The sequence below is a fragment of the Vulpes lagopus genome, chromosome 17, assembly GCF_018345385.1.
Source record: "Vulpes lagopus strain Blue_001 chromosome 17, ASM1834538v1, whole genome shotgun sequence".
Lineage (NCBI taxonomy): Eukaryota > Metazoa > Chordata > Mammalia > Carnivora > Canidae > Vulpes > Vulpes lagopus.
The window spans coordinates 29,282,862-29,427,040 of NC_054840.1; the positions used below are offsets into that span (position 1 = coordinate 29,282,862).

Genomic DNA, 144,179 nt, shown 5'->3' on the forward strand with positions numbered 1-144,179 from the left:
AAGAAAATATCTAAAGAAAGTGGGTTTTGAAGTCAATCTAATCTGGGTTCCATGCAGGCTCTGCTATTCCCTGTGTGACTTGAGGCAAATTCCTTAATCTCACCGAACTTCAGTTTTCTTATCTGTAAAATGGGGGTAAAGCGCACATCGCAAGGTCATTATGAGAACTGAGGACAATACAAGAGAGCAGAAAGCCTGGTGTCTAACAGGAGTTCCTTAAATAATCATTTCCCTTTGATTCCTTTTAAAAAAATGACAGTGCAAACGTTCAGGATTTAATCATTAAAACACACAGGGACAGGCGCAAACCAGTCAAGTCTCAGTCAACTTTTCTGACACTTTTGGGATGTCGAACATTTGACATTTCTTCTCTTTCTTCCTAATGGATAAAGCACCCCACATAAGGGAAAATGAAAAAAAAAATTTGGGGGGGGGGTAGAACGCCTATAATTTTACCCTCCTAGCGCTAGGATAGTTTCCATTTTTGTCACAGTCTGGCTTTTATACAAAACGGCCACATTTCCTGCACAGTCGCAATCAGACCGTGCATCTCTTTTAAGGGACTAGGAAATTTATTCCAGGTGATAGTGGGAAGCTGCCGAAGGGGAAGGAATGCAGGGCTGCGGAGGTGTTACAGTTCTCTTACATTGTTCAAACCTTTCTCCGGCACAGAACTCCACAAAGAACTCCTCTGCAGCGTTCATTACCCAGGGCGGTTTCTTTAAATTGTTTGACGTCAGAGAAGGAATGCTATAGCAACAGTCTGTCAAACTGGAATTAACTCAGAAGAAAGATGGGGGTGGGGAGAGGAAGGAAAACTGCTCCCGGGCGGCACCGACTTCAGAGGAAGCAAATTGGGTAGTTGCATTCATTTTGTGACATTTAAAAACATAAAACACCCTGAGAAATGTGGAGAAAGGGGAAAGGAAAAAAAAAAAGTCTGTTGAGATGTATATGATGTTCTAAGTCCTGCAGAGACGAGCGACTTGCCAGGGTTATCTGAGAGGCCTGGCTTCGCGAGCGACGACAGTAACCAGAACTTCCCAGGGGACGTCATTTCTTCCCAGGCAGGCTCTGTGCAAACGGCGTCTCGGTTCTCATTTTAGCACCTCTGGGAGGCAGGTGTCGTTGTCCCTGTTTTGCCCGTGACCAAGCGCAGTCCCTGAGGCGTACACGGTCACCCGAGCAAGCGAGCTAGCAGAGCTGGGACTGCAGAGCGATTCCGTGGGACTCCGGGCGGGCTCCGGGTTACTTTCTGACACGCAGAATTCCGGACTGTTCAACCTACACGGGACCCCGGGGTGTCCTCCACCAGCCTCCCCTCCCCCTCCCCCACCCCCACCCCCACCCCCCCGCCGCCTTGCCCGCGAGCAAACCGAGGCTTCCGCGGGGCCAGGAAGGAAACCGGCCACACCACTTGGGCGCAACTCAGAAGTGTGTGCTCCGGCGTCCCGGCGCCGCAACGGCAAGAAAACGAAACTGCCTGGGAATTCGTGTTTTTCTTCTCCTTCTAGCAGGAAACGAGACAGAAAATAGGAAGCAGAAGCGGCGCGCGGCCCCCGCCCCCCCCCCCCGCGCCCCGCGCCCCGCGCCCCGCGCCCCCCGCCCCGCGCCCCGGCGGCGCGCGCTCCAGGCTGCGCGCGTGTCCGCCGCGCGTCCCCGGCCGGGCCCGCGCGCCTCGTGCCTCGCGCCTCGCGCCTCGCGCCTCGAGCCACGTCCCCGCCCCGGGCCCGGCGCGCCGCGGAGTCGGCTGCTGGGCGGCGCGGGCCTGGGTGTGGCCGGCGGCTGGCGGCGGCGCTGGGCTCGGCGGGCGCTGCGCTCCGGGGGCTGCTGAGCTCTCCGCCGACTCGCGCCGCGGCCGGTCGACGCGGGCGCGGCTCCTCCAGGTGGGCGGCGGTCGCACGCGCGGCGGCTCGTCGGGGCGCCCCGCGGGGGGTGGGGGATGCCGGGGCTCCCCGCTGGGGGGCGTGGGGGGCGCCTCGGGCCGCCGCGCCGGAACCCCGCCCGAACCCCGCCCGAACCCCGCCCGGCGGCGGCGCGGGGACGGCCGGGCCGGGCGCCCTGGGCGGCGGAGCCTGGCGGGGGCTCGGTGGACGGGGCGGGCGCGGCGCGGGCGCTCCCTGGGCGGCTCGGAGCGCTGGCTCCGGGGAGCGCGGGGGCGGCCTGCGGGCCCCGGCCGGTGCCTGCGCCCCAGGCCTCGCGGGGGCACTCGGGGCTCGCGCTCGCGGTTGCCCGGGAAAGCGCGGTCCTGCGGGCCCCCCAGCGGGGTTCCTGGGAGGGGAGCTCTGGGAAGGCTCGTAAAAGTTTTCCGCTGAGCGCTAAAAAGGAGACTAGTGGTTTCGTGTGAAATTTGCTTTGGAGACGATATGCCCACTGTGGGGGGGGGGTGATGGATTACGAATTCTTGTAAATTCTGTACGTGATAAAATGTTTTCCGTGCCTCTCCGCCTCCTTTTTCTGCTTCAGAGCAAATGATTCCCTTCTATTTTGATACTTGTCGCTCTGCGGTTAGGGAGGACTGAATCTCCAGAACTTCACGAACCAGACCTTCATTTGTTTCTAGAAGCGGTGCTTTGTTACTTCGCATCTCCCCCTGCGCGCGTCTCTTCCTCTTCTCGCCCTCCTCCCCTTTCTTTCCTGGTGGGGGACGTGGATGCGTCTTTCTCTCTTGCGGCCGCCGGCGGAATAGGCTCGGCGAGCGGATTAGGATTAGCTCCCTGCGGGGAAGTTTTCTGGAGACGTTGGAGATTTAATGGTTGATCAGGACGCTTTATGATCATTCCTTCCTAGTGTTGCAAACTGAGATTGTGACCTTTGAGTACATCTTCTAGAACGCAGGGCACACACTGCTTATTTAAGATGAAAGGGAGGTCTTTTCTGGTCCTGCAGGAAAAGATCGGTTCGGAGACCTAAAATTGTATGCTTGGAGTCTCTTTGCCATTGTACATTTTAAGACTCTACGGTGTGGGGCTTTTCGGTTGTTACTGATCTGAGGCTCTGAAAGTTTATCGTGCATTTCAAGTATTTGGCCAGAGATCATTTTAGGATTTTCCATGTGGCATCTCGGTTTGTAGATGAATTTGAAACTGAAATAGAAACTTTTAAAATATCGTTTTAGGGGGATCCCTGGGTGGCGCAGCGGTTTGGCGCCTGCCTTTGGCCCAGGGCGCGATCCTGGAGACCCGGGATCGAATCCCACATCAGGCTCCCGGTGCATGGAGCCTGCTTCTCCCTCCGCCTGTGTCTCTGCCTCTCTCTCTCTCTCTCTCTCTCTCTGTGACTATCATAAATAAATACAAAAAAAAAAAAATTTAAAATATCGTTTTATTGAACGAGGTTAACTGTTCTTGTGTATACATGTTTATGAACTTAGTTAATGTGGCTTGCAGGCTTTTAATACATTCAAGGTAATCTCTGAGCCATCGGCACCGGTTAGGAGGTTATTCTGAGTCGTTGGTCTTTTGTGTTAACCTGTAGCACCACTGCTTTGTTGAGATGTAATTGACAAATAACATGATAGAAATTTAAAGTATACAACGTGATGACTTGATATTCACATATATTGCAGAATGATGACCGTAGTACGGTTGGTTAACACATTCATCACCTCACGTAATTACCTGTGCATGTGCGGGCATGTGTGTGCGTGTATTTCGCAACTTTCAAGTGTAGGATACTAATCGTAGTAACCGTGCTGTACTTGACATCCCTGGAGCTTACTTACTCTCTTAAAACCAGAAGTTTGTACCATTTGATCAGCATCTCCCCAGAATTGTTTCTTCTAAGTCATTGGTGCTTTAGTATGTCAGCACATATTTTTACACTTTAAAAATAGATTCTGGGACATTTTGAAAATTGAGAATTGGAACAAAGTATCGGACATTTTTCTGCCCTTACCAAGTACTGCCTGAGATGGTGTGATTTCTCTGATTTTTTTTCAGGCGTGTTACTAAAGCACACTTTGTTACTAGTTCTTTACCTTGCTGACTGGTTTACCCTGCATCTATTATAGGAACTAATTATTAGACATTTGTTCTGGGCCAAGGGTGATGCTATATGTTATTCTATTTATATCCTTGGCAAAGGAGACATTATCCAGTTCTATAGGTAAGGAAACTATGCCCCTGAGATCTTAAATAACTTGCCTGTGATCATGTAACTGTTCAGTCATTCAGCTGAGATTCAAGGCCAGATCTCTCTGAATCTGAAGTCCACTTTCTCTCCTCTGTGCGGCATTGACTTTGGGCCAGGACCTGAGGAATGACCCTCTATTTCTTGTAAATTTTCCAAGATGTGCCAGAGATGTGGATTTATTTTTCCAGCATGATCGTTACTGTCCGTCTATGTTATTGTACAGATTCTTATGCCAGCCACTCTCGTCTTACCTCTCTGTTCCTGGTTCAATGTCTGGCTCCAAGTTCAAGATCTCCCTCTTAGGAGGGCAGATTTTCTTCTGTTGACATTAATAGGTAGTGAAAGTATGATTATCCTTCCAAAATAATAACCCCATTTTAATGTGGGTTTTCTAGAGCCATATAGATACAACTATTTTGGAATGGCAGTCTTACTTTGGAATATGGGAACCCTCTGATATTCCTCAAATTAAATCAGAAGATATATATATTTTTTAATCAGAAGATATTTTGATAGATATTTTCCCTACTCTAAGGATAGATTATCCTGTCTCTACTACAATTTCAATTCAGTTTCTACAGAATCATCTACATTATTATACATTCTGTCTCCCATCTTAAAATTATTTTCTTGATCTACTATCCTGTCCCACTTCTCTCCACATTAAGACCTTTTTTGAGAGGTCTTATGTTTTTGAGAAAACATACTTTTTTGATAGAATAAAAAATAAATACAAGAGAGGATAACCAGAAACTCATTAGTTACCTACAGGGAAGGCATAGTGGAGGAAAAGGCACTGCTGTGATTGTATCTTTATAGTTTTGAGTTTTGAAAACTTGTTTGTTTTATATGTTCAAAAATAAAACTAACAAGGTTGAAAGAAAAACCCTGCAAAACTGAATGCAAAGAGCAGCAAATGAGCCAACTGTATTTCAGTGAATAACATGAACTCTCTGAAGAAAAGAAATATCCAAGTAAGTTTTTAACACAGTGCTTTGGCTATCTACCTTTAATCTAAAGATAGAAAGGACTGCAAATCCACCCCCCCCCAAAAAAAAAACTTGAACCCTTGTAGTAAACTGTAGTTTTTTATAGTCCTAGAGATAAAGCAATTCTTGAACCATTTTGTATGTATCATAGGAATGAGCATGAGTAAATTCATTGATATTTTTTGAGGTAAGGTTTTCACTGTGGAGAAGGGAAATAAAGATATGAAATGGAAGAAGACACTCTCCAGTGTTGGATTAGAATGAGAGTTATATATTTCCTAGCTTTGTCTGATGGAAAGGTCTAGAAGCGATGACACCCCTTGGGGCAGTGAGCACAGGTAATGCCCCATCTAAATGTCTGGAGGGCAAGGAAAGTAGATTAGCCTAGAACGCAAGGTAAGTGTTATCCAAAACAGTGATAGCACATCCAAAAGATGTAGGAACTAACCAGCCAAATCTGGGAAAATTTGAGCCTCGAATGAATAATGATAGTAATGGATTATAACCCATTGAATAAAATAAGAATCCACAAGTTCATAATGAAAAAGGAGAATGAATTCTCTAGTAGATTGCCAATAAAAATGTAGAAGGAGCAGTAGAATTAGAAAAGTGACTAGCTTGCCACCATTATGGTCATGTTGATCGATGCAAGTGTTGCTAATGGAGAAACTTTGGTGGGGAACAGAGTACTCATATAGGTTCCAATGGTCTTTCCAGAGATTACTGACCACAGGGAAAAGGAATAACTTCACAGTGCAGAAATCTAGCAGACATCATCTCAACCAAGTGATCAAAGTTAACATCAGCAATAGCAGGATAAACAGGTTCCTCTTGATGTGCTTGAACTGGGCACATCATTGCTTTTCTGTGATTTTTCTAAAATGCATAAACAAAATCTACACAGAGGAAACAATTGAGGGACCTTAACTGAGGATTGTTCTACAAAGTAATTGGTTTGTTCTTTTCTAGTATGTTAACATCGTGAAAGACAAAGGCAAAGGAAGTGTTTTACATTAAAGGGAGTTGAAAAGACCTGACAAAATGCAACACAGATCCTGGATTGGAAAATCTTACTGACCTAAGACATTTATCCGGACACTAGCAAAATATGAATATGCACTGAAAATATTGAATAATGATATTGCATCAGTGTTAGGTTTCCTGAAATTGATCACTGTACTATGGTTATTTAAGACAATACCCTTGTTAGAATATACACAGTGAATTATTTAGGAGTAAATGGTCAAAATATCTTCAACTTACCCTCAAATGGGCAAACAATAATAATTATGACATATGAAGAGAGACTGGTAGAGCAAACCTGGCAAATATTAACAATTAGTGAATCTAAGAGTATTTATTCACTGTTCTACTTTTTTCAACTTTAAGTTTGAATTTTTTAAAAATGAAATGTTAAAACTTCAAAAAATAATAAAGCTACTTTGTGTCCATAAACAACAGCAAAAATCCTTGCAAGAGTCTATATAGGCTACATCTACTTCTCAACTCCCAATCTCCCCTCTTCTGAACCCACTCCAGAGAGACTTTATTCTTCTGTGGTATGAAAAAAACTGTTCTCAAGATCGCCAGTGACATCAGTCTTGTCACATTAGATTTCTCTTAGCCACATTTCACACAGGTGATAGGTAACTCCTTTGTATTGAAACATTTTTCCTTGGTTTCTGGGACACAGACTCTGATTTTCATCCTACTTCACTGGCTATAGCTGCTGCTTCTCCTCATTAGATGGTGTTATCATCCATCCTGTTGCTCAAGCTAAAAATCCTGAGAGTTATCTTTAATTCTGTTTCACTCACCCTACATCCATTCCCCCATTGGCAACTGTAATGGGTTCTAACATTATTTTTCCAAATTTGGCTATTTTTTATTTCTATTGACACCACCCCTGCATCAAACCACCATCTTCCTGGGCCTGGACTACAGCAGTAGCTCCTAACTGGTCTTTCAGCTTCCAGTCTCAGGCAACAGAACTCATTACTGTTAGATAAAATCTGAAGTTTTTACTGTGGTCAGGAGGCCCTCTTGATTATGTGGTTGGACTCCTTCCTACACCCCCTCTAATCTCTTCTGTTTTGCTCATTCCCCTCCAGCCTCACTATCCTCTCTGCTGTTGATTAATCATGCCAGGTTAGAGTTTCTGCCTCAGGACTTTTGCATTACTGTTTATTCTTCCTGGAATGCTCTTTTCCCATTTAAGGTATGGATCATTCGATCATTTCATTCAGGCTTTACAGATTAATTTATTTAAAAATAGTCTTCCTGGGGCAGCCCCGGTGGCTCAGCGGTTTAGCGCCGCCTTCAGCCCAGGGTGTGATCCTGGAGGCCTGGGATCGAGTCCCATGTCGGTCTCCCTGCATGGAGCCTGCTTCTCCCTCTGCCTGTGTCTCTGCCTCTCTCTCTCTCTCTCTGTGTGTGTCTCTCATGAATAAATAAATAAAGAGTAAAAAAAAAAAAAAAAGTCTTCCTTGCTGCTGACTTCTTGCAGGTTTTTTCTCCTGTATAGTACTTATCTGTACTTGAAATTGTTGTTTATTTATGTGCTTTATTATCTGTCTCCTAGACAGATATAGAGTAAAGCTCCATGACAACAGGGCCTTTTGTTTGTTTTGTTTACTGCTAAATCCCTAGAGCCTGGAATGTGCATGGCATGTGGTTGTAACTTAGGTATTTGTTGAAGGAATGAATAAGTGCATGAATTAATGTTTGCCAGCTTTTTTGCTGTATTTTATCTAATACTATTTCCAATGGAGAAGACTGTCTCAGAGAATCCTTTAATGATAGTCCTGTTTAAAGTTTCTTGGTGATACTGCTAATGCTTCTCTGGAAGCTAACAAAGTTGTTAATTTTGTTTCCCAGCTTCGTCTTCCTTTTGTCTGCCCTCTGGTGGAGGTAATACTACCGAACAGCAGATGAGTACAGTAGGTCACTAGGAAGAAACAAAAAGAACCTTGATCACAAACTGGAAAATTAATTTTAAAATTACAAAGATTAAAAATTTTAATTTTTGGTAAGCTTCTAAATTAACCATATTAATATTGGAAAGAATGACAAGAAAAAGGACAATATTTAGATTTAAAGAGATCTGGTTTAGGATGGAAAAAACCCTACTTCACTCCAAAATGTTTTGATTATTTAAAAGAATTCCTGCTTAAGTATACTTCTTTCTCTTAAAATATTTTCATATTTTTCCGTTTTTAGTTCAGATACTTTTTTCTCAACTGTAATATTAATTTCATTTAATCTTTTGACTTTTCAATATGTCAGTTAACATATGCCAGTGTAGAAGCCAGTATCCAAATCCCAGCAATTGGGTAGTAGAGGCAGCACTCTTAATTATTATGCTACACTACAGCCTTGCTACTGTCCTAGGGATGGTAGAGGTACCAAAGAATTTCCTTTGGTGCCATAATGATGAACAAAAAATGCTTGATAAATTTCACATACATGTTCCTCAATACCATTTTTCCAGTATGCAATATAGAGAGCCTTCTAGAATTACTGAACATTATGTCTCATTTAAATTGTTTTGAAGTAGCCATCACATTAAATGGTTTTAACACTCATGTGCTACTGACTTGGTAAAATGATATAAACTTAAAGTTTCTCTTAATGTCCACCTTTAATATTTAAAGCTTAAATTAGCAGTATACAGCTTAAATTAGCCCCTTCTCCCATCTAGTTTTGGCCTTAACAGGGTTGTTTCCTGTGCTGTTTGGTTATTACCAAGGAAACTTAGTATATACCTTGCTGGGTAAGGGCATACTTCCACCAAAATGAGTATTTTATAGTTGGAACCCCAAAGGGAGAATTTTTAGGGGTGTCATTAGTGCTGGCATCTTTGCAGGTATTTAGAGCTCTGCAGTTGTCATCTTTACAGCTACATAATATTTTCTTGTATGGATGTACCGTATCTTCTCTCCTGTTGATTTATGTTCCTAATTTTTTGTTACATAAACAATTGGATAGTGACTATCCTTAAACATTCATTCTTATTAAAAAATACTGTTTTCAGAAGTCTTACTCTTTCTTCTTCATCATGTAACTTGTAATACATTTTTAGCTATTGAGAAATGGATAGAATCAATACAGTAGAGAGAGAATACTACTTTGGAATAGACAAAGATGAGGACAGTGGTCTCTGTGTTCAAAGAGCTATTAGTCCCTGGGCTTGTATGTAAGGATGTTTGATATATTTGTTATGGTAACATTTAGCAATCACTTGACTCATTTTTCTTCCTTCAATTTTTATGAGTTCCCCACCTACACACCATTACCCTGAAATTGTTTAAAGAGTGAAAATTGGGCTTTAACTATTTGGTAATGTGAAATTAAAAACTCAGTAATACACCTTAAGCTTAAATGAGACTTTATTTAACTGGCGTGCAGCATAGATTATACATTGTATTTAAGATAGTTAAGAAGGGGGATCCCTAGGTGGCGCAGCAGTTTGGCGCCTGCCTTTGACCCAGGGCACGATCCTGGAGACCTGGGATCGAATCCCACGTCGGGCTCTTCTCCCTCTGCCTGTGTCTCTGCCTCTCTCTCTCTGTGTGACTATCATAAATATAAATAAATAAATAAATAAATAAATAAATAAATAAAATATTAAAAAAAAAAGATAGTTTATAAGGCTTATAGTGACCAGGTTCTTATAAAGAAGTAATTTAAACTTAAAAAAAAATTTTTTTTAGAATTCTGTAAATTAAATTATGTACTTAGTAGAAAAATGGACAGCTAATTAAGGAAACTGAAATTGGTCAACAAGGGATCTTCATTATGTGCATTACTTGTGAAATAGGTCTCTGGAGAAGCTGTAGTGGAAGAAGGAATAAACTTTTTGAAAAATGTGTCCTTAGGGCACCTGTCTGGCTTAGTCAGAAGAACATGTGACTCCTGATTTTGAGGTCATGAGTTTCAGCTCCACATTGGGTATAGCGATTACTTAAATTAACATTGAAAAAAAAAGAAAAATGTGATCTTCTTGTCATATGATATAAAAAGCAAAAGCAATTGATATCTAAAAATTTTTAAACATAGATTTTAGTTTTCATGGTTATATGTTTACCTTTATGGGAACTAAAATTTACCATGGGATTTCATTATTTAATTATTAATATGCTACTAGGGAAGATTTTGGCAGAAAAATATTTAAAAACACACCCAGAAATACTCCTGCATGATTTAGGATATAAAGAAGGGGAGAAATGTTGCTATCTAAATTTCACCTGTGGTTATGTGCTAATTTTCAGCGAGGAAACATCTTTGTACAGTTTTTAGAGATGATGGTGGGACACGTGGAAGAGGGAGCGAAGCATCAGGAGTAATGTGTGTTTCCTCAGCACTGCTGAAGAGTGATATTGGTGTATGGGATAGTGAGTGTCGGTGAAACCCTGTTTAAGCCACCTGGGAGAGAGAAGACCCTTTGGATTGATGGATTTTGAGAACATTAGTGGTGGAGGAAGGAGTTGAGGATGGAGTGGAATCACAAATAGCTAGTGTGGGTTATTAGCTGTTAGTCTGAACCCAAGAAAGCAATTATATGATATTTTGGTAAATCAAGTGTGATCCTAAAGTAGCATTGGTGGAGATCTGTTCCTCTCAGACCACTACTGCAGAGGTGAGTTTGCCTTCTAATTAGTAAAATCTCCGAAGTTTTACCTTCTGCTTCAGTATTATGACTTTATGTTAGTGAGAAGGAGATCTGTCCTGGGGGAAAGACACTGGATGCTGCACTCTATTTCTACTTATTATTGGTAACTTTAAGATAATTTTCCTTTTTTTTTTTTTTTAAAGACAATTTGCTTGCATTAAAGCTGTGAACACAAAATTGTAGCTACCTCTCCATGAATATGTTAATTGCATGTCACATTTTGTCCTGCAAAGCCAAATTAGCAAATAAGCTAGATCATGATGCCTGTTGGGCATTTATTTATTTATTTTAAAGATTTTATTCATTTATTCATGAGAGACACAGAGAGTGTGGCAGAGACATAGGCAGAGGGAGAAGCAGGCTCCATGCAGGGAGCCCAACGCAGGACTGGATCCCAGGCCTCCAGGATCACACCCTGGGCTGAAGGCGTTGCTAAACCGCTGAGCCACCCGGGCTGCCCCTGTTGGGCATTTATAGACCTTTGTTGAATGAAATTCTGATAGCTACAGTTGTCATATTCTCATCCTTTAGTGGTGGTGTTCATTTAAGCATTTTTTAGATATAATCAAGAGTAATATGTAACCAATTCTGGCAAATTTAAAGGGTTATTTTTGGCTAAAAAAACCCCCCTAAATTATGTGACTTTAAAGTGATCTAAAGAATGTGTGACTTAGTAATACAAAGATGAACCATACATGGTTCTATCAAAAAATCCAAGAGGTAATAATACTTGAGTGAAATCACCTGAGAAAAAAAGAGTCTGAGAAAGTTATGATTTGTAATTTACATAATCATAATCTTCCTAATGTCTGGGTCACAGCGTCTTAGAAATACTGAAGCTAGAGGCTTTTCAACTTAGAGAAGGTAGTTTTAGGGCTAAGGAAAAAGAAATTCTCTGCCATTTTACAGAGCTGTCAGTGAATTCATAGAACTTGTTGCTTTAAGAGGTGCAGCTAAAAATATAAGCATACTAGAAACGGTTTCAGTTTAAGGGAAATCCTAAATATGGAAAGTTCAGCCATATTCTCAGGAAATATTTGGTTTTGCTGACAGCATTTTAAATATGGGCTCTATTGCGGCCCTTACATCCTGATATAATTTTATTATCAGTTTCTCCTGAGAAGATGAACTTTTCTGATTGGGGTGGATCTGTGTGGGTGCCTAGTGCAGGGTAAGCGCTAAACACATGTTTGTTGAGTGGAAGGATGAATCACGTGATGATTTGGACTGCCAGTATGTTGGGATAGTGTTCATTTCTTATATAGTTTAGGACTACAGCTAGGAATAATACAGGAAGAAAAATCTTTTTGAAAGCTTTCCTAAATGTTGACTAGAAAAAAAGCTAACCCTCTTCACTTAAAGCTTCTGTTTTCTCTCCAATTCTGTATGTAGTATACACTAAAAGAATGGAAACACATGCAGTCTGTATTTAAAAGAATCACTCTGCATCAGGTTTTCATGTAGTATCTGATATTACTATAATTTTAGGTTTTGTTACTTTTGCCTCCAAGAGTTCCTCCCTTCTTATCCTTGATATAAAGGATACTTTTTTTTTTAAAGATTTTATTTATTTATTTATTCATAGAGACAGAGAGAGAGAGGCAGAGACACAGGCAGAGGGAGAAGCAGGCACCATACAGAGAGCCCGACAATGGGACTCGATCCCAGGTCTCCAGGATCACGCCCTTGGCTGCAGGCGGCGCTAAACCGCTGCGCCACCGCCACCGGGGCTGCCCCTAAAGGATACTTTTATAATTTGCAATTTAAAAATCAAACCTAAAAAAAAAATAAAATAAAAATCAAACCTAAGGAATTTATGATTGACACTCAGCTTTTATAACTGGCAAATAGCCTAAAACACTGCAATTGTCACAGATGTTTTATTTATAACACAAATGTAAAAATGTGTAGGAATGAAGCAACAAAAACCATTTGCTTTTAATTTCATTTTTTATTTTTTATTTTTATGCATGACATTTTATTTTATTTTTTTTAAAGATTTTATTTGTTTATTCATGACAGACACAGAGAGAGAGGCAGAGACACAGGCAGAGGGAGAAGCAGGCTCCATGCAGGGAGCCCAACATGGGACTCGATCCTGGGTCTCCAGGATCAGGCCCTGGGCTGAAGGCGGCGCTAAACCGCTGAGCCACCCGGGCTGCCCTATGCATGATGTTTCATTAGGTTGTGGAATTTACCACCTTGGTTTAGATTTTTGCCAAGATGACAAATCCTGTTCAATAAGAGATCTCCTAATTCTTTTCCAAAGTGTTTACTCCCAATGGATCAGTTTACGATACCTGGATAAAGAGTTTGTTTTCTTGGTTGATTTATGAGTGTGTAGATGGATCATGTTGTGACTTGTTAACAAAACTTAATCACAAGTTCTTTAAAAAAAAAAAAAAAAAACAATGTAATAAGAACTACTTTTGGCAGTTGAGAATCTAAGTTCCTTTTTTTAGTTAATTCCAGAGATACCTGAAACACTATTGGGAATTTTCTCACACACTTTGCTACTTTATTTATTTATTTTTTTCTTTTTTTTTTTTTTCATACTTTGCTACTTTAAAAAAGATTAATGCATTTAAGCCTTAAAAACTTTTTTTCGAGGGATCCCTGGGTAGCGCAGCGGTTTGGCGCCTGCCTTTGGCCCAGGATCCTGGAGACCCGGGATCGAATCCCACATCAGGCTCCCGGTGCATGGAGCCTGCTTCTCCCTCCGCCTGTGTCTCTGCCTCTCTCTCTCTGTGACTATCATAAATAAATAAAAAATTAAAAAAAAACTTTTTTTTTTCGAGTATCTCTCTTTTCGGGTGTCATGGGTATTTCCTGATAGAAGATAGCTGTGTTTCCTAAGCTCTCCTTTCAACTCTTGAGTTTATTTCATTCTTACATTTAAGAGTAAAAGCAAGACCAAATACAAGTAGATTATTTTAAAGAAGGTAATGGCTGCCAAAAAAATTCAAGTTTTTGCCAGATGCGTTGTTTCCCTTGAGGAAAGGGAAAATAACACCTGATATATGTCAAGGAATTGTTAATGATTTCTTTGTAAAAACATTTTTTAAGTCGTGAATGTTTGAGAAGTAGGAAATTTACATGGGGAGAGTTTTCTCTTTTCTCTCTTCCCATTCTACAGGCATTCCTCAGGAAAAAAATTCAAAAAATTTTCATAATTCAGATATGGGAAATAATTCTGCCCTATTTAAAAACTGATAAGAATGGGAATAAATTTTTTTCTAACTATGTATTCCAACTAATATCTTTATTTTTTAAAAAGTATTTAGATGTTTTGTTTCACCAGGAAGATAATATAAATGCCATTTAGTATTTTTTTTTTTAGGATCTTTTTTTTCTAGGATTTATTTAGAGAGAAAGAACATGGGGGAAGGGGAACAGAGGAAGAGGGAGAGAATCTCAAGCAGATACCATGTTGAGTGCAGAGCCCCATTCAGTGCTCAGTCCCACAACCCCAAGATCATGACCTGAGCCGAAATCATGAGTTGGACACTTAACCAAGTCACCCAGGTGCCCCAGTTTCTTTAGGAAATTCTTAATATGTGAATACACACTTTTTTTTTTTTTTAAAGTAATCTCTACACTCTATGTGGCCCTTGAGCTCAGAACCTCAAGATTATCAGTTGCATGCTCTACTGCCTGAGCCATCCAGATACCCCATGAACACACATTATTTTTTGTTTTTTTGTTTTTTTAAAGGTTTTATTTATTTGAGAGAGGAGGGTGGGGAGGGGCAGAGGGAGAAGCAGGCTCCTCACTGAGCAGGGAGCCTGTTGTGGGGCACGATCCCAGGACCCTGGGACCATGACCTGAGCCGAAGGCAGAGGTTTGACTGAGCCACCCAGGTATTCCTCAATGAACACAGATTCTTGAGCCTTCCTTCAATCAGATGGTTTTAGTTTTGTTTCCTATGTAAACGAGAGTTTAGACCTGTGGTTCTTAAACTCTGGGAAGCACCAGAATCACCTGGAGTGCTCGTTAAGCACTGATCACTGGGTTTCCCCCCATTTGTTCTTTAAGCCTGGAAAAGGGCCTAAAAATGTGCATTTCTAGCAAGTTCCTCAGTGCTGCTGCTCGTCCCCACACTTTGAGAACCACTGATGAGGCTACTTAGTTGGATCAGTGATTATCAAACATACTTCTTCCCTTACACATCTGGAGATATAACAGTAACTGCTTCAATCTAGGAGTCAAGGCATTGGAGTGGAGGTGGGCAGTATGCTGGGTGGGCCAGGTACTGATATCTTCATGAGGTAGGTATAGCTTGAGAAAGGCCTTCACATGATTGGATGTTTTCTCTCCTATGCTCTTTGCCCCTTTGAATCTCTCTTATCTCCTCCCCAGTCATTAATTAGAGAGTCCTGGTCTATATAATAGGGAACTGGCATAAGGTCCTCTCCTGGCAGACAGAAGAAGATGGTCTCCAGAGTTCCAGGGAGGGAGCTTCAGCGCTCTCTACAGAGAGAGCAAAGGGGCTACACTGCAGCATAACTGGGATGCTGAGGCCATGAAAAAAATTCTGGTAATAATTGTATTTTTCTTTTTTGTTTAAAGTATTTTATATTATATCTTTGACCCAGACCCAGATACCAGGTTGAGTAGTGTTTCTGGTTGAAGTGCTTTTGTATATTTCCCTTGCTGGGCCAAATTAGCCCTCACTTAAAGTGCCAAGGACATTTTGTGAATGTGTATGTTCAGTTCCCCAAACAATCCCGTGGGATATTTCCACTCTATTGATGAGGAAATTGAGACTCAGAGCAGGTAAACCGTTTCTAAGATCGCGCAGTAAGTATACTGCGAGTGAGTCAGCAAGCTGTTAGGTTGTATGAGCTCAGGTAAGCGTGATCACCTCCATAACATTTAGTTTCCTCACCTATGGGATGAGGATGATATTAGCCCCTATCTTCTGAGGTCGATTTGAGGTTGTTAAATGAGTTACTGTGAAGAGTTTTGACACATAATAAGTGCTCAATAAATGCCATCTCTTTGGTGGCTAACTCCTACTAACTTCTCAGTTCTGGGGTCGTCCTGACTTTGTGCCACGTAATCTTTCTCTTAGCTATTACAGGTCAATGGTCTCCCAGAATTTGAAGATCTAGAATGCTATGAAAACTGCAGTTTTTTTCACACATCACTTAGTGGCAGAATTGTATGTGATTTGGACTCCTTTCATGCCACAACCTGGCCTGACATGAAACTTGCTAGCCTATTTTCCCCCACCTAGTTGTGTATATATGGCTTATGTTCTGTGGCAGAAATACTCCTTGATTATATGGGGTGCTGCTCCAGGGTCCACTCCTTTTTAAAGTCTGGAAACTTCCCAAATCTGAAATACACGTGGTCTGAGGGCTTCAAATACATATGTGAGTATACACTTAAATGTCTGTTTTCTTGCTTAAACTGTGAACTCCAGGGGAGCTGGGCCTGTCCTAATCGTGTGTAGCCTCAGGTCTTTGACATGATAGGCATTCAGTAAATGTTTGGTGAAAGAACAAACCATGCCACGACATGGTGAAGGGAACCAGATTAAAGAGCAGCACCTTATTTATTTTTCTGGAACACAGACAAAACAGACTGCCTGCAGTTCACAAGAGGTGGAATTTTTTTACTTTGGGGGCATTTAAGTGCTCAGTATGATGAAAAATAAAAACTTAAATCTATGCTACAGTTTCAGCAGCTCTAACGTCCACTTTTCTGTCCTGTCCATATGCCCCATGTAGTCCCAGGCTTTTCGCTAACTTCTTATGAAAGCCACATGGGGATGTCTGTATATGGAATACTTGTGGTGGATAGGCAAGTGTGCTTTTAAATTCCATGCTAAGAATGATCGCGAAAGCTTTAAATAACTCATTATGAATTTGCAGTTGGGTTTTTTAAATTTTTTTACAAAGTACAGGAATTAACAAAGATTGCAGAAAAGCAAGACATTAGAGATTATAATAACTTGAATTTTTCTGATGAATAGACAAAGGAAAAATCTATTTTTGTTTTTAAATTTACAACTTAAAATATTCTTTCTTTAAAAAATATTTTATTTATTCATGACACACACACAGAGAGGCAGAGACACAGGCAGAAGGAGAAGCAGGCTCCCTGCAGGGAGCCCGATGTGGGACTTGATCCCAGGACCCCAGGATCACGACCTGAGCCAAAGGCATGCTCAACTACCAAGCCACCCAGGCGCCCCTTAAAATATTCTATCATGGCTTGCAAACTTTCATGATCGGTATGAAAATTATTAGCTAAGAAATATTCATATTTCCTTGTTGCATATAGATGAAAATGGCTGTTCACTAACACAGCAGTATAATTGTACAGGCTACATAATGCGTTGCTTAGTAAAAATTCTGTAGACATTTTAAGAAGTGGAGAGAGAAGGCTGTTTGAATTATGCAACTGTATTTTTTTAATTGGTATGAATACAGTGGTTCATTGATATTTTTTGATATGTGTAACTGGCACAGCTGAACTTTTTAAAAGATAACTAATATGCTGCTTTCTTCTCAACTTACAATGCTTTCACTATATAATAATTTCAGTTGTGTTAAATGAATCAATTCATGTTGGAAAGAAAACTTAGTCAAGAAGTTATGGTGACTGAAAGCCACTGTGTTTATATTAAGCTAATTTCTGTTAAATTATTAGTTTAAATTTCTTTAGTCTGCAGTTTCAATATCACTTCAGAGATTATGATGAACAGCTCCAGTTTGACCTAGAGTAAAAATCACCATTGGTGAAACTTCTTTTTTTTTTTGGTGAAACTTCTTAACTATACTGTACCCTTATGAAGTTTTTTGTGTGTTTTGTTCTTGGTTGTGGTTTTTCATGTATATGATTTTTAAAAAGAAATTTTAAGATTTTATTTTTAAGTAATCTCTACACGCAACATGGGGCTTGAACTCATGACCCTGAGATCCAAGAGTCACCTGTGCCACTACTAAGCCAGCCAGGCACCCCTGTGGTTGGATTTCTTTTTTCTTTCCTTTCCTTTCCTTTCCTTTCCTTTCCTTTCCTTTCCTTTCCTTTTCTTTCCTTTCCTTCTTTTTTTCTTTCTTTTCTTTTCTTTTTTCTTTCTTTTTTCTTTTCTCTTTTCTCCTTTTCTTTTCTTTTCTTTTCTTTTCTTTTCTTTTCTTTCTTTTCTTTTCTTTTCTTTTCTTTTCTTTTCTTTTCTTTTCTTTTCTTTTCTTTTCTTTTTTCTTCTTTTCTTTTCTTTTCTTTTCTTGTAAAGGAATGGAGATGGCTCATATATATCTCCTATTCCTCTACCTTTCCCTCCTCCCAGTAGGAAAGTTGCTTAAGTAGCTGGCTGAAGATAGACCCTGAGAAATATAGGTGTTTAAGAAGTGAATGGGGGTGGGAGGAGACTGCAGAAATACAGTGAAACAATAGTCCATGAAGTACAAGGAGAATCTAAGAAGTTGAGGTCATGAAAGCCACTGTAATAAAGTGAATAAGGAAGGCAGTATTGTCAGATTCAGCAGAGAAGTCTGAGCTGCCCCTCCCCCCTTTTTGAAAGATTTTATTTATTCTTTTGGGCAGGGGGAGGAGCAGAAGGAGAAGCAGACTGCCCCCTGAGCCAGGAGCCCAATGCAGGGCTCCATCCCAGGACTCTCAGATCTTGACCCCAGGGGAAGGCAGATGCCCAACCAACTGAGCCACTCAGGCACCCCGATGAGCTGCTCTTTGAAAAGAGGCAGTGTGGCACGGGTAGTTGAGATTCTGGGTTCCAGAATCCCACACACACTTGGATTCACTTCCCAACTGTGCTTCTAATCTTAGGCAAGTTATTTAACCTGTCTGAGCCTCTGTTTCTTTTTGTCTTTATTTTTATCTCATTCTACTTATTTCATGGTTCTCAGTGGACTTCAGGTGTGTTAAGAGATAAAATGAAGCATATTAAACAGTTTAAGTTTTTTGTCTTTTTTTTTTTTTTAAGCAAAAGTCAATTTGGATTTGGCATAGGTAGGGGCAAGATTTTTATGGGGTGACTGGGTGATGGGCACTGAGGAGGGCACATGATGGGATGAGGACTGAGTGTTATACTATATATTGCCAAATTGAACTTTAATAAAAACTATATAACAAAGATTTTTATAAAGAAGGAAGCAAAGCAGGGAAATTATGTGATTAGCTATAGCTGTGTGGTTGCCTTATTTGGAAAGCCTACTTGGCTGTGGTTGGTTGTCCTTGGGTTTTACAGACTTAGGTTTGGTTTTGCTTACACAGTTTGCTAAGGTATTAGAACCACCTTAGTCTAATGGTCTTCTTGTTTAATGCAAGACGTAGATTAACTATTTATTGTGGATCCATGTAGGACTCACTTTTATATGCTTATATTTGCTTGCCAATTGGTAACATAAACACTGAAGTAAATACCTAAATCAGAAATATCAGAAAGGGAGACAGAACATGAGAGACTCCTAACTCTGAGAAACGAACAAGGGGTGGTGGAAAGGGAGATGGGTGGGGGTGGGGGTGACTGGGTAATGGGCACTGAGGGGGCACTTGATGGGATGAGCACTGGGTGTTATGCTGTATGTTGGCAAACTGAACTCCAATAAAAGAGTTCAATTTGAACTCTTTCAAGGAGTTTGAAAATTTGAAAATTAACAGGAATTTGAAAATTAACAATTACTTGCAACTATTGTACTTGTGTTCTTCTTCCTTGTACTGTTTTATTGTTCCCTTCAAAAGCATTATATTACATATGTGTGCATTCCTAAACAGTTTTGTTTTTTGAGTTTTATAAAAAGAGTATTATGCTAGTATGTTCCAGGGGAGTCTGGAACTTGCTCCACCTCCCCCATATTATTGTTCAAATTAATCTACATTGTATGTACTTGTAGTTCATTTGTTTTCCTTGCAATATAATAATTCAACGTGAAAACATTACAATTATCCATTCTGTTGATGGGCATTAGCATTTTTAGTTTATTGCTCTTACAAGTAGTACTATATGAATCCAACTCTGTAGCACATGTACTTGAGTTTCTTTTAGGGCTTATATACCCAGAAATAGAGTTAAATCTTTTTTTTTTTTAAATAAACTTTTTAAAGTTTTATTTAAGTAAAGTCCATCCCACATGGAACTGGAACTCATAACTGCAAGATCAAGAGTGGTATATTTTACCACCTGAGTCAGCCAGGCACTCCCAGAAATGGAATTGTCATATTGAAAGAGATACCATCCCATTGTTAGATATTAGCCACGTTGCTTTCCAAGAGTTTTTCTACCAGAATGAGTTATACCATTTCACCCCTGACCTTGCCAATTTTTTTTTCCTTTTTAATTTATTTAAGCAATCTCTATGCCCAATGTGGGACTTGAACTTGTGACTGGAGATCAAGAGTCCCACACTCTACTGACTAAGCCATCCAGGTGCCCCAACTTTGCTAATTCTTGGTTGAGATATAATTTTATCAATCTGATAGATATGAAATTGTTTTTTTAATTTTCATTGCCTTGATTACTGAGGTTGAGTATCTTTTCATTTGTATATTGGCTTCCACAATATTTCCTGCTGTGATTTGCTGATTCATATATTTGCACATTTTTCAGTTCGATCATTGGTCTTTTTTATTAGTTTGGAGTAATCGCTTTTAAACACTGGATGCTGGGACGCCTGGGTAACTCAGTGGTTGAACGTCTGCCTTCAGCTCAGGCCCCAATCCCAGGGTCCTGAGTTGAGTCCCAAGAGAGCCTCCTTCTCCCTCTGCATGTGTCTCTGCCTCTCTCTCTGTCTCTCATGAATAAATAAAATCTTTTAAAAAATGAAAATTTCTTCAAAAAAAAAAGTCACACAACTCTGGATGCTGATCCTTTATCTTAACTTTAGCTTGCAACTGTCTTTTCCCTATCTGTGTCTTGGTTCCCCTATCCCTCCTCCCCCATAGAAAAGAAACTCTCTTCGTTAATACACTGTCTTTACACAACCGAAGATGCTAGCTAGCTCTTCTAGCGGACCTTTTCTCAGCCTTCTGGTATAGAGGGATAATTGTAAGAATCATTGTCAACAGTTGTTGTTGGGGGGGGGGGGTTGTACAGCAGTCCATTGGGCTATTATTTTTAAAAGGTTTTATCAGGCAGAGGGAGAAGCAGGCTCCATGGAGGGAGCCCGACATGGGACTCGATTCCTGGGACTCCAGGATCAGGCTCTGGGCTGAAGGCAGGTGCTAAACTGCTGAGCCACCAGGGTTTCCCCCATTAGGCTATTTAGTTTACATTAAGGTTAATTCTGCTCCCATATATTGGAAGCTCTTAAAAAAAAAAAAGGTAGTGTAATTGATGCCTCTCTGCCTTCAGCTTTGGGGCTGCTCACTCTGTCTGAATTTTCAGGACTCCTACTCCATTTTCTGTTAGATGTATGACCAGTGTACACGGAAACCTTAATTTCTGTATATAATTGTTTCCCTTTTTGGACATTAATTCAGGTAAAGTCTGATCAGTAAGAGAATATGTTTTGGTTTACTCCCTTCTCAGGTCGGGTTCTTGATTATTTTAAACTTTAAGGAAGATTTGGAGTTACTTTATGTGGCAGTTCACCTGGCTATACCCAGTAGAGACTTTTAGTGGTGGGTGACCATTTATCTTGCTGGCTTTCTTTCTCCTGACGTTACTTTTCATGTTTCCCCTCCACACTGAATTCGCAAAGTTGTTGTGTTGTGTTTTTTTTTTTAAGATTTTATTTATTTATTCATGAGAATACACACAGAGAGAGGCAGAGACACAGGCAGAGGGAGAAGCAGGCTCCATGCAGGGAGCCCAACGTGGGACTTGATCCCGGGTCTCCAGAATCAGGCCCTGGGCTGAAGGTGGCGCTAAACCGCTGAGCCACCTGGGCTGCTTCTATAAACTATTTTGCTATTTCCCTGGTTTTCATTCTTAACTGGATGTAAAGGAACTGCAGGAAGGCTTAGTAGTTGAATGACTTTGCTCTAGTCAAATACATGCCCCTGGAGGATCTCACTTCGCTGAATTTGAGTATGTGTTACATACATGGTTTGAGGGAGAAACTTACTAAACTGTACCTCATGCAACAGTCTCATTTTCAAGAATTCAGAACTTTTATAGCTATATTGCATACACAGACCATGTCAGTACACAGACTGGCCACTTTTGGGACCTTCAAAACATAATTAGAATTTATCTTACTAGGTTTCACCTGGGGGTATCTTATAGCCTCATTTTAGCCTACTCAGCCTCTAGGCTCATACAGAAGTAGTTTATAATCTAGTCTGTGCTAGATGTGTTCCTCATTAAAAGTCTCAGGAATGTAGCAATTGTCAGGTGGGTAGAAGAGGTCAACAGTTTGTGTCATCAAAATATTCTTTTTCTGGGCAGCCCGGGTGGCTCAGCGGTTTAGCATCGCCTTCAGCCCAGGGCCTGATCCTGGAGACCCCAGATCAAGTCCCACGTTGGGCTCCCTGCATGGAGGCTGCTTCTGCCTCTGCCTGTGTCTCTGCCTCTGTGTATCTCATGAATAAATAAAATCTTTTAAAATATATGTTTTTCTTTTCCTTAGTGACAGAACCAGTAAGTTCCTTAAAAAGTGAAAAACTAGTTCCTCCCTTTAGCAGCAGGTAATGAAAGGTGGGGGAAGGCAGTTTCAACATTTCTTTTCAGGCATCTGGAGAAAGTTTGCAATAGTCTCTGTAGGGGAGGAAAATGATTTTCCCTTTTACCCTTCTGAGTTCTTGGCTGAGACCCCCTGCAATAAAAGATAAATGGGAAAAACAAGTTTATGAACGTGTATGTATTCCTCGGGTATACTTGGGCGATTCCCAGCGGGGGGAAAAATGCGTTGCTCCTTAAGATGGCCCAAGGCACCAGCCAAAATGCGGTCTTCAGCCAAAGAGGGAAGAAAGTGTGCCTGGGGGGGGGGGGGGGGGGGGGGGGGGGCGTCCCGAGGTTATCGGAAAAGGCAAGGGTAGCCGGGGTAAGGTTTGTTGTGGTGATTTCAATCGGTGCCTTCTCCATCGGTTAAGATTCTCTGGTGATGTAGTGTCCTTCACTTCCTAGTATGGAGAGGGAGACAGACACCCTTACAAATGGAGGTTTTCTTTATAAATGTAAATTTCCATGTTGGAGGAGTGACTTCTCTTGTTTCCTGTGTCTCCTGTGTCTGCTTTGTCTCTGAATGATCCTTTGCCGCCCCCTAAGGCCATATTTGGGGTGGCATATTCACCTTTCATTTGCTCCAAGCATCTCAAGGGTTCTAATTTTGCTGCTTAGAAACTTTCCTCAGACAGCCCTGCCTTCTGACTGCCCCCTCCTTTTCCTTGGTGCCTGATTCAACTTAGCTGAAGTCGGCTGGACATGAGTAGGGCTTGAGAATTCAGAAATCCATGTGAAGAAATGGGGTCATGTACAGGCAGCTCTGAGAGTTCATAATGAAGGATTGAAAAAGGAGGGTCCGTGATAGTAAAATCAAGACTTCTGTTTGTTTGTTCTCTTTTCTTTTCTGTTCTGTTTCCTTTTCTTTTCTTTTCTTTTTTCTTTCTTTTTCTTCCCTTCCTCCCTTCTTTCTTTTCTTTCAAACTTGGGCATGTTTAACCCTGATAGAAAGGATCCAATTCAAAGTGAAAGGTTACCCACAGGTGGTGGTTTGCTAGATGAGAAGTGAGTAATTACAACCTTAGAATGGACTAAACGTTAACACCTGAATACACTGACCACTTTCAGCTTTACAAATAGTGCCTAAACAAACCTTAAGTTTGTTCTGATTTATTATAATACGAAGTCTGCCCTGTTACCTGAAAGTATTCCTGCCAGACACATTGCATATCATCTAGCCTGTAGATCTAACTTATTTATTGGCAATCTAGAGGATAAACAAGTTAATACCCTAAGGAAGTGAACAGAATGTAGGGCATCCTCTAGGACAAGTAGCTCATTCTATCCAGTCAGTATTCTAGAGGTAACAAAGCAGGCAGTGGATAACTTCTAGATGGACAGACTTAGGAGATCTAACCAAATATATTATGTAGTCTTTAATTGGATCTTCATTTGAATAAATCAGATGTAAAAAGACATTGGTGGAATAATTGGGGAAATTTGAAAATAGACTAGATAGAGGGCAGCCCCGGTGGCGCAGTGGTTTGGTGCCGCCTGCAGCCCGGGGCATGATCCTGGAGACCCTGGATCGAGTCCCACGTCGGGCTCCCTGCATGGAGCCTGCTTCTCCCTCTGCCTGTGTCTCTGCCTCTCATTCTCTCTGTGTGTCTCTATGAATAAATAAATAAAATCTTAAAAAAAATAGGTATATTAGCTCCTGAATAATTACTGTTAATTTTGGTAGATCTATTAGTGGTATTACGATTTAATAGAAAAATGTCCTGATATTTTTGGAGATGTATGCTTACATATTTCAGAGTGGAATGTCTTGATGTCCGTGACTGACTTTAAAATACTTGAGCAAATGGGGTGCTTGGGTGGCTCAGTGTCTGCCTTGGGCTCAGGTCATGATCTCAGAGTCCTGGGATGGAGCCCCTTGTCAGGCTCCCTGCTCAGCATGGAGTATGTTTCTTCCTCTCCCTTCCACCCCTCCCCCCTGCTTGTGCTAACCCATGTTTTCTCTTTCTCAAATAAAACGTTCAAAATACTTTAGCAAAAACAAGAAGTAAATATAACATTAACAATTTGTAAATCACATGGTGGGTATTATGGGGGTTCGTTATACTGATTTCTCCACCTTTCTCTGTGTTTGGAATTTTTCCTAAAAGACTAAAGCAATGGAGGAAAAATGAGAGCTTGAATGTTCTAGAAGAGACAATCAGAAGTATAAGATTACTGAAAAGATAAGAGATAGGATTTAAATTATAGGTGGAGGAATTGGACCAAATGAAAGAAAAGTCTCTTCCTCTCTTCTGATAAGAGAATGTGGTGAGTCAGTTAAGTTTGTATAGTTTTATATATCAAGTAATAGAAAATTGAAAGCATGTCTGATGGCTTCTGCTTTTTCTGTGATGCAGAAGGCAAGGTCATTTGTAGGAGGGAGTGTGAAAGGTCAGAAGCTTAAAGACTTCAAAGGAACTGAAATAGTTGATAGAGTAGAAGTGATGAACAAAATGCTGCATAGGGTTGAGAGATGGTTTTGAGGGCCCACTTGAGATGGATGAAATTAATTTGTAGTATAAATAATATACCCTTTAGTTTGATTTTTGATCAATGTTTGGTCGCTTGAGTTCTGGCCAAAGAAAAAGTAGGTAGTTGGGTTCATACAAGATTGTGATTTTTATCTGTTGAGTATGACAACATTAAAAGGTAAGGCAAGTAGGATGCTGGCAAAATTGTGGATGAAGTACTGGGCCTGGGATGTAATCTGTTTAAGAAGGGAAGTGCAGCTTGCAAGTAGAGGAAGGATGGAGTTCTGGAGATCTAAAGATGTACAACACAGTGACTGTAGTCAACCACACTGTATTATATACTTCAAAGTTGCAAAAAAGACTAGAGCTTAAATGTTCTCTCTAAAAAGAACAGTAATTATGTGATAGGATAGTTAACTCTTTGGTAATCATATTGCAACATAAATGTCAAATCACATTCTGTAACTAAAACTTATACAATAATTTACCCAATGTTCTATGTCAGTTATATCACCATAAAAAGAAAGAAGAAAGGTACCACAAACTCACTATATTTTACATTGAACTCATGTCTCTTATGAACCTTCTCCCTCAAGGACTTCAAAATGTCTGGGATTTTAACTACTTACAAGCCAGGTAATTCAGCCTGTTACTGGCTCACGGATGCTCACAATTGACCTGAGACTCCCTGGTCAGAGAACAAGGAGTTTATTCCTTACAGCACAGCGAGTAACCTCTCCTGATGTTGGTTTGTGTTAATTCCCTCATGTTCCTCAATTCCTATGGGGTGAACAGAGGTGGGCCTAGATAGATACCACACGCACATTAAATTTGTGTCACAACCCAGAAACACTGAGCTTGGGGAATTTACCACTTTTATAGTAAGTGGAAGCAAGTCTACTCCGTCTTAGAGGGGAGACATTGTCTCATCCCTCAAGGTTGCTTGCTCCACATGCACCCCTGAGTGAAAAGTGAAAGTGATTAGGGCCTTATATTTTGACACGCCCAGGAAAAATATAGTGATATTCAGGGCCCATGGCCTCTCCCAAAAGTAACTGATTCATAGAGTGGTGGTGATGAAGGAACTGCTTTTTGTTTGCCATTTCTATTCATGGTACTCAATCCTTTTGGGCAGCCAGGCTGGAAAATCTCCTCCATTTGGTACAGATCATAGTATATATCCTGAGTAGCCGTGTTGCCTGAAACTAGATTTGCCTCTTGGTGAGTGTTGAGCCAAAAGACAACGACCAAGCCAAAGAAAAGGAAAAGGAAAGGTTTTACTTCCAGCAAGTAAAGGAGAATACTGTGTTTTTGTTTTTTCCTTCCCCAGAGCATTGGCTCCCAGAAGGATAAAACTGGGAACTTTCTAAGCTAAGGGTACATGTTGACGAAAGGGCTTGGGCAGTGTGGAATGCAGCATGGAGTTGAGGCAAAAGTCCTCTTGAGGTGATGGAGTCCAGGTCAAAGTCACAAGGAGCGAGGATCGGCAAAAACAGAGGTCAGCATCATCAGTTCTCTGGCTCTAGTTGGACTGGTATCTGAGCGCTCAAAGGGATTTAGATCCTGCAAAGATAACTCAAGAGTGTGGGTCAGGTCAGTCAGCTGGCCCGATAGTGGCTGTTTGTTCTCACATTCTTTCACAAGATGTCTGGGGACCTAAAACAACTTTTTAAGAAAGCTATGTCTGTTGGTCTTTTGGGGGGACCCCTTATTCTTTCTGCTTACAGCTGCAGATCAGCTCCACTTTAGAGAGTCAGTTGTTACGTGGGTGGTTCTTAGGGTGGAAAGGCAGTAGCGGGTAGGTAAATGGTGGTTTTGAACACCCTGAAACTAATAAGGTCTGTTAGGGCCCCTTGATACTCCTTTTTAGTACATTAGCAACTCAGAGGTTTATACCAGTTTTACTTAGGATTTTTTTGGAACTCAGAAAAGGAAGCATCAGAACCAGAGTTCTTAGGATGTGGGGAACAGTGATGTCTTCAGTACAGTCCAGCAAGGGTAATTAAGGTTGTGAATATAAAGGACCTGAATTGAATCTGGGGCACCCAGGTAGGTCAGTGGTTGAGTGTCTGCCTTTGGCTCAGGTCGTGATCCTGGGGTCTTGGGATTGAGTCCTGCATCAGGCTCTCTGCGGTGAACCTGCTTCTCCCTCTGTCTATGTCTCTGCGTCTCTCTGTGTGTCTCATGAATAAATAAAACCTTTACAAAAAATTAAAATAGGGACACCTGGGTGGCTCAGTGGTTGAGTGTCTGTCTGTGGCTCAGGGTGTGATCCTGGGTCTAGGGATTGAGTCCCTCATCAGGCTCTCTGTGAGGAGCCTGCTTCTCCCTTTGCCTATGTCTCTGCCTCTCTCTGTCTCTTATGAATAAATAAATCTAAAAAAAAAAAAAAAGAATAAATAAAAATACAGAACCTAAATGCTGCTATCTTCAGTTAGGTGGAGTGTTATTCCAGATTGGCTGTAATCTAACCAGCCTGGTACTCTCTGAGGAACATACTTTGTTAAATAGAACTTCATCAAGAAATGGTTAAGCCTTTTAAAGAAAATTATCAAAATTTGCTAAAAATCCAGATAAATGGAGAGCTGTATTATAATAGTAAGTTGGACATGGAATGTTGTTTTTTTGGGGACATGGAATATTAGAATGATGTCAGTTCTTATTTTATAGCTTAATGCCATTGCAAGCAACCCCAATAGATTGATGTGTTAATTTGACAAAATAAATTCAAAGTTAACTGAAAGAATAAAAAGATACTTGTACTACAGTTGAAGTGAATGAAGGGTAGACACCAGAAACAAATTCTTCAGGGAATCAAAGTCTTTCATGGGGATTCTTAGTTGTGGTAAGCATTCAGGTCTCTAATTTTGACCTGAGGAAATACAAACCGAGTCTTCTGCTTGGAGAAAGAGAAAGTTATTTTGTAGAAGAAAAATAAATAGGAAGAGAAAAATGGGACAGGTAGAGAAAGAATACTACCAGTTTTCAGCCTCTAGTTTCTTCCTGAAGTAGTAATATTCCTGCTTTTTGGTTCTGTGATTCATCCTAAATCCTCAGGGAAAGAATTTCCTTTATTTATTACATTATTTCAGATTATTTACTGAAGTGTCTTGAGTGCTAGGGATGTAACAAAAGTAAATTGAACAGAGTCCCTCCCTCAAGGAGCTTACATTCTTCCAGGAGGAAACTGACAACAAATAAACAAAAATATGCCAGATGGTGTTGAAATGTCTAGTGGCCTTACAGGATAAGGCTGATGCCTGTGTGCTATCAGCAAAGGTCCTGCTGAGGATGTAACATTTGAGCAAAAGTCAGCAAGCAATGAAAATATCAGGAGTAAAAGCATTTCAGGCTGAGGAAAGAGCAAGTATAAAGACACTGAGGCTAGATCCTACTTAGTGAGTTCAAAGGACTTCAAGAAATGGCTGGAGCAGAGTGAGGGACAGCGTGATTGATAAGGTCAGAGAAGGGTGTGTGTAAGAGTTTGGGTAGGGCTCTATAGGTCAAGATAAAGGGTTATGTTTTCCTCTGAGTGGAAAACCTTGTAGGATTTAAAGCAGAAGAAAGACTGGGGTTTTAAAAGGATGACTCCATTGCTAAATTTAGGATAGATGGGGCTGTGGTTCAGGGCATTAGAAAGGAGACAGGTGAGAGAAGGTGGTGGCTTAGACCAAGGTAGGCAAAGTGGCAAAGTGATCAGAATCGATCAGATCCTAGGTATTTTTTCTGAAGGAAGAACTGGCATGTTTTGCTGATGGGAGTACATGTAGGGTGTAAAAGAAACAAGGATGACTCCCAGGTATCCTGGCTTAAAGGGTTGACAGGACTGAATTTCCATATACCCAGACAAGAAATGGGGGGGGGGGTTCACCTTTGAAGTATGAACTCTCAGGTGCCTATTAGACATCTAAGTGGAGATAAATAGGTATTATGGGTGCTCTCTAAAGTATGGTAAAGTATTTCTCACTGTGGACTGTGTTCTAGTACTAACAGTCTGTAATTTAGTCTTGAATACTACAGCTCAAGATTTCTCTTCCATCCTCCAGTTATGTTCTCTATCAGACTCTTTGGTGAGTAATCTAGATCTACAACTTGGAATTGCTAGCTCACTTGAGTTTCAGAAGGATCACAAAGTTCTGTCAGTAGTTTAAAAAGTAGATTAATACATAAATGGAGAACTGAAACCAGCTTGTTTTGTTTTTATTTTTGTTTTGACAGTTGCTTTCACTTGCTAATTTCGAAGGCAAACAAGTTAAAAGATGAGTGAACTGGAGCAGTTGAGGCAGGAAGCCGAACAGCTGCGGAATCAGATCCAGGTAAGAGCAAAGTTTCTCGTTTTGAAATTTAACACTTTTTTTTTTTTTTTTTTTTTTTAGTACCACCAATGAATAAAACGTGTTCATTTTTGGACCAGTTTGCATATATTAAATTTATAAGTCTTGAAATGGTCAGTTTGTTTTTATCGTACCTCTAGGGTCCTCTCTAAAAATCATTCCTAAGAAATCTGTGTGTGTGCTTATAGGCTCTGTGTCCCTAAGAAGTTAATATTCTAGATGTAATTCCTGCTGAAAGACAAACATAATTCTCTTAGTCACACACCTGGAATTGTAGTTTGATGTTTGGTGCAATGTAATGAGGCAGATATTATCACATTGTAAAACACTAGAAAAAATATGAATCTCTAAAATATTAGATTGCAGAAAAACATTAAAAATTATTAGTGGCATAATAAAGACATGTCTGTCATCTTTTACTCTTGGAAATCAACTCAAAACAGCAAAGATCTTAAGAAGTAAATACAAATTCCATCTGGCAACAAAATTAAAAGACATTTAGAACTTCACACCAAGAATCAGAGTGATGCATCAGGGTATGGAAAGGCTCAGAGGGAGGGTTTCTGCAAAGTGGGTAGCATTCCCTCGGGCAAAAATACCGGTAATCCTCTGAACCGGTGGAAATAGAAGTTTCCCTGGACGGAGGAATATCAAGGAAGGTACAGATGAAAGATGGCACGTCTCTAAACCTTTATGCTTAGGGAGCCTCTTTGGTGCACAGGGTAGAGGAAAGAGACTGAGCTGTAGCCTGGCTCTGGCTGCTTACTGCAGGGACAGCAAGGGCTGAACTGGTAAGAGATACAATTGGAGAACTTCAGCGGAAAGCCAGGAGGAGCCCTAGTAACTTGCAACACTGCCTGCCCCTCCCCTCCCCCTCTCCCCCCTCCCCCTCCTGCAGTAGCTGTTTCGGAACCCCTCTGATGCGGTAAGTGAAGAGGAAGAAGAAGAAAGGATGAGGCACAGGATCTATACGAGGGCATTACTACAGGCAAAGAGAGGAGAGGAGCGAGAACAGGGACGGCTGAAGAACACCAAGGAACTGTTGATTCTGATTGGATTGAAACCCTAACCAAATCTCACTACCAGGAATTCAAGGAAGTGAATGATGTAGATGTGCATAGGAGCTCTGGGTTGGATAGTTTAGGTGTCTGAACCAAGCTGTCAGAGTGAAGGAGGGATATGTTTTGCCTGGGATGAAGAAGGCTTCCTAAAACAATCTCCGAAGTAATTCTTCACCAACACCAGGTTGGATTCTCTGTGATCTCCATGTTGTGTCACTTGCTCCAGAAGCTAAACAGGACAGGCTGATTGGCCAAGCACATGGCCACATGGTGGTGTCATTGAAAAAAGAATTGGTCTTTGTAAATAAGAGCTTGGCTTTTTTTTTTTTTTTTTAATTATACAGAAATGAGATCATACAGTATTTGTCTTTGACTTCTTTTAATGCCCACAAGGTCCACCCATGTTGTCTTTAATAGCAAAATCTTGGGTTTTTTTTTTAATGGCTGAATAATAATCCTGTGCATGTGTACATACCACATTGTCTTCATACATCTATTGGTGGACACTTAGGTTGCTTCCATAGCTTAGCCATTTAAATTGTGCTGCAATGACAGTAGGTGTACATATATCTTTTTGAGTGAGTATTTTTGTTTTCTTCTAATAAATATTGAGAAATGGAATTGCTGGATGACATAGTAATTTCTTAATTTTTTGAGGAACCTCCGTATTGTTTTCTGCAGTGGCTGCACCAGTTTACATTCCTACCAGCAGTGTAGGAGGGCTCCTTTTTCTCCACATCCTCGCTAACACTTGTAATTTCTTGTCTTCTTGGTTATAGTCATTCTACCAGATGTGAGGTGATATCTCATTGGGGTTGTTTTATTTTATTATTTTTTTAAAGACTTTATTTGAGAGAGAGAGCGAGAGCGCGCACACATGCACACAAGAGAATACAAGCAGAAGAAAAAGAGGGAGAAGTAGGTTCTCCACTGAGCAGGGAGCCTGGTTTGGGGCTCAATCCCAGGACTCCGGGATCATGACCTGAGCTGAAGGCAGATGCTGAACCAACTCAGCCACCCAGGCTCCCCTCTCATCGGGGTTTTGATTTGCTTCCCTGATAGTGATGTTGAGCGTCTTTTCATGTGCCTGTTGGCTCTCTGGATGTCTTCTCTGGAAAAATGTCTGTTCACATCCTTTGACTGAAATTTTTTGATCAGATTGTTTTTCAGGTGTTGAGTTATTAAATTTTTTATATATTTTGGACATTAACCCCTTAAGGGATAAATCTTTTGCAAATATCTTCTCTTTGTTAGTAGGTTGTGTTCCTGTTTCGTTGGTTTCTTTGCAAAAGCTTTTTATTTTGGTGTAGTCTCAGTAGTTTATTTTGCTTTTGTTTCCCTCGCCTGAGGAGACTTATCTATAAATATGTTGCTAAGGCTGACATCCAAGAGGTTATTGCCTATGTTTTTTGTCGGAGTTTTATGGTTTAAGGTCTTCACATTTAGGTCTTTACTCTGTTTTGAGTTTTTGTGTGGTATAAGAAAATGGTCCAGTGTCATTCTTTAGAATGTTAGATGTCCAGTTTTCCCAATACCATTTATTGAAGGACTGTCTTTTTTCCCCCACCATTGCATCTTTTGATTAATTGGTCAGGTTTATACATGAATTTATTTCTGGGCTCTATACTGTTTCATTGATCTATGTGTCTGTCTTTGTGTCAGTTCCATACTGTTTTGATTATTATGGCTTTGTAGTATATATTGAAATCTAGAATTTTGATACCTCCAGCTGTGTTCTTCTTTCTCAGATTGATTTGGCTATTCAGTGTCTTTTTTGGTTCCATGCAAGTTTTAGGATTATTCTGATTCTGTGTCAAATACTTGGTGTTTTGATAGAGATTGCATTGAATCTGTAGATTGCTTTGGGTAAGGGGGTACATTTTAATAGTATTCTTTCAATCCATGGGCATGACATATTTTCTCTTTTTTAAAATTGTTTGGCTTTTGAATTGTCTGAGTTCTTTATTTTGGATATTCTCCCTATCAGATACAGTTTAGAAATATTCTCTCCCATTAAATAGTTGCTTTTTCATCTTCTTGATGGTTTATTTCCTTTGCTGTGCAGAAGCTTTTTAGTTGGTTATTCTTGCTTATTCTTTGTCTTTTGGTGTCAAATCCAGAAAATAATCACCAAGACAGATGTCGGGATTTACCACCTATGTTTTCTTCTAGGAGTATTATGGTTTCAGGTGTTAGATTCAAGGCTTTAATCCATCTTGAGTTTATTTTTGTGTATGGTGTAAGATAGTGGCCCAGTTTCATTCTTTTGCTTGTGGCTCTCCAGTTTTCCCAACACCAGTTGTTGAAGAGACTCTCTTTCCCTTATTGTCATAAATTAATTGACCATATATGCAGAGGAACATTCTGGTTTCTCTGTTCCATTGATCCATATATCCCATTTTTATGCTAATACCATACTGGTTGATTACTATGACTTTGTAATGTAGTTTGAAATCAGAGAACATGATGCCTCCCGTTTTGTTCTTTAGTCTCAACTTCTTTGGCTATGCAGGATCTTTGGTGGTTTCATACAGATTTTAGGATTACTTGTATTTTTGTGAAAAATGCCATTTGATTTTTTTTTTTTTCAATCATGAGAGAGAGAGAGAGAGAGAGAGAGAGGCAGAGACAGAGACAGGTAGAGGGAGAAGCAGGCTCCCTAGAGGGAGCCCGATGTGGGACTCAATCCCAGGTCTCCAGGATCCCACCCTGGGCTGAAGGCAGTGCTAAACCGCTGAGTCACCCGGGTTGCCCATGCCATTTGAATTTTGATAGAGCTTGCATCTGTATGTAAGGTGCCATGTACTTCTCAGTTTAATCATGTCATGCTATATTTAAAGACCCTCTCTTTCCCCCTCACTCCTTGAATTTGCTCTTTTTTTTTTAAGATCTTATTTATTCATGAGAGACAGAGAGAAAGAGAGAGAGGAACAGGCACAGGCAGAGGGAGAAGCAGGCTCCATGCAGGGAGCCTGACATGGGACTCGATCCCAGGTTTCCAGGATCCCACCCTGGGCTGAAGGCTGTGCTAAACCGCTGAGCCACCAGGGCTGTGCCCTAGAATTTAACCTAATTGTATATGTCACTGGTATAAACACATGACATAATAGAAATGTATGCAATATGATTTATTTTTTTAAAGGTAGAGACAGAGAGGCAGAGGCACAAGCAGACGGAGAAGCAGGCTCCCTGCAGAGAGCTGGATCTGGGACTTGATCCCAGGACCTGGGACCCCGGGACCACACCCTCAGTGAAAGTCAGATGCTCAATTGATGTGCTACCCAGTCATCCCAATATGATTTATTTTAAATTAAAAAAAACAGCAATAGAGAAAACTGTATTTATCTTTTGTAATTGTTTCTTGGAGTGAAAAATATGTCACTTTTCTCTTGCACAAAGATGTCTTGTATTATGGTGGACAATGTGGAGTTCAGCCTTTACTTGGAAATAATTTTTTATTCAGTTTTATAATGGATGAGTGTTCACAAGAGTAAATTCTTCTGAATGTGAGTAGAATCTTTGCATGACTTGCAAGTAACTGCTATTAGTAGAATGCTTATATTCCAATGTTTTAAATTTTTACCTATTTGCAATAGTCAGTAATTTTCACTTACAGTTTAATTATACTGTTAATGTTACAAGCCCTCTACGAGGGCTGGGATTTCTGGTTTGTCTGCTGTTAAACTGTGGTGCCCAGATTAGTACCTGACACAGTGTTCAACAGATTTTTTTTTAATTGAGTGATTGAATTAAATAAGATGACCTAAACAATGATAGTTCATATTCATAAAGTTTAAAACCAGAAAACCCTGTTTTTAGAATTTAGTCTTTAACTCTACCATTTTTGGAATCTGGCTCAGGCTATCACTATCCTTTCTGGAAATTCTTTTCATTGTAGGAAAGGTGGACTAAATTATTCCTTGCCAAATGAGGTTTCTCAACCCACAATTTGACTGAGAATTAAAGAATCAAATCATATGTTTGTGTAACTACTTATGAACATCCTTACATAGAAATATTCTAAGTGTTATAAATAGGTGGAAAGGGCAGCTAAAAAGGTCGTGTGTTCCATCTAGTCTCTGCTGCGAGCAGAGGCAGGCATTTTTCCTTTGGCTGACTGGGACGAGTTGTCCATTTGGGGCATTTATTCAACAAATACTGTGTGCTTCCTCTTTGCACAGGAGTATGTTAAAAACAGTAGGGAATAAGTTGAAGAGGATACTACCCTGACCTTTTTTTTTTTTTTTTTAAAGATTTCATTTATTTACTCATGAGAGACACAGAGGCAGAGACACAGGCAGAGGGAGAAGCAGGGTCCCTATAGGGAGCCTCATGTGGGACTCGATCCCAGGACACTGGGATCACAACTTGAGCTGAAGGCAGATGCTGAACCACTGAACCACCCAGGAATCCCAGTGCTATGTATTTTTAAAAGTTTTCTGAAATGACCTGAGTATTCTATAAATATCCTTCCTATCATCTCAACTTCTAGATACCAGAACAAACCAAAAGGGAACTCTGAACATTTTTGCTGAATCTTAGTAACAAATATAACTCTGAATACCATGGTCTTATTAAATCAACCTAGTTCATTTTTACTCATGGGGATGCAATTAAAAATTTTTTAATCATAAACCAGAAGTATATTTACACAATGGAATAGAATTGAGAGTCCCTAAATGAACCCATATATCTAGGGCCAACTGATTTTTCATCAAGGATAACAGACCATTTGAGAGGGAAAGAAAGATTTTTTTCAACAGATGCTGCTAGGACAACTGGATATCCACACGTAAAAGAATGAATTTCTACTCCCAGCTCATACCATTTATAAAAATTAACTGAAAGTGGTACCTAAATATAAATGCTAAAAGTCTAAAAATTTTAGAACTAAACATAAGCTGTTAATGTTTGTGACCTTGGATTAGGTGGCAGTTCAATATGACACTGAAAGCCCAAGCAACAGAATAGATAAATTAGACTACATTAAAATTAAAAACTTGTGTAAGGACACTGGTCAAGAAAATGAAGAGACAGTCTACAAAATGGGAGAAAATATTTGCAAGTCATACAACTGGTAAGGATCTAGTGGCCAGAATATATAAAGAGCCCCCACAATTCAACAATAATGCAATTTAAAATGGGCAAAGGATTTGAATAGACTATCTCCAAAGAAGAGGTACAGATGGCCAATAAGCACATGTACAGATACTCCACATGAAAGAGATGCTCACCATCACTAATTGTTAGGGAAATGCAAATGAAAACTATAATGAGATACTACTTCATAACCATTAAAGTGGCTATAGTAATAATTTTAAAAAGGACAACAGTATGAGTGAGGATGCAAAGAAGTTGGAAAGTTCATAATACATTGCTGATGGGAATGTAAAATGGTACAGCTTCTATGAAGAAAACAATTTGACATTTAATTAAAAAAAATTAATCAGAGTTACCACATCACCCACCACTCCTAGGTATATACCCAGGAGAATTGAAGAAATGTATACACAACTTACACATGAGGTTCACAGCCTCATTATTCACAAAAAAACAAAAATTGGAAACAACTTAATGTCCATCAGGTAATAGGTAAACAGTGTGATCTATCCATATAGTGGAATATTACTCAGCCATAAAAAATAAGAGTACTGACACATGCTATAACATGGATGGTCCCTGAAAACCTACATTAAGTGAAAGAAGCCAGAGATAAAAGGTTGTATTGTAAGATTCTATTTATATGAAATGTCCAGAATGGGTAAACCCATAGAGATAGAAAATAACCTAGTGATTACCAAGGAATGAGGAAGTTGGGAGGCATGGGGATTATTTTTTGTTTGTTTCTTTGTTTCTTCTTCTTTTTTTTCTTAATGATAAATGTTCTGAAATTGGTGGTGGTAGTTGTACAGTGTTGTAAATGTACTAACCACTAAAATTTTAAATAGATTGTGTGGCCCAGTGAAAGATATATTTGTCCACATTTTCAACAAAAATAGTATTTTAGGTCCTATCCAGAGATTTCCACATTTAAATGTATTATAATCATCTTTCTTTACTTCAGGATGCTAGGAAAGCGTGTAACGATGCAACCCTTATTCAGGTAAAGTGTTTTTTGTTTTTTTTTAATCCATTTTAGTAAGTCACATGAAAGAGCTTGACACGGATACAAATGACATTCAGATGGTTTTTATTAGTATGTAATTGAAAGTGAGATCTGTATTTAAAAACACTTTGCCAGATGCTGTACATGTGCTTTTTAAAGCATACTTGTTAAAATAGAAGCCTGTGGAAAAGCAAATACTGTAAAAATATGCAGATTCATATGTATTTTTTAAGTAACTTCTGATTCTTTTTGATATGTGCCAATTATGCTTTTTTTTTTCTTACATAAACTCTTAGATTGCATTAGTTTAATATTGATAATTTTTATTAAGGAAAATTTTATGCGCTGAATGAAAGCTTTTACTCTTTGATCATCTACTTTGATTTTTACTTGTAGCTTTTTGAAAACTAAAGTTGGGAGGTATGTCTCTTAAAAGTTAATCTGTAATAGAAATTCTCAATGGAAAGTGCAAATAGGATCATTTTAAATCAGACCTTTTCTTCAACTTACTGATCCTATAATGGCTCTGGAATTATTTAAACTACCTTCAGTTGCTGTAAATTTGTCTTCTGTTTTATGCCTGTTGTTTCTACTTTATTGTCTGAGTTACGTCTAAGGTAAAGAATAACATTCTTGGTGCTTTCTGAAGATCACATCAAATATGGATTCCGTGGGCCGAATACAAATGCGAACGAGACGGACGCTGAGGGGTCATCTAGCTAAGATCTACGCTATGCATTGGGGATATGATTCAAGGTTTGTACCTGCCTATTTAAAGAATTTATTTCAGAGGCCCCTGGGTGGCTCAGTCAGTTAAGCGTTTGACTTTGATCTCAGGGTTGTGAGTTCAAGCAGGTATGGAGTCTACTTAAAAAAAAAAAAAATTCAGGTTCTGCCACATACCTTACTGTTAACTTTTCCTTTCATAAAAAGTTGGGGACAACTGCTACCTGAATCCCTGCTAATGTCATTTACCTGCAGGGAAGGGATCTGCGCAGCTTGGTGACAGGGACAGGAAGGTGACTTTTCCCCCCAGGTAGCTTTTTTTGTATCTTTAGAATTTCATACGATAGTGAAAATGTCCAAAGCGAAACAAAGTTCAGTAACTAATAGTTGTTTAGTTAGGAGTTCCTATTTAGCCAGCAAACCAAGCTTTCTGCTGTTCAAGCCCAGTCCGGTTTACTCAGCCATTATGCCCATTTCTCACACACTTGATGCAACTGGAAAATTCACAGTTCCTGATACACTCACTGTGTTTTTCCTCCCCTTGTCAATGAACATACCTTCCTCACAGAATAGACTTCTCTCTACCTTTAGCTTACAGAATTCCATTTTTCAATATGCATTCTTTTTGGGAAGACTGATTCACTCAACAAACAGGTATCTTTCCCCTATTACTTTCCTGTGACATTGATTTTATATCCCCCCCTCCTGACAGTTTTCACTTATCTAACATCTTGTAAACGTATGAATACCTTCTCTCTGCCTGATGGTAGAGGCCTCAGAGGCAGGAGGTGTATCCTGCGTCATACCCATCACACAGCCTTGCATTCACAGGCTCTCGATTGATTTAGATGGAGTGAAATATGATTGTTGGGCAAGTCAATAAATAATAATCTATCAGAATCTTGAATAAGAATGTTGTCACCATAAAAAAGTTGAATCATAACCAGAAGCATTTTTAGTAAAATGTTGAAATTTTGCTAAACTCTGTGTCCTATTGGAAACTTTGGCATGCAGAATAAATTTTATTAAATTGGGAGGATATTTTCTGGTGTTAAGTTTTTAATTAGAAAAATTATATTTTTGGAACTGTTCTACATTAATGCAGTGCATGACTAATTGAAGCTACTTTTTTCCTCTGTCAAATTATTTTTGTGTTTGTTCTTCTAGGCTACTAGTCAGTGCTTCCCAAGATGGAAAATTAATTATTTGGGATAGCTATACAACAAATAAGGTAGGATTTCTTAATTATTCTCCTTAACCTTTTATTTGGTCTAGGGTCCAACAGTTCTTTCCTTTATTATTTCAAACTTTAATTTCCTTCACAGATAAACTGATTCCATTTATTTTAATCTAGATTGTCTCTTAGGGCTTAGTGTTTGCTTTTAATATTAACCCCTTTTATGTTCTCAAGGACAGATGTAGGACTATTATTCAGTGTGCTTTAGTTGTCTTATATATTGTATTCTAATATTAGAAAAGTGCACCAGTTTTACATACTCATGATTTATTATTTTTTAAAGTTTTATTTAATTTCTGCACTCAATGTGGGGCTCCAACTCATGATCTTGAGATCATGAGTCACATGCTCTTCTGACTGAGTCAGCAAGGCGCCCCTATAAATGACTTTTCTTAAATTTCCCATGTGCTAATGTGGCAGCAACCCTGAGATTTTTATTTCTGTTGTAACTAAGCCTGAATGCTTCTCTGAGGCTTTTCTCTGGTCCACTCTAGGCATTGATTTGGGTTTCTGGATTGCTTAGGAGATGCAGTAGATTGGAGGCAAATTCCAGCTTTTTCCCCATCTCTTGGAGAAACCCAGTGGGTTCTCCTAATGTGTCTACTGCAAAGAATCCTTGATGTAAAGGTGTTGAGTGGTAGCAGAAAAGCTTCAAGAAAACTTACACACATCAAATATTTTTTAGGTTCTGTGTGTACTTATATCACTATTTTTATTAAAGATTTAAAAGTACTGTTTTGTGAATTAAACAATAACTTCAACCTGGTTGAGATTTATTTATAACAGTTTTTATATTAATTGGTTTTCAAACATATTTTCCTAAAACAAAAATAGTTTTAAAAATATTTTAGGTTTAGGGACACTTGAGTGGCTCAGCAGTTGATCCTCCACCTTTGGCTCAGGGTGTAATCCCAGTCTGGGGATCGAGTACCACTTCGGGCTCCCTGCATGGAGCCTGCTTCTCTCTCTGCCTGTGTCTCTGCCTCTCTCTCTCTGTGTCTCATGAATAAATAAATAAAATCTTCAAAAAATATATTTTAGGTTTAAGTGAGAGCATAATAGTAACAACGTATATGTTGATTCTCTGGACCATTCAGCCTTGACTTTTCCACCTACTAGCAAATGATTGGTATTGAGTAAGGCACAGAGTGGTGTGGGCAGATCAGTACAAACTATGACCATTTTTAAAATTTGAGTGCAGAGTATATATCCTATTAGAGGGACGCAGTGCCATCTCTTCATGGAAGAACCATTTTATTTTTTTATTTTTATGGAAGAACCATTTTAATTGGCTCTGACACTTGCCTTGTTTGGTATTAGAGGAAATTCCTCCTTTGAGTGCTATTACCAAAACAAAGGATTTTATTAAATTCTTAAACATTTTGCACTTAATATTTTGGATGGATATATTAGCATTGAAACATCCTACATCCTTCTCCTAAAATAATTTCTGAAAAGGAAAACTTAAATCCAAATGAATTGGTGACACATGCTAACATGCCTATTATTTTTTTCTGTGTAATTATAAGTATTTTATTTTTCATTGTTCACTTAAACCGTTGCATTTTAAATTTAGCTTATTTTTAGTTAGATGCATTTAATTTTTAGTAATGCTTGCTTCATTGTAAATAGATTTGAAAAATGAAAAAAAGATTTGAAAAATGGACTGTTTTTTACAATATTAGTAATAGTTTTTGCATGTTATTTGTTGTACAGATGCATGCTATTCCTTTGAGGTCTTCCTGGGTAATGACCTGTGCCTATGCTCCCTCTGGTAATTACGTGGCATGTGGAGGGCTGGACAACATCTGCTCTATATATAACTTAAAAACCAGAGAGGGAAACGTGAGAGTGAGTCGGGAGTTACCAGGTCACACAGGTGAGCTCCACAAAATACTGTCCTTTCTAACTAAATATGAGGACTCCTGAGTGAGCCAACCAATGAGAGCAAGGGATGAACTGTGCTCAACTGTTAAAGCTTGAGTATTAATCAAGTGAGTAGAAATGGCTATGAATCTGGGATGCACCAACTTTGTAGTTCTACAAATGATGACTGTAACTTTATTTTTATTTAAAAAATAGCACTGTTTTGTAAAAAAAAAAAAAAACAGATTGATTACAAAATATTCAAACAATAATAATAATTTTAAAAAGCAAATACAGAAGCACCGGGGTGGCTCAGTCAGTTAAGTGTCTGACTCTTGATTTCAGTTCAGGTCTCTATCTTGGGATCATGAGTTCAGGCCCCATGTTGGGTTCCATGCCCAGCATGAAGCCTACTTTAAAAAGAAAGCAAATAGAATTTTCTGTTTTCTCTGCAACCATATAACAATTATGGGATTTTGGCATCTGTACTTAGTAATTGAAAGTATGTATTAGGTTCATAGTAGGAAACACTTCATAAATGTGGTAGTGCATTGCTTGATTTGCCAGTATGCGCACCATAGTGTGTACACAATAGTATAGTATTTGGTTAGCAGTGTTAGTAAGGAATTTATTGCCACTCATCAAGTTTCTAACTCTCTGAATTCTTGGTAGTACTATTTGATCATGCTTTTTTACAAAAATCTCTAATGTCCTTGTCCTGCCATTTCCGTATTTTGAGACACTGGTGAATTCTGAGCTTTCAGGGAACACCTTTTCTATGAAGCCTTTACCAAGGTGGTTGTAATTTCTCACAGTATTATTAAAGGATTTCCAGTGTACTGAGCCCAGTCTGCCATAGATGATAGAGATTTGTGTAATGGAATCTGTTTCAGGTCCTGCTACCTGTAGCAGGTAGAAGCGACTGTGTCTTAAGTTTGTCATTTTCAGGGTGTCCAACACGACACCGTTGACAGTAAATACCTGAGAGTTGATAAAATTTAGTTGCAGACAGCATAGAACTTGAAGTAATTAAAAGTAGAGCTAGACATTATAGTAACAAAACTTTGTTGCCACGTATTGTGCTGTTAAAAATGCATATTACTATTTCACATGGTAATGGAGTTACTCAGTCAGTGATAACCTAAATGTGTTGCTCTGTGCTGCAGGCTACTTGTCCTGCTGTCGTTTTTTAGATGACAGCCAAATTGTTACCAGTTCAGGAGACACAACTTGGTAAGTGTGGCCCACAGGAACACTGATTTGGGGATTGAGGGTGGTAGTAGGAACTAACATAAAAGACGTTATAGTCATCATTTTAATATATGTTTAATTATAGTGCTTTATGGGACATCGAAACTGCTCAGCAGACCACCACTTTCACTGGGCATTCTGGAGATGTGATGAGTCTCTCTCTGAGTCCTGACATGAGGACATTTGTTTCTGGTGCTTGTGATGCCTCTTCAAAATTATGGGATATTCGAGATGGAATGTGCAGACAGTCTTTCACTGGACACGTGTCAGATATTAATGCTGTCAGTGTAAGTAAATCGCATTTCTAAGGAAAATTTATTATGCATACAAACTGTTGAGATCTATAACCTGATTTTAACCCCAAAAACTCCAAACAGGTAACCGCAAATAGATTAAGCCAAGTAAGTACTCAGTATATGAGAATGAACTGGTCGTATGAAATATAATTGTCCCAGGTAGATCAAGTGCTAAACTGTACAGGAACAACTAGGATTTCCAAAAGTACTGTGAATGCAAGTGCTTATGTGTATCAGACACTCCTAATTTTGTGAGAAGTGTGTTTAAGGAAAAAATTGGTTACTCTTTATTCACATATTGAAAGCCATTTTTTATAATTTTGTTAAACATCTGAGAAAGTAAATACTGTTACCGCCTGCCCCCGCCTATTATCAGACCAGCCTGGTTAGAAGAATAGAGATTTAAAGCAGGTTAACCTTGTCTTTTCCATCTCTCATTTTATCACCTTTATCAGGTTGGTGGTATTCTCTTTTCCTAATTTGCTTACATTTTGTCAGGGATGAGTGGAGTTAAATGCTTTTTTCTCTTCATCTATTGAGGTGATCATGTGATTTGTTTTTTTAGTCTGTTAAATGGTGAATTCACGTTGATTTTTTTTTCCCCCAAATATTACCCCAACCCTGTGTTTCTGGGACAAACCACACTCGGTCATCTTGCATAATTGTTTTTAAATATTAGTTCATTTGATTTATAAAAGTTTTGCAACCGTGTTCATAAAAGTTGTTATATTTTTCCTTTCTTGAAATGATTTTTCTGGTTTGTTATTTAGACCAGTGCTGGCCTTGTAGGCAAAGTTGGGGAGCATCCCTCCTCTTCTGTTTTCTGGGACAGTTTGTGTAGGATTGGTATTATTTCTTCCTTAAATGTTTGGTTGGACTTCTCTGTGAAAGCTCTTTAGCCAAGGAGTTTTCTTTGTGAGAAGAGATTTATCTACAGATTTAATGTCTTATTTAGATATAGGCCTGTTTAGATTACCCATTGAGTCCTAACCCCCCACTACGTCAGCATGTGACCTTATTTGAAAATAGGATCGTTGGAGATGTCATCAGCTGTGTCATACCCAGATTGGAGATCCGTCATATGACTAGTATCCTTAGAAAAGGGGGAAATCTACAAACCAACAGGCAGAGGAGGTAAGCAGTGTGAAGAGTCACAGGGAGAAGACTGATACATACAGCTCTTAGACACCTTGACTTCAAGCTTCCAGCCTCCAGAATTGTGTGACCTTAAATCTCTGCTGTGTACACCATCCAGTTTGTGGTGCTTTGTTAGATAGATGGCATTTACATTTGGTAGAGGTTTATCTGTTTATCTTCTCAACCATCTTTTGGTTGGGGGACAATTTGCTCTGTTTTAATGTTTTATTTAATTGATTTTTTACTGCGATTATTTCTTTGCTGTGAGGTTGGTTTCATTTTCTTTTTTTTTTCTTTTTTCTTTTTTTTCTTTTTTTTTCTTTTTTTTTTAAATTTTTTTTAATTTTATTTATTTATGATAGGCACACAGAGAGAGAGAGAGGCAGAGACATAGGCAGAGGGAGAAGCAGGCTCCATGCACCGCGAGCCCGACGTGGGATTCGATCCCGGGTCTCCAGGATCGCGCCCTGGGCCAAAGGCAGGCGCCAAACCGCTGCGCCACCCAGGGATCCCTCATTTTCTTTTTTTTTTTAATAGTTCATCTTCTCATGATGAACAAATAACTTCAGTTGTTTTTTTTTTTATTTTTTTAAGGATTTATTTATTTATTCATTCATGATAGACAGAGAGAGAGAGAGGCAGAGACACAACACAGGCAGGGGGAGAAGCAGGCTTCATGCCGGGAGCCCGACATGGGACTCAATCCTGGGACTCCAGGATCCCGCCCTGGGCTAAAGGCAGGTGCCAAACCGCTGAGCCACCCAGGGATCCCCTCATTTTCTTTTTCTAGGTATGTAAGGCAGAAGTTGATCCCACTGATTTGAAAACAATTTTTTTCTTTTTTAATATTGAAGCTTAAAGTGATTCATTTCTAAACATTGCTTTTGGTGCATTCCACAGATTTGAATGCACTGTGTTTTCATTTTCATTTAGTTAAAAATTCTTTAAAAATATTTTTGATCTTGGGCAGCCTGGGTGGCTCAGCGGTTTGGCACCGCCTTCAGCCCAGGGTGTGATCCTGGAGACCCAGAATCAAGTCCCACATTGGGCTCCCTGCATGGAGCCTGCTTCTCCCTCTGCCTGTGTCTCTGCCTCTCTCTCTCTCTCTCTCTCTCTCTCTCTCTATTTCTCATGAATAAATAAAATCTTTTTAAAAAATAATATTTTTTATCTCTTTGACCCTTGAGTTTTTTTAATTTTATTTTATTATTATTTTTATTTATTTATTTTTTAAATATTTTCTTAATTTATTCATGAGAGACACGGAGAGAGAGAGAGGCAGAGACACAGGCAGAGGGAGAAGCAGGCCCCACGCGGGGAACCCTACGTGGGACTCGATCCTGGGCCTCCAGGATCACACCCAAACCGCTGAGCCACCCAGGCTGCCCTTGAGTTTTTTTAGAAAGGTGTTATATAGTTCTCAAATATTTGGAGATTTTCTAGATATTTTTATTTTTGTTAGTTTTTAATTTCATTTTATTATGGTCCAAGGATATACTTTGTATGATTTATAGGATTCTAAAGTTCTTGAGACTTGTTTTATGGTCCATAATACAGTCTGACCTGGTCATTTTCTGCACTCGAAAAGAATCTATTCTGCTGTTACTGGATGGAGAGTTCCACAGATAACAGTTATCTCAGGTTGGTTAATAGTATTATTCAGGTCTTCTAGATCCTTCCTGATCCTTGTCAGTTCTGTTCTTGAGAAAGGGCTTTTGAAATCTCTAATTGTGTAGTGCAGTTTTCCTTGCAATTTATTAGTTTTTGCCTCAATGAGTATTTGAAAGCATAAACCTTTAGGATTGTTCTGTTCTCTTGGTCAGTTGATTTCGTTATCATTACAAAATGTCCCTCTTTATCCCTGGTATTTGCTCTGAAATTTTTGTCTGATATTGATAGAACTACCCCAGTTTTCTTTCATTAGTCTAAGCATGGGTGTTCTCTTTTTCCTTGCTTTTACTTGCTAATTATATTTTTATATCAAAGTGATTTTCTTATAGAGCAGTAGTTGGGTCTAAAGAATCCTATTTTAGGGCACCTCTGTGGCTTGGTCAGTTAAGCATCTGTGTTGGGCTCAGGTCAGGCTCCCTGCTCTGCAGAGTCTGTTTCTCCCTCTGCCCCCACCCCTCTGGCATGTGCTTGCTTGCTCACTCTTTTTTTTTTTTTTTAAGATTTTATTTATTTATTCATAAGAGATAGAGGCAGAGATACAGGCTGAGGGAGAAGCAGGCTCCATGCAGAGAGCCCTATGTGGGACTCCATCCTGGGTCTCCAGGATCACGCCCTGGGCTGAAGGCAGCATTAAACCGCTGAGCCACCCAGGCTGCCCCTCACTCACTCTCTCAAACAAATAAATCTTAAATAAATAAATAGAATCCTATTTCTGCTTTTTATTGTTTAGATCATTTACATTTTATGTGATTATTGTATTGACATGATTAGGTTTAAACTTTTTTTTTTTTTAATTTATTTATGATAGTCACAGAGAGAGAGAGAGAGAGAGAGAGAGAGAGGGGGCAGAGACACAGGCAGAGGGAGAAGCAGGCTCCATGCACCGGGAGCCCGACGTGGGACTCGATCCCGGGTCTCCAGGATCGCGCCCTGGGCCAAAGGCAGGCGCTGAACCTCTGTGCCACCCAGGGATCCCAACATGATTAGGTTTAAATCTACCATCTCGCTCTTTGCCTTTTGTCCTGTTCTTTGTTTTTCTTTTTCTGCCTTCTTTTGAGTTTAAAAAAAAAATAAAAAGGGGGACACCTGAGTGGCTCAGTGGTTGAGCATCTGCCTTTGGCTCAGGGTGTGATCCCAGCATCCTGGGATCGAGTCCCACATCAGGCTCCCTGCGTGGAGCCTGCTTCTCCCTCTGTCTGTGTCTCTGCCTCTCTCTATCTCTCTGTGTCTCTCATGAATAAATAAATAAAATCTTAAAAAAAAAAAAAGAATTTTTTAATTTCCTTCTTAGTTTTTAGCAAGATTTTTGTTGGTTTTGGGGGTTTGTTTTGTTTGTAGTTGCAGAGAATTTGTAGTATACATCTATAGTTTATGGCAGTCTACTTTTAAGTGATCTTATACCAGTTTTACATACACATAAGACCTTTTACCTGTATTCTCCCATTTCTCCTGTCCCAGCCTTTAGGCAATTGTTGTCATACATTTTACTTTTATATGTCTTAAACCCTACAACACATTGGTATTATTTTTGCTTTCAAGAGCGGATGCTCTGGGATGCCTGGCTGCCTTAAGTCAGTTAAGCATCTGCCTCTGGCTCAGGTCATGATCCCAAGGTCCTGGGATCAAGCTCCATGGGTTGCTCCCTGCTCAGTGGGAAGTATTCTTTCTCCACCCCTCCTGTTGGTTCATTCTTTCTCTCTCTCAAAATTTTTTAAAAAAGGAGCTGATGCCTTTTAGGGAGATTTAAAAAATAAAGTCTTTTTGTTTACTAACATAGTTACTTACCATTTTCTGTGCTTCTCATTCTTTTGTTTATAGATTCAGATTTTCATCCATTTTTCTTCTTGAAGGGCTTCCTTTAGTGTTTCTTATAGTGCAAATCTGTTAAGGTCCTTCAGCTTTTCTGTATGCAAAATATCCTATTTTGCCTTCATTTTTGAAAAAAATGTTCACTTCTTTTTCTTCTGTTGATACTTTAAAGATGTTATTCCAATGTCTTCTGCTTTATGTTGATACTGATGGGAAATGTGCTGTCATGCTTATATTTGTTCTCTACACAGTGGGTCCTTTGTTTTCCTTTGGCTACCTTAAATATTTTCTGTTTTGTTGTTGTTGTTGTTGTTGTTTGTTTTTAAAAGGAATGCTCAGATTTCCTCCTCCTCCTCCTTTTTTTTTTTTCCTTAAAGATCTTATTCATTTATTTCAGAGAGAATACAGGTTGACCCAGGGGGATGGCAGAGGAGCAGAGGGGGAGGGAGAGAATCTCAAGCAGACTCTGGGCTGGGTGCAGAGCCTGATGTGGGGCTCGATCCCACAACCCCAAGACCATGATCTGAGCTGAAATTGAGAGGGGCAGCTGAACTGACTGAGCCACCCAGGTGCTCTCTTTGTTTTTAAGCAACTTGATTATGATGTCTTTGTATAATTTTCTTCATATTTCTTGTGTCTGGATCTGTGGATTATAGCTTTCATCCCATTTGGAAAATTTTCAGCCATTATCAGTAAAGTATATTTGTGTCTGTTCTCTTGTGGTTATTCCAAATGCATGTATATTAAGATGCTTGAAGTGTTCCCACAGTTCACTCATGCTGTGTTCATTTTATTTTCCAGTTTTGTTTTCTCACTGTATTTCACTCTAGATAGTTTCTGTTGATATGTCTTCCAGCTCACTACACTTCTTCTACAATGTCTGATCTGCCATTAAACCCATAGAGTGTACTTTTTAATCTTAGACATTGCTGTTGTTCTTCTGTTAATTCTGTTATCTGTGACATTGCTGGGGTTTGTGTCAGGTGAGTAATTTTTTTTTCCCCACCTAATTATAGGTCATATTTTCTTGCTTTTGCATGTCTGGTTTTCATTAGATGTGATGCCAGACATTGTAAATTTTACCTTGTTGGGTGCTGGATAATTTTGTATTTAGATAAATACTATTTAGCTTTGTTCTAGGGCATAGTTATTTGGAAATCATTTGATCCTATCAGGTCTTACATTTCAGTTTTTTTTTTAAGATTTTATTTATTTATTCATGAGAGACACAGAGTGAGAGTGAGAGCGTGAGAGAGAGATAGAGACACAGGCAGAGGGAGAAGCAGGCTCCAGGCAGGGAGCCTGATGTGGGACTCCATCCCCCCATCTCCAGGATCATGCCCTGGACTGAAGGTGGCGCTAAACCACTGACCCACTCGGGCTGCCCACATTTCAGTTTTGTTAGGTGGGACCAGAGCAGCACTTTGTGTATGCTTAAATTTGTCCCACCAGTGAGGGAAAACCTTATGATCTCTCTTCCCAGTGAATTGTGAGGTTCTCCTTCTTGCCACAAGGCACAGGCATTATTCCTGGCCCTGGGTGAACATCAGGTTTGTTTCCTGTTATCTTTAATGGGAAATTATTCTGCTTGAATAGTTTCCTTAAACACCTGTGATCAGGGATCCCTGGGTGGCGCAGCGGTTTAGCGCCTGTCTTTGGCCCAGGGCGCGATCCTGGAGACCCGGGATCGAATCCCACGTCGGGCTCCCGGTGCATGGAGCCTGCTTCTCCCTCTGCCTGTGTCTCTGCCTCTCTCGCTCTCTCTGTGTGACTATCATAAATAAATAAAAAAAATTAAAAACAAAAACAAAAAAACACCTGTGATCAGTACTCATCTGAATACTTGACTGGCCCCTTATCATCTCCTGACTTTTCTGTCTACTAAGTGTTGTCCTCTCTGGTGCTCTCTGGTGAACTCTAGCTGCCTTGGACTCCCTGGATTCTTAGCTGTCTCCTCAACTCTGAGATACCAATGGATTCCATCTGGGTTGCCCTTCCCAGCACCGTGACCTGTAAAGGTCCAGGGAGGAAGGTGGTGACAATTACGTGGCTTACCTCATTTGTGCCTTGTTTCTCAGGGACCAGTCTCCTTTGATTGATATCCGGTGTCTTTAGAACCATGTTTCAGATATTTTGTCTAATTAATTAATTTATCAGCATGGGATAAATGTAATCACTGTTTACTCCCTTTTGGCTGAAAGCAGAAGGATATCAAAGAAATAATTTTTTAAAAAAGAACTGAAGAGGGATCCCTGGGTGGCGCAGCGGTTTGGCGCCTGTCTTTGGCCCAGGGCGCGATCCTGGAGACCCGGGATCGAATCCCACATCGGGCTCCCGGTGCATGGAGCCTGCTTCTCCCTCTGCCTGTGTCTCTGCCTCTCTCTCTCTCTCTCTCTCTGTGACTATCATAAATAAAAAAATAATAATAAAAAAAAATAAAAAAAAAATAAAAAAAGAACTGAAGAGTGAAAACAAAAGGGCTTCCCCAGTATTTTTTTTTTTGCTTCCCCAGTATTTAAAAGTAATTTAAAAAGACCAACAGACATCCTTTTGAATTTAAGATATCAAGACATAAGGAAAAACAATTCTAGAAATATTCAAAATGAAAAGTAGGTTACCTAGATACAAAAGGTCAAAAAAAAAAAAAAAAGGCTAGCCTCACACTTTTGCATAACAGACAGGGCTGGAAAGCTTCTGAACAATACCCACTTAGTGTTGAGGGAGAAATACTGTGACCCAAGAATTTTAATTATCAGAGGTCATATTTTTTGATGGGGAGGGAAAATTCCAGTAAATATAACATAGGATAAGAGATTAAGACCACATATAATAACTTAAGACAATAAATGTAAATGGTCGCCACTATTAAAAGTTACATCATTAGTCAAACTGTTATGTTGTTTACAAGAGCTTCATCTCAAGCTAAATGGCCCAGGAAAGCTAACAGTAAAAATGAAAGAATGGGCAAACGATAAACTTAAAAGAAATCTATAGTAATATTACTATATTTCTATGAGTCGAAGTACCAAAAGCCATCAAGGAGGAGACTTTCATATACACCTTTGAGGTATTGATATCCTAAGTAGGCAAGAAAAAAGATTAAGGATTTGAAAAATGTAGTTTAATGATGTTGATGGAATAAACATTGCATTCTGCACTGTACAGATGTTCTGAAACATAAAAACCAATTGCACAGCAGGCCACTAAAGAAATCATTAATCTGAAGTGAATAGCTCAGGACTTCGGAGGAAAGAACAGTTCACACTGGGAGAGAGAGGAGGGAGCTGGTAAGGAGCAAAGCAGAAATATGGATTGAAGTGAGAGCCTCTACCTGAACCAGCAAGTCCTCCACCATCTACCTTCTGCCCCTTACCTGTAGTCTGTCCAGCTCTTGAGCTGCAGTTCTGACATCCAGAAAGTTGTGAAAAACGTCTTCTCCCCTAAGTGTAGCATAGAGTACTCTGTGGCAGGGAGCTGTTTGTAGTCCTTACTTAGCCCACTTGGTATGACTGTCACTGACCTTGCACTGCTGTGTTTATCACAGCACGCCGCTCCAGGCCCAGTGGAGTTGTAGTTAACACACAGCATATTCCTTTTCTAAAATCTGAATGACTGTAAGTTCTGAAAAACCACCATTCTGAAGGGTTCATATTGGCCTCTTGGGGACTGTGGACCTGTGGTCACCGGTGATCCATGCTGCCTCTCTCTGTGATCTCCCCAGTCCTCACTCCACCTCAGTCACACTGGCCTCCTTGGCTACCCCCAACTGGCACGTTTTCTACCAAGGAAGCTGTCACCCTTACTGCCCCTCCCCCCCCCCAGAAGCCCATTGCTTCACCTCCAGGGTGGCAGGGAAGGGGTGGGGGTGGGGGTGTTCTTTAGTAACTACTTGTCTGTGAAGCCTTCCCTGGACACCCTGAGCTTTTACCCATGCTCCCTTTGCCCTTTTACCAGCCTTATTTTTTTTTTCCTCTCCTTAGTACTTACCATGATCTAACATGCTTATTTCTTCTTTGCTTTTCATGTTTATGGTCTGCTTCACAAGAATATAAGCTCATGGAGACAATAATTTTTGTCAGTTTTGTTGACTTCTGTTGTATAAGCAGACCAGCATTTAGAACTGTGCATGATAGATACAGCAGGTGCTTAATGAATATTTGTTTAGTGAACAAATATAGATTTTATAATGGAGAACTATTAGAGTACTTGAATTTTTAAATTTTCTGAGACTTGATTAAATCTCTGGTAAACTTAAGAAGGATAAATGTAGATACACAAAATTAAGAGTAGGGGTTATATTACTTACAAAAGATTTTTATTAAAGATTTAAAAAATCATTAGAAATATGTAACTTATGGTAATTCTCAGTCAGTTTTCCAAAACTGATTCAGTAAGTGAAAACTTGAATAGCTTGATAGTTTTTTTAAAACTATTTTTAATTAAAATTTCAGAATTATATAGTTTATTGGCAAATTACTCCTACTTTGAAGGAACAGAAATTTCAGCACTATTAAAACTGTTCCTGAACAAAGGAAAAGATTAAGAGTTGCCCAGTTTAGTGTCTCAAACTAGCATTAACCGTTACACCAAAACACAAGAAAGGGTCTCTCTCCAAACTAGATAAAAGCATCTTATAGGGCCCCTGGTTGGTTCAGTGGTTGAGTGTCTACCTTTGGCTCAGGTTGTGGTCCTGGGATCAAGTCCTGAATCGGGCTCCTTGCAGGGAGCCTGCTTCTCCCTCTGCCTGTGTCTCTGCCTTTCTTTCTGTGTGTCTCATGAATAGATAAAATCTTTTTAAATAAGTAAAAATTAAAAGAATAAAATATTTTAAAAAAAGCATCTTTGGACTAATTACAAATCAAATCAACAACATATCAAAGTAAAAAAAAAATCAAGTAAAAATTCTAGGAATGGAAGAATGATTTGATATTAGGAAATCTATTAATAAATTTTACCAAATCATTTTGTCAGTATTTTGGATACTAAAAGATATCTGATAAAAAGCAAACAACCATTTTTAAAAAATGAAAAATTTTTGGTACTAGAAAGCTCTTCTCTGTTATTAAAAAGAAATGCAACTTAAATAAACTGCCAACATCACACACACTTTCCTTTGTATGTTAAATCTGCCAGATGCATTTAAATATTTCCTCTAGTTCTGGGGGCCATCTTAAGCTCCCAGGCAATTAAAACTGGTTCATCATATTGATAAACTGAGCATATATCATACAAACTAGGAAATGTGAAACTTTGAGAGTGAAAGAATGCTGTTACTAATTTTGCCAAGGAGAAGGGCATAAACGGGGAGGATCCTATGCAAAATGGGAGGTCTGGTCTTCCTGTCTCTTGAACATAGACTGTTGGCATGCCATGCCCCGTAGAGTGAGCAGAAGGGGTGCTCTTGATGATTGGGTGTTCTGAGCTGGGAGTCCTTTACTGCACAGTTCTGTTTCGGTCCATGTTAGAGGACAGGTTTAACCCACACATGCTGATCGAGTCTGTAAATGGTATTGCTGGACTTCCTGCAAATAAACAACGGAGTATCTTGCAGGCTGTTAGAACGGAGGATCTTGGTCAGAATCCGTCTCTAAGTAGTCACTAAGGGTTTGGTGAAGCCTCTCACGTGCTTAAGAGAAGGGCCACCTTTATAAACTTTACTGTAGCCTGGGATGACCAATGATTGGATGCTTGGTAGATAGAGGAAATTATGGATAGAAGTTCCCTATTTCCTTTGGGAATTTGAAAAGGAAAAGCAGTTCCTTGTTTTTGATGCGGAAAAAGCATCTCCACTGGGCTTGAACCATCCCTAAAAGCATTAAAGTACCTGTATCTCTGAGAACCTGTTAGCCTGTTATCACTGCCTCCCTCCACTATCATCCTGAGTGTGGGGGCACTTCTTAACAGTGAAAACACTGGAGGCATTCTCATTATATTAGGTAACAAGGTGATAATACCATTACCATTATTTAAATTGTTGTGAAACTTCCAGCTGGTATAGTTGGACCCAAAACTGAAATAAAGGCTGAATTAGAAAGTAGAAAAAAATATTACTTGCAGGTGATATAATCTGGCTGTCTAGATACCATAAAGAGTTTGGTGTATTTTCTGGGTTACAGAAATTACTTTAAAATCAATAACTTTCTTATATACACCAATAATAACCAGGTAGAAAACAGGAAGAAAATCCTCTTGGAAATAGCAACAGAAATTAGGAAAGAGACAAGGAATACATTTAGCAAGAAACACACAGACTCTTTATAAAAAAATTTTTGGAGGGCAGCCCAGGTGGCTCAGTGCTTTAGCACCGCCTTTGGCCCAGAGCCCGATCCTGGAGACCCGGGATCGAGTCCCGCATCGGGCTCCCTGCGTGGAGCCTGCTTCTCCCTCTGCCTGTGTCTCTGCCTCTCTCTCTCTCTCTCTCTCTCTCTCTCTCTGACTATCGTAAATTAAAAAAAAAAAAAAAATCCACGTTGAGTAGTAGTGGCAGATTCTGAGGGAAGGCGACTGGCCCACCACTGAGGCGTGGTTTCCCACTAGCCTGCCTGGGGTGGCTTATGCTCTTTCGTAGAATCTTCATTTCTCATGATGGGGTTCTGGGGGTTCAAGACCGCACATCTAGAAATTCTGTAAAGGGTGATGTTTGATTTAAACCCGCTGATGAACCGCGTGGGGGAGCGGGGCGGAGCCGTGGAGCCTGCAGCCAGCTCGTGGGTCCTAAGCAGCGCCCGAGCCCGGGCCGGGTCCCACCCCCACCCCCACCCGCTCGCCGGCGCCCTGCCCTGCCCTGCCCTGTCCCCGCGCCCGTCCCCGCGCCCGCCCACGGTCTCCGTGCGCTCCGGGGGAGTCACGGCCCGCGCCTTTGCTTTCCAGTTTTTCCCCAACGGATATGCCTTCGCCACCGGCTCCGACGATGCCACGTGCCGCCTCTTCGACCTCCGCGCCGACCAGGAGCTGCTGCTCTACTCCCACGACAACATCATCTGCGGGATCACGTCCGTAGCTTTCTCCAAAAGCGGCCGCCTGCTCCTCGCAGGCTACGACGACTTCAACTGCAACGTGTGGGACACGCTGAAGGGAGATCGCGCAGGTCGGTGAGGACGTCGGCCCTGGGGGTGCAGTGGGGGTGCGCTGGGGGCGCTGGGGGTGCGCTGCGGGGCAAGCAGGAGGAGGTTCTGGCAGCCTGCGGCCCAGCACCCTGGCCCGGCTCATTCGTGCTCCCTGTGGACTTCCCCACTTTGCAAACAGTAACCTCAAGTTCTGTCTGTCCTCGTGTTTGGTAAGTTTTGCTCTAAAGACCAACAGTGAATCAAATTCAGCGTGGTCTTTTCCAAGTTACAGTTTCTTCTAACCTGACCGGAATCACTGTAATTGCTGTGAATCCTCTTCCTTCTGGAGATCTTGCCTGGCCGGTCCGTAGACCCACGGTGGCCTCAGAGCCAAGCTCAGTTCTCCCGTGTAGCTTCCAGAATGTTAGTGAATGCATCAAGTCACACTGGTTACTGCCATCAATAACAACTTACATACATTTGAAGTATTGTTTAGAATCAGTATTATACAGATGAGAATCAAACAGGTACATGGCTTGTACCAAAACAGCAGTCCTCTGGCCCCAGCTCATGTTTTCTGTGCCGAAAAGTAGCTCCTAAGTATTTATTCCGTATCTTTAAATAATACCCCGTGTTGCTGTTGCTTGATTTGTGTATGTGTGTGTGCACGCACACATACATGCACGTATGCACACTCCAACACGGTTTTTAGTATCCACACTGGGGTGCTCTGGGAGGAGTGGTGTTAAAGCTGAACCCTCAACAGAGAATGCCTAGTTTTAAAACAATTCGAATGAGTCATTTTTTTTGAATTTATTATTATTTTTTACTTCTTGGCGTTCTCTTTTGAGGGCTGTCTTCCCACCACAGCCACATCCTTCCCATCTTTCAATGTCTCCCATGTGGAGTGGATTTTATTTAGAACTCAGTCAGTGTTTACATAATTAAGACTTTTTAAAATCAGTATTAGGTGTTTTGCCTGGATTGAATCACTTAGCATCCATAACAAAATGTGTTTGTTTTCCGTATTTTAGCATGTGCTTGAGTTAGTTTTGCTCTCCCTACAGCTGCTTGGTTTCAAGTTGGCTCAACTTGATAGTTTCACAGTAAAATTGAATGACGACTTTGTGAATTGCTAATTCACTTTCCTTTCCAGTGTGACTTGGAGTATTTAGTCACAGTGCTCATTTTTTATTTCAACCCGTAATTGTACATTTGCCTATTGCCAAACATTGCTGTGCTGGAGATACTACAGAGAATATTAATAGTTTTAGACACGGTGAGCTTTTATTTCTGAGGTTGGTTGAAAATGATTTTGCTTCATTATGTACAGCTACTGCAAACTCAGACACAGTTTATTAAAGAAAAAATTCTTGAATTTGATATATTCCAATTTTTCTTGTACATCTTTACATTTCTCATTTTCCTTGCAATTATTTGGGAATGCTCGTTTTTATCCCGTGTGGTGATCTGAATATCAAACGAATTTAATATACAAAACTAAAACTAGAGGAGTTGGATGGTTTCATAAGTTAAATCCAAAACATTTAGTATTTGCAGTTTAACAAAGCACATAAGTTATGTTGGTATTTCTGCAAGGCAAGTAGTGATATCAGGCAACTTCATTCCTACATTCTTATTGTTGTGATGAAAGGCTACTTATCACTCGAAATTTTGTTTTGAAAACAGCATAGAGCACAATGGCAACATCTGGTGGATCATGAACTTATATAAAGTATACATGCATCTGTTTTCCTAGATATAAGATGACTATAAAATATTTCAAGTGATAAGCATGAGCTGACGTCCATGTCAGTGATTCATGTAATGCAAATAATTGTATTTGTGCACACATCCAGCTTACCCCTGGAACCCAGTCTCCCTTTTTAGGTTTTAAATACTCTTCTAGATCTTTTATGCCTATAACTATTCAATTCTGAAAGTTGCCTGCTGTTAACTTTTTCCTAAACTTTTGTTTTTCAGGTGTTCTTGCTGGTCATGACAACCGTGTCAGCTGTTTAGGTGTAACAGATGATGGCATGGCTGTGGCAACAGGCTCTTGGGACAGTTTTCTTAGAATCTGGAATTAATAGTACATGCAGGTTTTCTGTTCTCCATTGCTATCTGGAGAAATCAGTGCTACAGCCTATTGCTGTGAGAAGAAAATTCTACCTTATATTTGCAGGTGAAGATTTTTCTATTGAGATTATTATATACAAAAAGATTTCAGTAAACTACAAAATGGGGGAGGGGGGCGTGGCAGCAAGGGGTGCTTGCTGACATCAAAAGGACCAGTTCATTAATTTGAGGAATTGAGCTAATTTAACCTTGATAAATTCTTGCTTGTACTCAAATTCTTTATTTTCTTTGTATAGGACAGAATGTACACATTATAGCCGGTTATCATGTTTGATTGTGTTTGCATTTTTTAAGAACTACATTTTTAACTTTCTATATGTAAGAAATAACATTTTTCAGTTTTGTAATGGAGGAAGTAAGCACAGTAATAGATGGAAGTGATCCTTTATGTGTGTGTACTTCCGTTTGAAGAAAGTCTCCTTGATTTCTGACCCTTTTAAAAATCTAAAAGAGCTTCTGGTTGGTCAATGTTTAAGAATGCTAGCAGGCCTCAGTACCTCTGAGGGGAGTCCCCTGTTGAGTATCCTTAGTTTCTGGTGCATCCTTTGCCATCCTATGAATTTAAATAAGTGCTCATTTTCAGTCCTTGGAGGAAGAGCTAATCTGAAGGCTAGGGAATCGAGATTTCATTCTGAAATTTTAGACCTAGATAAGAAACTCTTGTATTGTTAGCAGTAATTGCATAAAAATGGTTGACATTCAGAAAATGTGGTTATGATCAAGTGACACTTTGAGTAGCTCTCTGTAAATGATAAGCTATCCTAGTGATTTCATGTTCTAGACATGAGTTCGCAGGGTCCACTCATTATTTCACATTAACATTTGGATTATCCTTGCATCTGAAGAATTTTCTCCAGTGTTCTCGATATACATGTAGATAGGAAATATAATGGTGATGCCATTATGTTGTTGAAAGAGTAAAATCTAACCAGTCACTAGACTTGACTAGTTATAATTGTGTAGCAAGGTAGCTTTATGAATTTGTTCATAGTTTACATCAGTTCAGATTTTGTATTATCTGCAACTTAAATTTTAAAAAGGAAGCATTCAGACTTTGTGTTTTTCTGTAATGTTTCTTCCCTTGGCATAATATGATTTCTAAGTGATTTTGCCTCAAAGAATGCTTATATCCAAGTGATTCCTCTTTAAAGCCAAAAGAAAAATTCCAAGAGCAGTCCTCGAAGGAGTCAGAGGAAAATACTAAGCAATTCCTGTTTGTCAGTGATAATAATGTATCTATTACTAGAATGCCCCTCCCCCCAAATAAAGATACTTTTCCTGTTGTATTTTCTCCTGTAACTAAAGCTAAGTGATTGACAATAGAAGATTGTTAGTCTTGCTTGATGATGAAGTAAGTCATTGGTTACTCTCATATATAGAAGTGCATTGTTTTTGTAATTTAGTGAACTGTGTCTGTTACTGTTGAGATAGGTCTCAACTTTTGATCACATATAACTCTAAATACTCCCCAAATTTTACTTGTGAATTTTCATTTTTATATTGTGAATGTGCTAGTAAGTGCATCAACTATAATGAACTCTGTACCCGTTTTTAAGATCAGCTGATAATAAACGAATACTAAGATAAAGGACCAAAAAAAAAAAGACTATTATAGATGGCAGGCATGAATGTATATTTATAAACACATAAGATTTCTATGAACTTTTTTTTGCAATTAATGTTTGTGGACTTTCATAAAGAAGAGCTCTTTGAGGTAAGCCAAGACTATTTTAAAGAAACTTTAATATTCATTAAATTCAAAGTATTCATTTCCCAAAAAGGTGAGGGTTTGCCGTATAGTTCAGTAGTTCCTGTCACAGTTCCACAGTCCTGCTGAAGCAGCACCTCTGCCATGTGCAAAACAGCCATATGTGTGTGTGTGTACACACACATACACTGTATGTATGAGAATATCTCCTCTGCTTTGAAAGTTACCTAATCACAAGATACTTTTGAGAGGCTGGGACTACAGGAATTCTCTGGTCTTCAGCATGTTGATAGAATGAGTTAATGTTAAAAGTCTTTATAGAGAAGTTTAAGAGCCGTTCCTGTAATTCAGTATGGACTGGACAACTATGAACCAACCACTATGGTGGCTGTTGACACATTATGACCAAATGGTGACCTCATTACCACATTAACTTACTAGCTAAACCTTTGCTCTCTAGTAATAACAGGCTCCAATTGCTAAATATATTTATTGCAGTTTGAGTTCAGCTGATAGTCTTAAGTATTGTGCATAAGACTTGTAACCAGTAAGAGTAATGTAGTAGTACTAGTTTTAAAGAATGTGTATCAAGATTGTTGCATTTATCTGGTGCCTATTTGCTTTTACCTTATAAGAAACATTTAAACATACTATATGCCTCAGCATGTTTGAATCTATAAAGAGTGGGGTGGTTTTTCCTTTTCCCAGATCTGGCAAGAATAAGAGAACATATTCTTCTCTAAAAAGTGGTAGTGACTGCCATGTGGTTCAGCTTTTCATCCCAAAAGCTGATAGCAAGGACCTCTCCACCTTGAGGCAGGCCTCATTTTTGGCAGCTGTATTAAGGTTTAGACTGAATATCGAAGGTCCCTCCCTACCTACTCAGATTTTTCTAGTTGTGATGCCATGGTTCCTAGCACCACATTGAGTTCCATCTTCACAGAGGCAAAAATTTGGGTTTACTATTTCAAGAGTCTAATAGGCCATTTTCCTTATTTTAATGTAGACTCAGCTAAATGGATACTGCACGAGGGATAGTAAACTAGTCTAGACATATAGATGTAGGTGCTTCTGGAATGTGTTAATTAATCTGTTAAGAGAAATGGATCTTGATTTCTCCAGGTGACAATGGAATTTTTATTGCTAAAACATACTGTGCCAATATTATAACTGACTTTCTCCAACACTATTGCGGTCTTAGATTTAATAACTTTAACCTTTTTAAAGTGAAAGCATTCAGGGAAATTTTATGCTTTGATTACTGTTTAATGTTTCACATTTTAAATTACAAGGCAGTTGAATACTTGTGGTTTCTCTTGATGTTTAAACTTAAGGAAACTGATTAAGCAATCTTCTAAATGGGCCTATCATTTTCACAATATTCTCTAGAATCTTTAGGGTAGAAGTCATGCTTAAAAATAGTTGCTTTTAAATCAAGTACTATATTCAGCTTCAAATTTCCCTTTTGCCCTTATGAAAAGCAAAATTTTAAACTCTTACCTCCTGTTAGAAGTTTTTAAACACCCTCAAGGTTAGACCATCTTTCTCGTGAGAAAGAGTAGCACAGTGAAGAAAATTGGCATTTTAAATTAGATTAAGTAGGTGAATTGTTTCAAATTTACTAGTTTTTCTTCCTGTTAGGGTTGCCTTAAATTTTGTGGTATTCTAAAAATATTGGTTATAATAGGTACTCCTTAAAATGGTTTGTAGCTCAATGTCTAAGCTAGCAGTGTATTTTTAAAACATTTTGGTCACAGATTGATGGTACACCTTGTATTTAGCAGATTTGTTTGCATGATGATAAAATTTCCTGAGTCTTTTTTCTTAAATTACTAATCCTATAAAAGTTATAATGCAGCATCATGAAAAAATTGGGTTTCGTGTTTCAACTGGTGTTAAGTGTTCAACAAAATCTTACATATTTATTTTTTAATTAATGGAACTTCAGTGATACTTGGTAGATATTTCAAGCCTTTTGTCTTTTATACAATGGTGCTCTATTCTGTTGTTTTCGAAGAAGCATCTGAACACTTAGATTTGCATATTCTTATCCAAAAGCATCCACAGAAGTGGGTTTTTAAAGCCGATTAAAATGTTTTTCTTCACCTACAGTGGTTTCTATAAACTTGTAGCCAATTGACTCTGAATGTCAGTAGTATGACTGTGGGAAAGGTGAACATAGATTAAAGCTCTTATAAAAGCTTTAAAGCAAACTATGGACTTGTACCGTGACTTAATAGTATTGGTTCTTTCTTGCACAATGATTCATTCCTTTATTTGTACAGTAGCTCTGTGAAATGTTGCTGTGAATTGATATTGTAATCAATAAAGTGCTTTTAACCAGATTTCATGTAGCAGGCTTTAATTTTTAAAATCACATTAAAAATTAAGCCTCAGAAGTAAACATTCTTTACCACTGTGAATGCTGTATCTTCTGTTAAAAGGCTACATTATTTACTGCTTTCGTTTCATCACCACATCCTTGGAGAATGAGGAAACTTCTCTTGGCCAGACGCGTCAGCCAGTCTACCCAAGATAGCTACCACAAACATTAAAACTCACTGTCAGTATAAATGCTACATTTATCAACTATCAGGCAAACATTTTATTTTCACCTTGCATACTTATAAAAACGTAGTTTTGTATAAAGGTTATACAAAGTTATAGTCCTGCAAACTTAATATCCAGGCATCAAGGCTGGGTGTCCTTATTTTAGTGTTCAACATTCATGCATTTTCAAACTTGATCAAGGTGGTGGAACTGCATTCAATTGGTGATGGCAAACTTCCTAGAGATTTACTATGAACCACTATTCCAGTAGTCCACACTTTAGCGAGCATGAGGATCACCTGGAGGGCTTGTTAAATTCAGATGGTTGGTTCCCAAACACTCCTGGATGCAGTGGGTCTTGGTGAGAACCTGCAATATGCACTTGTCAGAAGTTCACAAGTGATGTACAGTTAATCCAGGGACCAGACTTTGACAGCCACTGTACTATTACTAATGAGGTGATACCAAACCACTACACTATTTCAAAAGTTCAAGTGCTTTCATGTAAAGATTAAGGTCTTGAACTTCTAAGTTAGCAGTACCCAGTCTCAGACATTAGTTTCACGTGGCAGTTGCTACCTAATCCCGGTTGTTGGCAGCTTGCACTGTATTTTGGTTATAAAGCAACAAAAGCTACAAACTAGTAGATGGATTTTGATGCTGCATCCTAGTATCTGATCTGCATAAAAATATATTTTTGAAAGGCTTCTGTGACTTAAATGTTTTCTCCTTAAAATATCCTGAAAAAAGTGCTGCACCTGCTGTGGAAAGACTGAGTAGCATCCAGTAGACTTAAATTAAGGCACAAAAAAAGGAAACAGTATTAAGGATAAAAGAGCCTAACGTATTATCCCTCTCTGGAAAAGCAGACACTATGCTTGGCCAAATGCACTAACTCATGCATCTAACAACCACCTAGATGCTGTTACTCTGGTGATCCTCAAGACTACACTTTGTGTAGCAAAGCTCTAGAATACCATTTTTTGGTGTTTCCATATATATTTCAATTAGTTTTTACACAGAAACAGACACAGTACTTGAACTCATGAACATTTTCATTAAGTTAAGAAATACAATATTAACAGTGCCCTGGAAAATTCATACAATTACATAAAAGTAAAAGCCACCTGGGGGGACAATCCAGCAGTATCCTTGGCGAATATCTTCTGAAGAATAGCATTTGTACAAGACCATAACCACCAACAATTCAGAGCACCCATATCTTTGGCTATTTTTGTCAGTTCAAACTTTATTCCTAAAACTGAGCTAGAAAGGTTTCCTTGCTGTAATCATAGCTGAAGCAGAAAATGTTTCTTCAGAAACAGATCAAGCAACTATTTATTCAGACCCAGATACTTTTTTATAAGAGACTTTATAATAACAAATCCTTACACTTTTACATCAGTTTTAATGGGAAAAAAGAGGGAGTAAAAACAGTATATTTATTAGTGGTTTACTTACCAGCCAGGATGGCAAAAGTGATTGCAACTTGCATAAACAATACACTCAAGAACATTCCACTACACTCCTCGATAGAGCAATGAAGTTTATGAAACAAAAACAAATGACTATACTCATTAAGGTAGGCATCAAAAATTAGTTTTGAGAAAAGACGAAAGGAGCATTCTCTAACTCCTGGATGCCAGGAAGCAGAGTTTTTCAGAATCAAAAACAAAGAGAGCCCTAATTAAGAACGAGGCCCCACCCCTCAGGGGTCACATAGTTGGTTCTGTTGCTTTTAACTAATTCATCATTTTTAACACAATTTAGCCTTTGCCCAAGTTTAAAACTAAGAAGATATCATAACACTCTTCAGAAATGCAAACACCCTGAGATAGATCATTACCAGAATCTATACAAGGATTTGCTATTTAGGTACAGTTAGTATAATTCACATTTAAAGTCATTTCATTAAAAAAAAAAAAAAAACTGTCCCAGTCTTCCAAGTTCCATTTTCTCCTATGATGATCACCAAAGCAATCTCTGTTAAGATTTTTCTTCATTGCTTGAATGTAGAAACTGCTTAGTAAAATTCTCCAGCTCATTTTCAAGTTGAACGGCTTTATTTCTAATTTAAAAAAATGAATAAAATTCCAATCTGATTATCATAAAGGCCAATAAAAAAAGGCATTCTATCCAATCTTAAAATCATTAGTCAGCTGGTGCTGCATTTATTTGAAATGAGATTAAGCTATTATCAACCTTCTAAGAATATGTATATATGCTATTATACTCTGCTGTAAACACAGAACCCAATGTCCAGAACTTTAAAAAGGTACATGGGGATAAAACCAAAACCTTAAAAATGAAAATCATAACGGACAATGGAATCCTATTACCTTCTTGGGAGTTATATCCTACATCACACACAGTCATAATTGTCCTTGAATTCCCTTTTAAGTTAAGCATAAAGTATAGAACAACTGGTTTTGTGTATATATAAAGCAGCTGTCAGATGTCAAAGGACCATGGTATTCCAAGAGTTTTTTAACACCAGAATACTTGACAAAGCCAAATACCCTAACAAGAGGAAAACAGGAACAAAGATCATGTCTCCCATTCTCCTACCATGCCAGGGTACACACACATACTTGAATGAGCTTCTATCTTTTCTCTTGGTCTTGTACTGTTGCTGGGTACACATGGCGAGGGTCATATAAGTTAATGTACATACAGACTCCTCTGTATGCTTCTTCAGGCAACTCTCCGGAAGCATTAAGTAAGTGTTTTACCTGAATTGCTGAGCCTAATCTAGTAACAATGGAGTTTCTAAAAATTATGGTATTTATTATTCCTGTTAGACAAAGGATTAGCAGCTCAATACTATTCATACTCAAGTCAGTCCTGCCAAAATCAAAAGGCTAAAGTGCCAATAATATCATTTACATTTTACTCCAACAAGACAAAACACTACTAAAAACAATCTAAGTAAATAATTCTACTAGGTATAATTCCAATATATTTGAAAGGCTGTATTTGAGATGATTTAACTTAAAACATGATAGAATAAATGAAATTTACTTGGGTGTGTTTGTATGGATAAGGAAGTCGGGGTCTAAACAACAGGCAGTCGTCTTTTCCAGACATTATGAAATTGAGGAGTGATGACAATGTCACTGCAGATCAGATTAAGATACCATGGTAGACACCACTTCAGTTGTTTTAGATGTCCCCAAATTTAGCTCACAAGGATAGCCTCTACAATTTGAAGACACTGCAAGCTGCTCTCACATGGGCAACTGCATGTACCACATACCCTAAGGTAAGTAACAGCAGGAATTAATGATGGTTAATGGTACTGGTAGGTGAGCCAGCTAATGGGGCAAAAGCTGAAAGTTAGGACCTACCGAAGTAGTCACGTCATGGTGACACTTCTGGTCAGGTCCCCAAAGGCAAACTTTACTTAGACCCCACAGAATCCATAATAAATCCTACTATACCAGAACTGCATGTATTAGGATATCTTGTTTTACTTACATTGCTTTAAATTTAAGCATACCCAACAGTCCCTCAGTGAAAATGGAAGTTAAGGGTCTTGAATTCAGGGGACTAAAAACTTGCACTTTTGCCCCCAAAAGTGGCTCAGCTGGTTGAGTGTCTGACTCTTGGTTTTGACTCAGGTGACCTCATGGGTCCTGGGACTGAGCCCCACATCAGGCTCTGCGCTTGGTGGACTCTGCTTGAAGATTCTTGCTCTCTGCCCTTCCCTCAACTCACACAAGTGTGCAAACGCATGCCCTCTAAAATAAATCTTAAAAAAAAAAAAAAAAACCTCACACTTTTAATTAAAAACTTCTGCTCTGAAAAGGAACTAATATGGCTTAATAGACTTTTAGATAAAAATCTGAAAGATTCCTTTTACTCTTTTAGATTTGCTTTTATTTGTTGAAATTAGCTTTCATTGAAAATGAAAAACTTTCAGAATTAAATATGAAAAATAATTTAAGCCGACGCAGAAAGTTTTAATACAAATTCACAAGTAATGTTACATAATTATATTCAGGTAATGAGACCAATAAATATTCATATTATTGAGAAAAAAGGTTCAAATACCTTAAGAACTTTGAATTGTTTTGTATTTTCTCCAGTTGATCTATTTCTTTGGATAATCTAGCAATTTCTTCTTCCAGATGTCTTTGTGTAATATCAACTTGTTGGCAAAGGCGAGCGAAAGTGGTTGCCATTTCCCTTAAAATAAAAAATTATTTTTTTCAGCAGTCATGAATGTCTTTTAAAATAAAAGAAGCTTTAATTTAAAGCTTATATAGAAAGACTGCAAGTTTAAAGTATACCTAAAACAAGATATCAAAGAATATTACTATTAAGGAGGGTATGGCACTTGTAGGCTTAACAGCACTTTGGGCTTAATTTCATCTGGCCTTAAGACAAATGCTCAACAGGCAGTATCAACCTCTAGAATATGGTTGTGAATATGACTAAGCTATAAAAAGGCAGAAGTTGGGTGTATTTCTTCAGAAGCACAGTAAGGCTTACATGTCCCTTGCCTATAGAAATAACAATTACTGAGAACAGGTGAGAAAACTTCATGAGCTTATGTGACTCAGATGAAAAATACTTTAAATCACAGTAATACTGAACCATGTTTCTACAACCAAACCAATTTGTGTGCCAGTTAATATATTAGCTTTGGTCAACATGTTATTTTTGCAACTGGGAGCATGCCTGATATAGATGTTTACCTCTGGAATATTTATGATTAACTGACATTTTTTTGGTAACTATTTTCCTGTGCATACTCATCTTTCCCATGGTCTCTTTTTCTTTCCATGCTCAACCCATTCCACCAAATATCAGTATTACACAAATTAAGCATCTTTTATTATTTTCATATTTCATTAAATCAATATTTAGCTATTATTTTAACTGAGCAATTATTTTAGGCTGCTGCCATTAGGATGTAAAGTCCTCTAAGAAAGAGATCTCATTATCTATTTTTAGTTTCCTACAATCACCTCTAGCATAGTGATTGGCACATGGTAGACAATTAACAAATAATGATCAAATGAATGGAAAGCTTCATTAATCTTGTTTTACATATGTGACCTCAGCTGATTTCTTTGGGATGTCTAGGTACCTCCATTAGAGAAAACATCTTTCTTAACATAAATAAATGGAAACTATTTAAGACAGGAGCTTAATAAGTATTTGGCAAATATTCTCCAATCTGTGCCCTCATTGTTTCCATTCCCTGCAACTCTAACCATGTTGATCTTGTGACTGAAAGCTGAATCTCCCTGCAATTCTCGTCTCCTTAGCCTAAACCATCCTATACACTACACCACTGCAGTTATTTGTTCTAGAGCAGGACTCCCCATCATCCAAGGTCCTGTCTTAGTGTTAGGTTTATATTTTAATTTACCCCCCCACACCCAATATACAAATCTGCCACACTGAAATTTTCTATTTCTGAACACATTTCTTTCCCCCCTACTTCCTTTCTTTTGGTGTGTTTTCTCTGCCTACATCTTCAAATTCTGCACACTCAAAACCCATTCGGCTACCCTTCCTTGGAAGAAATCTTTTTTTTGACCCACTATCTTTCATGATTTAAGATTCTAGAGCTTCACGTTATGAGGCTTACTTACCACTTATATTACTTCTTTTCACTTTTTAAAGATTTATTCATGAGAGAGAGAGAGAGGCAGAGACATAGGCAGAGAGCCAGATGTGGGACTCAACCCCAGGACCCCAGGATCATGACCTGAGACAAAGGCAGGATGCTCAACCATTTAGCCACCCAGGCGCGTCCACTCTTCACCTTTTATTGTAATTATGTACATGTTATCTCTTCCATTAAATCACAACAATCATCTTCAGCTCAGGAAACTTTTTAAATTCAGCTCTCAGCAGCAACCAAATATAGATTATTATGCATTGCCTTAACTGAAATCTAATATTTTTATTAAATTAATTAAACAAATTTTAAGATACATTAAAGAAACTAGTGTACTCCAGTATTCATTATAATAAAATCCTCTTGAGTTCTAAAATAATTATGCCTTTAAACTTGTAAATGTGGTGGGGGCACCTGGGTGGCTCAGTTGGTTAAGCATCTGCATTCAGCTCAGGTCATGATCCAGGGTCCTAGGATTGAGCCCTGCATCAGGCTCCCTGCTCAGGGAGGAGTCTGTTTCACCCTCTACCTCTATGTCTCTCTGATACTGCTCTCGCTCTCAAAAACAAAAAAAAAAAAACCTTAGGCTTATAAATCTGGGCTGTGACAGTAAAAATAAACTACATGAAGCATTTTTGCCATGATGCATTTTTTGAGCCTTGTTTGGTTTTACTCTTTTTTTTTCACCTTGGTGGTGATCACAAAATGTGTTCATATCACAAGAATATTGTGATAATTCTTTTGAGCTATGCTCATTAGTGCATTTTTTTTTACATATATGTCATACTTCAATAATGCTTAAAAAAAATCAACAAAGACACATCTTTCAACTTACTGTTGTACTTGATGGCTACAGTTTGCACTCGTGAAGCTAACAATCATCTGCAGTTTCTCAGTTGCATAGTTCACAAACTGCTGTTTAAAGGCTCTCTCCTTAGCACGTGTAGTCCAGGTCAGCCTCTCGTAAAGATACAGAGCTCCATACATACTTAATGAAACAGATATGAGTTTCCACCCTACAGTTTTCCAAATCTGTAAGATAAATTCACAGGTTACTTCAAGAAAGAATATCACCACTAGGGAGATTGTATGTTAAGGCATTTTAACAAACTTATCAGCTCCCTACAGATCTTTGAGTCAAATCCATTTTTTTTTTTTTAAAGATTTTTTATTTTTTTTTTTAAATTTTTTTAATTTATTTATGAGAGTCACATAGAGAGAGAGGCAGAGACACAGGCAGAGGGAGAAGCAGGCTCCATGCACCGGGAGCCCGACGTGGGACTCGATCCCGGGTCTCCAGGATCGCGCCCTGGGCCAAAGGCAGGCGCCAAACCGCTGCGCCACCCAGGGATCCCTCAAATCCATTTTTTTTAAAAAAAAGATATTCTTTCTCCATGAGAAAATGTGAAGTTATTAGAAATCAACCAAGATTAAAAAGGAGTACATAAATATCAGGCAGGAACTTTCATAACCTGCCAGACATTTGCTAAGTTGATATATCTCAAAAGAGATGTGAATTTTTTTTTAGGTCAGAGATTTTAAAAACCAAACTAGATAACCCTACGTTGTTAATGAGGTGAAAACAAAAAAATTTAGCAGTTAAAAAGAACTACTACTAAAAAATAATCTTTAATATTTTAATGCAGATTCCTTTGTATTCAGAGAAGGCTAGATAAGGGACTTGAATCATCCTCGTTACTCCAAAGTACAAATATCATTTCTTTACAGGCTGTGAAGTGAAAGAAGGGAACATTATTTTAAGGTGTAGCTAATTGGTGGCATTTTTTTTTTCTAAAGCATTCGTTAAAAATTTATACTATGGCAATCACTTTGCAATATATGTATATCAAATCATTATCTTGCAAGCCTGGAACTAATACAACGTTATGTCAATTATATTTCAATTTTAAAATAAATTTACATTTTTAAAAGCTTAAGATTAGACCTGTGCAACTCATCTTTATTCACTAATTTTAACCAACAACTTTTCATGTCATTTTACAGACTATCCTGGATATAAAAGTAAATACACCTTTCTTTTCATGATCTAGCAGACAGCTTTGCAAAAATTCCAATTTTAATTATACTAAAAAGGATTTCTTACCACTCCTCCAACAACAATGATGCCCATAGAAGTTCTAGATGTGAGAGAAGCCAATCCCGTTATTAAGGTAACCATGAGTTCTTCCTGTGAGGCACTGTCTGGTGTTGCTGGATTGGTCGGAGCAGTGGGAGTAGAGGCTAAAGATCTAGGGAGCTGATAAGGTTGGGGAAAAAAATTATTATTACAATTAAACTACAAATGGAATAGTTACATTTATAAAGTCCTATTGTATTTCTTCTACAGTAGTAAATCCATAAGAAGAATGACTCCAATGAGTTTACCATAAATATATGAAATAAAAACAGTCTGAAAATTATTTTCTACAATCAATACTGGACCAGTGATATGATGAATAATGAATTTTCATACTATATGATTCCACCTATAACAGTAGGCCCTCAACTCTCAAGAGCAATTGAAACTGTATCTTAAAAATCTCAGACACATCCTTACAAAATTTTTTAAATTAAAAATTAAAATCTACACTTCAAAATGCACTATAAGAAAATTGAGACAAGCCATAAACTAGAAAACATATCTGGAAATCATGTATCTGACAAAGGATTTATATCTAGAGAATACATAAAGAACTCCTACAATAAGAAGCCAAATACCCAATTAAAAAATGGGCAAATGATCTGAAGACATTTCATAAAATACATAAATGGCCAATACAAGCACATGTAAAGATGTTCAAAATCATTAGTCATTAGGGAAACACAAACTGAAACTATATGAGGTAGCTCATCACGTCCACTAAATAAAAAGGACAAAAACAAGTCTTGATGAGAATGTTGAGAAACAGAACCTTAATATACTGCTGGTGGGAATGTAAAATGAGGTAGCTGCTTTGGAAAACAGTTTGGCAGTTCCTCAGAAAGTTAACATGTAGTTATAGTGTGGGCCAGCAATTTCATTCCTAGGCATATACTCAAGAGAAATTAAAACAGATGTCCACATAAAAATAGTACATGAGTTCATAGCAGGGCAGCCCCGGTGGCGCAGCAGTTTAGCACTGCCTGGGCATGCTCCTGGAGACCCTGAATCAAGTCCCACATCAGGCTCTCTGCATGGTGCCTGCTTCTTCCTCTGCCTGTGTCTCTGCCCCTCTCTCTCTCTCTCTCTCTCGTGTCTCTATGAATAAATAAAATCTTTAAAAAGAAAAAAAAATAGCAGCATTATTCATAATAGCCAAAAAGTAAAAATAACTCCAGTGTCCATCAACTGATGAATAAAATGTGTGATATCTATAATGGAATATTATTCACCTATCAAAAATGGGAGTATTGATATATATTACAACATTCATGTACCATGATGATGAACCTTGAACATACTATGCTAAGTGAAAGACACCAGTCACAAAAGGCCACACTTTTTTATTATTCCTTTTATAGGAAATGTCCAGAAAGGGCAAAATATGGCAGTTCAGAAAGCTGACCAGCAGAGGGCTGGAGGTAGGAATGATGATTGACTGCAAATGGCCACAAGGGTACCATTTTGGGGTGACAGGTTCTAACTGGATTGTGGTAATGGCTTTATAGCTCCATAGATTTTCTGAAAAATTGCTGATTTGAGAAATTCAAGTTTTCTCTAAATGCTTCCATTTCCTCTAGAGTCAAAACTTCAATTTTATTTGAAAACAAAAGCTTTTAAGGAAATGGAACACCTGGGTGGCTCAGTGGTTGAATGCCTGCCTTTGGCTCAGGGTATGATCCCAGGGTCCTGGGATTGAGTCCTACTTCAGGCTCCCTGCAGGGAACCTGCTTCTCCCTCTGCCTAGGTCTCTGCCTCTCTCTCTCATGAATAAATAAATAAAATCTTAAAAAAAAAAAAAAAAACTTTTAAGAAAAAAAAAGGTTCAAAACTGAATGTAGAACCACCTACAGAGACAGTACTAAATGAAAACACTGGGATTACCTTTCCCTTTGCATTTATACCTAATTCAGAAATCGCTCTCCTTGATAGGTATTAGCTCATATATATGCAAATTGGACACAACTAGTTCTATCAGAGAAATCACCTAATAAGCAAGATAAAAAGAATCTCAACTGGTAGAATCAAAGATGCATAACTGTGCAGTAGAGCAATACTAATATCAAAATAAAAAGCTTATTCAAAAAAAAAAAAAAAATACCTGGAAGATAGGCTCTGATAATCCTAGCAGCACCCTCTGAGCATTCGTTGGGCCTAAGAAACGATGAACAAGGGAAGACCAGCCCAAGGAGAAGCGAAATACAATATCCTCTTGAAAATCTGAACATAACTTGTGACAATTTAGGTCATAGCTGAGATCAAATTTCTTGCAAGGAATCAGTGTATGTAGCTTATTTTGTATACCAGTTGGAAGTAATGGCTTCAAATTTTCTAAACAAAACGAAATTATGATAGTTAAGAAACAGTAAGTATTTTACATTTTATAAAACACCTAAAGGAAAATAAATCATTTCCCAAGGAAATAAATAAGAAACTACACATGAACTGGTAGACATAAACATTACCAATGATTTCTTGCTGGGATTGAAGCATTGAAGCGTTGACTTCATTGGTGCACCGATCAGCCAAATTTCTTCCCATACCATCTTCTATATGCTTATTTAATTCCTGTTAACATGGTACACGTACCCATTATTTTTTCTCTAGAACACGTACAAATTTTATAAAAACTTTAAAAATGTAGTAAACACTAAACGATCTTATTCTGGGATGCCTGGGTGGCTCAAGTGGTTGAGCATCTGCCTGTGGCTCAAGGTGTGATCCCAAGGTCCTGGGATCGAGTCCTGCATTGAGCTCCCTGCAGGGAGCCTGCTTCTCCCTCTGCCTGTGTCTCTGTCTCTGCCTCTCTGTCTCTCATGAATAAATAAAATCTTAAAAAAAAAAAAAAAATCTTATTCTAAGAGGATATAACTTTTCTGTGTACTTTACATACAAGATAATTTACATTTATTACAAGAGTGCACAGGAGATTTAACAGTTCAATCATGTACTGGTTGCCATGAAGACACTAAAATGGCTAAATCACTAAATAAAAATGTAGAAAAAGTGAGGAAACTGAGTCACTTTTAATGACAATTTAACTTACATTTTTATATACTTTCAATACGCTTGGAGTGGGATGAAACTCAGAACAAAATTCATCAACCAAAACAGACAGTCGACAAATTTCATCTGTCATTGCACATGAAACCTGAAAATATGAAGTTAAAAAAAATTAAGATTACTAACTACTCAACCAAATTGTAAAAAACTTAACAAAATGTGGGTAACAGGGATGACATTTTTAGGATTATGAAAAATATTTTCATTCTCAGAAATTTATTTAAAGATTTTATTTTTCAGTAATCCTACACCCAATGTGGGGCTCAATTCACAACCCAAGATCAGGAGTGGCATGCTCTGACCGAGCCAGCCCCTCAATTCCCAGAAATTTTAATCATACGGTCACCAACCCACCTTGTTTGCCACCTCTTCTGTAACCGCCCTGATTTTTTTCTTAACATCCAGTGTTAAAAGGTTCATCTGGTTTCGGATAAAGTCCAGTCTATCAATTTGATCTTCCCTCTCTTCCAATGAATAAACCCTATTGTAGTATGCAGAGTAATTAATTCTCAGGATATATTAAAGTCCCAAAGCAATTAAGCTAGGGCACTCACTTATGTACTGAATCATCTGTTAGCATGATACAGGGAAAAGAAAAAAATGAATCTTGTATTTCAACATCTAAAAGGATTCAAATAATAGTTCTTTTATAAAATATTTCATAGATGATCAGATATAAACTACTTTGTCTCTCTGCCCATGTGACTCTGAATCCCCCAAAGAATTAAAAGGATTTTCCAAACACAGATATGAATTGTCACAATAAAAATACTGGCTTCATTTATCACATCTTCTTTGTGCTCTGTTTAGTTCCAATGTCCTGTATTTTTAAATTCAGTAATATTAAGGTCAATGGGTGGACCAAAAACTCACTTTGGCTACTATAATAAAGCAACTGAACTGGAGGAGGTATAAATGACAACACAATCTCATACAGAAATAGTGGACTGGGCCTGAGATCAGACTGAGTTCTCACTCTTGTGTTTCATATATTGGAAATGTTCTCATTTTGTATATGATGCATTCCAGCAAAAGTATCAAAATTGCCTAATTTTGTTGCCTACAGATTTAGGTATTTGTTCCCAGTAAGATTTTAATGCATTTAAAATTTCCAATTTCCAATTTAATGTCTTCTTAAACTTAGTCTCTGATGCTTTATATCTTTCCCTTGATTGGCTTAAGCCCACAAACAGTTCAATTAAGGCTTAACATCATTACATGTGTCATATCTAATAATATTCTCATCTTTAAGTGTACCAAATCTGTGAAAACTACCCTTTTCTTCAACGTTAGCAAATTCATGTATTTATTTTCATCTTTATAAGGCAATAAATGGAATAAGAGTGCAGGACAATGACACATGGGATAGTGCTTACCAAACTGACTTTCTGGCTTGCAGGTAATACCACCTTGTTTGTTTACCAGTTGACAAAAAACAAACACAACTGGCATCAAAGAGAGATTTCAAGGTATCAATGTATAAATATATGAAAAATGGGTCATAGGTAAAATTGAACAAAAAAGAGGGTCACCTCTTTTTCGGACTTCTTCAAAAAATTCCACTTGAAGAAATGGTCCTTCCACTGCTTTAAAGATATTTTAAAACTACAAAACATGTTAAAATCACAGCTCAGAATACTGAGATCCAAGGAATGTAAATGATGTATTTAAGGTTGTAGAATAAAGATTTATAATTTCAAATAGTCACTTAAAAACACGCAAGGTTGTTGACTTTAGTGTGAAAGTATTTTAAAAATAACAATTTAAAACCTTAGTCTAAGGAATTTATACTGACACAAACTGACATTTTTATTTTGCAATAAAATGAATTCATACCTTTTCTCTGCTGCTGCCACGTTTATTGAATCCATTATGCTTTTCACAGTATCTAGTATCTGTTTAGCTCTGATAGTGTGCTGTTCAAACTTTGTTTTCACTGCTGACTGCGAGATACACTCCTGCGAGGGGCCCAAGCCATAACACATTACTGTAATTCCATCCAACATTTTCAGGAATTTAAACACAAAAACTTGCTGTTTGTAATGATAATCAAAACATAAATAAGGACAGAAAATAAATGCATGATAAACACAACTTAAAATAAAGGTCAACAAAAAAACTACAAGAAATCAAAAGTAAAAAGGGCCTTAACAGCAAGTTCATATCTTTTGTGTAATTTTACACAGTAATGTGCAATGGTTGTTTGACTATTATTTGTAAAAACAAATAGATACAGAGGGTACTATTTTCATGTTAAAGGTTTCTCTGCTAAAATTACTAATTTTATCTGGACTGCCTTTAAGTTACTTCTGGTCTGTCTTTATTTTTCTCATGCTTACAAAACAGATAACCTAATGAAGTTCTTGACTGAGTTATACATTAGAATCCCACAGTTTTAAGAAATTAGCTGAATGATAGGATTCACATAAGGTTAAAAAAGACTTGTACATGTTAAAACTTGAACTTGAAAAATACTCTTTAGCAATGAACAACCTAAATAGTATTTTAGTTTAGAAAAATATCTACAGCTATTTAAAAGATAATCCTGTTATGGTCCTTGGTCTACAGTCTGCATACAGGTCTGAATGATGCCCTATCTCGTTTGTTTCACCTTCAAGCTAATTGTAGCTCATAAACCATTCACAGCTGTACAAATCAGTTTCATAACCAGTGCTTTTTTAATACAAAAGAATACATTAGAATGCATCACATATAGTAATGGATACATTTATAAATTGTTTCAATTTCAATACATGTCCATACAACTTATTTAAAATATTGACTGTGAATTCATAGCTGAAAGTTCACAGAATTATTACATTAAAACTGTCCTTTCCCTCTTTGTAGTAAGTTAAATTCTGCACTAATATGACATCTAAAAACAAGTACAAGTGTTCATAAACAGAGAAAGGGCTATCTGGTCTTTGAACAATCAAAAAATGCTTCTCTGGGCCACAGCAGCAATAACTATAAGAGGTGTTTTGTAGGAAGCCACATTTATTCCCTGTGATGAATTTTTAAAAATTAGGGATGTATCCCAACTCTCCATGATTTCCATGAATTTATCTTCTTGAACCTCTTTTCACTGTAACCAAACTATGGTAACTATTCTTTGTCACAATAAATGGCTTTCAAACTTTAAAAGGTATTCATTTAATACTATAGTATTTATTATCTTGAAATCGTTAGTATGTTACATATTCAATACACTACTTATATATAACCTATGCTTAGCCTTCACAACTCTAAAATGATTATCTGTTCAATTTAGTTAAGTTAGAAAAAAACTTTTAAAATTTCTTTTGCCATTTTAGCTGTCCTCTGCAGTACTTTAAGGTATAAAAATAAAGCAGGTTTGCTTCTCTAGCTATAGGACATTATGAGAGTTATTCATTTAGTCAACAGTTCATAAATCCTTAACTTTAGCCCATTATTTTCTTTCATTGCGTAGCTTAACTTTTTTTCATGGTTAAACTTATTTATACATCACTCAACATCACTAATCCTGAAAAGATCAGTTGTAGAAAAATACAGTAATTCCCTGTTCTGTATTTGCCTACAGAAAAACCACCAATAACTACACAATATTAAAGTATAAACTGCTCATTTTTAACAACCAAAAGCAAGCTCTGATTTTCTTTAAATAACTATCTCATAAACTGACAGATTAATCTCCATAAAAACAATAATAAAAGCATAAAAATATTTTTAAAAGAAAAGAGGTTAAAAGAAATTCTATGTTCCTCGATGAAGCAGATCTAGGTATCAGCAATGAAGACCCAAAATTTGTAGATAATAGCACAGTATTAGAGCTAGACCAGAAAGAAAATATTTTCACAAGTTATTAGGCAATGTAGGAGTTATTCCTTGATTCAAAAATATACTATCATGAATAAATATAAAGAAAATAAGCAATCTTCTAGTCAAGAAGTATCCCACACTGATGTTCCCACTGGTCAAAAAATACCAAGTCAACCTATAAAAGAAATAGTCAATTCTGAAGCGTGGGAAACTTTAATTTAAATATAGGTTTTTAAAACTGAATTATTTCTCAGAACCCTTACTACACTAATATTAAGGTTTATGAACAAAATAGTGAGCAGCAGTTTCCAGACTTACTTTATCAGAAACTCTAATTTTCCTTAGGGAGACAAACCATGAGACTCCTAACTCTGGGAAACAACAAAGGGTTGTGGAAGGGGAGGTAGGAGTGGGGGGTTGGGTGATGGGCACTGAGGAAGGCACTTGATGGGACGAGCACTGGGTGTTATATGCTGGCAAACTGAACTTAAATAAAAACAAATGAAAAGAGACGCCTGGTGGCTCAGTGGTTAAAGTGCCTGCCTTTGGCCTGAGCATGATTCCGTGGTCCTGGGATGGAGTCCCACATCAGGCTCCCTGCATGGAGCCTGCTTCTCGCTTCTCTCTCTGCTTGTGTGCCTGCCTCTCTCTCTTTCATGAATATTTCTTGAATAAATAAAATCTTTGGGGAAAAAATAGAAAAAAAAAAAAAAACCTCTAATTTTCCAAGGAGGTTAAAGTACTATGCCAAATCAATTTAAATGTCATCTTGCCAGAGTATCCTATAAACTATCTTAAAACTTATTAAGGATGTAGAACCAAAGCAATAATCACATCTCAGTTAAGATAGTTTTCTAACTTACTAATAATATCTAAAGAAGCCTGCTGGTAGTTAATTATAGATTTATAGATACTAGTATTTATGTGTAATTAAGACATAAAATGGCTTTGTCAAATCCTCTTAACAGACCTCAAACACCCAATAACATGATATTCATCATTCCTAACTTATTATTTTGATAGATTTTAAACTGACAGGACAAGTGCAAAAAAACCCATTAATGTACAATAGAACTTCCCCATTTGTTTACCTTTCCTTCTCCCTCTCCATACACGTATGTCTATATTTAGAAATGTACATATATTTTTATACATATTTTTTTCCTGCTGAACAATTTGACAGTTCTTTGCCACCATCACAACTGTATTAATAAATATATTAACGTGGGTCCCTAGAAATGGGGTCATTTTCCTATCCAATCAAAAAAACAATTACTGCATTCACTGGAGCAATACTATTAATGTAACATACAATCCATTTTCAAATTTTACCAGTTGTCCCAGAATGTCCTTTACAACAAATTCACTGACATTTTAGAGCAGAATTATTTTACCTCTTTTTTCATCTTATAACCAAAACGATTAAGAATAGCTAATGGCCAAATATTTGAGCAAAGAAATTTAGATTTCTAAATTATCTTTACATTATACACTTGTTCAAATACAGGTTTAAAACATTAAGAAACATATTGACAGGATTAACGCTGATTTTCTTGATTGATTTTAAGATTTAATTTTGAAGCCTTATTTAACTTGGTACTCCAAATGTTCTCACAGTGTTTTGTTCCTTTGGAACCAAATGAATCTCAAAGTCTATGGCAAAAAGTAGACTACTAAAATGCTAACCTTGGTACAACTTTTCACAAAAATCATTTTCTAAGACTCAAAAAAAGATGAATTCTAGTAACAAAGACAAAATGTTTATAAAGGACACATTCTGTGATCACAATACAAAGAAACCAAGAAATAACCAAAAGTTAGATGGAGAGAATCAAAACACCTGATTCTTAACAACTCCTATATTGAATAGGATATGCCAACAACTATAATTAAAAACTATTAAACAATAAAAACCAAACTGGATACCGGAACCCTGGAATATGTCCAAAGTTACATCACAAATTCACAGCCCTAATTTTTTTCCAAAGGAACAAAAAGCAAAACACAATTCCACTTAAAAAAAAAAAAAAAAGGGAGGGATCCCTGGGTGGCGCAGCGGTTTGGCGCCTGCCTTTGACCCAGGGCCCGATCCTGGAGACCCGGGATCAAGTCTCTCGTCGGGCTCCCGGTGCATGGAGCCTGCTTCTCCCTCTGCCTATGTCTCTGCCTCTGTCTCTCTCTCTATGACTATCATAAATAAATAAAAATTAAAAAAAAAAAAAAAAAGGAATACAAAAAGCAGAAGAAACTATGTTTAAAGATTAACATAGATTTTAATGAATAAAAACTAAAAAATGCTATTTATGAATGGAAAAATTAACCAAGGGCTAGAGCTACATCTTTGGAGGATAAAGCAGAGCAGTTAAATCACTGGCAAATCCAAATAAGGACAGAAATTATATGTGTATATATATATATAAGAGTGTATGTTATACAGAAGTGAAAAAGAATATAGAACTTTAAAAAATGAACAGTTTGGGGATGCCTGGGTGGCTTAGGAGGTAAGCATGTGCCTTTGGCTCAGGATATGATCCTAGAGTCCCGGGATTGAGTCCCACATTGGGCTCCCTGCATGGAGCCTGCTTTTCCTTCTGCCTATGTCTCTGCCTCTCTGTGTGTGTGTGTCTGATGAATAAATAAATGAAAATCTTTAAAAAAAAATACATAAAATAAAAATGAACAGTTTTATCCAACAAAAATACAGGAAGTCATAAATTATCGAAATTGATTTAAGAAGTAACAAATTTCAGCTCTGGAAAAAAGCTGAATAGAGTTGTCAATGTAATCATCAAAAAATGCTTTGGCAACCAAGACAAGGCTTTTTTTTTTTTTTGCCTGATTACATCTTTAGGTAAGTTCAAATAATTTCTAGCTGATTCTCTTACTAAATCTATCATACTTTTAATTCAAAATTTCAAACTCTATAAAGTCTGACATTCTCCATAACTTTATGTAAAAGCTCTTGCACAGTTTTTTCCATACATAATTTTTAGACTCCCAAAGAACTATTACAATAAAAAACTGCCAAGTTTCTTCTAAAAACATTAAAAACAGTAATTCGTAGATCTGATTAGTGCAATCACATGGGGAGCTTTGTAATATATACACGTATATACGATTGCTAGGTTCAATCTAGCCTCATTGGATCAGTCTCTGGGATAATTCAGGAGTCTGCAGTTCTCTAAAGCACCTCATGTGATTCTCATGATCAGCCAAGGTTTAGGAGCCAGTGCTCTACAGCACAGCTTCTATTTCTTCTCATTCCCACTTCTTCAAGGAGATATTCTGTCTGGGTAGCAGGAACCAATATGAAACAGGTTATAAATGTGTAACAGAACAGTATGATTTGGTAGGAGAAATCAATGACAAATATCTAAACACACACATAGAAGAAGGAAAGAAAGAAAAGGTCAATAAATAAGACAAAGGGAGACAGAACAATAGATCTTCTCCCAATATTTTCTCCATGGATGAAATAATTGATAAAGAGTGAGAAGGGCACTGCATCTCTTTGTATAGGCAAAAGGGAAAGGGAAAGAATATAAACAATAGTCTGACTGGCACTTCACGTAATCTATGGTTTAGCTTGGGACAGCATATGCTAATATCCCAGGGGCCTCTGACTTTAGAGAGATCTTACCAAGATAGCCTCCAATGGGCTTTCCTTCTTTAAATACTTTGTCATCACCTACTTACTAGTCTATCTCCAACTCTCCAAATTAAAGATAGAGGATAGTGAGCAAATGTTTAATTTAAAAAATTCTGCCAAGTACATTCAACATTTATGTCCTTATTACTAAAGCTATTCTGACTTCTAAGGAAGAATAATTACAGAAAGAAATGTTTTCATTTCTGAAGTCTTCGTGTTCATTCATGGGTGAAGAGGGAATATGCAATATAAGCAGAGCTAGGTTAAACTGGGCTAAATAAGAGTTTGTAAATTAACATATAAAGAACTCTTCAGTCAAACATAGGATGAGTTTTAATGTCTCTGAATGAAATACCTACACCAAAATATAAGGAAGTATGCTTCCTTCCCAATGCTGCAAATACATGAGCTATTTACGTGCCCTAACAGTACCTACCGGATTCTTAAAGCACAGGATACCCTATATCCTAATTATTTTTGTATTCATTTGTTTAGGATATTTGACATAAAATGTAGAGAATAAACAGGTGACAATACAGTTTAAAATGTAATAAACTTCTGTCAAATGACATTAACTACATTCCATATCTATAAATAGTATGGTACAAAAGAAAAAGACAATCATCTTCACTTTGCTCTATTACCCAAATCTACACTTGATCTTAGCCAAAAGGCAGAGAAGCAATTTATTACCCATTCTAATAGCAATTACATTTATTTAATCTTACCTCAAATTACTGAAGAGAATTCCACTCATTGCACAACACATGCAATATTAGAAAATAGTTTCTCATTTAAATACAACTACGTAAGAAAAAATAAGAAATTACAATCTTTAATTCTCAATTCTTACAGATCATCCATTTTGCAGGGACTTCCTTTCTTCAAACTTGTTTCACTTGCTGTGGCAGTAACTACACTAAATAACAGCAAGCAAAGGTTATTTGACAAAAGAGAAATAATGGAAACAGATTATCATCATTCTCCAACCAATGCTAGGGTTTTATATTACTCAATGCATTCACAAAATTCCTACCTCAAAGATTTGTTCAAAATTCTGAAACTCCTGTAATCTTGCCTGGAATCCTTCGGCAAGTGCCCCACCTGTAATATTTAGGTCAAGAGTTTAAAACCTAGAATACAAGATAAGATTTCTAGCACATTATTTCTACAGTTGTACTTGTATTTCAAAAGACAATCCAATCGATAATAATACATACCACCTTCTGGCATCCCCTGTGCTTTCTGCTTTCTAGCACTAAGAACTTCCTTTGCTGAAACAAAGAAAATACGATTCTGTGCCTCTAACAGATCCACAACTTTAAGTTCCTCCACCAAGAAATGTAGACATCTTTCCATGTGCTGTCTGCGTACCTAGAGAAAACAGTGTACTGAAATAATTCTAGTAATTAAACAATCATAACTGATAGCTACAGACTTATACTAAACTCCATTTATAGTGATATCGTAAGTAGTAGTTTCCATATACTTAAGTCCAAAAATTCTGATAAATGAAGTCTGATACTTGTTGACAGGATACTGACTTACATGACTATTTGACCAAAAAGGTAGCATGCAAGCAACAATCACAGATTGGGTGGCATTTTTATTTCCTTATGCTTATTTTCCAAATTATTTATTTATTTATTTATTCATTCATTCATTCATTCATTCATTCATGAGACACACACAGAGAGAGGCAAAGACATAGGCAGAGGGAGAAGCAGGCTCCATGCAGGAAACCTGATGTGAGACTCAATCTCGGGACCCCAGAATCATGCCGTGATTAGGGATTAATCCTGATTAGGGATTAGAGTTGCAACTTTAGGTTTAAGATCAGCACTTTGGCGTTAATGTTAGGACTAAGAGGAGGCCTAAAAAAAATAATTAAAAAAAAAAAAGAGGGGAGCCTGGCTGGCTCAGGGGGGTATGTGACTCTTAATCTCAGGGTTGTGAGTCCAAGCCCCACGTGGGTATAGAGATTAAATAAAACTTTAAAAAAAAATTAAAATTAAAAAGAAAATTAGGACTAAGCATTAGAAACTAGTTAGGGTTTAGTACTAGACTTTAGCATTGTGGCTGCGGTGAGATCTTTATCTTAAGACTTGATAAAAAATTAAGCTGGGGACGCCTTAGTGGCTCAGTCACTGAGTGCCTTCAGTTCAGGGCGTTATCCCGGGGACCTAGGATCAAGTCCCGCATCAGGCTTACTGCAGGGAGCCTGCTTCTCCCTCTGCTTGTGTGTGTCTCTCATGAATAAATAAAAATCTTAAAAAAAAAAATTTAAGCTAAGCAGGAATGGAAAATAAAACAATCTGTGGATGATATTTCCTAATTCTGATGATTAAATGAGACTTCAATTTGAAAGAGGAAAATCTCAATCTGCTTGGGAGTATAAACTGGTACAAGCACTTTAGAAACTCTTTGGCTGTGTTTACTAAAACAACATATTCTTTACCTATAATCCAGCAATTCTACTGCTAGATATATACTCACAGATTACTGATCTTTGCAGTACTGACATTTTGAGTCAGATAAATCTTTGGTTGGGAGGGATGTTCTGTGTTATGGGACTTTTATTTTTTTTTTTTTATTTATTTTTTTTTGTTGTTGTTGTTATGGGACTTTTAATAGCACCCCTAGCCTCTACCCAACAGATGCCAGCGGCATACTCTTAGAGTTGTGATGACCAAAAGTGTCTTCAGACATGGCCAAATACTCCCTGGGGATCAAATCTGCCCAATCCCTCATGTTGAAAACCACTGATATACACTACACCCAACAGAAATATATACTTATGTGCACCAAAGAAACATATGTAAGAATATGTACAGCAGCACCTGAATAACAGCTAAATATAGGAAGTCTACCCAAATGCCCAACACTGGCAGAATGAATAACTGAAATATACTTATTCATATAAGCTAAAATACTACACAGTAATGACAACGCACTTCAACAATGCACAAGAGTATGGATGCATATCACAAATGTAACGTTGAGCAAAAGAAACCTGACATAAAAGTAGATACTACAGGATTCCATTACATAAAGTTGAACAACCAAAAAATTAATCAAGGGTGTTAGAAGTCATGGTAAGCGCTCATCCCCGTGAGGGAGGACAGAGACTGGAAGGGGGAGCTGGGAATGTTCTGCTTCTTGACTGGATCTTAACAGAGGTTCGTTCGGTTTGTAAAACTCACACTTATGATTTGCACACTTCCTGTTATGTTATACTTCAATAAAAAAGTAAAACAGTTTCAAGATCTAAAATAATTAAATAAATAAAATGATTAGATAGCACATCTGTAACCATTTTCCGAAGCAGCTTAATATTCTAGTCTCTATCACATATCCACTTCAGGTTTTTTTGTTTTTTGTTTTTTTGTTTTTTATGATAGTCACACAGAGAGAGAGAGAGAGAGAGAGAGAGAGAGAGAGGCAGAGACATAGGCAGAAAGAGAAGCAGGCTCCATGCACCGGGAGCCCGATGTGGGATTCGATCCCGGGTCTCCAGGATCGCGCCCTGGGCCAAAGGCAGGCGCTAAACCGCTGCGCCACCCAGGGATCCCCCACTTCAGGTTTTAATTAGTCTTTTCTAAAGTAAAAGAACAGCTACTTGTGATGTTCCATAAGATACACTGTTTTCTCAGATAACAATGTACATGACTCTTTCACAACTTAAAAGAAAAAAAATAGTAACTTACGTCTTCCATATATTCTGGCTCTGATGCAGAGGCATCCCAACGATTATTCAAAATGAAAATATTAGGCTTGGAAAGTCGTTCATTTACCTTGTGAAAAAACTGCTTTTCCTAAAAAACATCAAATACCCAAGAGTATGTTCACTTTTAACAGCTATTTTATATTTACATTTATAATTGAAGATCTAACCTAAAAGTCTGAACCATTTAGACAATAGTGATTAATCCCCATTGATAAAGAATCCCAAAGCACTCTGAACATTTGGCTTCTCAAAGATGTGAAAATTAAATTACAAGAAGGCAAAACTGAAGATTTTCCTGCTCCTGCCATGAGTTTTTTCTGAAATTCAGTTTAACAAATATTTATGTCTCTACTTTTGGCAGAACACAATAGATACTGCTGGATATGACAGTAGTCCATATTTTCAAAAAGCTACTTCAAATCTTTTTTAAGATTAGACTAAGTAAATTAATAACAATGTAAGACATATATATATCATAGTAACAGAGAGAGCTATGTGACCTAAATGCTATAGATACATGCTGTGCTTATTCAAAGGAAAGAGACACTGTATCTATTTGGAATTAGGAAAAGCTCCATAAAGAAAGAAGTGGTGATTAAGAGAGAAAGAAAGAAAGAAGAAAGAAAGAAAGAAGAAAGAAAGAAAGAAAGAAAGAAAGAAAGAAAGAAAGAAAGAAAGAAAGAAAGAAAGAAAGAAAGAAAGAAAGAAAGAAAGAAAGAAAGAAAGAAGTGGTGATAAAGATATGCTTAAAAGTACTGGTAATGGCCTTCTTAAAGACGAGAAGTTGGAAGGGAGGGAAGAATTGTGGGCAAAGAATAGCATCAACAAAGACACAGAAATCAGAATGTACATCAAAGCTTGTTTATCAATATCAAAATAATGGGCATTATTCTAACAAAGATTTTTTTTTCTTAAGATTTTAAATATTTATGCTTCTTGTATAATCTGACATAAACAACTGTGTTGTTGCAGCAGCCTGGTCCATGTGATATAGATCTGACTGTACAAAAACTGTACACAGTGACAAAACAGAGCTCTTGCTATAACCTAGGTGATAATGGTGTTTAGCCATTTATATGTTTATGAGGAATAACAATTTAAAAAAATCATACCATAGTTTTGGATATTGGAGATCTATAAATTCTGGAGTTTATTTAGGATGAGTCTGGCTCTAGACACATATAATCTAATCTATTAAGTTTGACAGCAGCTTAGAATGCACACAAGTAAGGTGGAACCTAGAATGTACAAAAGTAAAGCTGGGAAAGGTTGACAAAACTAGAAGTATGAAAAGCTTTGTCTGCCAGGTGTGAGGGTTAGGGGAAGGGTAGGAGGGGGGAAGTGTTAAACTTTATTCAAAAGACTTAAATCATCATCCTAACAATTCTGGTGCCCATTCCTTCTGAAACTGGCAAATAACCACAATCAATGTCAACAACCACGTATCACACCCTGAAGTTAAAGATTCACTAGAAGCTACAGCCATCAAACCCTAGATTCCCAATTATACTTAAGACACCAGAATCAGCTCTTCTGGTCCGACTGAAACACAAACTCCTTTGTTCACCCCTGATATTAGAGGTTCTTTCTAATCCATGATTTGGATTTTCCTCACTTTTCACAATTAACAGACACTATCTCATTTCCTACCAAACATAACAATATGATTAAATCCTACCGTGTTCATTAGTGTTGATTCAGAGTTTGCAACCAAAACGAAGACATCAGCATCTAAGCAAAACTTATCAATCCAGCTATCCAGCTCTGTAGTGACATCTGTACCTGGACTAATGGAAATAAGATAAAATTATATTTTTTAAAAAATGTATTTTATAATAGTTTTTTAAAAATTTCATTGTAGAAAAAATGTATAACTTTTATGAACTGAAGTCTAAAGGACAGGATTTCTACTGGTTTTCAGCACAAAGCCTAGGAGATTTATTTTCTCACCTATAAGAGAGTACTTGTGCCAAGCTGAGTCTGTTTTACATACTTCTATATTTATTCTGCTGACAAAGAACTCCCAGAGCTTATCCATTTGAAAACAAATGCTAAAAAAATTTACTAAAAAACAAATAATCTTGTGATGTTTGATAAGGAAATGGTCAATATTTTGATCTTTTAAATCTTTATGCTTTGGAAGGTTGAAAAATATTATATAACCAAAATCAAAAGTGCAAGCAGCTATGTCCAGTACAACTCAAAATATTTAAGTACTCATGAGCATAAATAATAAAACACCCTATGCTAAGACCTAGGTTTAATATACCATCTTACTATAAAATTATATTGCAGCTGTCTACACACTGGCTTAATGTACCCTGTGATAATGTGGCAAGATGAGAGGCAAGGGTCAAGGACATAGTCTGGCCACGAAATAAAGCAAAATTAAAAGCCCATCACCAAAACCAAAATGGTTTCCACAAAACACCGAAATTTTAACTGAAGAAAACAAAAGAGCATACCAAAATTTTGAAAAATCATTTAACTACCTTTTTTAATTAAGGACATTGCTTAGCATTATCATTTTACTTATAGCACTGATGTAGTAAAAAAACATGTAATAATAAATATCCAATTAATTCTTGAACAATGAAAGGCTATGTAAATTGCCCAGTAAAGTAACTTTGGGAAATTTGGTCTCAAACATAAATTTATTAGTAGGGAGCCTGGGAGGCTCAGTCAATTAAGCGTTGGACTCAGTTGGACTCAGCTCAGATTGTGATCTTAAACCCTCCATCAGACTCCATATTCAATGCCAAGTTGGCTTGAGATTTTCTCCCTCTCCCTGTGCATTTGTGCACTATCAAATAAAATCTTAAAAAAAAAAAAATTTATCACTAGTTAAAAAAATTTACCTAATCAGTGTTACCTATCTAGTTATCTAGAATTAGACAATCTCCAAGGCACACCTATTTATCTAAACTACAGTCAATCTAGAGGGGGAAAAAAAAGTTCTAATATAATTAGACTAAGAAACTGGTACTTTATGTAATGAGTAAAAAACAAAAACCTACACTTTTTTGTTCCTTAATCTAGCAAATGAGAACAAAGCAGCAACTGTTACGTATTATATGCTAAAGCACGCAGTATTATTCTATCAAATAAACCTTTACGAGGCGAAAACACAATTCATATGTAATTTTACCTGTCTACTAAAACCAGGTCATCTCTCAAGAGGGCACATTTTGCCTTTGGCCAAAATACATGTACAAGGCAGCCAGCTTTCAAGTCTTTGTCCATATGAAGGGCATGGGCCAGCTGATTGACTGTCTAAAGTGGAAGGGAAAGAAAAAACAAACTCTGCTTGTTTTAAAACTCAGTAAAAAATTAAAAACCCTATGATTTAATACATTTATTTTTGCAAAACATGTACAAAAAAACAGAACTTTAAATAATTTGAAATAAAACCATCTCAGCAATCTTGAAAAGCTGAGTTTTAGAAACCAAGTGTGTGTGTGGGGGGAGACCTTAAAACAGTTTACTCATCCATTCTGCAAAAATAATCAGAGCTGGTAACATTCTAAATGCCCAACAAATAAACTCTGGCAATGGAATCCAAAGTAACACCTGAAATTGATATTGTATGTATGAGAACAAATTTATATTAGGAGAAAGAAGGTAATCAAATTGCACATGTGAAGCCATTTTGTTTACAAAATACAGAGAAACATACATTTAACTCTATACCACAAGGGTTTCCCCTAGTTTTAGGAAGCATGTGAATTTGGAGTTTCTTTTTGCCCATTTGTATTTTCTGTCCCTTCTAAAATCTACCGCTTAGAAAGGGGTGAAAACAGAAGAAACACTTATTAAGATAGGTTTAAAAATACCAGACTAAAAAAAAAAAAAAAAAAAACCAGACTAATAAGATGAAAACAATACAAGAAAAGCTCAATGCGTATTCTTTTAATAAGATTGTTCTCAGTAGGTATTTACTCACATAAGCCTGTCAGACATCAAGGACTATGCCTTCTCTTTCCATTTGAATTCACTAAAATATTTCTACTTCTCCAGATAATTTCTGACATATGCTAATTTATTAACATATTACTTTAATACCTTCACATATGTGTTAAATATACAATAAATACAAAGTGCTTAATATAAAAATAATATTCAAGGAAAGGACACCAGTACACATACAAATGAACTGTAGAGGTATCAATTTTTAAAGGGCAACATCCATTTTCAAATGAGCATGATAGTCCTGATTAAGGTTGAAGTGAATCTCCATAGTGACACTGTTAGCTAGATTTTATTTTTGCTTGCTTTCATAAACTTTTTGATAGAATTATAAATTTGTACTAAAATCTTGATGTCTGGTCTATAACATTAAGGTAATAAAAGCACCTATCTGACAGAGTTGTGGTGAGGTTTGAGTTACTGCAGGCACTTAGAATACTGCCTGGTACTTAGAAAGCGTACAATGAAATATTAGCTGTTAATGTTGCAGTTCTTTTACTAAGTAAACTAGTGTAGCACGAGACTCAAAGTCCGTACCTTAAAGCAGACCACTACTTGAGGTAAACAAGATTGAGTTACCTGAGCTAAATCAAACAGCAAACTCAGAGAACAAGAATTAGACTCGTGGATTCTACTGTTTTGTGAAAACTAAAATGGCATGGATATTTAAACACCGAATTTTTCCATTTGTGGGAGAGATTTTAAGAGAAAGTGGGGGAAAAAAGACAAGAGAAAGTGAAGATATTGAGAAACACCTTTTTTCCCTCTTTTGGCTAAAGGAACCTAGTGGCACTAAACTTAAGAAATTTTTGAAAGGAAAAAAGAAATTTTTGAAAGGTAGGGAATTGTCATTGGCCTTTATCTGATAAAACTATTTATTCATGAAACGTCCTCACTAAATATTCCAAAAATAAAATAGTTTCTAAAGGCACAGATGTAAGTCAAAAACATTCCAGGGCCCAATTTTTTAAGCGAAGTTTTCTTTCAAAAAATGAAATTAGATTTGAGATTAAACACTCAATGTTTAATAACACTTCAATGTTATTTTCACTGGGGACATTATTTTTTAAATGTAATAAACTGGGCAGCCCCAGTGGCACAGCGGTTTAGCGCCGCCTGCAGCCCAGGGAGTGATCCTGGAGACCTGGGATCGAGTTCCACGTTGGGCTCCCTGCATGGACCCCGCTTCTCCCTCTGCCTGTGTCTCTGCCTCTCTCTCTGTGTATCTCTATGAATAAAAAAAATCTTTAAAAAAAATAAATAAATGTAATAAACTTTTAACTCTAAGGACAAGTTTTATTCTTCTAAGAAGGTATGCTTTAAAGTATATCCTAATAATTTAGCTCTGAAGCAAAAAAATTTTAGAGTATTCAAAATATTAGTGATGGCTTTAAAGCTACAAATAGAAACATTAATGGTTCTTCTACTTCTAGCAATACAAACATCTAACAGAATTCTTTCTTAAAAGGAACAAGGACATTATTTCAAGAACATTATGAGGCTAACAAAGATTATACCTTCACACTCTTTTTTTCATCTGATCCTTCTGTCATAAGATAGGCTTTATCTCCATCAGTTCCTTCAACACTCAGGAAGCAATTGGTTGTATGGCCAATCCCACTAGGAAGGACTTTATCCCACAACATTGCATTGATAACAGAGCTCTTCCCACTGCTTGTCCTAAAGAATGAATATATAAAATCATAAAGACAAAACAGTAAAAACCTTGTTCTTTCACTGGGTCTAAGGACAACTCTCTTAGAATTCAAACTTTGTTTACATTTCATCAGATTGTACTTTTTACAAAAGTTGCCAACTTGGTTTACACAAATATCAGGAATGTGCACATTTCTGAAAAATAGAGGAAAACAAATCCTACCTTCCCATAAAGCTATTCTTGCCTTTTTTATCTTTCTTGCTACTTGTGGCAATTTGAAATCACAGCTGCAGATTTTTCCCACGATGAGATGTGGTCTACTGTCCTCATGTCCTTAAATCTGAATTCCATCTTTTTCACATTCAAAGCAATTACCTATTTCTCCTTATCAAATAGGACAACTGAGTCATCATCTCACCAGGAGCCCTCTTCCTTCTCATTCCCACTCTACCCTAATCTTATTAGGGCCTATTTATGGACCTACCTCATACTAGACTCTGTAAGGCCCTGTAAGGTCAAGCAGGAGAAGTAGACCAAAAAAACCCCTACGGACACCCAGCTTTGTGGAAAAAATTAAGGGTATAAACAGGGCACTTTAGAATAAAGTAACTGAGAAAGAATACTTTAGACAAAGCAGTCAGGGAAGGTTAATGATATTGTTAACATTTAGAATGAGATCTGAAGAGTGTAAAAGAACCATAGATAGATAAAACAAGATAAAGGAAATTCTAAGTATAGTAAATTGCAAGTGCTAAAAAAAACCCCATAAGAAGGGCTTAAAAGGCCTATAACGTTAGTTTAGTAAGTAAATGCTTCCGTTGATACACAGCACGTGATATTTGAGCAAACAGGCATGGACCTAGTCATCTGTCTTTGCATCCCTAGGGCCCACCAGAGTGTACAGTACACAGGAAGTTAACAATTGATTCTTAAATGAATATATGAGCTGTAGCAGAGATCACTCTACCACTCCAGACAGTTACGTTAACAAATGGCACTTCCTATTCTCCCTCTAGAAATCACAGGGCTGAGAATCCTTTTGCATATCATTTATCTATATTTCAAGTCTTAGAACTGGCTAAGAAGGGATCCCTGGGTGGCGCAGCGGTTTGGTGCCTGCCTTTGGCCCAGGGCGCGATCCTGGAGACCCGGGATCGAATCCCACATTGGGCTCCCAGTGCATGGAGCCTTCTCCTCCCTCTGCCTGTGTCTCTGCCTCTCTCTCTGTGTGTGTGACTATCATAAATAAATAAAAATTTTTAAAAAATTATAAAAAAAAAAAGAACTGGCTAAGAAGCCAATTCTTAGAGATGAGCATCTTTCAAAAGTATAAATATGGATGACCTTTAGAAACCTTCATTTTATACCTAGAGCTAAAATGAACAAATGCTTTTCATGCTAATAGCTTTAGCATTTAAGAAAGGGAGAAACTCTTGTGGGGCAGAGGGGGAGGACCATCACTTGCTGAAATATCAGAAACAAAACTTGGGGGATATGACAGGAAAGCTGATTACTGGAAACTACCCTTAAGAGAAATAAAAAAGGATTACCTGCCAAAAAATGCCACTTTCATATGTCTCCGAGACAGCACCTCACCAATGATGGAAAGCTTGTTTTTATAACCCTGTATTTCTATCAAATCATCTTCAGTAGCTATTTGATCAAGTTCTGGATTCCTGTATGTTGCTACAAAATTAAAATGGTGTCAGAAAAAGTGATAAAAATGAGTATTAAATTGATTATACAACAGAATATCTAAGAATATGCATGTATTTTGGCTTTGCTCTATATTCACATGGCCATTTGAAAAGTAAAAATGCCATAGTTATCTGAATATTTGGTAAAAGGTGAATGCCTTGTTCCATAAGGGGGTCGTAAGAATCCCGCCCCCAAAATTTCAAAATTATTTAAAAATTACAGGGGCTATCCTCAAGCTAAAAATCTGGTGAGGTACGGTTAGGAAGGACAAGAAAAAATGTTTGACTCTACTAACCTACCAAATGTTTCCCCACTGTCACTTTAGAAGTTTACGGAATCCCTCCCTTTTCACTGTACCATTAATAGTCCTGTGATCTTAAGAACCAGAAAAGATTTCAAGTTGCCTCCAAAGTAGTATTTCCCCAGTAAGATATTCCTCAACAACACAGTCTGAGCAGTTATACTCCCTTCTGCCCTTTCCCCACCACATTCCAGCCTCATTTGAGAAGATAAGATAGGTCTGCGATCTAAGCTGACTGCTTGCTGACTCGGGGAGGAGATAATGTATAATGGCTTAAATGTGGGCTGCCTGATTTTTTAGTCCAGGCATTTACTGATCACGAGCATGATGCTTAAATTTTCTGTGCCTTGGTTTCACCTTTAAAATAACTGCAATTAAAATCTGTCCCAGCATGGATATAAGGATTACATGCATAATTAACGAAGTGCTTAGTGCTATCCTTCATACAACCATTTATGTCTTAGGTTATTAATACCATTTAGTCTTCCTCCTTCGGAAGGCAGAAATGGGTTTTGTTAGGGCATCTCTCCTAGAATACAGTGCAATGCCTTATATACTGAACACGTTACACTGAACGCATAAGTTCAGTAACTACGGGTGAAAGGATAAAGCCCCTGCATATATTTTCAACCTTATTATTTTTAAGACTTGGAGAAACTAACCTTCAACAAAATGGGATCCTTCAGTAACAAACTCCAGTAACTGGTCAAAGATTGCAGTAATTGCCCTCTTAGCCAGCACAAAGTGCTTCAGTGGAGAAGCAGATTCTGCCATTATGTTACTGGGGGAAGAAAATTAAAGTTAGAAAAGCACGAATTAGGGATGCCTGGGTGGTGGCACAGGTGGTTGGGCATCTGACTCTTGGTTCCCACTCAGGTTCTGATTTCAGGGTCCTGAAATCCAGCCCAGAGTCAGGCTCCATGCTCAGGGGGAAATCTGCTTAAGATTCTTCCTCTTGGGGGCAGCCCAGGTGGCTCAGCGGTTTAGCGCAGCCTTCCGCCCAGGGCGGATCCTGGAGACCCAGGGTGGAGTCCCACGTCGGGCTCCCTGCATGGAGCCTGCTTCTTCTGCCTGTGTCTCTGTGTCTCCCATGAATAAATAAATAAAATCTTAAAAAAAAAAAAAAAAAAGATTCTTCCTCTCCCTGCCCTTGAAATTAAAAAAAAAAAAAAGTTAAAAAGAAAAAAGAAAAGCACAAGTTAGACTGTATGATAAAGACATGCAAATTAATGACAGCTTCCTGCCAAATTAACTCCCCAGTGAAATAAACTTAAACGGCCAACATACTTTCAGATAATGGTTTTTTGAGAAGTGTTTTAGACGGGCAATTAAAGACAACTTTTCCGGTGATACTCCATTAAAATAAGTCAACTCTATTGGACAAAATCCTGTTTGCAATTTCTACTTTATCTTCCTTTGGTGAAGATGAAACTCATCGTGGCAAACTGCGACAGCACAGGACGCTTAAGAACTGGGTCAGCGAGCAGAAGCAAGTTCGCCAACAAGAAGTTTCTCAACCTGGAGCTCTAGTGGGTGGAGGTGCATGCAGAGACTGAGGAAATAAAGTTCCAGGATCATCATGTTAATACCGACGTTTAAAAAGGAAAGTAGTTCTCATCCGAACAAATAAGCAGACAAGGCTTGAGGCGAGAATGAACGTTTCCAGCCAAAGTGCCAAGAACTTTAAAGAATGTTAAGTTTAGGGGAAAAAAATTATTTTCTGGCAACTTCTCATGAAAAAGACACCCCCCCCCCAAAAAAAAATAAAAAAAAACCCGATTACACGCCAGTCTACACCCGGTGCGTACGCATGTGGAATGGAGCGGAGCGGTCACTAAAAAAGGCCGAGCCTTTCGGAGGGTCAGGAAAGGACTCGGTGAACGAGCCGGGTGGGAAGAGCAGGGTGAGGGCAAGGGCCCGGCTGGACCGAGTGTGAGCACCGACCCACCTTGGGGACAGGCCTCCGCCGCCCGGCGCCGGAGCCCCGCCCGCAGAGCCAGGGACCGGACCCACCGCCGCCCCGGCTGCGCCAGCCCCGCCGCACAGGCTCCTCAGCCTCGGGGCTCCGGCCTCGCGGGCTCCGCGGGCTCGACCCCGCCGCCGGCCGGGCTCGCACACCCGCTCGCTAGCTCCTTTCCCGGAGCCCCGCGGCGGCGCCTCGTCACAGAACTCCTGCGCACGACTGCCCCCCGGCCCCCGCCCCCGCCCCCGCCCGCACGAAGGTCACCCCGAGCGAAGCGAACCGGCCCGCGGCCGACGCAGCGAGCACTCACACTGTCCCGGCTCCGACCCGTCACCCGGCAACCGCAGGCCAGCCTCAGCCTTCAGGCCTCCTCATCCTCCCGGGAGACGCAGGGAAGCGAGGAGGAGGTGGGAGGAGCGCCAAGGGGGCGGTCACTTCCGGTTTCTTCTCCGCCCCGAGCTTGTTTGGCTCCGTGGCCGGAAGTGCGTCTACGCCGACCTCCATTTTTCTTAAGGGCAGGAGGCAGGTTGACTCTCGGGAAAGCTACCGGGATGGGGTTGCGTCCCTCGCTTTCGTCTGCCTCCCGTCTCTTCGCCCATCAGTCTCCAGACGTTTGCCTAGTTTAGGCATAGTTAGCTCCCACTTTAGTGAGAGAGATCTTAAAAGGAGGTGGGGTGTAGTGGGACGAGGTGGGGTTAGGGCTGCCAGACAAAAGCGATTTTTGTTTGGCCCACGATCCCCATTAAAGGAGAACCTTTTGGCCGCTCCACTATCTTCTGTTGTGCGATTGGCTTCCTGGGATTGGAGTACAGCCCTGTGTGCGCGCGTGTGCGCTCCTTGAATTACTTTAGAGCGAGAATTAGGAAAATGATACATTGTTGAGTGTTCTTCGAACTTTATGCTTCTAGGACCTGAGAATCTTGCTAACCTGCACATTCTGATTCTTTGGGTCGGAGATGAGGCCTGAGAACGTGCATCTCTAGCATCCTTGAAGAGCCGCTGCTGCTGCTGTTCTGTACGTGGCTTAATTAATAGAGAGTCTGGAGATTTCATTCCAGAGCTCATAAGTGAGATACAGTTTTGCAAGAGAAGTCACTTCATCTTTCTGACCCTCAGGCCCTTCATCTATAAAACTGGCATTCTAACGATACCTACGTTATAGGTTGTTGTGAAAATTAAAGGGGTCAATGGCGTGTGAAGTGCTTATAACACTGCTGGGTATACAGTTAGAGCTACATTAAAGAAATACTGATGTTCTTTCTATTAGAATCGATGAATATCAAGAAAACGAAATAAGTGAGATCGTTTCGCATGTGCTTTGTATTCTAAAAAGGAAAAAATGACAATGGGGATAGACTATCTGAAGAAAAATGAGAACTGAGCCACATAGGGTGATCTTTTCTGGGGAGATATTTCTTTGATTTTTCCCAGGAAGCCAATCCTTGGACTGTGTGGAGGAAGAATGCCCAAAACAGAGGGAACCGGAAGTCTAAAGGCCTATAGGAAGGAGAGTGGTATGGTGGATGAAAAAGAAAAAGGCCAGCGTATTTGGGATGCAGGGAGGGAGAGAAAATGTGGGAAGATTAGAGAGGTAGGTAGGTGTAGAGTCATATAAGCCAAGATCAGAAGTTTGAATTTTATTGTAAGTGCAATGGCAAGCTGTTTTAAATTTGGGAACTGGTTTGATTGACATTTTAAAAGGTCACTTTGGTTGCCCTGTGGATACTGGACCCTATCAAGATTCCACACAATGTTTATTAAACAGCCCAGTCCATTGGCTGGAAATAGAGCCATTTCATTTGAAAAATGCCTTTTAGTATTAGTAATCTACTAAAGCCCTAGGCATAATTGCAAAATAAATTGGAATCATTTGACTTCAGTGTTACATGCTTTTTAATCCCTTATCTTGTTTCACCGCCCTCTCTCCACAACATAAACACATACACATAAACAGTATGCTAATCATTCTAAGAATCCTTATATTGTACTTCTATCAAAATTTATTTTGCAATAAAGATTTGCTGGGGCACCTGGGTGACTCAGTTAAGTATCTGCCTTTGACTCAGGTCATGATCTTAAGTTCCTAGAATCTCCCCTTGCTCTGAGGGGAGTCAGTTTCTCCTCCCTCTGCCCCTCCCCACCCCTCTTGATCTCTCTGTCTCAAATAAATAAGAAAAAAATCTTTAAAATTTTTAAATTTAAATTCTATTAATTAACAGGTAATGTATTATTGGTTCCAGAGGTAGAGATCAGTGATTCATTAGTCTTACATAATAACCAGTGCTCATTACATCACATGCTCTCCTTAATGTTCATCACTCAGGTACCCCATTCTCCTACCTGCCTTCTCTCCAGTGACCCTCAGTTTGTTTCCTATGACTAAGAGTCTCTTATGGTTTGTCTCCATCTCTGATTTTGTCTTGTTTTCAAATAAATAAATAAAATCTTTTAAAAAAGGTGCTCATTATTATTACTAAATAAAGTTACAACCAAATTCTGTGATAAGATAAAAGAGCTATTAAGGACACTTAATTCCTTAAGTTTATGTCATTCATAGCAGATTATATGATTATTTACATTAAAAATTGAGCAAAGATACCTATTAGAACTAAGAAGACTAGAACCTGAAAAGGTGTCTATATACAAAATCAATGTTTAAAAAACCAGAAGCCTTCCTATATACCCGTAATAACCCATTAGAAAATAAGCATGCTAAAGCAACCCAAACTGTAAAGAATCAAGGCATTGACTTAAAAACTAAATATGACCTTCATGAAAAAAATTCAAAAGAACATTAAAAAGAGACCTGAGTAAATGGAGATATATACAATATTTACAAAAGGAAAGGTTTTAATGTTGTAAAGATGTTAATTCTCTCTAAAATGATTTATAATTTTAATGCAATTACAGACTTTAGATAGAACCAGAACTAATCTGGGCGGCCCCGGTGGCGCAGTGGTTTAGTGCTGCCTGCAGCTGAGGGTGTGATCCTGGAGACCCTGGATTGAGTTCCATGTCAGGCTCTCTGCATGGTGCCTGCTTCTCTCTCTCTGCCTCTCTCTGTGTGTGTGTCTCTATGAGTAAATAAATAATCTTTAAAAAAAAAAAAAAGAACTGGAGCTAATCCTAAATTTACACAGAAGAAGAAAAAGTGTCAATGACTAGCACAATTCTCCCAAAGAAGAGTAGAGGGAATAAATTTATACCACCCGATACTAAGATACGTTGTAAAGCCCTAATATTTTAAGCACACTATAACTATTAAATCCTGGGGTACTGTTGCTAGAACAGAGAAATATAATGAGTATAGACACAGACTCATATGCCAGTTATGCCCATGGCATTTGATATATGATAAAATTGGTATGCATACTGAGGGAAGATGAATGACTTAATAAATAGTATTAGGGAAACTGGTTCATTTGAATGATACAACAACAACTTGAATCTTACCAACACACAGAGAAACTCAGACCTGGACAGGCAAGGTATAAACAGAAAATTATTAGGAGAAAACATAGGAAAATAATTTTATGATATTGGGGTTAGGGTTCTGTAGACAAGATGCAGAAAGCACAACTAGTAAAGGGAAAATATAACAGATCTATCTACATTAAAGATTTCTGTTCAACAAAAGACATTAGTAAGAGCTAACAATCTGGGATTTTTTTTTTTTCAATGTATATAGAAAACAAAGAAAGGACTGATATTTAAAATTTACTAAGAACTTTTGGAAGTCAACCAGGAGGGGCAGTTCACAAAATAAGAAATCAAAATGTCTCATAAGCATATTAAGATATTTTAAATCCTTTTAGTGATCTGATAATGCAAATTCAAACAATAATAATGTACTACTTTATGCCCCTCAGATTTGCAGAAAATTAAAAAGTGGTATGATACTAATTTTTTTTTAAAGATTTTATTTATTCACAAGAGACACAGAGAGAGGCAGAGACACAGGCAGAGGGAGAAACAGGCTCCATGCAGGGAGCCCGACGTGGGACTTGATCCTGGGACTCCAGGATCACACCCTGGGCCAAAGGCAGGCTCTAAACCACTGAGCCACCCAGGGATCCCAGAGTTACATGCTTTTTTTTTTTTTTTTTTTTTTAAGATTTTATTTATTCATGAGAGACAGAGAGAGAGAGAGAGAGAGAGAGAGAGAGGCAGAGACGCAGGCAAAGGGAGAAGCAGGCTCCATGCAGGGAGTTCCATGCGGGACTTGATCCCAGGTCTCCAGGATCTGGCCCTGGGCTGAAGGCACCGCTAAACCACTGAGTCACCTGGGCTGCCCATGATACTAATTTTTGTTGTAGGGAAATATGATCTACTGATGGAAATATAAACTTTAGCAATTTTGTATAATATTTTGGAAGTATTTAATCACAAGTATATTATGTGTATATATAACTCAACTCACCCACACACCCGCAAAGAAACCCAAAACAAACCCAAAACACCTCAACACGTACAAGAATGTTCTGCTAGCCTTGCACATAAAACAAATACTTAGAAATGCAGAAATCACTCACTCTGATATTTAACTGAATTGACTTCAGAAATGTGACAGTTTCCTGCTTTATATGGTAAAAGTCTTTGAGGACAAGAACCATAGTTTATTTATCCTCATATTCCTAAGCACATGGCTTAATAGTAGATATTCCATAGCTATTTGTTAAATTGAAGAGTAGTGAAATAGAAATTGTTAAGGAGTTGCAGAGTCCACGGACTGTTTGAGAAAAATTTAGCAACATTACATCTACGGTCCATGGTTATAGTCACATAATTTAGCTGGCAAACAGGGATTAAAAATCACTCATGTTTTGGTCCAGTACTCTCCAACCTGTCATTTTCTCTCCTCAGATGTCTAGTATAACATTTTGTGGGGGAAAAAATAGAGTACATTTTAACTTTTTCTAAAGAAAAAATTTTGAAGCTTAGATAAGAATTTTGTCTCCTCATTTTTTTTAAAGATTTTATTTATTTATTCATGAGAGACACACAGAGAGAGACAGAGACACAGGCAGAGGAAGAAGCAGGCTCCATGCAGGGAGCCCGATGTGGGACTCCATCCCAGGTCTCCAGGACCACGCCCTGGACCAAAGGTAGGCACGAAACCACTGAGCCATCCAGGGATCCCTGTATCCTCAAATTTTAGTCTTTCATGTATCACCTACCCAACTTTTTCCATGTGCATGTGTCATTATTTGTTTCATATTTTTCTTCAAATCAATTTGCTATTTTCTTAAAAAAATGTTTTGTCCTAAGAAAAGATATTCATGAATCAGATTTGATGTGACAATTAACATAGTTTATAAACATGAACCGTGAAAATAAAACTTGTGCCACATACAATTATTTTTATATGTTGTGCAGTTTATGAGTCTGGATTAGATGACCTCTGAGATCCCTCCCAGACAAACTAACATTCTGTCATTCTAGGTTAATTCCTCTGCCTCAGTATTTTAATTATTCAGTAAAGGACAATGAATCAATGACATAAGGAACTTCACTATAATCTTGTGACCATAAAGAAGTATTTATTAAGATCTATGCCATGATATTCTGCTTCCTAAAATTCAAGATAGATATGCTGAAATATATAAATTCAGTACAGCCAAACTGCTGTTAGACAGGAACATGTAAAATATTTATAGGGCATAGAACGAGTGATGTGGTATATGGTGTGAAGGAAGTAACTTAACAGGTTGGAGGATAGAAGTAAAGAAAACATATTTACCCTCATTCTGTTAATTGGGAAAACTTGAATATTAAGAGACTTTCTGGAGACTCAAATGAGGTGCAGAAGAGTTCCAAAGATGAAGGTAATCAACCATAGATTTTGTTTGAGGAATATGTTTTAGAAACATGAATAATGCCATAAAAAGAATAGGTAATCCTAAATAAAATGAACAGGGTAGACAGGAAAAGAGAATTTAATACGGGAAGTTTTTTTGATTCAAACTTTAGTCAATTCAAATTCAGAGCAGAATGGTGAATGGCCTTTCAACAGAGGATTAAATAAGGAAAAAAAAAATACCCACCAGAAATTACATTTGGTGGATATGATTCCAATTCCTGCTCTCAGGTTATTCTGAAAAGAAGGGCAAACAAAGTTATCAGTTATTTCAACTATGTTTTTTGATAGTGGACACTATCTGGGTAAGATGAAAAAACTAGAAAACTTTGAGTTTTCATTCAAAACATACTTTTCATTACATTTCTCAGAGTCTAAGTAATTCAGCTCAATATTTATAGCAAGACAAAAGACTATCCAAGTTTTATTTGCCTTTTTAAGACCAAAAATAACATTTATAAGTAACAAATTCCTTTAAAAAAAAACTAAATAGGGCACCTAGGCAGCTCAGTGTTTGAGCATCTGCTCAGGTCGTGATCCCAGGATCCTGGGATCAGTCCCACATTGGGCTCCCCACAGGGAGCTTCTTCCTCTGCCTATGTCTCTGCCTCTCAATCTGTGTCTCTCATGAATAAATAAAATCTTAAAAAAAAAAAGAAACTTAAAAAGTTTAAAAAAACACTGTAAATAATCACCCTTCTTAAACTGTGGGAATACTACTAGTAGATAATATTCCTATGTAGCAATTTGAAAAAATTATTTCATTTTTAAAAGGATCTTATTTTTAAGTAATCTCTATATCCAACATGGGGCTTGAACTCACAACCTTGAGATCAAGAGTCTCATGCTCTAATTGAGCCAGCAAGGAGCCCCCACAAAATTTCCCTTTTAGGATGAAGAAATAGCTTGTCATAAATGTGATTTTTTTTGGGTTTGGGTAGTTACCAATTTAACACTAAGATTACTAAGGAGAATGAACTTAAGGAAGTTGTGGTGATTAATACTTTAATACGGGAAGTTTTTATCCAGAAAATTATTTTTTTTGATTGCTGGTATGAAGTAGCTTCAAACAACTGTCTTAAAATTTTTAGTTTTTAAAAATTGAAGCTTGACAAATTGAAGCTTGTCATATAAATTAATGTAAATTACATGACAACTTTTAGCTTTATGAATTTATATTTTACAACCCAAATGTACACATTTCTTTCTCTTAGATTTGAATGTTCTCTTAAAAGATTAATTTATGGAAAGCTAAACCAATACAAGGAGTTATATGTAGATCAATAATCTAAATGTCATGAACAAAAACTCTTGTAGATACTCTATCTTCAGTCATCAACACTGAAAGTTGTAGGCAAAGGAATATGTATCCTCAAATTTCATCTCAATTTGAGGGAATGAGACTGTGTTAATTATAGGATAAACCTGACCAACCAAATTTGTTTCTCCATTGGAATTAATGTTTGGTCTTAACTATTTGTTTTGACTTAAATTCTTAACGAGTATTGATTTTTTGGTAACGCAATCTGTTTCCCAAGGGGATTGTGGTCATTTGATTTTTATTAGCTTTTTCAAATTTGTAGAAGTCATAGTGCTTTTTAGGCATTAAAATTCCATTGAAAATGAATCATAGTAATTTGGGAAACATATATTAAACTTCTTGCAAAAGGTAGTAATACTGACAAAACAAGCAAGGTAAGGTTAATGGTAAAGTGCCCGGAATTAATACAATGCTTTGCAAATCAGATTTTAAAATTAGGAATAGTGTTAGTATTGAAAAAAAACCCCACCACCTTACATATATACTACATCTGCCAACAACTCAGCAATCACCTAACAATAATAGGCCATGGGCCATGTGAAATGGAGAAACTGGTTAATATGTGAGGACACACATTCAGGAAATCTTAGAGAGGGGACTTAAAATGGCATAACTAGAAAATTTACAAGAGAATTTACAGTGGAAATGTTTGTTTTTGAAGGGGAAAAAAACCCAGAAGCAGTTAGAAAAATCTTTTTAGGTAGGGTTGTTTTTTCAAAGTTCTTTAAACTAAAAATATAAACTATCTACCCAAGCAATTTATGGGTGTCATTGACTTATTTCAAAGTTGAGCCAAAGCAAAAAGGTTTTTATTGGACAAACTGTCTGTGGAATATGGCCTCAAGAAGCAGATTTACCAAAAAGTACAAAATTATATGGTTGTAAAACTTGGATTAATATCTTGAGGTTTCATTAGTCATTTTGATTATTAATGTGATCAAATGTAAAGCAATATAAAATTGGAAAACAAACCCACGAAGGCATTATTCAGTTTCCTAAAAATAAAATTCTTAAAAGTGGATGTATATAAAAAAGACATAAAAACAGAATTACCAAGAAGGTAGCAGAACAGCTAGGTTAAGTAGTCATGAAAAACACCCCAAGGACAAAGCTTAGATTTTAATGTTACATGCTGTAATGGAAACATTATTAGACTGGAAGCCAAATAATTTAGATTCCACTCCTGTCTGCTACAACTGGTTTTGTGACCTTGGCCTCTTTCTACAAGAAACTTTAGCGGACTAGGTTTAGACCAGTTGATTTCTAAGGTTCTCTTCTAGATTAAACCACTCTAAGTCTCCACAGAAATATTTCTATCAGGTAGCTCTATCTGGAATGTTCCAATCAGATGAGTTTCTAGGAATAAAATTATGCACATATGACAATAGTAGAGCTAAAAATGATCGGAAAAAACTTGTTGCTGTCACCATTCTCAAAATAGACTAAATTTCCATGGTTCTGGTAGTGGGGAAACCATAGGTTGTAAATGGATCTCTTCAACTAAATCAGTATTCCTGAACAATACTGTTAGCAGCAGTGTTTATTAGAGTACGATAGACAAAATCATATCTTTGTGATACTTTATAAGAAGCTACTATTGAATTGTGATTATATCTGTTTCTCCTATCCCCCAATCCATATATGTTGAAGTCCTGAGCCCCAGTACCTCCAAATATGACCATATTTGGGGACAGGGTCTTTACTAGGTTAAAATATGGTCATTAGATTAGCCCTAATCCAGTATGAGTGGTGACCTTATAAAAAGGGGAGTTAGACTTGCATACAGAGTGAATGTGAAGACAGCCATCAACTAGACAAAGAAAGGCTAGAACATTTTATCTCCCATATCTTCCTAATGCTATATTAATAGTAGGTTTTCTCAGTCAATAAATGATTTGACATCAGCAGTTTGGGCTCACTTTGCGTAACTGAAAATGAATTGTGAAAAGGTTGTTATGAAATTTTACTTTTTATTGTCTAAACCCTTACGTGTTCCTCCTCATTCCCATCTTAAATCATTTAATTTGTAGATAGGGGCTAAAATAGAATGAGAATTAAAAACATAAAAAAAAAAAAAAAAGACTGCCAACAAAACTGGATCTTCCCTTCCTACTATAACACTTGCCTCCTAGTGTTATTAAAAGAATTATGCAGGGTGGAGAGTCCACTGATAGTCTTAGGGGTAATTCCTGATGGGGAATCAAGAGGAGCGTCTGGGTTCTTATTAATAGGAAGATCAGAGAACTTAATTGTATGGTATGTTGCATTTAAGTTTTGATAGCGCAGTAATGATTTCATACGTGAAAAACTGAGTTTGTCTTGAGTTTAAAAAAGTTAATAGCACCCATGGTTACGGAAGGAAAAATATAGTCTAGTTTCTTTAGTACATGTTTTCCATCAATTCATGAAATCAAAGCTTATGTAAGAAACAAGACAACAGACACCAAGACTGGTTAAAACTACCATACACTGAAAATACCACATTCACATACCCTTGTATACTGAAAAAATGTAGCAATGCCAAGAAAATTGGACAATTAAAAAAATCTTGTTAAAAGCAATTCTCATAAGTTGTGTTCAAAATCATCCATTTAACATATCCAAAAATTTTTATTATTTTACATTAACATTGTGGCAGCTAAATAATCAAGTTGTCTCATGGACTGGAAGGTGACTTATTAATTCCCTCTCATTTCCAAACCTCATCAAGCAGTCACTACATTTATGAGGTAAGTCAGCTGAATGCTTGAAATCCAGATGAATTTTAAGATCTTCAATTTGTCCTGTTGAATATTCACAGTATTGACATAAATAAATCCCTTCAGATAAATGTGAATTTAAATGTTTGCAATATTCTAGCATACTTGAAAAGCCTTTCCCACAGTCATCACAAACATGAGGAAAAATTTTAGTATGTTCAATAGCAACATGCCTGTTAACATTTGTATGAAGTCTACTCCGAAAACCACATACTTGACACACAAAGAAGTTTTTACATTTGTCAAAGGTAATTTTGCTTAACAGGCTGTACTGTCCATGTGCTCCATTATTATACTTATCACTTAACTCAATTAATTTACATGCGTGTTCATTTACCACATGGCTATGCAAGTCTTCCGGATCATTCGTTTCATGTTCACAAAACTGACACAAGTACTGTTCGTCACAGCTGTGCTCCTGGAAATGTAGGTAGAGTTCACTGCTTGATGAGAACTGTACATCACACTGCTCACACCAGTAGAGGTGGTCACTAAAATGGGTGTCTGCAATGTGCTGGCTGAGGTTCTCAAAAATTACTGTTTTATAATCACAGTATTTACAAATGTAGGGATCCTCTTCATGCAGTTTGGCATGTTCGATCAAAAGCATGTTAGTAGAAAAACTCTCCTTGCATACTCGACACACATTTGAATCAGTACGCTTATGCTTCAGGATCATATGCTGCTTTAAATCAGAAAAATATTTGCTGTTGAACTCACAAAGTTCACACTTATAGAGGCCACTGCTATTAGCTCTCAGTAAAGGCCATTTCTGTTGGGCAGTCACATTCAAAGCCTGGCTCTTATCTAGAATTTTGCAAAGTTTAGCTGGTGGCTCTTCATCAGTTTGGTCTTGGAGACTCTCTGAGGAATTGTTTTCGGTCTCTAGATCATAATCTTCAGAAATTGCGTGCACTTCTGCAGCAATTGGAACATCTTCAGCAGTGTGAACTTCTATAGGACTCTCCTCTTGAGCTTGTTGGTTGACTGACTCAGGTGAGTCACACTCTTCATCACAAATTTCAATATCAGCAGATTTTTCTGAAAAATGTAACAAGTCCATTATTACTAAATAAGACCTATTGAATAACTGGCAAAACATTTATTTTATACATTATTTTTCCATGAATCTACATAAAATAAGCAAATGCTATTAACTGGTTTCCCTAACCTGTAGAAAAGGCAGTGTGGTCTAGAATTCTAAGTACAGGGCTGGGAACCAGGTAGTTCTGGTTTCTACTTCTGGCCTTGATCCCATCTGTAAATTTTGGCAAGTCATTTGATGTTTCTGCATCAGAATCATCATCTGTAAAAAGAAAAATACTTATTATTTATATCAAAGCATTAACTATTAATTGTTATTAAACAAAGCACTAAATGTTTTAAATATAACTTTGAATTCCAATAGGAACTAAAGGACTTAGATTTAGTCAGAAAATGGATGTTATCCTTGTATCAGTCACACACAAAGAAATCTGTCCAAATAATCAACTGCTTTTGCTTCCATGCCCCATTTGGACTAGAATATACTTTTTAAAATTACTTAGGAATTTTAAGTTTAAATTACTAAGTCTGAATAAGAGTGTATTCCCTAAGCCTAGTCCCAATGTTAAATTTAGCATGGGGAAACTGAAGTACAGGTCATAAAAAACTGGGCTGCAAATCATGTCACTGCTGTTTTTAATAGATTTATTTTTTAAGGGAATCCCTGGGTGGCTCAGCGGTATAGCGCCTGCCTTCAGCCTAGGGCGTGATCCTGGAGTCCCGGTATTGAGTCCCACATCAGGTTCCCTGCATGGAGCCTGCTTTTTCCTCTGCCTGTGTCTCTGCCTCTCTCTCTCTGTGTAAAAAATAAAATCTTAAAAAAAATTAAAAAAAAAAAAAAAAGATTTTTTAGAAGTTCCCAGAAAAAATTTGGAGAGTACAGAGAATTCTCATATATCCTGCATTCCGTTTCTCCATTCTCTTTTTTTTTTCTTTTAAGATTTTATTTATTTATTCACGAGAGACACAGAGAGAGGGAGAGGCAGAGACACAGGCAGAGGGAGAAACAGGCTCCATGCTTGGGAACCCAATGCGGGACTCTATCTCGGGTCTCCAGGATCACGCCCTGGGCTGAAGGTGGCGCTAAACTGCTGAGCCGCCCAGACCGTCCAGTTTCTCCATTCTCTTATAACAATAGGGTACATTTGTTCCAATCAATATCCAATATTGGTAAGGTGATATCAACTCAAGTCCACACTTAAGCTGATTTCCTTAGTTTTTACCTAATGTTCTTTTCCTGTTTCAAGATCCTAAAATTCCACATTACATTTAGCTATCATCTCCCTCTAGGATACTGTTAGCTGTGACAGTTTCTCTGACTTTCCTTGTTTTTGATGACCATGATAGTTTTGAGGAGTACAGGTCAGGAATTTTGCAGGGTGTCCCATTAATGAAATGTTTTTTTCATGATTAGACTGGGATTATGGGTTAATAGAGGTAGACCAGAGAGGCAAACTGCCATCACAACAGTCAGGTTTCTCTGATGTAAAGTCACTCTTTTACTTTCCATATTCCCTGCATACGAGGAAGGAAGTCCCAGTATGCAATCCTCATTTAAGAAGTGGAGAGTTATGTTCTACCTCCTTGAGGGAGGAGTACCCACATAAATAATTTGGAATTCTTCTGTAGATTTTCTTGTTTATTCATTCATTCAATCACATCAGTATGGACTCAAGAATATATATTTTATGCTTTGGGTGATAATTCTTTTTTTTTCCCCCTCAAATTGTTTCAGCTTTGGCTACTGGGATCTCTTTTACTTGGCTCCTGTGTTCCTTTGGTATACCTGTATCTTATATATATTTCCTGCCTCAGAATTAGAATCAGCCACTTCTCTAAGTAATAGTTTTTACTGGAGAATGGTTTTAGAAATCAAAATCTGGGCTCACTCCTACTGGGGTGTCATTTCTTTTAGGCCTTCTCAGCTAACAGAGTAAAAATGCGTATACATTGCTATGTACGCACAGACATCTATAAATGTCTCTATATGTAACCATCTGTGTCTCTATTAAGCCAAACATGAGTTTATGCAAATGTCTCCAACTCCTTGTTTTTTTTTTTTTTTTTAATTGTGTTTCTGTGTCTATGATAGGAGCTCAAGGAAATTGGCAGTTTTGATGGTCACAAAGAAAGAATAAATGCAAGTTGTTATCATTATTCAATGCTCTTGAAAAGAGTCAATACAAGATGCAAGACTGAAAAACATCAAACCCTTCATCCTTTGTTCCTTCCATTTAGCCTTCTGGACTATACCTTAGTGGAAGAACTGTGTATAGCACTGTTCCTAACCTTTCATCATAAATATGCTCCCAACTCCAGGTCAGTCTTGATTTTCTACTTATTCCTGGCCACCTAAAATAGGCTTAGGACACTGTGCTTTTTTATATATAGGTCTAAAATAATGTTAAAAATTAAACATTCATATTTGCTTTCTTATAAGAACCTCATTTCCCTACATTTAGACAAATTTGAATACTTGCCCATTTAGAAGTCATAACTTTTACCCACATTCTCAAGAATATAAAAATACAACTTAAAGGATATTTTGGAAAATATTATATATACCTTTGTTGTCAAAATATTTTAAGTCTGGTTGTCTCATAGAACAAACACTATAACAATGATCAGAAAAAATTCCATTGAATCCATCTGCAATCCTGCTTATTCCAGAGGAATCTGAAAATAAGAGCAAAATTTTATTTTATTTATTTATTTATTTTTTTAATTTTTTTTTAAGAGCAAAATTTTAAAACTTTCAAGTAAATATATATACAGTTAATAACAGCCATCCCTTAACATATACACTTTCAAATTTGTAATAAAGTATTAATATTTCCCTCAATTCTGAAAGCTTCTATATTTCAGATCTGATATTGACACTGAGCTTTGAAAAAACCACAAACTACACGATTTACAAAATAGCACTTGAAGCACACAAAGATAGATTTGCCTGTCAGAATTCTATAAGTTATAAACATTGAATTGACTACCAAGAAGATCTGCCATGTGCTGAAGAGAAAGCAAAAGGCATACAGACATTCTCAGACAGTGAACCAGGTTTAATTTCCTCAGATACGAAGAATGTGTAGCTTGGGTAGGCTAACAGGTATGCCAGAGACTGTCTTAAATATATATATATGTGAGATTAGTTACAGGTGGCCACTAAGACCTCTTTTTTTCACTAACATATACTTTATTTTCTTCTTAAAAAATTTATTTAAAATCAATTAACATATAGTATATTATTAGTTTCAAAGGAAGAATTCAGTGATTCATCAGTCTTATATAACACCCAGTATTCATTACATCATGTGCCCTCCTTAATGTATATCACCCAAGTTACCCCATCCCCGCTCCTCCTCCCCTCCAACAACCCTGTTTGTCTCCTGTGATTGAGTCTCTTAAATCTCTGATTTTGTCTTGTTTTATTTTTCCCTCTCTTCCCCTATACTCCTGTTTTGTTTCTTAAATTCCACATATGAGTGAAGTCAAAGACCTTTCTTACTGCCAAGATAGCAGGGCCAACCTCAACTAGAGGACCCAAAGGAACACAATAAAAATAAAGTTCATATTTCTGAAAATAATGTACAGGATAAAAAAAAAAATTCCCCAATAATCCAAATATCTTCCATCAAGGTTAATGCTGTACATGAAGAACAAGCTTGGAATTACACAAATCCCAATTATGCTGTGTAAGTGTGGAACTTTGGATATCTAATTTTAAGTATCTTTCAACCATTAAGTTGTAAGTATTAAATAATGTCTGTAAAGTTCTGATGTGTGCCTAGCACATGGTAGACAGATGAATATACATTCAGAGAACTTGAAGTTTTCTCTTACCTAAAAATTGACCCAGATATTTAACTGTTATCTGATCATTTATGAGAAAATGGATAAAAATGTAATTGCATGGGAATGAATCCAGGGTCCAACTTTAAAATAATCACTGACCTGAGTAACGAGAAGGGTGTAATGTCTTCCTTTTTCTTTTTTTAGGATATTCATTCATATCTTTTCAATCTAAAAATGGAAAAATTTAACAAAAATACCACAAATAAAGATTGTTAATATTTTATAGAAATTCATTCTAAACAAAGAATTTATTGGTAATAAGAAATGTGTGTGCCACTTGAAAATCTACTTTGTAAGAGAAATGCCTCCATTTATATTTTGGGTTTATTTTTTCTGATCAAGTTTAAAGGCAGGACACCAAAATCTTTTTTCTTGGTGAGGTTGAGAAGTCCACTTCAGATGTTGATGTAATTGTGAGAACTGGATAATTACACTAAGCTATACTCTTATTTTTTATTTTAAAAAATTGGTGCTATGGCATCTTTTTAAGAATAAAACAAGTACATTTCTTATAACTGGGAGTATTTTGATGCAGTTTTCAAGCTAAAGGTGTATATATTTCCTTAAAAAATATTGTCACAAATCTGTATCTATCCCCAACTTCCAGAAAATATATTCATCATGTAGAAGCTCAGAATATAATTTCCAAGGAAAAAAATACTTTTCTTACTTGTAAGGTCATATTCAACAAAGCAGGTAGCAACTTTTGTTTAATTTTTAAATGATCAGATTCCCATGGACTCTTATAAAATTGGTTAATTGGTTTTCCACATTCCACTTACATGGTATAATTCTTAATACTGTAGGGAGGAGAAATGAATTACAGGGAAGTTTTCACAGATGGTAAAAAATGCCTGTAGAAAAAAAAAACACGACAGAAGTCATACAAGCGAAAATGTAGCTCACTTCTGAGACTCAAAAATACAATGGCACCAGGTCTTTAATTAACTGCAAAGTTACACGGAATTAACTCAAGTATAAATAATCTTTTGAATATACTGTATTAAGCACTAAAAACTGATAACTATGTGAGTGTATACATGTGTCATTGTTCTTTGAAATGAATTTACTTTCTAAAGCTTAAGCTATAATTTAACAGCAAAATAGGAATATAAATCTGATTCATTTATTCAGCCATAATGAAAGCAAATACAATGAAAGTGAACCAAATCAGACTTTATACTAAGTTCTTATAGATTATTTAACAATATAAGAACAATGACCATTTATTTAACACCTATCATGTGCCAGGCTGTGCACATACTTTATCTTATTTAATCCTGTAACATGAAAAATATACAGTATCCTCTCAAAATTATTTACCTTTTACGGATGAGGAAACTGAGGCATAGTAAAATTAAGTCAAGGCAACTCTTAATAAGTGGTAGGGTTAGAATTGAATAAAGATCTATTTTTAAAGCATATACTTTGGAAACAAATAGGGAGATAAAGAGATTACTCCAATTCAAGTAACAACTTAGTGTCAGAATCAGCATCTCCTCTTCCATTTCAGGCTAGTGTTCTTTCACAGAAGTGGGCAAGTAAGGGATGTCAGAAAAAGAAACATGTTTTCTCCACTAGCATTATATGCTGCTTTTCTTACTGTCAAAGTAATATACATGGCAGGTATAACTTGGTATCATTACTGAGCTCATCTTGTTTTTAATGGTAAGGAACTTCAGGTGCACACACTGTTTTTGCTACTTCACTAAGTTCTGGCTATATTAGCGCTATAGGTCATGTGATCATGCAGTAATAAGATAGTGCTTTTTAGTTTATTGGGCATTTTCCTCTTATTTTATTTGATCTTCACAACAATCCTGTGAGGTACATTGAGGGGCTACTATCAAACTCACTCCAATTTCACTGATGAGGAAGCAGATTCAGTGAAAGTCCAGTCAACTAAGCAGCAGAACAGAACTGAAAAAGCCTGTCTTCTGACTCGAGTTTCCAACAACTCTGTGTAATTTTCATTGCTAATCACTATTACCAGCAAGTTACATCTTCCAGTTCTTATTCCACCACCAATTGGGAGAAAGGGAAGGGAATCACCCAAAGAAACCAACGACAGTGGATTTATAGAAATAGTCTCTCTCTATATAAAGGCTCACCTGAACACAAAATAGCATTCCTTGAACCCTTCCCAAACAAGTGCATTAAAAAAATAAAAATTTTCTTATTATATAATAAACTAAAACTTCAAGACTTATTCCTAATACCTCTTCTGCACACCTCTAGAATTTATACAGCCCAGAGCGCTACACTTTGTTTTAAATGTTCTAAAACTATCAGGGAGAACAATGAAAACTGTCAGCCAAACATTAAAGTAACCTCTTGCTATTTCAGAATACACTTTAAATTCTTTCCAACTTGAAGAATGAAAAAGTAAGGAAAGGAAAGCAAGTATGGCATTAGAATTAACATTGCAAGCTGGCCTGGATTCAGACTGTCAGATGAGAGGAACAGGATCACCTTGATGAGGGAAGCTCTGACTACGACGTGAGGCCGAACAATATCCAAATATTTATCAGACTTCCTTTTAGCATGAATGCTAACATGCCTACTCAAGACCAGAAATACTGTCCTTCATTTCAGCACATATTCTTACGTGCTTTTTGTATACATAGCTGCCCTGATGAAGAAGCTTGGCTTTTTACTAAAAGATGTCATATGAACATTTACTCACTGGTCTTCCTCTCATGGGGAAGATTCTGAATCTCATGGACCTAATCATTCACTTCCTTTTCCCCACTTAATAAATTACACATATAAGTCCTCGCTTTGGCAGCACATATAATAAATTACACATAGAATACATGTCACTGCAGGAAAATGAGGAAAGAGGTTAGAAAGTAATTTAAGCACTTCGAATCTATTCACGCAGAAAAACCACTGCTAACATTTTGATGGACATTTAGACAGTTTCCTATGCTAAGGTATCCATATATATTTCACATTTACAAAAATGACACCATGCCACATGCAGTACTTTTTTTTTTTTTCAAAAAGCAACTTACAAAATACATATTGGCATCTCTCCACCTGTCATTCCCCCCCCTCAACAACGTGCAAAATGCTACAAAATCAGTATCTTCATCAAAGAGATCAACAGCCTTTCACTTAATACATTCTCTAAGCGGTACAAAAATAAACCAAGTATTTACAATCAAAACCTTCACCTTTCCAATAAGGTTTTTAAAGCAAGTTCTTTTTCACCCTCATTTCAAGATAAGTATATACTCTCCAGAGTTTAAAATAACAGAAACATGGGCAGCCCGGGTGGCTCAGCGTAAGCTTAGCGCCGCCTTCCGCCCAGGGCGTGACCCTGAAGACCCAGGGTCGAGTCCCACGTCGGGCTCCCTGCATGGAGCCTGCTTCTCCCTCTGCCTCTCTCTCTCCTCTGTGTATCCTCATGCATAAATAAATAAAATCTTAAAAAAAAAATAACAAACACAAAGACGTTTCAGGAGAGGTCTTGACCTAGAGCCACGGTACGTCCGACTCCAATGTCAGCATTGCCAAAGGACACGTTCTTTACCTCTCTGCAATGAGATGAACTGCTTCCAACTACTCGCGTCCCTAGGTTGTACTGAAAAAGAAACCAGAAGGGGCGTCTGAGCACCGCGAGGAGGGGCCCAGGGCACCGGCCGGGGCCAGCCGGGCACCCGCGGTCCCGAGCCCAGGCGCCGCGGGCCGCCGAGGGGCGGTCGGGCAGGAGCCGCCGGCCACGCGCCGGGCCCACGGGCCGCCTAGGCGACCCCAAAGGGGCCAGCGGGAGGGCAGCGGGCGGAGGCCCGAGGCGGCCTCCGCGTGCGCGCGCGTGCGGGGAGCGGGTCGCGGCTGCCTCGGCTGGCGGGGCGCCGCCACCGCGCCCGAAAACGGAGGCAGGGTTTCATTTCAAAGGGCGCCGTCGGGCCTGCCCTGGCCTCTCCGCGGGAGGCTGCGCCCGCACACTCCCTGCGGCCGCGGGGCCCGCCCGGCCCGCCCAGGCGCAGCTCCCGGCGGCGGCAGCGGCAGCGGCGGGGCGGCGGCGCCCGAGCGTGGGCGGAGGGGCCGCCGGGCCCTCGCGCTCCCGGGCGCTGCCGGGCGGCCCTCGTCCCTCCGCGCGCCTCTCGCCCTGCCCGCCAGGCCCCAGGCCCAGGCTCGCCGGCCGCACTCACCGCCTCGCTCCGCGCCTGCGCCGCGCACCTCAGGGGCCCGCCGACTGGGCGGGGAGGGGACGGGGGCGGGGGCGGGGGCGGGGGGCAGGGGGGGGCGCGGCCACGCTGCACAGCGGACCTGGGAGGGACCACCGGCTGGAGCCCCGGGGGTGGCTCGGCGGCCTGCGCCCCCTGCCGGCACCTGTGCGCCGCCGCGGGCTTCTTCCGGGCGGGGTCCCGGCCCTCCGGAGCCCAGCGGGTGACTCCACTTCCTAGAACGGCTCCCGGCGAGGCCGCGGACGGAACTCGCCCCCGCCCCCGCCCCCGCCCTGCCTCCCGCCGCCGAGGAGCGGGACTAGCGCTGCAGCTCGCGGCCCCTTTCCCACCCGGCTGCTCCTCCAGGGGGCGCGCGACAGTGGCCTTGCACGGGGGAGGCCCGGCCGAGGGCAGCTCCGCCCGCAGAGTGGCAGCTGCCTGCCGGGCACGGAAAGGCGACGGCGGGTTCAGGGTTTTCCCCGAGGCCCCACCAAAGAACGACGCTGGGCTGCGAGTGCCCTGCCCACGGGCAGGAGGCTGGAAAGCTTGAGGATCGCGAGTCATTATTAGGGCTTCCTTGGCTCCAGGAATCCCGGTGGAATGAATGTGAAATTATAGGGGATTAGGTTAGATGATTTCGTTCCTTTTCGGATTTTTGAGCTCCCATGAGCAGATGTGGAGAGGATTAAATCGAACAAGCATACGCGAACCTGTGAACACGGTTTCAGAAACGAAGATACCTGTAGAAGTGTGGTCGTGTGTTTCATCTCTGATAGTGAATTGAAGTTGTCACTCCCAGTTAACGCATTAGAAAAGCGAGGGTCTAAAGACTAGATCTTTTTTTTTTTTTTTTAAGATTTTATTTATTTATCCACAAGAGACACAGAAAGAGAGAGGCAGAGACACAGGTAGAGGGAGAAGCAGGCTCCATGCGGGGAGCCCGACGTGGGACTCGATCCCGGGTCTCCAGGATCACGCCCTGGGCTGCAGGCGGCGCTAAACCGACTAGGTCTTACTCATCTTTGTACCCTCAGCGCCCGGTTTCAAATAATTGTTAAGTAGACTAAGGAGGCCCATGCGGGTTATCACGTGCTCAAGGTCACTTTGAGAGTAGGGGCTGCAATCGATGTCTTTTCATCCACATCCGCGGTGCCTTTTCTGATCACCGCATGCTACACAACTAACCACACCCTGGAGAGCAATGATCACAGACCTTGCTCCCATACCTTCACCTCTAGCCCAGAAGGTAAAGCCACATTTTAAAGAGACACCAATTTGCGATGCTCAGTCTTTATGACCTCAACTTCTGTGTGTGTACTCAGCCCGAAGAAGTGAATATTCACGAATGCTGGCATGGCCTGGATGAAGTACAAGAGATTTAGTGGCATTTTAAAATTCTAGTATAGTTAGTACCTGCCACCGAATAGGGAATGGACACGTGTTTGTTGAATTTATGAAGAACGCTATGCATGCTTGGCTGGTTGGGCTGTTCCCCGATGTGACACAGTGGAAGCCACAAGGGGGTGGTATGGGATCATTTTGAGTTACTGTGTTGCTCCTCCGTAGCCTCCTGCCAAAATCTTTACATTCTAGGCTGAAGTTTTATTTAAAAACATTCTGCTGTAAGAGCAAACACGCCCCCCACCCCCAGCCCAGCACATTACTTGAATTAACAAACCAACCCACCCTATATTCCCTTCCCAGAGAAATAAATGAGAAGAGCATCACAATGCTTACTGGTCCTTTAGCATAATCTCAGGTCTGAGGCTACTTTGATTAGCTGCAGTACATTCCCCAGTTTCATTTTTGCATCCGTCTCTTCCTTTCCTTCCTTTTAAGGGACGGTGGTGGCTGCACGGATGAGACCCTAAAATCTCAAAAGAGAGTACGGAGTTGTAGAGTTTGCTATCTTCTAATATAGTTTTGGCCAAAGGGGTATTGAATCATTTTTTAAAAATTTTTATTTATTTATGATAGTGACAGAGAGAGAGAGAGAAAGAGGCAGAGACACAGGCAGAGGGAGAAGCAGGCTCCATGCACTGGGAGCCCGACGTGGGATTCGATTCTGGGTCTCCAGGATCGCACCCTGGGCCAAAGGCAGGCACTAAACCGCTGCACCACCCAGGGATCCCTGAATCATTTTTTTTTTTTATTTTTTTTTTTAATTTATTTATGATAGTCACAGAGAGAGAGAGAGAGAGGCAGAGACACAGGCAGAGGGAGAAGCAGGCTCCATGCACCGGGAGCCTGATGTGGGATTCGATCCCGGGTCTCCAGTATCGCGCCCTGGGCCAAAGGCAGGCGCCAAACCGCTGCGCCACCCAGGGATCCCCCTGAATCATTTTTTAAAGAAAGATTGTATTTATTTATTTGAGAGGGAGAGAAAGAGTGCAAGAGCAGGAGGAAGGAGAAGCAAACTCCCCGAGGAGCAGTGAGTCCCCACTTGGGGCAGAATCCAGGATGCTGGGATCATGACCTGAGCCAAAGGCTGACGCTCAAACAACTGAGCCACCCAGGTGCCCCTTGAATCATCATTTTCTCCAACTTTTTTTTTTTAAACCACACTTATAGTGTAGCTTAGTTTTTAAAAAGATTTTATTTATTTATTCATGACAGACACAGAGAGAGGCAGAGACATAGGCAGAGGGAGAAGCAGGTTCCCTGCAGGGAGCTGGATGTGGGACTGGATCCCTGAGCGGAAGGCAGATGCTCAACCACTGAGCCACCCAGGCATCCCTAGCTTAATTTTTTCTTAGAATAGGGATACGTCTTTATCACATAATGGAGACAATAACAAAGTACAAATAGCAAAAGAAAAAGTTATAATCCTACAACCCAGAACTAACCAATGGTAGCATTTTGCCCAAGAGCTGCACATTATTTTTAAAAAATCTATATCCATTCATTCAGAATTTGTTTTAAAAATTAAAAAAAAAAACAGCCCCTTAATATCGCCTGAATATATTTTATGCTATTAATGTTAATGGCACCTTGGAATTCCACTATAAGCAACCATACAGTTGTTTCTATCTTTAAACCATGGTCTGCTAATTTGGTAAATAAAATATAGTATTCTATTTTAATTTGTATTTGTTTTTGTGAACTTGAACGTTTTCTCATGTGTTGATTCGTTGTTTGTATTTCCCTTAAGAATTTTCAGGGTATGTCCTTTGTTTTTTCTACAGGCTGTTAATCTTTTTAAGGAAAGCTAAAATTTTTAGCTTTTTACCTGAGATAAATGTTCCATATATTTCTTTCTAGTTTGTTTACTTTTCAATTTTGTTAATGATATGTTTTAAATTGTGAAATCGAGTCTATTAATCTTTTCCTTTAGAGTCTATTATTCACCTTATGCTGAAATATTCTTTTCTTCTAACCCAATATATGGTTGAATTTTTTACTTTAACTTTTTAGGTTATTTGTAATTTATTTTGAGGTGTGAGATAAAGAGAACCCATTCTATTTCTGTCATAATCCTTTTCCCCCCTCATTTCTATCTTGTATAACAGCCTGAAATTAAATTTGTAAGGACAACTTCATCTGCTGCTCAATTAACTTCCTAAGGCATTGGTTTTCAAATTTAACTGCATCAGAATCACCAGCAGTTCTCTATCTGTGCACCGGTCCCAGTTTCTAATTGGATAAATCTGGGCTGGAGTTGAAAAATGCTGATGTTGTTGCCCCAGGATCACACTTTGAGAGTCACTATCCTAACGCTTTCCCTGCCCAACCCTACACTAGCCAAATAGCACTTCTTACTATTCCATAGATAGGCTCTATTCTCACCTGTGTGTTTCATTCAGCATGTTTATTCCACCTGTAATTTATTTACCTTGCTTCTGTCTGTAAGATCAAGCTCTTGATCTTATCAAGATCTCTTGATAAGAGATTTATCTCTTATTTATTTGTCTCTTCTGTGAAATCTTTGATTTTTCCTGGCAGAGATCTCTGATCATTCTTTAGAGACTCCACAGTATTTTTGGTACATTGGTCTACCTATCATCAGACATGAATTTACTGTGAATGAAACAAAGTATAGGCTTCAAGTCCCCTCAATTGCATGAACCTTTTCTAAGATGAAGTATTTATAATCTGATATTCTTGTATAATTTTGTATTTAAATAAAATTTTGTATTTATAATTTAATATTCTTTTTCTTACAATTTAATTCTCCCAATTCGCATAAGCTTCTGTCCTCACAAAAATTGGCTTCATTCTGTTTATCATATTGTTTTCCCACAGACCTTGAATTCCAGTCTGCTCTACCTCTCTGTTTAGCAGTGTCTTATATAGACTGCCTTTCTAGTTTCTCTCTTTCTCTTTCTTTCTTTCTTTCTTTCTTTCTTTCTTTCTTTCTTTCTTTCTTCTTTCTTTCTTTCTCTTTCTTTCTTCTTTCTTTCTTTCTTCTTTCTTTCTTTCTTTCTCTTTCTTTCTTTTTTCTTTCTTTCTTTCTTTCTTTCTTTCTTCTTTCTTTCTTTCTTCTTTCTTTCTTTCTTTCTTTCTTTCTCTTTCTTCTTTCTTTCTTTCTTTCTTTCTTTCTTTCTTTCTTTCTTTCTTTCTTTCTTTCTAAAAATATTTTTTTTAGTTATTCATGAGAGACACAGAGAGAGGCAGAGACATAGATCGAGGGAGAAGCAGGCTCCCTACAAGGAGTCTGATGTGGGACTCAATACCAGATCCTGGGATCATGCCCTGGGCCAAAGGCAGAGGCTTAACCTCTGAGCCACCCAGGCGTCCCATCATTCATTATTAAAATAAAATATTCACTACAGGAGTGCCTAGGTGGCGCAGTCAGTTAAGTGACTGACTCTAGGTTTTGACTCAGGTTGTAGATCTCAGGTTCTTAAGGAGCCCCAGATGGGGCTCTGCGCTCAGTGGAGTCTGCTTGAGACTCTCCGTGTCTCTCTTCCCACTTGCCTCCCCCCTCAAAAAAAAAAATAACTGTGTATGAATTGGGTGGGGAACAAAAAAATAAAATAAAATATTCACTGCATATGTACCTTGGGTCCAGAACTATACTAGGTAACTGGGAACACAATGTGATCAAAATAGATCTAGCCCTTGCCTTGCTGCTCCTTTTAGTAGAGTAGGGAAAATAGGCAATTAAACAGCACTTGCATGTGATAACTAAACTTATATAAAATAAGTAAAGAGTGTTACGGGAGCACATGACAAATGGCCTCACTTGGTCTAAGGAGGATGGGGCAAGTAAAGAGTATAGGTATTCAACTTGTTGAATGAATTGGTAGATTGTCCTGGCCACTTAGCTTGCTAACACTAGTGTGGACCTGACTGAGCAGCATACTCCTGACTCAGATATGAGGCAGCTGCATGCCATAGCTTTGAGTCAGGGACCTCACGTCCCCAACAGAGATACCTGGACTCCATAATTATGAGCCACTCAGACAGTAGAGATCCTCCAAGCAGCCACAGGGCTTTCAACGCCAGCAAGTCCAGATCCAGAGAGCTAGTCAGCCCACTCAAACACTGATTGAGTTTTCCCTTTCTTGTACCTTAACACTGAGAGTCTACCTTGACTCTATTCTGGATCAAGTTCTCTGCTTGGCTATCAACTTTTTCACTCAATGCTGAATTTCCAATTGCTATTAGTCTTTATTTTTTTCTTTAACCAAATAAACTAATGAATGGATAAAATCTGACTACACTTCTTTATTAGAATATTAATAATAACTTCTACATGTATGGCACTTTTTATTTTCTAGAGTACTGACTTTAAAACATTTGGGAATAAAGGTCAAGTATTGTATCTTTGATAGATTTAGAATCAGACATATATATCTGCAAAGATCTGAAGGCTGAGCCATATCAAGGGAGATTGAGATTAATAGATGATTAAAAGGGAGCATTTCCCCAGTACATGGGTATATTTGTAATCCCTAGGAAGAAAATTTATTGATTGTTTAAGTTTGTGGAAGGTGTTACTACTGTTGCACATCCAATTTCTGATGCTCTCTGCTTTCAAGTATACAGGAGATTTTACCCCCTGTCTTATTTGAAGTTCGGTAGAGCCACATGATTTGCTTGGCCACTGAGATGTCTGTACATACTGAAGCCATTAAGAAAGAAAAAAATATTTCGGGAGGAACATCATAACGAATGCAGGTCTTGATTTTTCTATCTTTCACAGATATAAAATCCCATTATTTAAGAATTTTTAGGAGAGGAGTTAAGATGGCAGAGTAGTAGGAGGACCCTGTGCTTGCCTTCTCCCTTGAACACACCTATATAAATATCAAATCATTCTGAATATCCAAGAAATCAATTTGAGGACTAACAGAACAAATTGCACAACTTGGAGAGAAGAGACCATATCATGGAAGGTAGGAGGTACAGAAACATGGTTTGGGGGAGAAAAGGATCAAGGGTGCTGCAGTGGGGAGGGAACCCTGATCATCGAGACAGGAGAGAGAGACAGAGGGATAGGGAGAAGGAGAGAGAGAGAAAGAGAACGAGAGAGAGAAAGAGAATCATCAAGGGGTGCACAGGGGATCACACAAGGAAAGCACTTCCCCAAAACCATGGACTGGGAAAATGAGAGGGGCCAATTGAGTTTTTCCAACCAGTGGAGCTCAAAGACTGGAGTTTTAGAAGCCCATGTCATGGCTGATGTTGCGCTTGGTGGGCACTGCAGTGCTTCTGGGAGAAAGAGTGCAGAGGCCCAGGAGTGGACAGCTGTAATCTGAGGATCCCCTGGGACACACTGGAAGAGGTGGTTTCCCCCTGGAATGCATCTGGAAGAGGTGGCATTGTCTCTCAGAGGCAAAAGAGGGCAGGTACCATTGTGCTCCCCTGCCCCTTAAGCACAGGCAGAGACACCTGCTGAGGGCAGCTAACCTGGACTCAGGCTTTTTGCTGCACTTTACTCTGGACTCCAAGCTCCTGCATGTTGGTGCAACTGCTTTTCTGGCACAAACCAGCATAGCCAGAGTGTGGGGAGACCCTCCACCAGAGGACCAGTGCAGATCCATGCCACACCCCTGAAGTTCAGAGTTCTGAAACTTAGCTGATGTGCCTGAGATAAAACACAGGTGCACTGCACTGCCAGGCGGACAGATGGGCTGGACACAGACAAGGTGAAGGCAGGGATCTGAGGGAAGCCTGGGACAAACAAGGAGTGATTGTTTGCTCTTCTGTGAGGGCTTCCGAGACAGAGCAGGCATGAACTCTCCTCTCTAGGGAGGAGGGAGAGGACTGGTGCTATTTTTCTCTCTCACTCACCAGCACAGACAGACTTTAGTGAGTATCACAGTGTCCAGAGTGGAGGCCTGAGACACACTTCCACTGAGCCTCACCCTCCTGTGCTCTGCAAGTGCTTTTTTTCTTTCTTTCTTTCTTTTTTTTTTTAAACTAGGGCAAGAGTGCTGACAGCCAGAGCAACAGCAGGCCCCTTCCCCTAGAAGACCAGCACAAATCCCCATGTGCACTAAGTTTACTGACCATAGAGTACTGCAAAGTTTCAGCTCTAGTGGAAATAGGATTGGGCCTCTTTTAACAAGTGGGCCAGAGCACACCTTGGTAAAACTTACCACATTCTGGACAAGGTCCAAATACTCCCCACTGCAGGCAAGGAGAAACTCTGCAGAGGACTGACCTGAGGCAAAGAGCAGCCAAAACACAGCAGCAGGAACATAACAGGCTTTCCTAACACACAGATGACAGAGACCTAGACAAAATGCCAAAATGGAAGAATTCATCCCAAAAGAAAGAACAAGAAAAGGTCATGGCCAAGGATCTAATCAAAACAGATATAAGTAATGTGTGATACAGAATTTAAAACAACAATCAAAAGGATACTAGCTGGGCTTGAAAAAAGCATAGAAGACACTAGGGAGTCCCTTGCAACAGAGATAAAAGACCTAAAATCTAATCGGGCCGAAATAAAACATGCTATACCCAAGATGTAAGACCATCTGAATGTAATGACCACAAGGATAGAAGAAGCAGAGGAATGAATAAATTATATAGAATATAAAGTCATGGAAAATAATGAAGCTGAAAAGAAGAGGGAAAGAAAAACATTGGATCGTGAATGTAGACTTAGGGAACTCAGTGACACCATAAGGCATAATAATGCTTGTGTCAGAGGAGCACAAGAAGAAGAGAGGGGTTAAGGGGGCAGAAGGTTTATTGAGCAAATTATAGATGAAAACTTCCCTTATCTCGGGATGGAAACAGACCTCCAAATCCAAGAAACAGAGAGAACTCCCATCAAAATCAACAATAGCGGGGATCCCTGGGTGGCTCAGCAGTTTGGCGCCTGCCTTTGGCCCAGGGCGCGGTCCTGGAGTCCCGGGATCGAGTCCCACGTCAGGCTCCGGGCATGGAGCCTGCTTCTCCCTCCTCCTGTGTCTCTGCCTCTCTCTCTCTCTCTATGTCTATCATAAATAAATAAATCTTAAAAAAAAAAAGCCAAAAAAAAAAACCACCCCAAAAATCAACAAAAGCAGGCCAACACCAAGATATATTGTAGTAAAATTTGCAAAACATAGAAGGAAAAAATCCTAAAATCAGCAAGGGAAAGGAATTCCCTAATATACAAAGGAAAATTAATAAGGTTAGCAACAGATCTCTCCACAGAAGCTTGGCAGGCCAGAAGGTAGTGGCATAATATATTAAAAAATCTGCAGCAAAGAATATTCTATCCAGCAAGGCTATCATTCAGAATAGAAAGAGAGATAAAGAGTTTCCCAAACAAACAAAAACTAAAGGATTTTGTGACCACTAAACCAACCTTATACAAGCAATATTAAAGGGACTTTGGGAAAAAAAAGACCAAAAGCAGCAAAAACTAGAAAGGAACAGAGAAAAATCTCCAGAAACAATGACTTAACAAGTGACACAAAGGCATTAATATATGTAATCAATTATCACTCTGAATGTAAATGGACTAAATGCTCCAAATCAAATAACGTAGGGTATCAGAATGGATAAAAATGGACTCATTTTAGATCTAAAGACACCTGCAGATTGAAAGTGAGAGGATAAAGAACAATTTATCATTCTAATGGATATCGAAAGAAAGCTGTAGTAGCCATACTTATATCAGACAAACTAGATTTTATTTTTTTATTTTTAAAAAAGATTTATGTATTTATTGATAAGAGACGCACATACACAGAGAGAGGCAGAGACACAGGCATAGGGAGAAGCAGGCTCCTCACAGGGAGCCCAATGCGGAACTCGATCTTGGATCCTGGGATCACACTCTGAGCCAAAGACAGACACTCAGGTGTCCCAAGACAAACTAGATTTTAAACCAAAGATTGCAACAAGGGATGAAGAAGGGCACTAAATCATAGTAAAGGGGTCTATCCAACAGGAAGATCTAACAATTGTAAATATTTATGCCCCCAACTTGGGAGCAGCCAAATATATAAAATAACTGATAATGAACCTAAAGAAACTCATTGATAATAATACAATAATAGTCGGGGACATTAACACCCCACTTACAGCAATGGCCAAATCATCTAAGCAGAAAATCAACAAGAAAATAATGGCTTTGAATGACAGGCTGGCCCAGATGGACTTAACAGATATATTCAGAACATTTCATCTTAAAGCAGCAGAATAAACATTCTTTTCGAGTACACATGGAACATTCTCCAGAATATATTGTATACTGGGTCACAAATCAGGGCTCAATACAAAAAGATTAACAGGAAATTAAAGAAGAAATAAAAAAATACATGGAAGCAAATGAAAATGAAAACATGATGGTAAAACCTTTGGGACGCAGCAAAAGTGGGCATAAGAGTGAAGTATGAAGCATTATAGGCCTGGTTCAAGAGGCAAGAAACATCTCAAATACACTACTTAAACTTATACCTAAAGGAGCTAGAAAAAGAACAAATTAAGCCTAAAGTCAGCAGAAGAAGAGAAATAGTAAAGATTAAAACAGAAATAAATGATATAGAAACAAACAACCCCCCATAGAACAGATAAATGAAACCAACAGCTGATCCTTTGAAAGAATTAGTAAGATTGATAAACCCCTAGCCAGACTTATCAAAAAAGAAAAGAGAAAGGACCCAAATAAATAAAATCATGAATAAGGAGGAGAAATCACAACTAACACCACAGAAATACAAACAGTTAAGAGAAATTATGAAAAATTACATGCCAACAAATTGGACGGGAGAAATGGATAAATTCCCAGAAACATATAAAGTACTGAAACTAAAACAGGAAGAAACATAAAATTTGAACAGACTGAAATCCAGCAAAGAAATGGAATCAGTAATCAGAAATCTCCCAACAAACAAAAGTCCAGGACGGGATGGCTTCCCAGAATTCTACCAAACATTGAAAGAAGAGTTAATACCCATTCTTCTCAAGTTGTTCCAAAAAATAGAAATGGAAGGAAAACCTCCAAACTCATTCTATGAGGCCAGAATTACCTTGATTCCAAAACTGGATAAAGACCCTGCTAAAAAGAGGAATTACAGGGCAATATCCCTGATGAATTTAGATGCAAAAATTCTCAACAAAGTACTAGCAAATTGAATCCAATAGTACATTAAAAGAATCATTCCCCACAAACAAGTGGGATTTATTCCTGGCTGCAAGGGTGTTTTACTAATCACAAGTTAGTCAATGTGATATACATTAGTAAAAGAAAGGATAAGAACTGCATGATCTCAATAGATGCAGAAAAAACATTTGACAAAGTACAGCATCCATTCTTGATAACAACCTTCAGCAAAATAGGGATGGAGGGAACATACCTCAACATCTTAAAGGCCATATATGAAAGACCCACAGCTAGTATCATCCTTGATGGGGAAAAACTGAGACCTTTTCCTATGGTCAAGAAAAAGACAGGGATGTCCACTCTCCTCATTATTATTTAACATAGTGCCGGAAGTCCTAGCTTCAGCAATCAGACAACAGAAAGAAATAGAAGGCATTCAAACCGGCAAGGAAGAAGTCAGACTTTCACCATTTACAGACATGTGATACTCTGTAGAAAACCCAAAAGACTCCATCAAAAATTTGCTAGAACTAATACATGAATTAGTTAAGTCACAGGATACAAAGTGAATGTACAGAAATCTGTTGGATTTCTATACACCAATAATGAAGCAGCAGAAAGAAAAATCAAGGAATTTATCCCATTTGCAACTGCACCAAAACCCATAAGATATCTAGGAATAAACCTAACCAAAGAAGTAAAAGATCTGTACTCTGAAAACTATAGAACACTTAGGAAAGAAAATGAAGATGACATAAAGAAATGGAAAGATATTCCATGCTGATGGATTAGAAGAACAAATATTGTTAAAATGCCTATACTACCCAAAGCAATCTACACATTTTTTAAAAAAAATTTTAAATTTTTATTTATGATAGTCACACACACACAGAGAGAGAGAGAGAGAGAGAGAGAGAGAGAGAGAGAGAGAGAGAGAGAGGCAGAGACATAGGCAGAGGGAGAAGCAGGCTCCACACAGAGAACCCGATGTGGGACTGGATCCCGGGTCTCTAGGATTACGTCCTGGCCCGAAGGGGGCGCTAAACCGCTGAACCACCCGGGCTGCCCAGCATTCCACACATTTAATACAATCTCTATCAAAATACCATCAGCGGGCAGCCTGGGTGGCTCAGCGGTTTAGCGCCGCTTGCGGCCCAGGACCTAATCCTGGGGACCCGGGAACGAGTCCCACATTTTCATTAATAAATAATAATAAAAAAAAAACCCATCAGCATTTTTCATAGAGTTAGAACAAAGAATCCTAAAATTTGTATGGAACTACAAAAGATAGCAATCTTGAAAAAAAAAAAAAGCAAAGAATCCTAAAGTTTGTATGGAACTACAAAACATAGCAATCTTGAAAAAGAAAAGCAAAGCTGGAGGCATCAGGATTCAGCTGTAATGAAAAAGACCGTATGGTGCTGGCACAAAAACACACATAGCTCAAGGGAACAAAATAGAGAATCCAGAAATGGACCCCTTAACTCTATGGCCAACTAATCTTTGACAAAGCAAAAAGAATATCCAATAGGAAAAAGAGGATCTCTTTAATAACAGGTGTTGGGAAAGCTGGACAGCAACATGCAGCAGAATGAAACTGGACCACTTTCTTACACTATATACAAAAATATATTCAAAATGGGTGAAAGACCTAAATGTAAGACAGGAAGCCATCAAAATCCTAGAGGAGAACACAGGTAGCAGCCTCTGTGACCTTGGCCATAACAACTTCTTACTAGACACGTCTCTGGAGGCAAGGGAAACAAAAGCAAAAATAAACTATTGGGACTTCACCAAAATAAAAAGCTTCTGTGCAGTGAAATAAACAATTAACAAAACTAAAAGGCAAGCTATGGAATGGGAGAAGATATTTGCAAATGACATATCTGATAAAGGTTACTATCCAAAATATATAAAGAAGTTATCAAACTCATGCCCCAAAAAAACAAATAATCCAGTTAAATGGGAAGAAGACGTGAAGAGACATTTTCCCAAAGAAGATGTATATATAAATACCAGACACATGAAAGGTTGTTCAACATCACTCATGATCAGGGAAATACAAATCAATACCACAATGAGATACCACCTCTCACCTGTCAGAATGGCTAAAATTAACAACACAGGAAACAACAGATGCTGGTAAGAATATGGAGAAAGTAGAACTCTTTTACACTGTTGGTGGGGATGCAAGTGGGTGCAACCACTCTGGAGAATAATATGGAAGTTCCTCAAAATGTTAAAAATAGAGCTACCCTGTGCTCCAGCAATTACACCACTAGGTAGATATTTACCCAAAGGATACAAAAACACTGATTCAAAAAGATACATGCATTCTAATATTTATCACAGCATTATCAATAATAGCTAAATTATGGAAAAAAGCCCAAATGTCCATTGGCTAATGAATGGGTAAAGAAGAGGTGATATATATACACATTCAGCCATAAAAAAGTGAAATCTTGCCATTTGCAATGATATGGATGGAGCTAGAGTGTATTATGCTAAGTGAAATAAGTCAATCCGAGAAAGACAAATACCATATGATTTCACTCCTATGTGGAATTCAAGAAACAAAACAGATGAATATAGGGGAAAGAAGAAAAAGAGAGGTAAACCATAAAAGACTTTGAACTATAGAGAACAAACTGAGGGTTGATGGAGGGAGATGGGTGGGGAATGGAGTAAATGGGTGATGGGTATTAAGGAGGGCACTTGTTGTGTTGAACACTGGGTGTTGTATGTAAGAGATGAATCACTAAATTCTACTCCTAAAAATAATATCACACTATAGATATTTTTTTTAAAAAGATTTTATTTATTTGAGAAAGAGCCAGCACATGAGCAGGGAGGAGGGGCAGAGGGAGAGGGACAAGCAGATTCCTCACTGAGCAGGAAGCCTGATCTGGGGCTGGATCCCAGGACCCTGAGACCATGACCTGATCCAAAGGCAGCTGCCTAACCGACTGAGCCACCCAGGTGCCCAACACTATATATTAAATAACTAGAATTTATGGGCACCTGGGTGGCTCAGTGGTTGAGCATCTGCCTTTTATCCTTTTCTCTCTTAAGCATTTTGAGAAGATTCCAGGTCATTTCACTCCTACATAATTCTCCACAGAATATGGATATTTTCTTACTTGAACACAAAGTCATTTTCACACCTTACAAAAAAACATTAATTCCTAAGTATCATAGAAAACGCACATTTCTGTCTCCTAAACACCATTTTTCAGTTGGTTTGTTCAAAAACAAAATCCAAGCAAGGTCCATGATAAAAACTAATTTTCATGTGTTTAGTCTTAATTAAGCTATTAAAGAGAAATCCCCTTCATCGATTTATGAATGATGAATTCATGTTTTTTACTTTCATATACTCAAATTTTATTACAAACAGGACTCCAGAGATTTTCACTTTAAGGATTCTTTCCCACTCTTAGTCTTTGCCAGTTTACAAAAAGCAAGAAGAGTTTCAGAGCAAAATAACCACTCTTATGTGGGGAGGAGAGGGAAATTAATGTTTTTATTAATTTACTTGGCTTCATGATATTAAGCAGATTCATAAAGCACATTTTCCAAGGAGAAACTAAATATTATTGAGTGCAACATAAATAATGTAGTCACATTTTCCCAGCTTATCACTATTAACACTTCTTGCTTCTTTGGCTGCTTCATTTTTATCTCTGTAAGGACCCCTGAAAATGAAAGGTTAAGTGGAAATCAAGAAAAATTGAGACTAAGATTTTCAGTTCCCTATCTTGTATTCTTCCTTACGAACTAAATTTTGACTTGACTTGAGGCACAAATGTATTTTCCAGCCTTCTTTGAAGATAGAGGTAGTTATTTAAATAGGTCTAGCCAATGAGAAGTAGGTATAGGTGGTTGTGAGGAGAAACAAAGAGAGCTTTTTAAAAATGGAGGAAAAACAGTTCACAGAGAAAGAAATAAAATGGCCTTTAAACATATGAAAATAACGCTCGAGTTAATTCATAAAAATATAAACTAAAACTACCTGGAGCTGTCATTTCTCACTGTGAGATTGGCATAATTCCAAAAATCGGAAGTAAAGTCTTTTGGAAAGGTTTGTAGGGAAACAGGCAATTTCATGGATACAAAATGGTGCAAAACCTGGAGGAAGATCTGGATAATATTAGCAAAATCACAGATAAATGTGCCATTCAATATCAGCACAACTATGAAGTTACATATGCACAGTTTGTGTACGTGTGTGTGTTAGCCTTTTCCTGAGTTTCTTAAGTCACATTTGATTATTGAAGCAAAAATCATAATATTATCTAATGTAGTGTGCATTGTATGTAAAGGAAATACAGAAGATTACTGTATTTAAAAAGGGACTTAAATGAAATAAGGTTTCTACACTTCCCTGAAGTGAGAAAACATTCGTACCAGTAGGCTATGATAACTTGCATATGTATATTCTAATACACAGAGCAAACACTAAGAAAACCATACAATGCAATATACTAGAAAACGTTTCAAATAAATCAAGAAGGACTCCTATGTGTCCAAATAATCCAAAGGAGGGTAGGCAGAGAGAAACACAAGAATGAGAATCAGAGGAAACAAAAACAAATAATAAAATGACATACTTAAGCACTTACATATCAATAATTACTTTAAATGTGGGTGGTTTAAATATATCATTAAAAGACTGGCAGTATGACTTCAAAGTGTTTTTTATCCGTGGAGAGTGGGATGATGGGCAAAATGGGTGCAGGGGAGTGGAGATAGAGGCTTCCAGTTATGAAATGAAGAAGTCACAGGGATGAAAGGCACAGCATAGGAAATGTAGTCACTTGTACTATAATAGTGTTATGGTGACAGATGGGAGCTACACTCGAGGTAAGCATAGCATCCTCCATAGAGATGTTGAAACACTATGTTGTACACCTGAAACTAACATTGTGTCAACTATACTAAAATAAAATCAAATTTGATCCAATAATATGCTGCTTATAAGAAACCTACTTTAAATTCAGTGGGCATAGGTAGAGGCTGAAAATGAAAGAGAAAGTAAAATGGTCAAAAATATTTATTTGATTTATTATAAGCTTTTTTTTTAATTTTTATTTATTTATGATAGTCACAGAGAGAGAGAGAGAGAGAGAGAGAGGCAGAGACACAGGCAGAGGGAGAAGCAGGCTCCATGCACCGGGAGCCTGATGTGGGATTCGATCCTGGGTCTCCAGGATCGCGCCCTGGGCCAAAGGCAAGCGCCAAACCACTGCGCCACCCAGGGATCCCTTATTATAAGCTTTTGCTAACATTTTTTTTTAAAGATTTTATTTATTTATTCATGAGACACACACACATACACAGAAGCAGAAACACAGGCAGGGGGAGAAGCAGGTTCCATGCAGGGAGCTTGACGTGGGACTCAATCCCAGGTCTCCAGGATCACACCCCGGGCTGAAGGCAGCACCAAACTGCTGAGCCACCGGGGCTGCCCAAGCTTTTGCTAACATTGTTTAGTAGCATTCCTTTCCAAATTTTTATGGAGAGTGCATATTCAAAATTATTTTTATTTTCTGCTAAATCCCTTGATCCATTTTTAAATCTTCTATTTATTTTTCCAGCTTTATTGAGACAAAATTGGCGAATAATATTGTGTAAGTTTAATGTGTACAACAGGATGATTTGTTGTATGTATATATCACAAAATGGTTACCACAATAGGGTTAGCTAACACATCTAACACCTCACATAGTTATCATTTTCTGCATGTGTAGTGAGAACTTTTAAGATCTACTCTTTTAGCAACTTTCAAGTATACAATATTGTTGACTGTAGTCACTACACTCTATGTTTGATCTCCAAAAATTATTTATCATATAAATTTGTACCCTTTGACCACCTTCACTACTTCCCTCACCACATCCCCCCTAGTCCCTGGAAAGCATCAATTTATTCTGTTTCTATAAGTGTTATTTTTTTTAGTTCCACATATAAATGAAATAATATAGTATTTGTCTTTCTCTGTCTGACTTATTTTTACTTTACTTCACATAACCCACTCAAAGTTCATCCATGTTGTTGCAATAGCAGGATTTCCTTCTTTTTTTATGGCTGAATAATTTTTTATCCATCATCCATGGATGAACTCTTCCGTTGTTTCCATGTCTTGGCTATTGTAAATAATGCTGCAGTGCACATGATGGTGCAAATATCTCTTCAAGATAGTGTCACTTCCTTCAGATATATACACAGAAGTGGAATTATTGGATGATATGATAGTTCTATTTTAAACTTTTTTGAGGAAACTCCATATTGTTTTCTGTAATAGATATACCAATTTACATTCCCATGAGCATAGTACAAGGGTTTCCATTTTTCAACATACATGCAGCACTTGTTATCTTTTTTTTCTTTGATAATAGTCATTCTAATAGGTGCAACGTTATAGCTCTTTGTGGTCTTGATTTACATTTCCTTGGTGATTAGTGATATTGGGCACCTTTTCATGTACCTGTTGGCCATTGTATATCAATCTATCTATCTGTCTATCTATCTATCTATCTATCTATCTATCTATATATCTATCTATATATCTATTGGCTATTGTAAATAGTGCTGCTATAAACATAGGGGTGCATGTATTCTTTGAATTACTGGCGAATAATATTGTATAAGTTTAATGTGCACAACAGGATGATTTGTTGTATGTATATATCACAAAATGGACCTAACATATTTGAGTAAAAATCCAGTAGTGTGATTGCTGGATCACAAGGTTGTTCTACTATTAACTTTTTGAGGAACCACCATACTGTTTTCCACAGTTGCTGGACCAGTTTGCATTCCTATCAGTGCATGAGGGCTCTTTTTGTCTCCATATCCTTGTCAACACCTGCTATTTCTTGGGTTGTTAATTTTAGCCATTCTGACAGGTGCGAGGTGATATCTCGTTGTTTTGATTTGCATTTCTCTGATGATAAGTAATGATGAGTATCTTTTCATATGTCTGTTGGCCTTTTGGATGTCTTCTTTGGAGAAATATCTCTTCGTGTCTTCTGCCCATTGATTATTTGTTTTTTGGGTGGTGAGTTTTATAAGTTCTTCATATGCCAATAACTGTTTTGATTACTGTAGCTTTGTAATATAGTTTAAAATCAGAAAGGGTAATGCCTTTAGCTTTGTTCTTCTCTCTGAAGATTGCTTTGGCTATTAAGGGTCTTCTATGGTTCCATACAAATTTAGGACTGTTTTTTTCCTACTTCTATAAAAACAACATTATTGGAATTTTCATAGGGGTTGCATTGACACTATAGACACAATAGATGGTTTTGGCAGTTTAGACATTTAAACAATATTATTCTGGTTCATGAACATAGTATATCTCTACATTTATTTGTATCTTCTTCAATTCTTTTCATCAATGCCTTGTAGTTTTCAGTGTTTAGCTTTATTAGGTTTATTACTGAGTATTTTATTATTTTTGATGCTATTGTAAATGGGATTGGTTTATTTTTCAGTTGTTCATTGTTAGAGTATAGTCTGGCTAAATGTCAATTTTATATTTACAAAGAACCAATTCTTAACTCTCATTAATCTTTTCTATTATTTTATTTTCTATTTTGTTGATTTCTGTTTTAATGTTTATTATTTCATTCCTTCTGCTAAGTTTTGGGCTTAGTTTGTTCTTTTTGTAGTTTCTTGCAGTGTAATGCTAAGTTGTTTGAGATCTTTCTTTTTCTTAATGTAGGCATTTATAGCTATAAAATTTCCTTTTTTTTAGATTTTATTTATTTATTCATGAGAGACACAGAAACAGAGAGGCAGAGACAGAGGCAGAGGGAGAAGCAGGCTGCATGCAGGGAGCCTGATGTGGGACTCGATCCCAGGATCATGGGATCATGCCCTGAGCCAAAGGCAGATGCTTAACTGCTGAGCCACCCAAGCATCCCTAAACTTTCCTCTTAAAACTGCTTTTGTTGCATCCTGTAAGTTTTGATATGTTGTGTTTTCATTTTTGTCTCAAGACTTTTTTTTTAAAATCTCTTTTGATTTCCTCTTTGACCCATTGGTTCAGGAATGTGTTAATATCAACATATTGTAAATTTTTCAGCTTTCCTCCTTTCACTGATTTCTAGCTTCATACTATCGTGGTCAGAAAAGATACTTCATATAATTTTTATCTTATTGAATTTGTCTAGGCTTGTTTCATGACCTAACATATGATCTCTCCCAGAAAATGTCCCGTGTGCAGTTGGGAAGAATGTGTATTCTGCTGCTGTTGGAAATAATGTTCTGTATATGTCTACTTGGTCCATTTTGTAGATAGTGCTGTTCAAATCTGTGGTTTCATTTTTGATTCTGTGTCTGGATGATCTATCTTTTGTTGAGAGTAGGGTATTAAAGTCCCAACTATTGCTGCATTGCTGTTTATTTCCATTTTTGTTTAGTTAGTATTAGCTTTATATATATAGGAGCTATGATGTTGGGTGTAAGAATATTTACAATTGTTATACCTTTTTCACGAATTGACTCTTTTGTCACTTATAATGACCATCTTTGTTTCTTTTGACCATTTTTAACTTAAAGTATTTTAGCTAAAGTCTATCCCTTCTTTCTTTTAGTTAATATTTGCCTGGAATATCTTTTTCCATCCCTTTACTCTCATCTTATGTGTCCTTAAAGCTAAAATGAATCTTTCGTAGGCAGCATATCATTAGATCTAATTTTGTTTGCTTTTTTTTTTAATTATTTGAGAGAAAAAGAGAGAGAGAGAGAGAGAGTATACAAGTGGGGCTAGGGGTAGGGATAAAGGGAAAGAGAGAAGCAGACTTTCTGTTGAGTAGAGCTGGACCTAGGGTTGGATCTCAGGATCCTGAGATCATTACCTGAGCTGAAGGCAGATGCTCAATTGACTAAGCCACCATTGTGCCCCGGATCTATTTTTTTTAATCCACTCATCCATTCTATGTATTTTGATTAGAGAATTTAATCCATTTATGTTAAAATAATTATTGATATATAAGGACTTACTATTTCTATTTTGTTCATTTTTTTCTGGTTGTTTTGTAGATCCTTTGTTTATTGCTTCCTTTATTCTGTTGTCCTTTGTGATTTGGTAAGTTTTGGTGGCAATATGCTTTGACTTCTTTGTCACAATCCTTTGTGTATCTGTGACAGGTTTTTCCTTTGTGGTTACCATGAAGCTTACATAAAATATCATACAGTTATTTTTTTTATATCATACAGTTATAACATCCTCTCTTAAGCTGATAGCACTTATAATAGTATGTATATTATGTGCCTGCATTTATACTACTCACTGGGGAATACAAAGTTAAATAAAAGAAAGCCCTACCCATGAAAACCTGATAGTCTTTTGAGTTAGACAAATGTTCCCTGGGCTGGGGATTGCATGGTGGAAAGGGCTTTTTGGAAGATTAGCAGGAATCAGCCATGTGGTAAAGAGGTGAGAATTTGCTGGCCAGGGGGAGTGCATATACAAAGGAAATGAGAAATAACATGTTTTGGCATTTCTGGAAGAAAGGGTTGAATTTGAAGGTGGATGTGTTTTCAGATTGAAAAAATGGACAGGGACCAGGTATGGAAGTGTTCTGTTTGTCTTACCAAGAAGCTTAGAGTTAACAAAACTCAAAGACAACCTACAGAATGGGAGAAGATATTTACAAATGACGTATCAGATAAAGGACTAGTATCCAAGATCTGTAAAGAACTTATTAAACTCAACAGCAAAAAACCAAACAATCCAATCATGAAATGGGCAAAAGACATGAACAGAAATCTCACAGAGGAAGACATAGACATGGCCAACAAGCACACGAGAAAATGCTCCGCATCACTTGCCATCAGGGAAATACAAATCAAAGCCACAATGAGATACCACCTCATACCAGTGAGAATGGGGAAAATTAACAAGGCAAGAAACAACAAATGTTGGAGAGGATGTGGAGAAAGGGGAACCCTCCTGCACTGTCGGTGGGAATGTGAACTGATGCAGCCACTCTGGAAAACTGTGTGGAGGTTCCTCAGAGAGTTAAAAATAGCTCTGCCCTACGACCCAGCAATTGCACAGCTGGGGATTTACCCCAAAGATACAGATACAGTGAAATGCCGGGACACCTGCACCCCGATATTTATAGCAGCAATGTCCACAATAGCCAAACTGTGGAAGGAGCCTCGGTGTCCATCGAAAGATGAATGGATAAAGAAGATGTGATTAATGTATACAATGGAATATTCCTCAGCCATTAGAAACGACAAATACCCCCATTTGCTTCGACGTGGATGGAACTGGAGGGTATTATGTTGAGTGAAATAAGTCAATCAGAGAAGGACAAACATTATATGGTCTCATTCATTTGGGGAATATAAAAAATAGTGACAGGGAATAAAGGGGAAAGGAGAAAAAATGAGTGGGAAATATCAGAAAGGGAGGCAGAACATGAGAGACTCCTAACTCTGGGAAATGAACTAGGGGTGGTAGAAAGGGAGGTGGGTGGGGGCTAGCGGTGACTGGGTGACCGGCACTGAGGTGGGCACTTGATGGGATGAGCACTGGGTGTTATTCCATATGCTGGCAAATTGAACACCAATAAAAAAAAAAAAAAGAAGCTTAGAGTTTATGCTGTAGCCAATGGGTACATATCAATAAATGGTAGCATAAATATCAGGTTTGTGTTTTAGCAAGAACAAGATGGAATAGGGGGTACTTCCCTGGAGATAGAAGAGTTAGAAGCTATTGCATTGTTCTAGGTGACAGATGATAAAATCTTTGAAATGGGGCAGTAGCATTAGGAACAGAGGAACAGAACAAATTCAAGAAGTATGTAGGTGGTAAAATTGTCAAACTTGGTGACAATAGGATGTTTGGAAGTGAGGAAGAGGGAACAATATAGACAGAATTCCAAGTGTCTGACCTGTGTGACTGACTGAATGGTAGATTACCTGGCATAAACAAGGGGGAGGCGATCTAGCCTGGTGGCAAAAGAGGATGAATTACATGTTGGTCTGGTTGAATTTGACGTACAGTTGGAGTTTGATAGGTAGGTCTAACATTTTGTGGAAGGACTGGGCCTGAAGATCCATATACATGGTCAGGATTCAATGCCATGGCTTATCTGCCTAGCATGGGAGATGTTATGTCAGATTTGTTCGTTTATTGGTTCCTATTTCAGTATACTTTCTTTAATACTGTCAAGAACCTGTTACAAGTGATAGCAATCCAACTTGACACATCTTCGGCAGTAGAGTATTGGGTTCACAAGTGGGAGAGAAAACACAATTTGTGGCAACCTCAGAGAGGTTCTAACAATATTTTAGAATCTGGAAAGTAGATACGTGAGAGTTAGCTAACTTAGCAGACCACAGAAAGCTGAGTTCTGTTAACATGCACCAGTTAGAGATCACCAGGAACATACCTGGAGTTAAACAAAGTTATGTTTATTTGGTTTTCTGCAGCAAGAGAGGACCCACACCAGAGGAATCTTGGAAGCATCTCAGTGTGGGAGAATTGGGAAGGAATTCTTATAGGGTTGGTTTGTGCTGCATGATTCTAAAGGGGGATTAGGAAAGAGGATGGGATATAGTTGAGAAATAGGGGGGAATTTCAGCAATTGGATATCTTAGAAATCTTTGTTCACAAAACCAGACAAGGCATGTCACTGGTAGCAAAGCAGCGGTCACAAGAAAAAGATTGTTGGTGGTTTTTGTAGCTGTGGTATTGCTTTGTATAGAAATACTGTTTATGGGACCATGTCCAGTCCATTGGAAACATTGTTTATGTTCTGTTAGGAATAGCATAGTCTGAATACCACCAGGGGTGATTTTCATTTTCTCAGATCCAACTGCCTGCACGAGGGTAACTCCAACTGAAAGCCACTTTTCATAGCAGTATCCTGGGAAGACTTGAATTCCATACAGCAGGCATAGGAATGGACGGGACTCAACGTTTGAGAAAGTCTATATGAAAGTCTATGTAAGAAAGCAGTTGGGGGTGCCTGGGTTGTACAGTTAGTGGTGTCTGGCTCTTGATTTCACCTCAGGTTGTGATCTCATGATCATGAGATTCATCCCGGCATTGGGTTCCCTGCTGGGCATGGAGCCTGCTTCAGATTCTCTCTCTCTCTCTCTTTCTGCCCCCTCTCTCCTCCAAAAGAAGGAAGTTAGGATTTATTATGGACTGAATATTTGTGTCTACCACTATCCCTGCCCCCCAAATTCATATGTTGAAATCCTAACCCCTAATGTGATGTTATTAGTAGGAGAAGCCTTTGGGAGGTGATTAGGTCATGAGGGTGGAACTCTCATATTTGGGATTAGTGCCCTTACAGAAGAGATCACACAAAGCTCCTTTGTCCCTTCCATCACTTGAGGACACTGTGAGAAGACAGCCAGCTATCTCTGAACCAGGAATCAGGCTCTCACCATACACCAAAATGGCACATGTCTTGATATTAGATTTCCTGGCTTCCAGAACTGTGAGAAATAAATATTTGTTGTTTAAAACAGTCTATGCTATTTTTGTTATAGCAGTCAGAACAAATTAAGAAGTCCTCTAGCACTTTTTCTCTACATACTCAGACTTCAATTCACTACCTCAATAGAAGACTGAGAGTTTACTCTGTAGAGAGGATGAATTAGAGAGACTGGCTTTGGGAATATGAGAAATAGCAAAGGGAAGGGAGATTCTACTGGGAAGTGAGGGAAAGTTTACATCATTAATAGACTCTAGCCTTCTGCTCCAACTCAACTGTCATAAGACTAATGTTCAGGCTTACAAATGGAAGGATTCTTCTTTTGGGAGACCTGTTAATACAAAGAAAAAAACTTCTAGATATTGGCCACAAGGAAAGTCGGCTCCAAGAGAAATAGCTGGGTCCCAGCCTGATCACCCTTTAGTGAAGCCCACAGTTAGCTTCTAACTAGCATTTTTTTTTGTGTCTTCCTCTTACACATGGACAGAATCCGAGGACCACAAGAGATCTGAGAAAGTATTTCATATGAAAGAAAAATGAAACAAAGATTTTTTAAAAATCTAGAGACAATCTCAGGTGAAAATGGTATTGAATCCATGCAATAAGAAAAGGGTACTCTAAAAATGAGTATTCAATGTTTAAGAAAGAGGTTTTTGAAAATTAAAAATACATTAGCTAAACTAAAAATTAAGTAGAAGCTTAGGAGGATAGACTTCTCCTTCAAAGTGGGGAAAAAAGAGCTAAATAAGGAGACAAAATATAAGGAAATATGCCCATTTTATCAAACCAATCTTCAGATGAAGGAGTTCCCAAAAGACAGAACATAGAAGAGGAAACACCCAAGGAAAAAAATACAAGAAAATTTATCAGAATGGAAGTACATGAGTCTCCAGATTGAAAGAGTCCACTTCGGGCCCAGCAAATTGAATGAACAATAACAAAAACAATCCGACACAAAAACAAAGCGGTGTGAGATTTTAAAATATTAGGGTTAAAACGAAGATTCTTAAACTCTAGGGATGAGAGTGGAACAGATCACAAACCCAGGAGAGAAAAGCTGGACCACTGTATGGCAATGTCTTCAAAATTCCAAGGGAAAATGAAATACATTCTAGATTTCTATAGCTATCATCTGATCAGTCAAATGTAAGCGTAGAATAAAGACAAGCAAGACTTCAAAATCTTTACTCAAATGTACTCTTCTTCAGGAAGCTCTGAAGATGTACTCCATTAAAACAAGGAAGTTAATCAAAAAAGGAATACAGGGGCTCCAGTAAATCAGGAACACAACATAAGAGAAAGGAGGGGGATGATAGGAGGGGGGGATGGGAAAGAGAATTCCCAGGCCTAGAATACAAACAACCCAAACTAGAGCAGGAAGGAATTCTTGAGAAAATTGAGACAAAAGTATATTTTAAAATAAGTAAATGGATAAACTAGTAGAGTAATTGTTATTTTTTAAAAGATTTATTTATTTATTTGTGAGAGTGGGGGGAGGGGTAGAGGAAGAGGGAGAGAGAATCTCAAGCAGACTCCCTGCTCTGTTGGGAGCTGATGCTGCTGATCAGGAGATCACTGGACCTTGAGATCATGACCTGAGCTCAAAGGAAGAGTCAGTCACTTAACTGACTGAGCCACCTAGGAACCCCAAGTAATTATTACTTTTTTAAAGCATCAAGAAGACATTCCTATTTCTGGCATAGAGCTTGAAATGAATTTAAAAATTAAGCCAAATGAGGCACTTATTAATTCCAAGGAAAATGAAAGGCACAGGAGAAAGCAAATAGCTGGGGTGAGAGTGATATGTGTTTTTACAAAGTTGTTATAATATAAATACTAAATATCTATTTAAGCAAAAATCCCCCAAAAACCTGTATAGGAGAATGAGTGAGTGAATGTGTGTATGTGATGCAAGGAGGTTGTTGCCTAGAAATGATAGATGGAGTTACAAGAGATCTAAGCACTTTTTATTTTATTATTTTATTTTATTTTATTTTATTTTATTTTATTTTATTTATTCATAAGAGACACAGGCAGAGGGAGGTGCAGGCTCCCTGCGGGAGCCCCATATGGGACTTGATCCCAGGACTTCAGGATCACACCCTAAGCCAAAGGCAGACACTCCACCACGGAGCCACCCAGGCATCCCGGATCTAAATACTTTTGACCAAGAGTGAGATAACAAGGGAGAACACCTGAACTTGAAAAAGGAAGTTCCCCTATAATCATATTGTTTAGAAATATGGAGGAAGGTATCTGAGTCAAAGGATATGGGGAGAGGTAGAGAAAGGGACCGTAATTGTATATTAGAAGCCTAATAAAATGATTTAACTTTAAGTGGGAAATATCAGGGAGGGAGACAGAACATGAGAGACTGCTAACTCTGGGAAACGAACTAGGGGTGGTGAAAGGGGAGGTGGGTTGGGGGGTGAGGGTGACTGAGTGATGGGCACTGAGGGGGGGCACTTGATGGGATGAGCACTGGGTGTTATTCTATATGTTGGCAAATTGAACACCAATAAAAATAAATTAAAAAAATAAAATAAAAATAATAAAAAAATAAAAAATAATCTACAAACTATTAAAAATAAAATGATTTAACTTTAAAAAAACATATATATATATTACTTTGTTAAGTAAAGCATTATTTAAAATAATTACAGTAACTTGTACATCTCAAACTAATATAACACTATGTTAATGATACTGGAATTAAAATTAGAAAAAAAAAGTAAAATCAGAAAAACAAACAAATGCAGGAGAATTACAAATAAATGAAATTGGACTGGTAGATTATTTCTGATATTTGAACACATTGAAGGAGCTTTCATAGTTCTGAGATTTTGTAATAGGTAAATAAGAAATTCCTAAACAAATATCAGTGGTTGTTATAGTAAATTAAACCCAAAGAATGCATATATAATTGTGGTATTTTCTTCTCAGCATATTATCACAGTGTGCTATTCAATATCTGAGAATGTTATTTAATCATAATAATGTAAACTTTGGAGAGTGAAATTTTCTAACAATGATGTAATTTTTCCAAGAGGATAAGAGGTAGAAGTAATGCATAGTAAAATTATTTTTTGAGTGCCAAGTCCTCACCCATTACAGAAAGTTTGTAAATAACCTCAACACTGATTCAAAGGTGGCAGTATAAATATAATATGTAGAAATAGGGAGGTAAAAAATCAAGCAGTGAAAAGGCAGTAAGGAATGGAATTTAGGAGTGGGGCACGGTAGAGCAGGGATTGCTACTTTTTTTTAAAAAAAAAATCTAAAGTACTATTTGATCTTTTAGGAACATATACATCTATCACTTGGATAATAATAAAAATTTGGGATGCCTGAGTGGCTCAGTGGTTGAGCGTCTGCCTTCAGCCCAGGGCGTGATCCTTGGGTCCCTGGATCGAGTCCCGCATGGGACTCCCCACAGGGAGCCTGCTTCTGCCTCTGCCTGTGTGTTTGCCTCTCTCCGCATCTCTCATGAGTAAATAAATAAAATCTTTTAAAAATTTAATAAAAATTAAAATCAAGTTCAGCAATTGCAAAAATTAAAACAAAAATAAATACTGAAAATAATTGAGACATGTAAAAAAAATCACAGTAACTGAGAAAGGAAGGTAGATAGGTGGAAACAACTGGAACCACGAAATACCTCTCTGTCCGGCTCTCTCTCTCTCTCTCTGTCTGTGCATTTCATTCATTTTCCCTCACTGCAGATCAGAAGTATTGGTGCTTAGTGGAGATGGAGGGACTAGACAGGGATGTGGCTACCAGCAGACACATCCTCGCTAGGGATGGCTCCCACCAGTTCTGGACTCATCATTCTCATAGTTTTGCTGATTGAGAACAAAGGATTCTTCAAATTCTGGTTAAAGGATGACTTAAGCTTTTCTCCCCACAGGTCTCTTCTGAATCTGTGAAGGCTATTTTAGTGTTTTCAAGACCTTTCCTCCCAATGTAGATGCAGTCGGTGGTTATGGAAATATTTGCAAATGAAGATTTTTTTTCCTTGGATTTGCAATATGTTTCATTTTTCCTAACACCTTAAGGCCTCCTAATGCTTTCCAGTAATAGCTGTGATTACCACTCTGGTGAGGAGATAAAAAAGAAAATGAACAGATTAGTGACTAGTTTTCTTGGACATAATAACAAAAGCACCTACTTATGTAGTACCACCTCCTTTTAGTCTAGTGGTGCTCCTTTCTTGGCAGAAGTTGTTCTTTGCTATTGCTGAGGTCTTGTTAGAAATGCAAAATCTCAGGCCCTAGAATCTGAGAATCATTGTTTTAGAATCTGATTTAGTTAGCCTGCGCTATCTTTTTCTTTCTTTCTTTCTTTCTTTCTTTCTTTCTTTCTTTCTTTCTTTCTTTCTTTCTTTCTTTCTCTTTCTTTCTTTCTTTCTTTCTTTCTTTCTTTCTTTCTTTCTTTCTTTCTTTCTTTCTTTCTTTCTTTCCTCCCCAGTAACTTGATTGTTAACTAATGGTCTGAGCAAATCATAATTCTATTCCTGCTTATTTAATATTTCTGACTGAGTTAACAGTATTTTTTAAAAAAATTTGTGTTCATATAGCTCACCCGGGGGGGTGTCTTATTTTTTTTAACTTTTTATTTTGAAATAGTTGTAGATTCACAGAAAGCTGCAAAGACAATACAGAGAGGGCCTGTATGGCTCACTCAGCTTCCCCCAATGGTTATATCTTGTGCAACTTTAGTACAGTAGCCAAATCAGGAAATCCATTTTGGTACAATGTGACCTGTGGAGATTCCTGTAACCATCCCTGCAGTAAAAATATAGAACCATTCCAGAACCACAAAGATCTCCCTTATGCTATCCTCTTATAATCACATGTTCCCCCTTTCCTCAAATTATCATTTAACTTCTGACCACTAATCTGTGTTCCAGTTCTATATTTTGGTGAGGTTGAGAATGTTATATAAATGGAATCATACAGCATGTGGCCTTTTGAGATTGGATTTTCTCAGTCTGCCTAATACCCTTGAGACCTATCCAAACTGTTGCAGGAAGCAATAGTTTCCTTTTTATCTTGAAATAATTATAGATTCATAGGATATTGCAAAAACAGTACAGAGAACCTGTTTCCCTCAATAGTACCATCTTATATAATAGGTAGTATAGCAAAACCAGGAAACTGACATTGGTACAATCCAAAGACCTTATTCAGATTTTATCAGTTTTCTGTGCACTCATTTGTGTGTTTGAGTCTATTCAGCTTTATGCAATTTCTTTTCTCTTTCTTTCTTTCTTTCTTCTTTTTTTCTTCTTTCTTTTTTTAACTCATGGGAGGTAAGAGGGGCAGGCAAAGGGAGAGGGAGAGAGAATCTTAAGCAGACTCTGCACTGAACAAGGAGCCTGATGGGGGCTCAATCTCACAACTCTGAGATCTTGACCTGAGCTGAAATCAAGAGTTGGATGTTTAACTTGTTGAGTCACCAGGTGTCCCAGGTCTATGCAATTTTAATATGTGTAGATTCATGTGACCAACACCACAATCAAGATGCAGAACTATTCCATCACTACACATGTCCCTGTGTTACCCCTTCACAATCACCCATTCCCCCTTCCCTCTTCTACTCTATCTCTAACTCCTGACAATCATTCATCTGTTCTTCATGTCTATAACTTTGTCATTTTAAGAATGTCATATAAATGGAATCATGCATCTGTAATCTTGTGAGATTGACTTTCCCCCCACTTAGCATATTGGGGAGATCCATCCTAATACCCTTGAGATCCATCTAAGTTGTTGCCTGTATCCATAGATTGTTCCTTTTATTGTGGAGCGGTATTCCATGGTATGATAGCACCACAGTTTGTTTAACCATTCATGCATCCAGGACATTTTGCTTGTTTCCATTTGGGGACTATTATAAAGGAATCTACCATGAACAATCATGGACAAAAAGTATGCTTTAAAAATAAAAAGCCCAGGCTTCAGACTAAGTAAATCGGGATATCAGTGGTCAATTTTTAAAAGGTTTCCTAGAGAATTTCATATGCATCAAAGATTTCCAAAGCCTAATTTGGAACCTAAAACCAAAAACCTAAAATAAAATTAAGCTTTAGAAATCTGTTAATTCTGTAGAAATCATTTATTAGTGATAGCATCATTATTATGCATCTATGAGATGCTAGGCATTATGCTCATTTAAACCTCTTAACAACCCTGTGGGGTATATATTATTACACTCCCTTTACATATGAGAAGGCTGAGGGGTGGATAAAATGGGTAAACATGGTAAAAAGGTATAGATTTCCTCTGTAAAATAATTAAGTCCTGGAGATGTAATGTATAGCATGGTGACTATAGTTAATCACATTGTATTGTATATTTGAAAACTGCTAAGAAAAAAGATCTTTAAAGTTCTTTTCACAAGAAAAATTTTGTGACTTTGTATGGTGATGGATATTAACTTAGGTAATCATTTTGCAATGCATATAAATGTCAAATCATTATGTTGTACACCTGAAACTGGTATAAAACATGTCAATTATTTCTTAAGAGAAAAAAATCCTTCCTTAGAGATGTCTGTTAAACATCCTGAATCATAAATTAAATGTGGTTTGGGGCACCTGGGTGGCTCAGTTGGTTAAGCGTCTGACTTTGGCTCAGGTCATGATCCCAGGGTGCTGGGATCAAGCTGCATCAGGCTCCCTGCTCATCAGGGAGCCTGCTCTCCCTCTTTCTCTTTTTGCCACTCCTGCTTGTATTCTCTTTATCAAATAAATAAAATCTTTTAAAAATAAATTAAATGTGGTCCAAGAGAGAAAATTTCCAAGAGAGATTTTCTTTTAACTCAAGGAAGTATTTTAGGATAAGACTTTGAAGAACCTTACAGGGAAAAAAAGTTCCACAACTCATAGATTATAAAGAAAAAAGAAGGATTTGTCTTTATTTTTTTAAAAAAAAGATTTATTTATTTTAGGGAGATAGAGTGAGAGAGCACCAGCGGGGAAGGGGCAGAGGGAAAATAGGAGAGAGAATCTCAAGTAGATTCTGGTGAGTCTGGAGCCTGAGCCGGAGCTTGATCCCAGGATCCTGAGATCATGACCTGAGCCTGAGATCACGAGTTGGGTACTTAACTGATTGAGCCACCCAGGTGTCCCAGAAGAATTTGTCTTTTTTTTTTTTTTTTTTTAAGGATTTTATTTATTTATTCATGAGAGAGACAGGCAGAGGCACAGGCAGAGGGAGAAGCAGGCTCCACCCAGGGAGCCCGATGTGGGACTCGATGCCGGGTCTCCAGGATCATGCCCTGGGCTGAAGGCAGTGCTAAACCACTGAGCCACCCGGACTGCCCAAGAACTTGTCTTTAAAACACTATCTTGGGGATCCCTGGGTGGCGCAGCGGTTTGGTGCCTGCCTTTGTTTGGCCCAGGGCGCGATCCTGGAGACCTGGAATCGAATCCCACATCGGGCTCCCGGTGCATGGAGCCTGCTTCTTCCTCCGCCTGTGTCTCTGCCTCTCTCTCTCTCTGTGACTATCATAAATAAAAAAAAAAATAAAAAAAAATAAAAAAAAATAAAACAGTATCTTATGCAATTTGGAACCAAGTAAACTTAATTTCCACGTGAATGATTCAGAGAGGCAGATTAATTGTAATAAGATAAATTTTGCTCTATATCTGATCTTTGGTTCTCTGTATCCATGCAACTCAAAAGACGTGTAAAAAAAGGGCAATGATTTCTATCTGGGAATTGCCCCATTCATTGACCAAGCTACCTCACTAAAGTACGTGGACCTGACGGAAGTGAGGGAGATAGACTCACAAATTTCTTTGAGGAGTGCCTGGGAGTTGCCAAAACAACCAACTCTTTCTTGATTTTGGTTCAGGTCGTGGTTTCAGGGTAGTGAGACTGAGCCAGGCAATGGGCTCTGTGATTAGCAGCGAGTCCGCTTAAGACTCTTTCTACCTCTGCCTCTGCTCCTCCTCTCCCCTCTGCCCTCTATCTCAAATAAATAAATAAATCTTAAGAAAAAAAGAGAAATGTTTTTGAGTAGAATTTTTGAGAAGACTGTTCTAGTGCTTGACAGTACCAAATGCCAGAGATACCACATGCCAGCATGCAATGTCCATTAAATAATTCGATTATTGGCCCATTGTCAGATGGCCTGAGAGAGAAAAACAGAGAAAAATGATGGCTTCAACATGTACCTGTGAACTTCAAAGTTTGAGCATGCCAGATATTCCCTTCCTGACCACCTATCTTGCAGATTTTGTATTTGCTTAGCGCCTCATAATCAAATAAGCTAATTCCTTATGATAAATCACACACACACACACACACACACACAGAGTGGGTGGGTGGGGGAGGAGGGAAAGAGAGAAAAAGTGTTGGGCAGGAAACATAAAATTTGGGAGTTGTGTTTATAGAGTTGCTTATTTTAAACCATAGATTTCATGAAATTGGTTGGGATCGCCAAAGGAGTGAATGTATAGAGAAAAAATGAGAGGAACAGTGATTGAGCCCTAAGTGGCCCAACATTTAGAGCTCCTACAGAGCAAGTGAAACCAGAAAAGAACATGGATGAGGAGTGGTCCGTAGGGTAAGAGGGAATGAGGGAGGTGTCATGTCAGAAGCCACTAGAAGACAGTGTTTCAAGAAGGGAGAAGCCAAAGGAGTCTAATGCTGATAAACTGTTGAGTAAAGATGGCCATTGAATTTGATAATAACAATGACTCAGTGTTTATGCAATACATTTTGAAGCACTTTTATGAAAACTGGAATGTCAGTTTTTTCTCACATGAGTCATTGGGAGGTCATTATGGTCATTATTATCTTTTTTTTCTTAATGAGGAAACTAGGCTCAGATTTCAGGGAATTGCTCAAGCTTAAAAATAGCTGGTTATAGCAGACCTCGGTGAGAACCAGATTTCTTTATTTAAGCTCAGTTCACTGATTCTATATCCTGGTTGGCATAGGAATCATCTGTAGAACTTTCTAAAAATGCAAATACTCCAAACCTATCACAAAAACGTCTCAACAAGGAACTGTGGGATAAGGGCTGGGGAATGAGCATTAAAAAGAAAAGAAATAACTAGTAGTACAACTGCTGGGCTAAGTGGATGATGGGCTTAAAGGAGGGCACTTCTGGTGAGCGCTGGGTGTTAGATGCACGTGATGAATCACTAAAGTCTACACCTGAAATCAATTTTTTTACCATATGTGTCAACTAATTAGAATTTAAATAAAAAGTTGAAATAAAAAAATGAGCAGTCTACAAAAAAAAAAAAGAGAGAGAGAAGGAAATGCAATTCAATAAGAAGTTCTAATGAGAGGACTGGGTTGAGGATGTTCTGTGTTCCGAACAACCTTTTAGTTAGACTTCCTAGGGTTAAAGTCTATGCAGGATTTGCTTAACCTAGTGCACAAAGATCACCTGAACAGTCTTTGAGCTTTCTCAGGGTGGAAATGCTAATTAACTCAACATGTTAACGCCTGAGTTCAATCTGTTAAGGTGTTTTCTTCTAATTAGTCTCCTGCTTCTGAGTGGAGAAAGCATTTCCCAAAAGACAATTCTTTCCTATGCAATTGAACTTCCAAATTAAACTGAGTTGTCTCATCAGGTGAATTTCCGTGACCAGGTTCCCCAAGTCAAAAATCATTTGGTATAAAAAATACAACTGATGAAAGGGAATAAGGGGAAAGGAGAAAAAATAAGTGGGAAATATCAGAAAGAGAGACAGAACATGGAAGACTCCTAACTCTGGGAAACGAACTAGGGGTGGTGGAAGGGGAGGAGGGTGGGGGTGGGGGTGACTGGGTGGCGGGCACTGAGGTGGGCACTTGACGGGATGAGCACTGGGTGTTATTCTGTATGTTGGCAAATTGAACACCAATAAAAAATTTATTATTAAAAAAATTTTAAAAATGCAACTGATGGGAATGGGTGGAGACAATTATCTATTATAAGTTTATGAAACAAGAATGGTATCCAAAGCAGGAGTATTCTTATCTATTACAAAAGGGAAAAGTGTGCTTTATAGGTAATTCATTTTATTTTTTACAGGTAATTTAAAATAAGAACTCAAATTGATTAAATTCTGAGGTACTTTTTCTAAAATTCTAGCAAACTTCTGGTCACTGGGATTTCCAGTCCTTCTGTAAGAGGTACTGCTGTACCTCTTATTTTTCCTGGGAGTAGTCAGTCCACTGTAGAGCAACCTCTGACCTAATCCTGCTTAGACCTGGCTCCTTTGAAGGACCCTGTTGCATTTGCCTTTCATTCATTATTCTGCAATGTCTTTCCCCATTTTTTATTCTAAGGGTTTATTGCACATTAGAATCACCTGGGAATTTTTAAAAAAATTGATGACTATGCCCCTACCTCCACGAGTTTCATTTCCTCAACTACTGCTTCTATTACCATGTTTGGACTTGTACAGTAGCTTCCCCGCTTTTAGTCTCTTAGCAAGTTAATCCACCTCCCATATTCCTGACAGGTTAATCTTTCTAAAACTCAACTTGGTGCATTTAAAAGATTAGGGATAAAAAATGACCTTCTGCCCCTCCTTACCATCCAAAAAATTAACTCAAAATGGATCAAAGACTGAAATGTAGGCGCCAGAGCTATAAATTTCTTAGAGGAAAAACCTAAATATAAACTTGTGACCTTGGATTAGGCAATGATTTCTTAGATATGACACTAAAAGCACGAGAAGTAAAAGAAAAAAGTAGATAAATTAGGCATCATTAAAATTAAAAACTCCTGCGCCCCTAGAGATTGGACACTAGAGATTGGAAGGAAAA

The 144,179-nt window shown here is 38.3% G+C and overlaps 3 protein-coding genes across 9 annotated transcripts; 1 reads left to right on the top strand and 2 right to left on the bottom strand.

The window, feature by feature from the left end:
- The first annotated feature begins 1,705 nt into the window (after positions 1-1,705).
- GNB4 (G protein subunit beta 4) lies at positions 1,706-59,626 on the top strand. 2 transcript variants are annotated; one of them, XM_041731542.1, is made up of 10 exons: positions 1,706-1,886; positions 29,113-29,210; positions 36,354-36,392; positions 37,045-37,151; positions 38,289-38,352; positions 40,075-40,237; positions 41,391-41,457; positions 41,561-41,762; positions 53,259-53,475; positions 55,418-59,626. In XM_041731542.1, the coding sequence occupies exons 2-10, from the start codon at positions 29,154-29,156 to the stop codon at positions 55,522-55,524; spliced, it is 1,023 nt and encodes a 340-aa protein (XP_041587476.1). In that variant the 5' UTR covers positions 1,706-1,886; positions 29,113-29,153; the 3' UTR covers positions 55,525-59,626. The 2 variants fall into 2 exon arrangements, with proteins under 2 accessions (XP_041587476.1, XP_041587477.1); XM_041731543.1 differs by lacking the exon at positions 1,706-1,886 and adding an exon at positions 26,372-26,392.
- A 232-nt stretch (positions 59,627-59,858) lies between these two features.
- MFN1 (mitofusin 1) lies at positions 59,859-91,876 on the bottom strand. 2 transcript variants are annotated; one of them, XM_041731540.1, is made up of 18 exons: positions 91,742-91,876; positions 90,131-90,249; positions 89,020-89,155; positions 87,330-87,492; positions 84,995-85,119; positions 83,525-83,633; positions 81,827-81,934; positions 79,340-79,493; positions 79,156-79,223; positions 72,506-72,627; positions 71,024-71,150; positions 70,653-70,757; positions 70,072-70,174; positions 69,708-69,937; positions 67,571-67,723; positions 66,302-66,498; positions 63,885-64,019; positions 59,859-61,899 (listed from the first exon to the last, which is right to left on the bottom strand). In XM_041731540.1, exons 2-18 carry the CDS (start codon positions 90,240-90,242, stop codon positions 61,818-61,820), a joined length of 2,229 nt encoding a protein of 742 aa, XP_041587474.1. In that variant the 5' UTR covers positions 90,243-90,249; positions 91,742-91,876; the 3' UTR covers positions 59,859-61,817. The 2 variants fall into 2 exon arrangements, with proteins under 2 accessions (XP_041587474.1, XP_041587475.1); XM_041731541.1 differs by lacking the exon at positions 91,742-91,876 and adding an exon at positions 91,417-91,667.
- A 9,266-nt stretch (positions 91,877-101,142) lies between these two features.
- On the bottom strand, positions 101,143-110,702 carry ZNF639 (zinc finger protein 639). 5 transcript variants are annotated; one of them, XM_041731938.1, is made up of 7 exons: positions 110,425-110,702; positions 109,745-109,853; positions 107,047-107,118; positions 106,364-106,432; positions 104,978-105,088; positions 102,540-102,674; positions 101,143-102,409 (listed from the first exon to the last, which is right to left on the bottom strand). In XM_041731938.1, the coding sequence occupies exons 4-7, from the start codon at positions 106,419-106,421 to the stop codon at positions 101,256-101,258; spliced, it is 1,458 nt and encodes a 485-aa protein (XP_041587872.1). In that variant the 5' UTR covers positions 106,422-106,432; positions 107,047-107,118; positions 109,745-109,853; positions 110,425-110,702; the 3' UTR covers positions 101,143-101,255. The 5 variants fall into 5 exon arrangements, with proteins under 5 accessions (XP_041587872.1, XP_041587870.1, XP_041587869.1 ...); XM_041731936.1 differs by having other exon boundaries at positions 109,803-109,853; positions 110,425-110,701; XM_041731935.1 differs by lacking the exon at positions 110,425-110,702 and having other exon boundaries at positions 109,803-110,418.
- Between the last annotated feature and the right edge of the window lie 33,477 nt (positions 110,703-144,179).

Bases quoted from the DNA above. Each gene is read 5' to 3' on its own strand.
- GNB4 (XM_041731542.1), top strand. From the start codon at position 29,154: ATGAGTGAACTGGAGCAGTTGAGGCAGGAAGCCGAACAGCTGCGGAAT. The intron at 37,152-38,288 runs GTTTGTACCTGC...TTGTTCTTCTAG, and splicing joins CATTGGGGATATGATTCAAG to GCTACTAGTCAGTGCTTCCC. The intron at 41,458-41,560 runs GTAAGTGTGGCC...GTTTAATTATAG, and splicing joins AGTTCAGGAGACACAACTTG to TGCTTTATGGGACATCGAAA.
- ZNF639 (XM_041731938.1), bottom strand. From the start codon at position 106,421: ATGAATGAATATCCTAAAAAAAGAAAAAGGAAGACATTACACCCTTCT. The intron at 105,089-106,363 runs GTCAGTGATTAT...TCTTATTTTCAG, and splicing joins ACACCCTTCTCGTTACTCAG to ATTCCTCTGGAATAAGCAGG. The intron at 102,410-102,539 runs GTTAGGGAAACC...TACATTTTTCAG, and splicing joins CCACACTGCCTTTTCTACAG to AAAAATCTGCTGATATTGAA.
- MFN1 (XM_041731540.1), bottom strand. From the start codon at position 90,242: ATGGCAGAATCTGCTTCTCCACTGAAGCACTTTGTGCTGGCTAAGAGG. The intron at 72,628-79,155 runs GTAGGAATTTTG...GGCCCCTCGCAG, and splicing joins ATTTTGAACAAATCTTTGAG to GAGTGTATCTCGCAGTCAGC. The intron at 66,499-67,570 runs GTAAGAAATCCT...TTTATCTTACAG, and splicing joins TCATTGTTGTTGGAGGAGTG to ATTTGGAAAACTGTAGGGTG.